Raw genomic sequence first — 144,179 nt, 5'->3', positions numbered from 1 at the left:
CACACACACACACATATATATATATATATATATATTCTCTGTAGGCGGATTTTTCTTTAGGCCACCAGCTCACAAGTAACAATATGGAGACTTCTTATTAATTATGAAAGCTTGGCCTATAGCTTAGGCTGGTTCCTAACTAGCTCTTATAACTTAAATTAATTCATTTATATTAGTCTACATGTGGGGTTCTCTCTCTTCCATCTTGCACCTTCTGTTTCCCCTCCATGTCTCCTGATTTCTCTACCCTTCTTCTTCCCAGAGTCCTCTCTGTCCTCGGAAATCCCACCTATACTTCTTACCTAGCTACTGGCCGTTCAGCTTTTTATTACACCAATCATGACAATGTATCTTCACACAAATACCCCACATGAAGCTGGTTTCTGCATAGAGCTCCTAAATCTCTTGGAATTTTCTGGGTGTCCTAGGTGTCATTTGTCCTACTCAGGAGAGTCTTGGTGGCTCCTGGAGAGCTTCTGTATAGAGCCGGACAACAGAAAGACCAAGCTGTGGTTAAAACCTAGAACTCTCAGTCCTATGCCCTCTCATCCCAGAAGGAGCCAGGAGTAAGAGGGTGAATAAGGCTGAGTTATGTGAGCATTCCTGCAAGGTGTAGGCACAGAAATCTGTAGCAACGTGGTTCAGAGAGGGTTTCCAGACTGACGAACCCCCTCTGCGGGGGGTGGGGTGGGGTGGGGTGGGTAATTAGGACAGAAACTCTAGTACTCCTTCCAGATCCCATCTCATATACCTCTTCCTCCGGTTCTTCATCCTGTAGCTTATCACAGTGGTTTTCAACCTATGGGTTGTGATCCATTGGGGTCCCATATCAGATATGCTGCATATCAGATATCTACATTACAATTCATAACAGTAGCAAAATTGCAGTTATGGAGTGGTAACAAAATAATTTTATAGTTGGGGGTCACCACAGCACGAGGAACCATATTAAAGGGTCACAGCATTAGGAAGGCTGAGAATCACTCGCTTATGATCAAGTAGTATATGTATGCATCACGGCGTTTTATGAGATATTAGAGTTATTGCGTTTGTGTGGTAGGTGGAAGGGCCAGAGGAACCCTTGAGTTATAGTCAAGTCAGATAGAAGTGTGGGCAACCTGGAGCCCTCTTTGTAGTTGATATGGGAAGTAGAGGTAGCCTTGTGAGATTGAATATTTCATCAGAGAGATCTCCCCTCATGACAGGTGACTAATGTCATAGCTGAATTGGAGAACAGCCATTTGATTTCTACGGCCCCAGAGAATTGCTTGGTATAGAAACTCTAGAAATGTAGAGTCGAAAGGGAAGGTGTCCAACCAACCAATCAAACCATGATTTCATTCCCCGAATGGAAAGCTGTGAGTATAGTGAGGATGAGGAGATGAACCTCTTCCCTTTTCACTTACATAAATACAATACTATTATTAAAGCTGATAAAATAATCATTTAAGCCATATAATATTGTTTATAGTCAAATACACTTTTCTATCCTAAGACTATGTTTCATAATTAGTTTTTTAAAACTGTAATTTGATTCAAACAAACATATTGTAGTTGGTGGTTAGGTCTAAAATTTTGAAGATCTAGAATGATCTCTCCACCTTTTCTATCCTGCGGCTTTAACTTTTGGAAGACCACAGGCCAGGTATCTCACAGGATGCCCCACATTCCTGGTTCTTGTCTCCAGACATCACCACAGTGGCTTGTGTGTGATTTGTCTTCTGTATCTTCTCTGTTCTTCTGTCCCCCGCACTTCCTCTAAGCTGTGAGGGAGGTGTTGGAGACTTGCTTTGATGTCCTTGGTGAGCGCATCACCAACGTGGCATGTTGCATCACTGGGCATCCCAGTACCAAGCAGTTGGTGATCGGATCGCTTGGCTGAGATGCTAACAGCAAGATGTCTCTATGCTGAGCTTACTCACCCCCTCGCAGGGAGCCAGACTTGCATGGAGTGGCACATTGGCAGGTGCGAACATTCTGTTTCCCGATAGCTTGTCACCCAGAGATGATGCTGGCCTGACTCAGTCGTTACACTGTGCTTACAAAGTGGAGCTTTTCTCTCCCTTCTACATCCTGCAGCTGGTGACATTCCATAAGAAAGGCTTCTTTCTCTATCCCCCAGTTCCAGCTTCTTGGGAAAATTATCTCGGCTCTCTCAGCTTCTTCTGTGAAGTTCAGTCCCTCCTCTTGGAAACGGGGAGAGTCGGTGAGGCAAAGCACAGTGTGCAGCCTGTATTTGCTTATGCAAATATACATGTGTTTATGCAAATGCATATGCACACGATACCCTGTAGATGCTCGTGGTCAGCTATGTCGAGTGAGAGGCACTGAAACCTGGTGTTTAGTGAGTATTACTCCAATGGATGAACAATGACTAAGTGCCCAAAACCTGTCCAGGAGCTGCAGCAAGTCTGTTCGTCTTTATGATGTCTGTGCACATGCCTGCCACAGCATGCATTTGGAGGTCACAGTATGACTTTCACGAGACAGTTCTCTCCTTCCGGCTTGTTTGTGAGGCGGGCTCTCTCTTGTTTCTGCTTTCCTTTGTTCTCCGAGTGAAGTAGCCCATGAATTTCTCAGCAATTCTCTTGTCTCTGCCTCCAATTTTGCTGTAGGGGTGATGGGATTACAGATGCGTGACACTGCCTCCGGGGATTGAACTTGGGTCATCAGGCTTGTGTGGCTGGTGTTTTCACTTTTTGAGCATCTCCTTGGCCCAGCAGTACATTTTTAACAAGATCAAAGCTACATTATATACAGAATTGATTGATTGATTGATTGATTTGAGTGAGTGATTAAATTTGAGACAGGGTCTCAAATAGCAGGTGAACCTTGTGATGCTGTTGAGGAGAGTACTGAACTCATGATCCACCTGCTTCCTCCCTCTAGGTCCTAGGATTACATAAGGCTACCGCTCAGCCAAATTCTTCTTTTCAGTTCTTAAAAAAAAATTCTGTGTGGGAGCTGGCTTAGTGTAGTGTTTGTCATGTAAGCATGAGGACCTGAGTTCAGATTCCCAGCATCCATGTAGCATGTAGGTATGATCACATATCTCTGTAACCCCAGGTGGCTCCCTGGAGCTTGCTGGCCATCTAGCCTAGATAGTTGGTGAACGTCAAATCCATTGAGAGACCCTGTCTCAAAAGATAAGGCTTGGAAAGTGGTTGAGGGAGTCAGCTAACATGGACTTCTGGTCCCCCCTCCCTCTCTCTCTGTCCTCTCTCTCTCTGTGTGTGTGTATAATCAGAAACTGTTTCAAACAAGAAACCCTGCGGGGCGGTGGTGGCGCATGCCTTTAATCCCAGCACTCGGGAGGCAGAGGTAGGTGGATCGCTGTGAGTTCGAGGCCAGCCTGGTCTACAAGAGCTAGTTCCAGGATAGGCTCCAAAGCTACAGAGAAACCCTGTCTCGAAAAAACTAAAAAAAAAAAGAAACCCTGCATTTTATGGCTCCTAGGTTCTCCTGTGCTTCTTATCTACAGTGAGACAAAGCCACACCCTTCTTCTTCTTCTTCTTCTTCTTCTTCAGGATTTTCTGTCCATGCAATTTCCAAAATGTCCAGTTCTCAGTAGAAGTGACTTTGCTCAGTGCCATTGGGAGGTGTGGGGACATGTCAGGTTTCACAGATGTAAGGCATAGGAGCTTCAGATATCTGGGGTCAGAGGTCAAGAATATCGGTATCCATCCTAAAACATATTGGTCAACATTTATGGATTGACCATACATAAATGCCTACCCTACAGGTCATAAATACTCATTCTAAGAAGCCCTAGAACAGGATAGAGACTCTGACAGAAAGGAGAAAGGCTCAGAGCCGTGCAAGGGAGGATGAGGTGGGTGAAGAAAGCCTAGTAAAGGCCCCGCTTCAGTCTTCACCTCAGCTTGCCTCTCTCTGCTCTCGGAAGGATCTGACCCAGCAGTTCAGCTTCCTGGCTAGTGCTAGAAACTGCCAGCAAACCAAACTGCCACGTCTCCCTGGGGCTCTTTCCACCTTCGGGAAAGTCTGGCTTTCTCGTTTCCACCCAAGCCAACATGCCATGCACGGCTGTCTCCCTCACCAGCCAGCAGGTTCCTTGAATGATTGGGTAACCATGGCGTCTGCAGTTCATCCCTTTGCCACATGTGCAGTGTTCAGCCTGGGCTTGGTCTCTCCTCTAAGTGGTGTCTGTCCACTGTCTCTGGAGATGTGGAGGTTGCTTGCTCTGGCCACCTGTGTGGTGTCCCTTGCGTGTTTAAGTCTGCTTCTGCCATTTAAGGTGAGATGTTTTGAGTTAATGACAGCATCCGTAGCAGAGTGGGCTCCTGGAGGAGTCTCTTCCACAAATACTCTTTTCCTTTAAGCAAAACGAACCGAGGCCTACCAGGCAGGCAAAAAGTGTAATGTTTAACAAGTCTTAAACTTTATGTGGTTTTTTTTTTTTAAAACCCAATTATCTTAGGTAATTAGAGCCTCACAAACATAAGTAAAAGCTGAAATAGATGATACTTTTCTTCATCCGGTGGGCCCTCTCTCCTCCTTCTCTCTAAAAAAGAAATTTTCAATTTGAAGCAGGTTGTTTTTCTTATACCAAGAAATATTTTTTTCTACTCCGTTTCTCAACTAAACAGTGCATTTACAAATAAATTTTAACTGTTATAAGATGGCTTGTTATCTGTTGAAATGTTAGAATTTGTAGAAATTAAAATGAAGAAGATTACTATTGTCTCTGTTACCAAAAGTTAAAAAAAATTCACAAGTAGAGATTTCCTCCCACTTAGCTTCTTTTCTCTGAAGGATATTTTTGGATACAACTCCAATCATGCTGGTTTTCTTTCTAAATTCAAACTCACAAGCTTTTGAAGCATTAGATCATAAAGGATTTTCAAAGTCACCACGAACACTTTATAAAGTAACTTTGTATTGTTTTTATTTATAAAATTGATTTTGAGTTGTGTGTATGGGGGCTGGAGAGATGGGTCAGGATTTAAGAGAGCTTATAGCTTTTGTAGAGAACCTGAGTTCAGTTCCCAGAAACAACCATCTGTAACTCAAGCTCAAGGGGTCTGATGCCCTCTGCTGGACTCACAGGGACCTGCACCCACATGCACATTCTCTCACACATAGACAAAGAGTTCAAAATAAGAACTTTTACAGCTTGCATATGACTGGTCATAAAGGATCTGAGTGTATCCTATTTTCCCCCTCATTCCTGAAGGACATTTTTGTTAGGCATAGCATTCATGTCTTTGAGGACTTCAGAAACAATTTGCGACTGTCTTCTAGATGCTGTGGTTTCTGGTGAGAAATTTACAGTCAAACGACCACTTCTCTGCATGTATCACATCATCTTTCTGCAACAGATTTGAAAGCCCAGCAGAGAAGATGCCTCTCTGGCTCTCTACAGGCAAGAGCAGGCTTCTTTTAGAACTTGCTCAGTCCACACCTGCTGCAAAGTTCTAGGGTTTGTTGCCCAGGTGTCTAGCTGAGTAATACAGAGGCAAGGACCCAGGACACCCACAGCTGTATCTGCATTTCTCCTAGTTTTGATGTTCTTCCTCATGTCAAATGTCATTATTTATTTTTCGTTGTACTCTGATAGGTTCGCTTACATTCTGTCTTGGGCTTTAATTTCCTTCTGCAGAAGGTTTGGTAGGACGTACCTCCCAGACAGAATCAAAGTCTGACAAATTGTTTTTCATGGTCGCTTGTCATTTCAGCAAGCACATGTGTCATGGCCTGTTGGAAGTTTCTCCTGCTGGACTGTAAGCAATTCCATTTGTTTACCCTGTTATAAATAAGCAAGGGATTTCTGCTTTTTTAAAAAACTGTTTTCTTGTAAGAGGTATGTGGGAGTAGAATTATTGCAACAAATAATGTGGACATTTTTGGATCCCCTATGCTTTCTGCTGCCTGGAATATTCAATGATGTAATTTCCCACAAGAGGACCTGCCTGCCATTTAGCTCCTCCAAAAGCATCCAACCCTTCTCCTGTCACCCACTGTACACCCTGTCAGTCTAACATCTTCACAGCTAATTTCCCTCTTTTCCTCTCCTATTTTTTTTTGAAATTTTAAAAATTTATTTATTTAGAGACAGGGTCTCATGTGTACCAGGCTGGCCTCATACTTTCTATGTAGCTGAGGATGGCCTTGTTGAACAGTAACACTGGGGTGTTTAAGAGGATGTCATTTTGGTCTGACTGTCCAGACCTCAAAAGTAAGTGACGGAAGGGCTTAGCACCCATGATGGCCATCAGAGGGACTTAGGGCTCAAGTAGAATCTTTAGCTTGCTCCTTCTATAAATGGGGCTGGGAATCCTTTTCTCTCCTTGATGTAGCAAAGGATCACATTGCCGAGAACACATTAGCTGCTAGCAGCAATGGTGCCATTACAGTGAGAGGCCTTGTCTCGGCTGCTATAACAGGAAAACTTGCACCGTCCAGTGGAGCCCTGGCCAACCTCCTGCACAGTGTGGCAGTGAAATCTAAGGCTTTTTCCAAAACCCTCTCCAACCCCCTGATGGATTTGCAATGCTCCATTTGAAAAGGAAGGCTGGGTGTAAGAAGCGATTCTGTGATTTAATGATTTCTAGTGACATTAAAATGTTAGTCACTGTAACTTTCCTTCCTGTGCCTGAGCCACCAGAGCTGATCCTTAATTAGCAATAGAATAAAAAGACCTTTACCGTGGGCCTCTCTTGAGAGCTGTTCCAGAGATTCTAGAATGTTCTGAGCGGCGGAGCATCTGGTGATTGTGTAGACCTGTCTTCACCTCCTCTTCCTCCCTCTCTGACTTGGGTTCCATCTGAACGACCATGAGGTCCACCCAGCCTCAGCCTCTAGAGCCCCAAATCCAATTCCCATCCCTGCCTTTCTCCTACCCCCATATTTCCATCTGCCAAGCTCCGTCTCTGCCCACTCTACCCAGCAAGCAACTGGAATCAAGAAGGGAATGGAATGGCAGAGCCAGTGCGAGCAAGAACTGGAGACATCCTTGGGCAAACTGAGTCAGGCAGAGGCAGTGAGCTCTCAATTGACGCCTGCTGCGTTCCAGGGCCTGAGCTTGGTGAGAGCGATTCATAGCCACTGGCCTCGAGAAACATCTGTGTTAGAAGTCTCAAAGGCACTCTCGGGAGCCACACTGCTAGGAAGAACCCAGCTTCTTTCAGAAGAGCTTGTGTGTCACCATCTAAGGAAAACGGCCAATGGTAATGGACAGGAATGCCTGGGGACTGTGTTACTTGAGGGTAATGTGTTGGAGAACTTCTTAACATATCTGTGGGAGAGGAATGGGGATGCCAATCGGGTGACTCTATGGCTCTGGATGTCTCAATCATGCAGGGCTGACAGGACACAGTCATATCTGATGCGTAGCTCATCCACAGAGGGACTCCTGTAGTCCAGAACACCTAGATACTCTCGATGGATTCTGACCCTGCTCACACAAGTAATAATATCTCATCCTTAGCTCCCTGGCACACAACTAATCTCAGTATTGGCCAGTATAGAGCAGCTAAGGGTGGAAGGCCAGTCTTGATGCTTCCCTTCTGTAGCAGCTAGGTCTTGCATGGATAATTCTCCTCCCCAAAGCCTAAACATAGCATTGAACTCCATGCCTAAGAGTAGAGCAGGCCACACGCCACAAGTACTGGACTCTACCGGCTTCCAGATATGGTAGCTTAGAGACACCAGGGAAGGTCTGAGGTCAGGATCCTGCTGCCAGGTGCCAGTTTCCAGGGCAGTACACTGATCAAGGCTGGTAGAGATGTAGCTGGAAAATCCCGAGAGGGTTCAGTGAGACCCCAGCAATAGGGGTGCACACTAGTCTCCTAAGCCACCAGACTAGGAACTGGAATATCCATGGAATACTTTCTGTCTCCCGTTGTGTTCTTGTGCTTAGTTCTCAGTGATTAGTAAAATCACTGCCACGGGGGTATTCCAGCGATATACGGAGTGTGGGGGTAGTGGAATTAAGAACTCAGGAAGAGCTGAGTTCGACAGCTGTATGAGCAGACGTCCACATGCATGTCATTTGAAGCCACATGCATGGATGGAGTAAGAACAGGGAACCCCAGAAGAGAGGCTACAAGCCAGGACTAACAGGCACAGATGTGCAGATGTGCAGATCTCCGGGAGGTCCAGGAAGCAGTGACAGAACCCAGGCATATGCAATATAGGATGCGAGGGTGTTCAGAAAGAGGCCAGTGCTAAAGTGTGCCCTTCTGTGAGATTGTCCAAGAAGCAGACAGCCACAGATGACCTTGTCAAGCACTAGTTTGACCTTCAGTTTGTCAACATTCACTCTCTCTCCTCCTCCATCCACAAAGCTGGGGAGAGGGCCTCCTAGCTTGCATGTGCCATGCCACAGGCCAAGTCATCAGATACCAAGTGTCTGCCTTCCAGGATGCACTCCAGATCTCCAGGGAAGGGATGCCCTTGGCCTAATGGACCAGTGCTTACCCTGGTGAATCAGATGTGGCCCAAGGTCAAGGAGTTGTCTGGTGTCTGGACTAGAAGCAGATTCTAGAGCAGGAGCTAGGGTGTCTCCTGAGCTCGACCCATGCCTGGAAGGACGCCCACAGCATTGGGTTAACAGTCCCTCCTCAGCATCTTTCAGGGCTTTGTCTCCATGGACCTGGAGCGGTTGGTCACCATGGCAACAGAAGCTTTTGTTCACCACTTCCTCTCCTCTTTTTCTCGCTCCTCCTCCTCCCCCATCCTTTCTTTCCTGTCTCCCACCTACTTGCTCCCTTCCCTCTGCTTCTTTTCTTCTATTTTTATTTCTCATTTTCCAACTCACTTGCCCTGATTTCTTCATCCAGGAAAAAAAAAATCTAGGAAAATTCTATTATGTAGCTTTGTTAGCCACCTTTAATTCCCTTTGTGGGAATAAGGGATCAGATACACACATATATTCATTTAGCTGCATCCACACCCCCACCTACACACATAAACACATTTAAGAAGCAATGGTCCTGTGCTCTTTTACCGAGTCAGTGCTGTTCAAGCAATTATCAGGAAAAGAAAAAGAAATTGAGGAAACTATGTCTTACCCTGTCATTCACCAAATGCTATTTGGAGTGTGAGGATTTTTTTTTTTTTCGAGTCTGTCCTGAAACTCCACATTTAGACAAAGCATCGCTCCTTTGGCAGATCTGTGTATAACTTAAAATAGCTATGGTGTAATTGCTCCTATCTTAATAAACATAGCTGTCAGTCATGCTCAGTTAAAAATACAATTATTGCCTCTTTCATTTTATGTGTACATGTAACCAATCCCGAATCTTCCAGGAAGCCTCTGGCAAACTCCATAGTCATGAATTAAACCAAGGCAAAAGCCCAATCCCCACCAGGAACCTGACTGCCCTTGGAATACATCAGAGAGGCAAAATGACCCTTGGCCAATTCCCTAGATGGAGACTGTGTTAAAAGAATAAATGGCTAGGCAGACCCTGGGGATCCTTAGGATGAGGGCTGAGGGTGCTTCTAGCTAATCTCTTTCTGGATGCTCACTGCATGGAAGAGATCATTTGGGTATATCTGGCCTCGTGCACTTGAGCCTTCCTCAATTGGTGGCCCTCATGGTGAACATCTGCTAGAATTTCAGGATAAAATGTCCCCTGAGGCTTGTGTGCTGGACACTTACTTAATCCACAGCTGGCAGGAAGTTCTGAAACTTCAGGAGGTGGCCCTAGCTGAAGGAAGTAGGTCACTGGGCTTGGGTCCTTGATAGTGTCTTGTCCCTGATCCCTTCTCTCTCTTTCTCTGCTCCCTGTCTGCTGTGAGGTAAAGCAGTTCTTATACCACGGGCTCCTTCTGCCAGGCTGTGATAGTCTGCCCGTGTGCATGGGGCCATGTGACTGGGAACACAACCCTCTGAAACTGGAAGCCGAAATTAATCTTCCCTCTTTTAAGTTGTTTATGTCAGGTGTTTTAGGTACAGTAATGGAAAACTAGCAATTACAGAACCAAAGAGGGTATTGTGTGTGAAAAACATGCTCTGGCCACCAGGGCAGTGTGACTACCAGCCCAGCCTCTCCTCTACCTCTTGAGCAATGTCTCTGAGGGCCTGTCTGCAGACGGGGGGGGGGGGGGGGGGGGAAGGGGGGCTATGACGTGTGCGCCGAAGCCCAGAGCACGGTCTCTTCTGTGACTCATGGGACCTGGTGAGAGAGTTGTGTGTTCAACAGACCTGAGCATTCCTCCTTTATAGGCTACTGTGGGGTGGGGAATAGTGTTCTGAATGAAACCTGGGATTAGGGTTCAAAGCTACCCTGGGGGTGTCTTGCCTTCCTGGCAACATCTAAGTAAGTGCCTTGTGTGACTGAGGTTTCTCCCCATTGTTTCTTCAGATTCATTTCTTGTTCTTTGTCTGCTAAGGCAAAACATCCGAGGAGCCCTGAAGATGAAAGACTCTCCTCTCTTGATTCTCAGAAAGATCCTTTCGGCCCATGGCCTCTTTGCTTGATACTTTGGATTTGGACTCATTTGTTGTTTCCTGCAGAACGTCATTGATGTCCAAGACCATGACAGGAACCCACATGGTGGGATCAAGGTATTCCCGTGGTACTTTTCATGGAAGTCGCCTGCTCACCTGTCTGCCGTGCCATCTCCTCTGGGGAACTGGGGTGCCTAGCATCTAATATAGTGTGGTGCACAGGACTCAGTTGCTGCCCCATGTGTGCTTACTAAATACAGTTCTTGAGAGAAAGCCACCACACTGGACCCAGCGAAAGAAACCCCTGTCCAAAAAAAAAAAAAAATGCTGAAGGTCTAAGCCCTGGTGAGTGCATGGGTAGTGATCCTCAGAAACAGGGTCTTTGGGGACATCATGAAGTAAGGATGAAGTCATTAGGCTTCATAGGGCTGATGTCTATATTAGGAAAGCTTGCTTCTGCCCAGTCTTGTCTGGGGAGTACCACTCAGAAACATGGAGATAGTACAGAGGAGAAGCTGAGGGGAGACTAAGCAGAGTTTGGAGGCGAGTGGCCGCAGCCAGGAGCACCCGTGACCCTCAGAAACTGGGAGAAACAGGAAGTATCCTTTCTGAGAGCCTGTGGAGGGAGTGACTCTGGGGACCTAGTGGCCCAAAATGTGGAGATTGGAGACTGTACTCTGGGAGGAGACCAGATGAAGCGGCTAAGGACTGGTATATGAAACTGTCCTCAGGGTGGCCCTACCTGGCCTTCACAGGTAATCCTATGGGTGACCACATGGGATACCTCCCGCGGATGCTGGGGAAGATTCAGACTGTGGACTGCACGGCCTCCGCTTTCAAAGAACAGGATGGTGGCGAGGGCATCGTGGTCGCAGCTATTCTCTTGTGTTTAGCCTTTTTCTGACTTAGTGTACGAAACCAGAGCGGCTTGTTGAAAGACGTCCCTGGGGGGAGCTTTTCTTGGCTTTCTGTCTGAGTCATGCCTCAGATGTTGAAGGCTAACTGTCAACCTCTTGTAGTTGGGGAACTGTCCACAAAGACTAAACAACGGGAAGAAATATGACGGAGGTTCTGAAAAGTGCAGCAATTAGGCAAGATCAGATCTGAGTGGCCTGGGGTGAGGGGGCATTCAGAACCATATGAAGGACGGAGAGGAAGTGACACAGGCCCCGTGCATGACCAGACAAGGTGTAACGGACACGCATGCCTGGGCATGCTGCCAACTCCTTGGTCTATTCAACATTAGATTCGGTGCTTTGGCGAAGGCTGCTCATGAAACCTAGGGCAGTCTGCCACCTGAGTGTATGGAAACATAACATCCAGGAGGTGGGGGAACTAAGAGTGAGTCCTGTTGGCAGGAAAATGGTGATGCAGAGGCCTGGGCTGGGCTGGGAAGAGGGGAGAAGGTGGCTCAAGTGAGACCCACACACGCTGCACAAATCCTGTTTGTATGTTGTTTCGTGCGGAGGCCATAGGGCTTGAGGTCAATGCCAGGAAGTGGCCCAAGCTTAAACAAGACAACTTGAATTTAACAGTTTCTAAAAGAAAACAAAAACCAAAACCAAAAACAAAACAACTGCCTCCCTAAGAGATGAAGTCACGGGGGCGAGGACGTAGCTTAGAGGGCTTACTTAGCCCGAACAAAGCCCCGGGGTTGCACCCCAGCGCCATGTACACCAGGTATGGTGGCACACTTGCAATCCCAGCTCCGGGAAGCTGCAGGCAGGGGCATCAGAAATCTCAGGGTACTTTTGACTACATGGTGAGGTAGAACCCAGCCTGGGCTATATAAGCCCTTATTTCAAAAGAAAGAAAAATTTGATAAGAACACGTCTGTAACAAAATGTCCACTTAAATGTAAGCAATAGTTAATTATGGACTTTCTGGCTTTTTTTTTTGTATTTACTACTTTAACTTTTAAAGCTTAAGATCCAATGTACCTATTTTGAATTGTCTCTGGTAAGGTAGACGTTGGGTGTACAGTCTGCTGAGTTTCAGTGTACTATCACATACCCTGAACCACAGTGTGGAGCCTTTCTACATGGTGGTTCCCATGCATCTTTGCAGTTAGTCACCCCAATTCTCAGTCAGTTCAGAGCACATGCACAGATGCTGCCAAAATCTGGCTCTTCAAGACACAGCTTTGTTGTCTGGCCCCGGAGTAGCTGCTCATACGCCAAGAAGGACCAGGTGATTCTTCTCCTTACCCATATCCCTTTGACCTTACATCCCCTTGACTTCCTGGTAAAGGGGCCTCCGTCTGTGAATCTGTTGGTGGAGGTCCTACCGCTAGATTCCCTAGGCCTGCCAGCAGTCAGTCCGTGTTTGTTGAGTGAATAAATGGAGAAACCAGCGGGTGACCTGGCTCCTTTGTCAAGAAGATGGTTTCTGCACTTGATCTAGAACCTTCTGTCAATAACTACTGCTCAGGCTTTGGTCTCACTTCCTTGCTTCCTACTCTTTCTCCGACAGAAATCCACAGTTCCGCATCCTCTTCCCTACTCACTATAGTGATACCAGCAACTCCTCCGGACTCTTCCCACGTCAGTTGACTTAAATCTGCCTCCTCTTTCCTTCTCCATGGTCCCTGCACCCACTCCTACCTACTTGGAAAGCAGATCAGCCATTCCCAATCCCACTCTTCTCCATCTAATGGGCCCTTTCTCTTCCTGCTTCCTTTTTGACATTATCCACTTCTCTCCTTTTTCCTCCCTTCTTCTCTCCTTTCCTTTACTTATTCCTCCCTTCAGCTTCATCCCTCCCTTCCTTTTCTCCTTTAATCATGTGTCATCGATGTCTTAGCTGATTTATTTAGGACCCCTGTTCCTACTAGAATGTAAACTCCATGAGGGCAGATGCCACATTCTGGCACCCACCACCACTGGTCATTTGCAAGGGTCCTGTCCTGTCTTGGCACAACAGGTGCTCCTCGTTCAGTGGTGCAGAAGTGAACCTGTGGGAAGGCGTCTTTGACTCCGTGATTGGAACAATAGAGAATGCTTTATTTGGGCTCAGTTTCTGAGATTGTACTCCATCATCCTGGGGAAGACAGGGAGGCAGGCGTTCGAGGTGGATGGTCACGTTGCTTCCACACTTAGGAAGCAGAGGGAGATGGATGCTGGTTTTCTCTTTTTAAAATGTGGTCCTGGACCACAGCCCATGGAAGTGCCACCCCAATTCAGGTGTCTTCCGTCGTTAATTAACTTAGTTTAGGAAATCCCCCACAGACATGCCCGTATCCTGGTACCCTTCTGTGGTTCTAGATCTTGCCAAATTGACAGTCAACATTTGTCATCCCAGATGGCGACAGTCAGTCAGTTCCCTAGAGAAAGCGCCATTGGAGGGGCCCACCTGCCTAGGTGACCCCCAGCAGGGGCAGGGTGGAACTTGGTGTGGTGGTGACGTCATTCCCCCCTCCTGTGTGGGAAGAGTAAGGGCACTGTGGGACACTGGGCACTAGCCTGTTTCTTCCAGGGTACTGCCTTCTCTGAGTGCTGTCGGGCCCCACGTAAATGTATTTTTGCGATAGCATCAGATTAAAGCATAGAAATTTGAGGGAAAAGCACAGTATGCTTTGAATAATAGTCTCGCTTCCAATTACAGAAAGCCGTGTGGTTGAAAGGCAAAGAGTTCTCCATTAGCGGGCCTTTAAAAATAGTCACTGGGATCTGCATGGGCTTCTCGCCTTTCAGCAGCACATTAATTATGCTAGCAAATCATTTTGGCAGCCAGAGCAGGCTCTCTCCCCTGTCCTATCTGAACACTCCTTCACAAGAGAGCCCTCCAAATTCCCAACCGTCTAGAAAACACACTCACGGGGCCTCATGCTGAGCTTCCTCCAAGTGCCCCTTACGTGGGGTTCATTATGTTGGAGTTGTGGAATAGATCTCTAAGACCAAGAGATGAACACCATATGGGCTGTGGGCATCCAGGGAGCTACTGGGCTATTGGGACTTTCACCTAGAGAAAGACAGGAGCTATCTTGCCTGTGGTTCTTTGTGCACCACTGGGTGAGGTTACCTTCCACCCTCTGCTTCACAGACTGAAAATTCACAGGAATGGCTTCAATCCCCAGGAAAGCTGAGAGGCTTTCTCCATAGATTTCTTATCTTTGGAAGGCTTTCAGATCTTTTGGAAGCAATTTTAGGGGCACTTGGGATACACAGGACAAGATGGAGTAATTATTTATGGATCGTTTGTTGGCTTGGTGTTCCAAAGCAAGGGGTTTGCGGTTTAATCTTTACGAGGTGGTGTGGGTTCTGGATTTAATCTCAGCTTTCTTCTGATTACTCTTGCAGATGTCCATAGGAGCTGGTGAGGCTGGCTGCACTGACACAGGAGCCTTTGGGACAGTGGCTGGATAGACCTGTTAGGATCCTGGAGCTGGAGGAGCTGCTTGCTCCTGTGACGGAAGTGGGAAGGGACAGTGGGCAGGGGAACAAGCAAGCTTGGCGACATCTGCTTGACATCTGTGTCAAGTTTCCAATTTGTGGTTCTGGTTGGCCAGGAAGACCCCGCTTTATAGACCAGGAAACTGGAGCTCTTTGAGGTTAAATAGAGAGGTTAGCACGTGGTCTTCCCATGATGTTCTTCCTGTCCTGGGTCCATGGAATTGCAGATGTGGCAATCCAGAGTAGGAGGAAGAGAAGAAGGCCAACAGGATGGGTTTCCTGGAGTTTAGCAACTCCAGAAAGTGGAATGTGGAAGAGAAAATCTGAGGCGACCACAAGATGCACCCTGGCTTCCACACCAGGTCAAGGTTGGTGGGATGTAGGAGGAGAGGGTATTGTTGAGGAGGGGCCCACCAGATCAACAACAGCCCAGGGTCTGAGTCTGTGGTTTGGACACTGGCTGGCAGGGAGATCCTGATGGTTTGAGCTTTCCCAGAAGTAATACAGGTCTTGTCTCTAGGTAAATATCCTGGGTATCATTTAGCAGATACTTTGAAGAGAAGCTGGAGGTAGGAGAATGAGAGGCAGTGGGACAATGGAAACTATAGACAGGAAGGGTAGGATTAGAGAGTCAGTGCTTATTGGACTGGCTGGGCCCCCAATCCACCGAGAACAGTTTGGACTAGAGCTGGTTAGATGGGAAGAAGAGGTCCTGTGGACGTGCCCACAGGTAGCATGCAGCAGGTTGGGCATGCGCCTGAGAGTCCAGAGAGTGGTATGCTGAGTTGGGCTGTGCCTCAGCCTTTAGTATCCTCTGATCTGGACTGGGAAGGTTTGGGGTGCTGTCAATCGTCACAGAGAGCCAGCAGCTCAGGCAGGGTGAAGAAGGCCGGGAGCATGACCAGTTTTCCTGTTTGTTATGGTGCAAGTGAGTCCCCAAAGACACGGAGAGTGGCCTCTTTGGAACTGTGGTGGCTCCTGGTCTGTGCTCTGTCCCTAGGCTGATCAATGTAGACATAGCTCTTGTAGAACAGAGCCGTCCCAGCACAGAACTCTGAGAATCTGTGACTTGGGAAACACTTGGGTACACATGGCTCATCTTCCAGGTTGTGCAGTTGTTTGGTTTTCTTCCTGTAGTACCTCTGTCTCCTTTTCCAATGACCCACATGAGAAATAGCCTCAGTGAGGGTGTGTTGTCTCTGCTCAGCACACACATGTCTGATCAGGGAGCTGAAAAGCCCCGCTCTGTCTTCCCGTCTCCAGTTTCCTTATATACCTGCCCTTTGCCACCTGCCTGGCCCAGTGTGTGCCTCCAAAGCAGCAAGGGCCTGCAGCTTCACAGTGCACAGGAGGCTTGTGCCTCCCTGCTTGCAGGTGTGACTCAGGGCTCTGGGCCTCCAGATGGGTGGGTGGGGGCATGGAGGTCACAGGGTCTGGGAATACACCTGAGAAAGATTGGAAAGGGGCCCTCTGGGAAGGGACAGCTGTCGAGGGAAGGGAAGAGAACCAAATGCTAGGGAGGGGAATTCTCAGCCTGGCCAGAGGAGGGGCTCTTGAGTTAAAAAATTGTTTGGGTGAGTTCAGAAACAAGCCAAGGCCAGATTTGGGAAAGCCCCGTGCCAGCCTTTAGAGTACCTGCCCTAGGCCAGGAACTACGGTGAATGTATCCCCTTTTAGTTCCTGGGCACATGTGAAGCCAGAGCGGGGAAGACAGTGTTGGGATTCAGCCTTGGTGATGGCAAGGTCCTGTTCTAGGCCCTTGTTCCCGGGTCAGTTCACTTATCTTCACATTTCTGGACAAATGGAGCTACTTTACTTCCCTTTCTCCATATTTTGGGGGCAGTTTTATACTTTTATACAATGAAATATGACCACATGTAGCCCCCACCTCCCCCTCTCAACTTCCCCCCATCCCTTCCAACATACCCTCCTTCCAATCTCATGTCTTTTGTCCCCCGATAACCCACTATGTCCAGTAAGTGTTGCCCATACATGCATGGATGTGGAGCCATTCCCTAGGTCATGAGAAATGTACCAGTGGCCACATCCTCAAAAAAGAATGATTTGTCCTCTCCCGGCTGCTATCAACTGCCAATAGCTCCTCTGTAAGGCATGGGGCCTGCAGATCTTCTGCTCCATCTGTGCCAGGATTTGGCCTGGCTTGGTCCTGTGCAGGTGACCATGGCTGCTCTGAGCCCATGAGTGCAATAGCTGTGTCGGGTCCCAGGTAAGGAGGACCACGTTTCACAGCCCTCCTCCCCATCCTCTGGCTCTTAACGTCTTTCTGTCTCCTCCTCGGTGACCTGACGTAGATGACCTGTTTAGAGCCGAGTGCTCAGTCTCATGGTCTCAGTATTATGACCAATGCATCTCAGCGCTCACTGCTGACAGAAGTGTCTCTGTACAAGGCTGAGAGCGGCCCAAGGGTGTTGGTGCCGGGAGCTGAGTGGACCAAAGGGAACCGATTATTTTCTCTTTCTTAGATGAGGCCACCAAGGCGCAGAGAGGTGTCCTGATCTGTGCCGGAGCATAGCTGGTGAGCCGGGTCTGGTCACAGAAATATCCAGTAAGTGTTGCCCATACATGCATGGATGTGGAGCCATTCCCTAGATCATGAGAAACGTACCAGTGGCCACATCCTCAAAAAAGAATGATTTGTTCTCTCCCGGCAGCTATCAACTGCCAATAGCTCCTCTGTAAGGCATGGGGCCTGCAGATCTTGGTTACTCCCTGCCAGCCTGTCTCTTATTCTAGTCGCAGGAACCAGAGGGAAATGACAGGGCTGGGCCTCCCAAAGGGGGAAAAAAAACAAGATGCAGAGTCAAGAAATGAGGGATGTCTCCAGACAGAATCCTCTGAAAAGGGCTCCCTGAGGAAATGATACTTAAGTTGAGACCTGAAAGATGAAAGGGTTTTTATTTATGTAACTAATAACTGGGAGGCTTCACGGGGAAAGGAACTACTTCATAGTGATTTTAATTGTTGCTGGGCTGTCTTCATCTAACTTCCTCGGAGTATTTCCAAAGAGAGAGAGAGAGAGAGAGAGAGAGAGAGAGAGAGAGAGAGAGAGAGAGAGAGAGAGAGAGAGAGAGAGATAGACATTAAGTTGTTTATCTATTGAGGTAGGACCCATGCACACGGTCCTAGGACCCTGCAAAAACCCATGGGAGACATGCAAATCCTAGTCAGGCAAATGAGAGTCAGAGGCCAGTGGCTTCCCAGGAAGCTTTGCTTTCTGTCCTTTTATATCCAGGCTCAGTAACTAGCTCAGTTCAGCTCTCTTGGATGACCGAGCCATGGGTTGGTCCTAACTGTGGGCTCTATCGTTGTGGGATGAGGAAGGGCTATGTCATAAGAATGGTGGGACTTTCCCTGTTCCTGAGCAGACTGTACCAACGTGGAGAGAGACACCTGGGGTGTATGCAGTGGTAGTCAGCAGTGGTAGTTCCTCCAGATACCCTCCGAGGAGAAGGGGTCTCAGAGATGTGAACTTGCCACTTTCAGTATCTGGTTTACCTATGTCTATTATCTATCTATCTATCTATCTATCTATCTATCTATCTATCTATCTATCTATCATCTATTTACTGAGCACTGAGTTCAACAAACCTAAAGGCTTTTACTTGGGCACCATATGTTAAGAGCTATATACGTATTCTATGCATTTTCCAACTAAATTCTCACCAGGATTCCCTATCCGCTCAGAGAGGTTGTCCCATTTTGCACACATGTAAACTGGGCCTGAAATTGCTGTCCTGCCGCTCCAGGCTGCACTGTGGTGTGGTAGATTCAGGATGAAAAACCCGAGGCTTATGCTGCTGTTGCCTATAAAGCCTGCCTGGGGCTGCAGGTCCTCATCTAGTCCCTTACTCCCCTCCCTGGGCATTGACTGTCTCCCTGTGGAATTTGCTTACTTATTAAGGTAAAAGATTTATGTGCTTCCACATTTAATACCTTCCTGTAAGTAGGAAGGACAAAGGGCCTTCTGTTTAATTTCACTGCAGTTTGGAAGCTTCAGTCTAAAAAGGTGGAGAATTACATCCAGGTGCTGGTAATGGGTGCCAATTTGAGTTGCATATCCAAAGCATTAGGTCCTAGACCTTGCGATGTCTAGTAGCATCAATTTGATGGGATTTCGTGTTACCATGGAAACTTGCCTCTGTCTGTGAGGCACAGCTGTGACAGGTTTCTAGACTGGGTTAGTTGAGGCGGGAAGACCCACTCTAAATGCGGGTGATCTTGGGCTGGAGTCTCAGACATAGAAAGGAGAGGTGGGCTGAGCACCAGCCTTCATCCCTCCTGCTTCTGACCACAACTGCAGTGTGACCAGCTGCCACAAGCTCCATCCTTCATTAGCTTCTCTGCGAGGATGGACTTTACCCCCCCAGCTCGAGAGTCAGAATAAACCCTCTCTCTCTGAAGTTTCTCTAGTCGGGCCAGGGCGTTTTATCACAGCAAAGGGAAAACGGTCTGCATGGATCTTGAGCTTAACTTTCACAGACAGAGAAATGGATTTTCCATGGCCGTTTATCACCTGCTGGCACAGCTTGCCTTCCTTTGCTCATAGAAGGAGAAGGAAATGTGCTGAGGTGGAAGAAACATCAGTGTCAGGCTTCTCCAGGGAGCTCCCGCCTCAGAATCATCTGGGGCTCAGCACACGAGTCACAATCTGAGGACGACTTGTGGGTGGAGGAACGATGCCAAACACAGTGTTTCCTGAAGGGTCAGGGCCTTCACTTCTCTTCCTGCTCCCATGTTACACCATGCCAGCAAAAGCAGTTCAAAGGAGAAACCACACAGTTTCAGGGTGCAATCAGTCATGATGGTGAGGTCAAGGTGGCAGAAGCATGGAGCGGCGGGTCACATGACATCTGCAATCAAGAAGCAGAGGGAGGCCGGGCGGTGGTGGCGCACGCCTTTAATCCCAGCACTCGGGAGGCAGAGTCAGGCGGATCTCTGTGAGTTCGAGACCAGCCTGGTCTACAAGAGCTAGTTCCAGGACAGGACAGGCTCCAAAGCTACAGAGAAACCCTGTCTCGAAAAACCAAAAAAAAAAAAAAAAAAAAAAAAAAAAAAAAAAAAAAAAAAAAAAGAAGCAGAGGGAGAAGAACGCTGCAGCTGTCCAGCACCCCTCCCACATTTCTACAGACTTGGACCGGGCCGGGGACTGGAACCTTCTACCCTGTTGGGGAGGGTATTATTTCAATTTCAGTTAAGAAGATCAAGATCCACTCCTCCCTGTACACGCCCATAGGTTTGTCTCCTGGGTGATTCTCGATTATGTCAAATTGGCAATGAACACTGACTACCACAGTAGGGAAATCAATTGGGTGTAGTAAACTGAGGTATATTTCCTTTCCGAGTCATGATCTCAGGTACATGTGTATTGAGTATTAATCCGCCTGCCTGTCTGTTTGTCTATCAATATATCACAGACATCAGTAAAGGACATTTGATCAATGTTTTATGATTTTGCATTTACTTGATTATCTATGTTGTACCCTATGGCCTAGAAGTAATCATAAGGTTATAGAATAAGAAAAAATTAATTTTCTTTATATAGTAATTAGTTTGGGCTAATTATGTTTGAATGTAAAGTATCTCCCATAGGACCATGTGTTTAACTAGTTTGGTTTCCAGCTGCTTGTGGTGTTTGAGGGGTTGGTGGAACCTCACTGGAGGAAGTGGTCACTTAAACTTAAAAGTTTCATAACCTTACCCGCTTCTTATCTGATTTCTACTTCTGTTTCTTCTGAAATTTGAACAAGCAGCTGCTACATGTTCCAGCCAGCACAGATAGCACCACCTTCTGTCACACGTTCCCTGCCATAATGAACCGCATCCCCTCACACTATGAGTCAAACAAATCCTTTTTCTTATAAGTTGCTCTACCAGGTCATTGGCCCCATTGATGAGAAAAGTAACTCATATGACAGATCAAAAGTGCTGGATATCAGAGGGTGCCAAGGAGGCTCTGGCTTTCCTGAGTCCAGCATCTTCCCAGGTGTCTGCTGGGGTGCTTTTAGCTGGGGTGCTGTTAGTGTCTTGTTATTTACAAAAGATATAGCTCATGCCCACGCATGCTTCCTCAAAGGTCGAATTGAAAATGAAATCACAGAGAGGGGAGAAAGCTGAGTTCCAAGGGGGACCCATAAACTAAGAATAAGACAGCAAAAGATGCCAAATCTACAGGGTACATGGATAAGAACAAACATGTTGAAGATTAAATACAAAATGGATAATTATGTAGTAATGAGATTGAGACAGTACAAAGGACAATGCCATTTAAATCACCACATCTCAACATAGTAATGAAGAGGAAAAGCCCTCCAGCTTCGTAATTATAATCATAGTTGCCATAACAACTCAGTATCTTTCTCCCTCAGCATCCATCTCCAGACTGTATTTTTAGAAATGGGCTGTGCCCAAGTATGTATTTTTCTTTATATAGAAACTAATTTTTCAAATTACTGATCCTTCAAAAAAAATCCAAAAGAGTAACAGTCGCAGGGATAATTAGGGAAATGAGCAGGTGTGAAAGTCCATTGTGAAAAAAATGCTATAAATGTATTGATGTCTTGACAATATTTGTTTCAACAGAATGTTCCGTGGAACTGCGCAGTCTCTTTTTCCTTGTCAAGCAGCTTAACATAAATCTCCTCCGTGGGGCTCATAAATATTTGAACAATTGTTAGCTGTGTAAGGTGTCTGCGGATTATTTGACAAGTACAGATTTATGTTGTATAACAGAAATTGGCTTAACGGCATTCTGAGTCTCAGGGATGGATGAACAGACAAACACTGGCTTACCTTACTTAACAGCAATACAGTAGCAGATTCTTGAGCAAAGCAAACAATGAGCCTGTGGCAGACTCAGGAAGCAGGAGGGATTCCAACTGCCATTTTGCTCCCCCATCTGTAGTTGTTCCCCATACTGGAAAGCCTGGCTTTATTGCATGGCTATCATCCAAGAGGAGCCCACATTTTATCAAGCTCCACTGATTCCCCTGGAGAGATGTTCCAAGTCCCTTGTTGGGGTCTCAGACTAAAGTTAATCAGAGATGTTATTAGGTTAAGAACAAAAACAGTTTCATAGAAAAACACCCTCTGGCTGGTGCTATGAAAGACCTTCGCCAAGTTTAGTCACGTGACAAGGATTTTCTGTCTCTCTTTGTTTCTGCAAAGAATGTAAAATCAGCAGATTATCATAATCATCGATTTCTAAAGAGCCTACAAAAACTGTGCCAAAGGCTACAGAGAATACACCCTTCCGTGGTCACCTGTTGGGGAGTGGAGAGGACTGACTTTAAGCATGACGATCTTGAGATCTCATTTAGGTGGTTTGGACTTGTGTGGGGTCTTCACTAGGGGAGTGACATTGGACCTGGAGAGTAGTGGGAGCCTTAAGTACACAATGTCCCACAGGTCAGTGAGTTGGAAAGCAGTGTGACCAAGTACACAAGTGTTGTAGGGCTCTGGCATGGGTCTCTGAAGGAGACACAAAGGGATGAAGTAGGAGCAGAGGAAGTCAGCTGATAAATAATGTCAGGGCTGACATAGAACTCACTTAGTAGAGAGCTTGCCTGCACCCATGAAGCCTTGGGTTCAGTCTCCAACACTGCAATATATGGGGCTTAATGGTGCATGTGTGTCATCCCTGCATCTCAACACTTGGAAGGTAGAGGCAAGAGGATTAGCAGTTCAAGGTCATCCTTGGAAATACAGTGAGTTGAAGACTAGCCTGGGATGCACCAGACCCTGCTGATAGCTATCACAGGGATGAAAGGAGATGGGACAGATGATAGTTGGAGAGAGTCCATCAGCGCAGTCAAGAAGGCAGAGACCTTCCCTGCAGACAGGCAGGCACTGGGAGGCGGGAAGAGGCTTGGGGACTGAACATAGAATACTAGGTTCAGCTTTGCTATCCTTTCTATATTCTGTGACCTTTGAATGCCACAGATTTCCCAGTGAGTATCCCTAGAGAGAAAGAGAGACAAGGACTACTGCTGCTGGCTGTCACTCTGGAGAGCTGGCTCTGAGCGATCAGTCTCTGTTCTGTTTGTCCTGCTTGCTCTAATTATGCATCTCTCCAGGGAAAACAAACAAGCAAGCATTAGCAGCGAGAGCAGGGATGAGCGGGACTCATTTCCTGGTTTTAGGCCTAGGCAGAGACGCACATTCAGATGGGGACATTCTCTGGAAGCTTCCTAGACTTGGCAGTGCAGGTGCATGCTCCACTGTTGACCTTGGAGCTGCCAGAGGGAGCTATCAAATGGTCTCAGAACTGAGGGGTTCGAGGCTACTAAGATTTGCTATGCTCTAACTACTGGCTCAAGCAGGTTGCACTTGGACCATTACCAGTTGCCGTATGTCTGAGGGTGACACTGTTCCCATCCGTTCTGTAGGATTCAAGGGGAGGTAGTGTTAAATTTCAGCTGTCGGAGTCATGTGAGAAGCACGTAGTGTTTAGGAGCCTTTGTAGGTCTGCATGGGCCTGATGTCTGTGCTAGAACGCCTTCCCTGGGTAATATGTAAAACCCTAAATGGCTCTCTTGCTGGTCTTCATCTAGCCTGCTAGGACTTCAGGAGTGTGGCTTGCTGATGGAGCCCCTTTCTTCTGCTACACACAAATCCCTGGGACTTATTTTCTTGTCAGGGGTGGCTGGCTTTAGATAAAACAACCCCTGTGATTGATCTCAGAGGACATATACAGAGAAGAGTGAATAGGGTCCAACTGAACCCCATGCCTGCCCAGAATGCCTGTGGAGAAGAGGCTGTCTCTTCTCTTCTGGAGAATTTTTCGGGATCTTGCATCCTGAGTATCCTGGAGGCTTGACCACTAGATCCAAAGCCCTCTGGTTCTCCCCCCATGGGCCCTGTGTCAGCTGCAATTTCCTCTTGCAAGATCCTTTCTTCTGAGAGTTCCTAAAACTGCAGTCCAAAGGCCAGCTGGGTGGCCTGGGTAGGGGCATTGAGGCAAAGAACGAGGACAAAAGAGTGAGACAAAGAATGACAGCTGACCTGGCTAACACCCTGACGTCGGGGGCCTCAAGCTTGTGATTCCTTCTCCTAGGCAAATAGGGAGGCCATATCCCAGTGCCCAGGTTCACTCAGAGGCATCCTAGAGCCATATTCCAGGCCCTCAGGACCAAACTGACAGACTAAGGGCTAGCTGTCACTGTGACTGGCAGGCACCGTGCTCCCACCCCTGCCCCTGCAGGCATCTCTCTGAGTTTTTAGAACCTGTGAGTTAAGTGTACAGAGTAAACTGGTGACAGCTGGGGCAAGTCTTGGTTTATCTCAGCGCCTCCTCTAATCCCATGAGCTCTAAAAAGTGGAGACTATTTGTGTGAACTGTCTCATGCCGACTCGACACGCGCTAGAGTTATCTGAAAAGAGGGAGATTCAATCGAGAAAAAGCCTCCATAAGCCTTTGCTGTAAGGTGTTTTCTTAATTAGTGATTGATGAGGGAGGGGCTGGCCCATTGTGGGTGGTGCTGGTCCTGGGTTGGTGGTCCTGGGTCCTGCAGGAAGGCAGACTGAGCAAGCCATGGGAGGCAAGTCAGTAAGCACCGTTCTATGACCTCTGCATCAACGCCTGCCATCAGGATCCTTCTGCTTGAGTTCCTGTCCTCACTTCCATCAATGATGAACAGTGCCATGGAAGCGTAGGCTTAGCAAACCCTTTCCTCCCCTACCTGCTTTTTGGTTATGACATTTCATGGCAGCAAGGGAAACTTGAACTAAGACACTATTCCCTAGCTGGAGGTAGAAAAGATATGAAGGTGTGGCTTAGGTTTGACCTGTGAGGACTGACTCTGAGATGCTAGGTAGCCTGCGAAGACCCGAGGCAGGCCCTGGAAGGCACACAAACCAGGAGACAGGCAGCCTGCAAAACGGTTTGAGCTGAAAGTCAGGGAATATATGGAACCCCATCTGTACCGCTGCTAGAACCTGATTTAGTGATACCCCAAGTGGTTAGAAAGCCATTTCTGCCACCCCCCTCCACCCCAGAACTCTCTGCTGAGTCCCTCAGCTACCACCACCTCATATGATGACTTCAGCCTGGTGCTGTTGTCTCAGACATTTAACCTGTGAGTCAGTAAGTCTCTTGGGTTAACCCTGTCTCAAACAGAGGAGCCATAGAAAATTGCGGCAGACCCGGGGTCTCCAGCGTTCCAGCCTGGAGAGAATTTGGGGCCACTAGCTTCCACTATATTAGAGAAGACTAAGAAGACCTAAGGCATGCTGTTTAAAGGTGAGGACCACTTTATCAAAGGGACTCAACACCAGGTTCCTCAGACAGGCCTGATCCTTGGAAGAGACCAATACCCTCTTGTAACTTACGAAATGGTGGTCTTTGATTGGTCCCATTCTCTCCAACAGAAATACTCTGGAGGGTTGACAGCAGGGGTCCCCAGGCCCTTAGGCCCTGCTCTCAAGGAACTTCATCCAGGTACTTGGGGTTTCTGCCTGGGCTGAGAGCAGCAAGACAGGTAGGCAGCCTGCTGGTTCTATCTAGCCTCAAGATTTCAGGCTAGTTTTAACTCAGGTTTGTCCTTCTGCAAAAAGGAATGGAAGACACAGCTCCCTCCGAAGATCAGCATGACGGAAGTCTGAGAAGGGGTGCCCAGCAGGACAGAATGGGAAAGACAAGGAAGGCTGGTTACAGTCTTAGAATGAATGGGCCTCTAACACCTGCTGGCCAGGCCCTGGCAGGAAGGAGGGCGGGTCTGCCGGCGCCTCGCCTCTCCTGGGCGCGCCCCTGCCCGCCCAGCTCCGGCCCAGCCCCGCCCGTCTGGCCTGTCCCACCAGCCAGGGCCCGCCGCTTCTGCACCCGCTTCAGAGCCCGCGCTCCTGTCCCGAGCCACAGCAGTCATCTGTAGCCTGCCTGTCGCTCCCGGGAACCCGGACCCTGCCCAGGGCGCAGAACGGGGCGGGCATGGCCCATCCAGGAGCCGCCTCCCCGGCGCTAGCCTTGGCACTTGTGGCTGTGGCCTTGGCTGGGGTCAGAGCACAGGGCGCAGCCTTCGAGGAGCCAGACTACTATGGCCAGGAACTCTGGAGACGCGGGCGCTACTATGATCATCCGGAGCGGGAGCCCGAGCTCTTCTCGCCTCCACTGCATGAGGGTCTCGGGGTGGAGAAACAAGAGCAGCAGGAGCAGCTCCAGCAGGAGCCCAGGCCGCCCAAGAAGGCCGCCAAGCCTAAGAAGGCTCCCAAGAGGGAAAAGGTAGTCGCAGAGACGCCTCCACCAGGTAACTTTTTGCATCGGGCGACCCGAGGGGGCGCCAGCGATCGCTGCATTCCAGGGGACACCTGGCTTCCCAGTATGTCTCCCTCAGTGATGCCAGCCAAAATCCTGTGGTGCTGGCTACTCACTAGCGATTGCATCCAAATTAAGCCCATTTTACTCTCCCTGCCCCCTCAGGCAGAAATGTGCACTTTGAGAAGCTGCCTGGGGAGCTGGCCCCGGTGTCCCAAGAGGTGTCTATTGCTTCTTCCTGCTCTGTTTAGGTCTTCAGTCTTCAGAGGCTTTTTCTTCAGAATGACTTTAAACCATGGGCATGTGACTGGCTGGTGTAATTTGGCAGATAGCCTTGGGCAAGGAAGGCTTGGTCAGTGGTCTTTATTCAGGCTGTGCACTTTCTCTGTTCCCTCCATCCTCCTGCCAGTGGGCCCCTTGAATCCACTATGCACAGGATGGCACAGTCGCAGCTGGAGACTTTGGACCACTTCTGGTCCCTGTAGCAGCCAAGATTTTACCAAGAAAGGGCAGACTACAGAAGCCCTGGAAAGTTCCGAGTGGCGGGCAGGTTGGGGTGAGCTATGCATCCTTTGTGCCCATCTCATTTTCCTTATTAAAAGAGTAAATTAAAATCCATTCTCACTTTCTTCCGGTCCAGTTCGTTATACACAACCTGTGAAGAGGACTTTCTCTAAATTGCTCAGTGTCAGAACTGTGTCCCTCCTATTTCAGCCTTGGGAAGCCAGCAGGACAGTGACCAAATTCTATGATGTTGCAGTGTCTTGGCCTGAAAAGAGAGTCATGTACTAGGTCCCAGAGCTCTGAGCTCAGAAGTGGCTTTCATTTGGTGAACAGATAACAAAGTCATCAGCTAGGGTGGCAAGGGTCTGCATCTGCAGACACTCTTGAGGGGCTGGCCCCATTTGAGTACCACCTTTGTATATGGCTGAATCCCTGCCATATGCCGTTGACAGTTCTGTGGGTTGTGTGACCCCAGACAGATCCATAGGAACTCCCCAATGTCTTCTGTCTGTGTGTGGGAGGTTTAACATGAATTAAAATGTAGAAAACTGCAGCGGCTTGAATTAAAGGGTGGGGTGAGACACTCACTTTAGTAATGTCCGCTGGTCTCACTAAGTTCTCTTCCTGGCTCAGGAAAATGGCTATCCTTGTTGTGTTACAGATGAGGAGCCTTAAGCTCAAACACTGCCTTACTTGGGAGAATTGAAAGCCTGCCATATCCCGAGTCTGGGCGACAGCATGAGCCAGGTCTTGTGTGAGGATTAAGAAATGGCAGGTAGAAAAAAAAACGGAGATTAAAAAAAGGAAAAGACAGAGATGCAGGATAGAGTCAAGAGGGCATCCAGTAAATTCTAAAGTTCGCCCTGCATTTATTTCTCAAAAGCTTTAAATACCCCAATCCAAAGAGGAGAGGAAAGACAAAAGACTCCTTTACCACTATACTAGGAACAAACAAAGTAATCACCTCCTTAATACCCAAAGCATCAAGTAACCACATCCTCAGTCAAAACATCCTGTTAGCCACGCCCTGAGTCAAACCTCTTGTCATAACCTTGAAGGAGCAAGAATAGACCTGAACTCTCTGACCTTTGGTCAAGGTGGCATGGATCCACATCAGAGAGTTCCCACAAAAGCCCACCTAATCAGCCAGGCCTTGGGATTGCCATTTAGGAATCTGGAACTTAGGGTCCACTTTTTGAGCCCCAACCGCTTCACCTGCAGATAGAAAGCACAGTGTCTGCCACTGCATTTTACTGTGTCTGATGATGTCACAGCCTCTCATAACATCCTTTACTGTGTGCTGGGGACAGAGAACATAAGACAACCTAGTCTCTTCTCCAAGGGCCTCACAGAAGTTGTGTGACTTTGGGGAAATATTCACAGGTGTTTTGAGAGTTGTCTAGAACATGGGAAGTCAAGACAATAAATAGAAGGATGAGGCCAATGCTTTCCAGGGGGATAAGGCTGACTAGGCCTGATTAGTGAGCTGAATTTATTTGGGTACTCTTACTAGTGACCAGTTATAATCTTTTCTGACAGCCCAGAAAGTCACAGCCCAGCCTCAGCAGTGTCCCCATCTTATGTGGTGGGGGCTCAGCTATTACAGCCCAGAAGTGGCTCTCCTTCCTTCTCGGAGCATTGGCGGTTATCAGCCTTGGAGTGGGGGTCTCTGAAGGCGAAGTCAGGTAGAATCTGGTTTGCAAGCAAAGGATCATTTGCCTTTGGAGAACCACCTTGCAGATAGAAGTTGGCCTGGGACGGGACATTAACTGTTCATGGTGAATAGTTAGTCAACCAGATTCTATCTCCAAATGGAAGACACATCCTGAAGCACCAGAATCAGCCTGAGAGGCCTTTGGGGAGCTGCTTCCTGGCTCATTGCCATTTCAGCCATTTTCCTAACGAATCAGGTGGGATGTTTTAGGGTTTCCCCAGCTATGATAAGAAGAGTGTGACATCCATCAAATATTTATTTATTTATCAAAAATTTCCACCTCCTTCCCTCCTCCCATTTCTCTCTCATTCCCCCTACTCCCCTTCCCCCTCCCTCTCCAGTCCTAAGAAAAGTCAGGGTGCCCTGCCCTGTGAGAATTTTTTTTTTTTTTTTTTTTTTTTTTTTTTAGCTTTTCAAGACAAGGTTTCTCTGTAGCTTTGGTGTCTTTGTTGCTTGTCCTGGAACTAGGTTTACAGGAGCTAGTACTCCTAGTTTGAGCTGGCCTTGAACTCACAGAGATCTGCCTGTCTTTGCCTCCTGAGTGTTAGGATTAAATGAGTGCACCACACACCGAAGGGCTCCATCAAACAATTTAAACTAGTACCTCTCTTTCTCCCTCTCCGAATGTGTAGACAGATGCGTGTGTGTGTGTGTGTGTGTGTGTGTGTGTGTGCATGGATGCATGAGTGTGTGTAGGTGTGTGTATGTGTGTGCATGGATGCATGACTGTGTGTGCACAGATTCATGAGTGTGTGTGGATTCATATGTGTTTGTGTGTGTTCAATAAAACTTTCAACTGTGGACTCCATGTAGGAGAGGAGAGATTAAAACAGTCTTGGTTAGGGGACTCAGAAGAATTTGTGCACTTCACTTGCACAGAGAGAAGATGATTCTCTCCCACTTTAAGTGGTGGCATGGTATATACAACACTCACCAAGAGGCACTCTTGGTGTGGCGGGCTGTTTATGGACAGGTTGCCAATCTTAAGAATGTGCTTCAGGAAAGGGAATCTGGGGCTATAATCTGGGGTGTTAGAGGCAAGTTTCTGGAATTTGCTTCATGACTGTTAGGAAGTGCTGGGTTCCAGGACAAGCTAGGCAGTGGGGTGAGAGCAGAGGGTAAGATTGAGAGATGGGCGAGAACTCAGAACAGAGAGCTGACTTGGCTATCACGTTTGGAGACAGTGAAATGTGTTCCACTTTGATCTTGGGAGCATGGAAGTTGGAGTTGATAAAGGAGAAACTGGAAAAGTGTGTGTGGTGGGCACTAATAGGGCATATGTCAGGATCCCTGAGGAGGCTGGTGGCACGGATATTTGGTCTGGCTTTGAGTTTTGGCTTTGATCTTTGTCAACCAGAGAAATGCCCTGTGAATGTCACATGTTGATAGTGACAGAAGTGGCTTGGAAAATGGAATCCTTTGGTCAATTGGGAATACTAGTAAGCATCCTCCTGTGATGGTTGGTTGTCTACTTGACACCCCTGAGAAGAAGGAACCTCAGTTGAAGAATCACTACCCTCAGATTGGTCTGTAGGTGTGCCTGTGGGGGACTTAAACTTGATTGCTCACTGGTGTAGGAGGTGCTTTCCTTAGGCAGGTAGTCCTAGGCTATGTAAGAATGGTAGCTAAGAAAGCCTTCCCCTGTGGTCTCTGCTTCAAAGCTCCTACCTTGAACTCTTTCCCTGGCTTCCCTTGATGCACTGTGACCTGTAAGTTAAAATCAACCCTTTCTTTCCCCCAAGTTGTTTTTGCTCATGTATTTATCACAGCAACCGAAGGCAAACTAGAACACATTCTCTGAAAAACTAAAACTTGAAATGCTCAGATAGCTGAGTGCTACTCATGGTGATTGTGCAGCACAAAGCTTTGCTTTAACTCAGAGCTACCTCCAGGCTATGTGTGTGGCGTATATGACACATAGATTAATTCCATGGCTGGGAAAAACCGTGAAATCTGGAGTGCTTTTGTTCCCAAGAACTTGAATCAGGGATGCTTAGCCAGTACTTCATTTTCAACGGCGAAGGACCCAGCTGTACTGAATGGAAGAGGAAACTGGAAGACATTTACTTCGAGTTTGGTTTAGAATAATTATAGGCTCACAGGAACTTACAGAAGTATTATGGTGAGGTCCTATGACCTTAGTGGGAAATCTTAGGTATCTCTAGTGTAGGTTTCCCAACCCCGACAGTCTCAGCAGTTTGGATTATGCATACTAGGGGTTGGAGTGAAGGCCTGTGTGTTGTAGGATATGCAGCTTTGACCCAGGAGATACCAGTGGGACCTTCCCTCTCAGCCCTCACAAACAAAAATGTCTAGACATTGCCAGTCATCTACAGGGGGTTGAGAATTGCCACTGGGTTTCGAAAGCATGACATAGAGTGTGATAAATACTATTAGTTAGATTGTAATGTTACATTTTAGAAGTTTCTCCATGGATTTGTGTAGGAGTGTATGCATGTTTGTGTGTATATGCATTTCAGTAGTTTCTCCATGCATATATATATATATATATATATATATGCACATGTGTGCTTGTGTGTGTGTGTGTATGTGTGTGTTTGTGCCCACCAGGATATAGTACCATGGAATCCTTTATGGGGTTAGGGGACTCTCATGTCATAGACTGTCTGAGGCCTTTCTTGTACGCATCAGTTTATCCCAGCATCCTAGAACTTTTAGGGAAGCGAGTGGTCAGAGTGCAAATTCCTCTCCACTACAAGGTTCCGACAGTGGCTGCCCAGCCTCTGCTCCACCCCTCCCCAGATGGGCTCTTCCCACTTCAAGGCCATCCACTCATTGGCTGGGCAGTGATGGTTGCTAGAATATTCTTCCTCGTTGACAACCTCCTTCTAACTCTATTTATTCAGCTGTTTCTGGTTGAATGCCACAGCTTCTGCAGTTGGAATGCTTTGTGGTCCCAGAAGCGAACCTCGGGTCCAGAGTTTTCATTATCCAGCTCGAAGAAAGGATAAAAGAGCAGCTCCATAGAGGCCATGCCAGTGGACTTAGGGTATGTTTATATCTTGGAGTGACTTTGAATGGTGGCCATGCTCCTTTTAGAAGATGAAATGCAGCCAACTAATACATCACGGTTGCATAATTCACCTGCCTTTTTCCACCCACATGGCAGAAAGAAACAAACAAGACCGAGAATAAGTGACGTGAATATTGTGTTTTCTTCTTTCGCTGCTCCCTGGCTTAGGAGCTGGCTTGGATATGGAGGCTTTAAATCTGGTTTCCCACTGACTCCTTTGTTTGTAGTGTTTCCAGGCACAGGCTAGACTGCGCCACTGTTTGGATCTGAACAAACCCACACGGAGATAGATCCCCTGGTCCTGAGCTAGTCCCTCTGGAACGTGCGGAGTGTGCAGAGAGCCATTTTTTTTTTGTTTGTGGGTCTACGCCCAGAATCATCCAGTTTGCTTTTAGTATGTGTTGTGTCCCAGCCGTCAAAGGGAAGAAGAAGGGTGGCCCTTTGAGCATATTTGCTTGTCAACAAAGTTCTTTGTGTGTGAGCTGTTGCTGGTTGGTGGAAAACGTTTTTCCTGCAGAACTTTGCCTGGTCTCTTAATGGGCCAGGGCAGCCTGGCCTTTGATGGACATACCCTATCTTAGGCAAAACTAGAGTGTGAGGATTAGGAAGAGGTGTTTGTCAATATTTCAGTCGTATTTTTAATAAACCCAGGGGCTGTTATTGGCATACTTAAAGAACGAGAAAGCCTCGAAGACTGCCTACATACATGCTTTAGTATTCAACCTGAGTGTTTCATCCAAGTAAACGCTCGGCAAATTTCCCAGCGAAAGGATGGATTAGGAGAAAAGCTCTACTTCGGAGGCACTGCCGCCCTTTCCAGAACTCTTTCCAAAGCTAACTCACGGCCGACCTGCTCCTCCTGCCTGTGCCCACGGCTCCTGAAATCATGGCTGTGCCTGGAAGATAGAGGGCGGAGACCCGACAGGGGTCGAGTACACCGGATTGCATGCTGTGGTTCTAAAACAGTCCTGGCATTTCGCCCCATCTACCTCTTGTGCCTGTGACTGCCATATCTCAAGGTGACCGTGCTTTCTATCTGAGACAAAACCAGTTTTAGCTCCAAAGACTGGATTTTTTGTGGTGAGGGGCTCCTTTGCATATCCCAAGGGGCTAGGAAGTCGAGTGCTTAGGCTTAGTGTCACCCAGCGGCCACAAGCTCTGCCCTCTGAGACCCTCTAAGGTCCCTGTCCATGCAGCTGCCCCTTGGGTTGTGGAAGCTTCGAGATGGGTCAGTATCCTAAGTGTCTGGCCTCCACCTAGCTGCTCACTGGCTGTCCTGGATGGCTAATATGGCAAAAAATACCTTCCTTCCCATGCCACAGATTTGGATACACAATCTACTCCACACAAGACATGTGCAATGCTCCCCGGTAAGGCTGTTGAGGTTCAGAGACAGCTAGGGGCAGAACTCTGCTATTTATGGGGCACGTGTGACTTTCCAAGCCTTTGGATCCCCCTGGAGGATTGTATCAATAATGCTCATACTGCCTGCTGAGGTGTGATGGGTGTGGTCTCCCTGGTTATGACAGAGGTGGGGTGGCACAGTTTTGTGTCCCGCTTTCCCTGCTCCTGGAGTACCTGCCAGGTTGTGTCCTGTAGACCCTGACAGACAGTGCCCGCAGGTTGTCGGCATCTCTTTCCTCCTCTTACTTAGCCCCTTTCCCTCAAGCTGCATGAAATCATCTCCCAGATACAATCGTGCTGTACATGCCTGCTTATCTCAGCCTGTTCTCGGCAGAGCCCAAACCCAGGCAGATATGTGCCCAGGGTCCCTGTACAGCCGACAGAGAATCCACACTTACCTGCGTGCACCTGCCTGCCTGCTGTTGTTCCTGCGGTGTTTCCTTAGAGACAATGAACTTCATAGAACTGTGGCCGAGAATCAGGAGGGTACAGTCCTGTGATACAGTTCCTCATGTTGTGCTGACCCCCCCAAACATAAAATTATTTGCGTTGCTACTTCATAACTGTAATTCTGCTACTGTTACCAATCATGATGTAAATAACTTTGTTTTCTAATATCCTTAAGTGGCCTCTGTAGAAAGATCATTTGGCCACCGGAGGGTCGTGACCCACAGGTGGAGAACCCTGGCACAGAGAGTGGGCATGCTGGTTTCAGAGGCACTCAGTGCCAGCTGAGCCTACTGCCCCTGTGCCCTGATCCCCTGTGGAGAGAGGCTCATCAGGTTATTTTCCCAGGAAGGATTCAGCACCCGAGAAGCATAGATGTAGACAGGCGGGGGGTGCTCGAGGTGGACTGATCTGGGCTTCTAGTGTAGTGGCATTTGCTGTCTACCTGGTGACCCTTCAGTGTTCCTTCCTTGCCTGACCACTGAGGTTGTCCTCTCAGACACCAACTGTTCTCAGAACCGGAAAGGGTCTGTCTGTCCCTGCCTTGCCCCTTGTCCCTTTCCTGTTCTTACCTGTATGGAGATATAATATCTTTTGAAATTATGGTATAATTACATAATTTTCTCTCTCTTTCTTCCCTTCGACCCCTCCCTGCTCTCTCTCAAATTCATGACTTTTTTCTTTAATTGTATATTACATACACACACACACACACACACACACACACACATATATATATATATATTCCTAAATATATGACTGCACCCTGCCCATTTCCTATAATGTTACCTGTATGTACATGATCTCGGGGCTCACCACGTGGTATTGCCTAACCAGTTGGGATGCTCTTCACTGGGAAACCATTTCTCCTGCCCTCAGCTTTCCCTAGTTGCCCATAGTTGTGTGTTTAGGACAGAGACCCCTTTATCCTTCCCCTTTTTATATTAGAATGTCCTCTGGTATCATTACTGTTTGGGAATTGCTTAGGCCGCTAAGCTGATAGGACGTCATGGATATGACCTCTCTGACATTTCTAGGAAACACGATCCTGGAAAACGCCCTGTTCCTCTGGCTCATACAGTCTCTCTCCCTCCTTTTTATTTATTGATTTGCAATGATCCGTGAACCTTAGGTGCAGGAATTACGTCATAGATATATCAGTGGGGTCAGGGCACCGCATGTCCTCTGCATTTTGATGGGGTGTGGTTGTCTGTAATAGTCTTTATCTGTTGCAAAGAGAGGCTTCCTTGGTGAGGGTTGAGAACGACACTTATCTATGGATATAAGGGTAAATATCTAGAACGTAGCTAGGGATTATGCTGGTTTAATAATGTGTTGGATGTAGCTCTCCTCCAAGATCAATGCCTTCCCAGCCCTGAGTAGCCGGCTAGTTTTCCAGTACCAGCAGGAATGAATTTAGGGAGCTGCGAGTTACTTCCAAAGTACATTGCTACTACTTAGGGTTATCATGTGTGCGGGACTTTGCTGTGGATGCTAGGCATCACCGTTGGGTAGGGCTCTTGTTTGCTTCCATCCCCTGGAAGCTTCTCGATGCCTTCTGATAGCATGAAAACCAGTCCTAAGGGAGGGGGCTTTCAGGTCAGATCCAGCTCAGGTCTCCAGTTAAAATCACAGTGCAAACAATCCCAGCACTGGGGAAAAGAAACAGGAGGATCCCTGGGGCTGTTGGCCAGCCAGCCTAGCCTGCTTGGCAAGTTCCAGGGGAGTGAGAGACAGCGCTGAACATTGAAAAAGGAAAGAAGAAAAGGCAGACAGCGCTGAGGTTGAGGTTGTCCTCTGTTGTCCACATGCATGTGTACACACTTGCTCATGTACCGCCACACATGCACACTCAAGTGTCCACATGTGTGCATGCACACACACACATACACACACTCTACTCATTTCTAACACTTGCAGGAGGAGAGAGAGAGAGACCTTTCTGGGGAGCTACTGTGAGATCTTCAAGTGATGTTTTTCCCCCTCCTGCCATGGGTTCCTTACCAAGAAACAGGCAAGAACTGCCAGAGCCCTGGGCCAGGTCCCTCCTGCAGGGGGAGTGCAGAGCTCTGGGGTCTGGAATTTCCTGGGGAAGCAGAGACTGCAGGGAAGCAAAGGCTTTTCGGTTTGGGGTGTGTGTATGTGTGTGTGTGGGGGGGGGGGGAGCGGGTTGCTACTGTAAGCTCCTTGTGTAGCAAAGGGAAAAATAGGGTTTTTTTTATTAAGCCAGAGGAATTATATTTACCACGGTGCACCAGAATAGAACATGTGGCCAGCATTAGCGGGTGCAGTGTGCTACTTTTAAGGAATTTTGCATTGTCACGCGGCCCAGATGGAGATGCTGATTGGATTCTGGCTCTTTCTCCAAACTCTATTTCCTCTTCTCTTTCTTCTTTCATCTGTACAGACAATATGGTTGCCTTTCTTGTTCTGGGGGAGGAAGGGTCTATGGAAGAGGCCTTTGTGCTGGCAGGGAAGGCCCTTTGGAGCTGGCCACTAGCACAGTTACCTCCTGGCTGTCAGTGACCGTGGGAAGCCCTCTTCCTCACTCTAGGCCAGGGGTTCTTAACCTGTGGGTCGAGACCCCTTTTTTGGGGGGGTCACATATAAGGTATTTGCATTATGATTCATAACGGTAGCAGAATTACAGTTATCAAGTAGCAATGAACTAATTTTATGGTTGGGGTCAGCACCACATGAGCAACTGTGTAAAAGGTCATGGCATTAAGAAGGTGGAGAACTATTGCTCATGGTCTTTATGTCCTTGACTGTAAAATGCCCTTCCTGGCCTCAGAGGGTTGAATCTTGCAGTGAACATACCTTATAAATTTTGGAGCCTGCCACCCTTGCCAACTGTTAGCAAATGGGATAGTGTTAGTAACATGTGGACCTCAGGATAGTGATGGCCAGGTAGAGACAACAGCATCCTGGGAATTTCACAGGTATCATTTTGGGTTCTTGCTCTAACTTCCTGTGTGGCAGGCTCTGATACTTTTTTTTTTTTTTTTTTTTTGGTCAAGGAGCGGAAGTAGTCAAGAGGTTAGGCTGGTGACCTTGGGGGTACCTTGGATGTACCTGTCTCCCAGGTAGCACCCTGGAGTGTGGGTGAATCGTACCTTTTCTCTTCTCTGGAAGGCTGTACCCCAACCCTGAGCTGGCTAGTTTTTATGCAGAGGCTTTCTTTCTCAAGTGGGAAACATTCTGTAAGCCAGTCCCATTCTCAAAGCCCCAGGTGATGAGTTCAGCTAGGCAGGCTTGCTTAGCTTCTTCCCTGACTGCATTCTGTTTCCCCCTCCTTTCCCTCAGCACTTCCCAGGCAATGGACCCCCTGCATTAAGCTTAGCTTAGAGGCAACCTGACTCTAGACAGATGCTATCAGTGCCGCTCCAGGGAGGATTAGATTGAAGCAAGGAATCAAAAGGCAGTTTAAGATGATGCCAAAGCTGAGATTTGCAAGATGGGAAGGAGCCAATTAGCTTGAGAGTAGAGGGACGGGTGTGCCCACGATGGGGACAATTTATGCCAAGTGTTCTTAGAATAGAGGTAGGGGGGCAAAGTAAGGAGAAAATGGAAGGTTAACAGGGTCACATCAGGCTCCCAGGTCACTCCCCTGTTAGTGAGCAACCGACTCACAGGTCCACAAGTCATGATGTAAGAGAGAGTTTGGTGTATGAGCTAGCTTTGGAAACATGCTAACTTTGATGTCCAAGTCTGGCTTTGACCTCCAGTTCCAGCTATTTCTCCTAGTGCCTCAGGGAGCTTCAGCAGCATTTTGTAGGCTTACAATACTTGCATACAGTTGCACATGGGTTTTGGGAGGGGTGATTATCTCCATATGTACTGAGCATCCTCCCCTTTAACCACAGACCCCTTGGAGTCCAAGGCTCTGGGACTGGGGAGCAGAGCTGGGGGCAGCTTTCTGCAGGAGAGGACTGTGAGCTCTCACATTCAGAGGCTTCTGTGATATGCAGAATAATAATATCTTTTTCTCCTTTTATTTCTAGGTAAAAATAGCAACAGAAAAGGCAGAAGAAGCAAGAGTCTTGAAAAAGCTGCCCGAGATGATCATGGTGTCTCTGTGGCCCATGAGGATGTCAGAGAGAGTAAGTGAAGCAAGCTCTTGGAGGATCCCTGCCCCATTTCTGTCACCTGCCCGTGGGGAAGTGCAGGCAGCTGGCATGGCTGTATTGTCATATATACCCTGTAGAAGTATTGTCGGGACCTGTGTCTATTCTTAGCCATTGTGCAGGAGTACAGGCTTCTCAGCAGCTTAAACCTCTCTGGGGGCATTACTGCCCCACCCAGATTTTCCCGAATGAATTGCTCAAGTCACTTCCAAATTTTCTGTCCCCTCCCTTAGACTGTCTCACCTGGAAGTGATCTCTTAGCATTGTGATCTCTTAGCTGCCTATAGCCTTGGTTGTGTGTTTCTTGTCTCTCAACAGAGGGTCTCTGGGGACAAAGATAAAGTCTTTTGTTTCCAAAATCTACAATTGCAATACTAGACCTGACATCTTGCAGTCATGTGAAACGTTCGGTTGTATAATTACTTACCCTAGTATGTGCAGTGCTAGGCGGTGGCAGGGGGTGCGTATAGCTTGATTGACAGAGTGCTTACCTCACATGCATGAAGCCTTGGGCTTCATCCCAGCACTGCACACGCCGGATGTGATGATGTACACCTCTAAGACCAGCACTAGGGAAATAGAGGTAGGAAGATTGGGAATTCAAGGTCATCCTCAGCAACATAGAAAGTTGTAGGACAGCCTGAGATAGATGAGATACTGTCTCAAAAAGAACAAAAATCAAACCCAAAAAATATAGAAAAAGAATATTCAATGTTATTATTTCAAGACTCATGGAGGAGTGCTGGCCCACTAGCTGTAGCTATGAATATTCTTTTTTGTGATTGACATACACCTTTAATCTTACCAGTTAGAGAGACCTAAATTCAAACTTAGCAAGTCATCTGACCATGTCCCCCCAAAAGCCAAAGGGAAAACAATGAAAACCACACATAGCCTGTAGGGCTGGAAAAGTCAGTGAGTGCCCTACACTAGAAAACCAAATTAAAAGAAAGCAAAACCGGTTTCCAAGAATATGAAAATCTTGGTTGACCCAATTTATCTCCAGAACTCACATAAAAAAGTCGAGCCTGGTTCAAGCACTTTGAATCCCAAGGCTGGGGAAGCATAAACAGGATCTCTGGAGTTCACATGTTGACCAGCCTCCAAAAAATAAGGTGTACAGAGTACAGAGCCCAAACAACACCAAGTTTGTTCTGCCTTACGGTCTCCAGAAGCACACACAGAAAATGAAATAACACACAGTTCACACCTGGCAAAAACACACTCAAATACTACATAAAGTATAAGTCCCATTTTATTTTTCCAAGGTGTTTCTTCACATAGGCCTTGGTGGAAGTTGTGGTGCAGCCCCAGCAGGTCTAAATCATGGTGGGGGTGTTCGGTCCTTCCGAGCTGCCCGAGTTCGATTCCTGACTATCTTGCTATGAATAGCACAGCTCACACAGTAATGCAGCTTGACCTAGAGTTTGGGGAGTACATAAGCGTTGAAGACACTTGCTCTAGATATGTCCCTGACGGCAGCCACCTCTACGATGTTCCAAATGATGAACTTCTTAATGGCCTTGTCCTTGGGCACACAGTGGGTGCAGTTAGTGCAGTGAATCGGCTGCTCATGGCCACGGCCCTTTTTGGTTGTGAGCCTCCATGTGGTTGCTGGGAATTGAACTCAGGACCTCTGGAAGAGCAGTCAGTGCTCTTAACCTCCGAGCTATCTCTCCAGCACCCCATGGCTCTTTTTGGTAAAGACCATTGTTTCTCCTTTTTTTGGTCATCTTGGAGCCAAGTCCCAAAAGAGGTGCTATGAATATTCTTAACTATTTTATCACTATTGATGTCCTAAACTGCAATATTCAGGATATTATTACTGCTAGTAATAATGACAATTTATTAAATGCATGTGTAGTTGTTAGATGCTTTGCTCAGCATTTGACCTTTTTAGGCACCCTGCTAATCCCTGTGGGTGTCATCACCATCACCATCATCATTATCCTCCTCCTCCTCCCCACTCCTTCATATTTTGTAGCTTAAGGTAGGATACTTTGGCCAGGGTTGTATAGCAAAACAGAGCTTAGAATGAGATATTCCAGGGTTGTTGTCTTTTTGCTTGGTAGTGACAGAAGACAAGAAAAGAAATTCAGCAAAACATTTTACAGATTTGATTAGGACTCACTTTCAGCGGCCACATCTGCTCAAGAACTGTGTCACAGAGGTGAAGGTCACCAGGGGAGTGTCATATTCCCTTAGGTACAGTGTCAGGGTTTGAGGCTGTGTTTCTACCTAACAACCTGCCATCAAAGATATCACTGCTCTGACTACAGTGTGTTCCAAGATTCAGAGAAATCAATTATGAGCTTCTGCAGTCATGTATGGACCTAAATATGTATTTCATCTGAAGGTGGACACTGAGTTGGCCACTGTAAGTACTTATCCCTTGGGAGGATACGTTGAGAGTACAGTATAGAGCTAGGGCTGTGTTTCTCAGGCTCATCTGGGGTCTGGTCCTTTAGCATCTGTGATGGTTGTTTGGCTTTAGCCATCAGCTTGACCTAACATTACCTGAGATGAGAGTCCAGATGAGGGACTGTCTGCTTTGCGTTGGCCCGTGGGTCTGTCTGTGGGGAATTGTTTTAGCTAAGTAATTGATTTGACTAGACACTGCCCACTGTGAGGGGCACTATTCCCTAGGCAGAGGGTCCTTGAACTGTGTAAGAATGGAGAAGTTGAAGTAAGTATGAATAAGCGTGAATGTGTTCCTTTCCCTCTGCTCTTGACTGTGGATGTGATGTGACCCATTGTTTTAAGTGACTTCCCCAGTGATGGACTGGAACTTAAAATAGCAGGCTGAGATGGACCCCTGTCTCCTTTAAGTTGTCTTCTACAGGGTTTTTTTTTTGTCACAAGTGTCCAAAATGAAGCTAGGACAGAGTCTTAACTCCTTTCTGGTGACAGGTCTCTTCTCCTGTTGGAAGGGCAGCAACTGTTGCTTTTTACTGGCATATGTCACTAGGCTGAGGTCGCTTTGAGGTGCTAGCCTCAGGAGCACTTTGGAGTTTTGCTGCCAACCAATCTGGACTTGAGGGTTCTTCAGTATCTGGTGAATTCCTGAGTGCTTTTAAACACATTTTAAAACATAGTTAGTCCAGATTTTCTCTTAGCTTCAGCAGAAGGCTTGGGGTAGGTGATCTTCTTTCTTCTTTCTCAGAATTGGAAGTTATTAAAATTGAGGGAGGCATTTCAGTAAGATTTTGGAAGTTCATTTACACACACACACACACACACACACACACACACACAATGTACACATGCCATTTCCTCTTTTCTGTCACAGATGCCCCCAACTAACTAGATTGTTTTTTGAGCTGGCCTCATGGGTAAGGTCACTCAGCTCAAAGGCAGGCGTCACACTGTCAGTTCAACTGAATATCTTAGCTATGACATCAGCCTGCAGAACTATTCTATTTTTAAAGGAAGACTTGATGAGACTAGGAGAGGGAGGTAATAATGGCTGAGGAATGGACAGAGACTATGGGTGGTAGCTATGTGGTTCACACTGAAGGCCAGTGGCAGAGCCTTTGAAAGAGTCTCAAGTCCGTGGGGGCATATGCAAGGAAGTCACTCCTGAAGAACTTTTCCAAGAGCAAATGCGTGCTTACCTGTTATGTGGCTATAGTGCTATACCAGTCGGGTCAGATGTCAGCTACTAGGTTGGTCGGATTTTCGTCTACTTCTCCATCTCTTTTTGTGCCCCTACCATTCACTATGCGACTTTCCAGTCCTTTCCCCCCAAACTGAAAGCTACTTGACTTTGGGTTTATCTTCATGTCATGTCGGGCTGACATAATGAAGAGACGTATCTCTGTGCTGGTTTTGAGTAGAGGGAGTCAAAGCCTTTGTCTATTACCAAATGTCTGTACCTAGGACACGGGACCAAGTTCCTGAGTGCTCACCAGCGTTCTTATTTGCTGCTGGGGTAATTTACCTCCCCATTTCTGTCCCCGTATTTTCTGAGAATTTATGAAGTGAATCCGTGTGGAAAGTTGACTGGAAGGAGATGTAGGTGCCTGCCTATTCTAGACAGCCACACGAGAAGGTATCAGAAAGTGTCTAATTTTCCAACTGCCGTAGATCCTGGACCTAAAGCTGGGGCACACAGTAAGGGTGGGATGAATGCCACCCTCCCCCCATTTGGCAGCTGTTTTCTCCTGCTGCGTTCATCTGATTCACACATGGTGATGTTCTTCCCCAGCTGTGTTAGGCTCAAGTATGCTTTCCCTCTTTGAGTTTTGGGCTTCTAGGGAAAACTTGGGAGTGGCTACACATTTTTTTAAACCAAAATTCCCTTAAGTTTAAGATGCTTCTGAGCAATTGAGAGTTTTATGGGTTGCATCAAGTCATCCTGAGTTCAGGGTGAGGAAGTTTTATCTTTTAAAGTATCCTTGAAGAAAAAGTTTTTTGTCTTATGAACTTGAAATAACTGTAGATTCACAAGTTGTAAAACAAAACAAAAAAACCAAACCAAACCAAAATGTACCACCACCACCACCACCACCACCACCACCACCACCATCACCACCATCACCACCACCACCTCCATCACCACCACCACCACCACCTCCATCACCACCAGCAACAACAAAAAACCAGGAGAAGAGTCTGGATCACCTTTCACTCTGCCTCTACCAATGCTGACTTTTTGTTGTTGTTTTGTTTTGTTTTTGTTTCTTTGTTTTTGTTTTTGAGACAAGGTTTCTCTGCGTTACAGTCCTAGCTGCCCTGGAACTAGTTTTTGTAGACCAGGTTGGCCTAGAACTTATAGAGATCCTCCTTTCTCCCTGAGTGCTGGAATTAAAGAAATGTGCTACCACCGCTTTTACGCAACTGTAGTAAAGTAATAGAGTCAAGAAACTGATGTGGAATCACTTTAGATTCTGCCAGCTGTGTGTGTGTGTGTGTGTGTGTGTGTGTGTGCAGCACTGTGCAGCTGTATCATGTGTGGTTTCTGGAAACACTCCTGTCCCATCATAGGTCCTTTGTGCTGTTCTTTATAGACACTCCTCTCCCCGTGTTCAAGCCCTGGTTCCTGGCAATGCAGCTCTGTTCCCCATAATACTGCAGTTGTAAGACAACAAGGTACATGAAATCCTATGATATGTAACCTTGGAGACTGACTTTTTTACATTCAGCATAGATCTCTTTTATTCCTGCTGAATTGGATAAATCGATCTGGTTTGGTGTTTCTATGATGTAGTAGTTAGGCAAAGCTAAGCCCACTGAAATATTATTGAGGGCTAATGTGTATAGAGAAAACTATGGGACGATGGGACCATAAGGATATAACTCACTGGAGTGTGTAATGTTCACACGTTGACTTGGGTTGTCATGGACACCACACAGTGTGAAAATGCATCATTGCAACTGTTCTTTGTAAGAAGAGGATTGTGCTGGAACCTCTGAAGTCTGCTCTGAGCACCAGTCAGCCAACCTCCCTGCTTTTCCTTAAGCACAGCTGTGATTAGAGGTGACAGGTGTGGTTTTGAACTTGGTAATCTTTGTGGACTCGTGCCGGACACTCTCGTGTCTGATTTCTTTTGCTGGTTGTCGTGTTTGTGAGGCTCATCCATGTTGCTACATACGCTATGGGCTCTGACTTGTTTATCTTCACAGGGCTGTAGTACTCCACAGCAGGACTGTATACCACTGTCTGTGGACTCACTCTCTTGTTGATAGGTATGGGTGTGGATTTGAACTTTTGGCTATTACAGGATGCACTTGGGATCATTTCTGTGTGAGTCTTTTGGTGTGTACCTCCAGCAGAGTTGCTCTATCCTAGGGAATGAGTATCTTCAATAAGAGCTGCTAGAGAGGGCCTGAGGCCATGTCTCAGTTGGTCAAGTGCTTGTTTTGTGCAAACACGAGGACCTGAGTTTGGATCTCCGTGTTGAAAAGAAAGATGCTGGGCAAAGAGACACACAATTATTATCCTGGAACAGGGGAGGGAGGAGGTGACAGGAGGACCCCTGGCTCACTGGCCAGTCAGTCTAGTCAAACTGATCCAGGTTAAATGAGAGACTTTCTAAAAACAAAATAAGACAGAGAACAACCGGGAAAGTTGGTCCATCCCTATCTTGACTTCTGGTCTTCAAACGTATGTGTACATAAGCTTACATGCATATACATGTACACATGGATATGCGTACATGTAACACTGAACGCACAGAGAACTGGCAGAGAATTTTCCAGGTTGATTATGACGATCAGCGTTCCCACCAGCAGTTGCCTTTCTTCCTTAAAAGCCCACATTTGGTCCTGTCAGTCTTCTCTGTTTTATTCATGTTGGTGACATATGCTGCTCTTTGTTTTGGTCTAACTGTGCTTTCCTGGTGACTGATGGTTAATGCTTCTTTGCCAATAGAGAGACTTATTTTGCTCAACCCCACTTAGGCCACGTTTTCCCTCCCCTTTCTTTTTATTTGTGGGAGGGATTTGTTTGTCCTCTTTTTGTCAGGTATTCAGAGCAAGGCTTGTCTCCACCCACTGGTTTATCTTTTCACGCCACCAAGGGTGTCTTTTGAATAACAGATGTTCTTAAACCTAAAGCAAACCAGTCACTAATCGTTTCTTTAATGGTTGGTGCTTTTCCATCATGCTTAATTTTATTTTTGCCTTCCCCAAGGCCTTGAAGACGTCCATCTCTATCTTCTACTGATAGAGTGTCCTCTTGTATTCCTGTATTGCTGCTGAGATATTTGCTATAATAGAAACGTGAAGTAAATAGTCATGTAGGTGGACCGTGGCTGTGGTGATGAGCAGTCTGTTTTGAACCAGCAATTACCTTCTGGGGTCTTTATTAGCAATGCATGAGGAAAAATAGGAATTTCCCCTGATGATGCAGAGGCAGTGAGGATCAGCCACAGCAGCTACTGAGACTCATCACTCATGTGTTTGGGAAGTATCGGGTAGATGTCAAGGATTCTATGATGGAGATTCATTTTGGCTTGTGACCGACGTGTCCAGCCTCTTCAGGAAGGTAGACTTATCTCTCTGAGATGGTCAAGCTTTCATAAGGTGTTTGCCCCCAAAGCAGGATGAGTAGGGTGAGTGGCGTGGTTGGGAATGGAGTGTGGGAGCCTTTCCAGGTGAAGCAGCCACTGAGCTGGACATCCAAGGTGAGTGTCAGCGGCCGGATTGGATCCCGTGAGGCTGAAGTCTCCTGGGGCAGACTCTTTGGGCTGCAGGCTGGGGCTGGCCTCTCAGTTCTCTGAGAGTTTCCTTTGTTGGACTCTGAGAGCCAGGGAAAGACACTCTCCAGACTTCTTTTACTGTGTAAGGGAGAAATGCCAGCCAGATTCCGGGGACCCCTCGAGGTTCTTGGGACCTCAGAAGACTTTCCTGACAGCTGCTGTCATCGATCCAAGTCTCTGTGTGGAATGCAGGCATCCATTTTTCTAGGTTCTTCCAAAAATTTCTGTTCTTGGGATGGATCATTTAGTTTTCTGTTCCAGCAGGGCAGTGGGGCACATCTTTAGGGTTCTCTTTGAAGTGTCGGGTATTAAAGAGCTTTCCAAGGGTGATTAGATAAGACCAAGATTAGTCCAGAGCCTTCCCAAGACCCTTAGAGACTCCCACGCCCTTCAGAGCAGCTCTTGGTGTCTGAGGCAGGAAGTGAGCCACTGCAAACACAACCTCATCACACAGGAAGCAGCTCTGCACTCTTCATTGGTTTGGGGGAATGTCAAGTTCAGAAAGGCAAAGTAAAGAATCCCATAACTGAATACTACTGGATTATAGGCTGTAATGAAAACGAAAACCCAAGAGAGCCAGAAACTTATTACTGCGAGCCTCTTCCTTCTATATCTTCCAAGCCCTCTGCTTTGGTAGTAGCAGGCAGCCCCAGCAGGCCTCCACAGCTCCTCTGTCAGGAGTGATGACTTCCCCAGTTCTGGCACCTTTCCTGGTATGAATCCCAATGCCACCAAAGCATTGGTATTTTATTTTGGAACTCTCTGTTCAAATGGGGGAACTTAGAGTGTACTTGGGATCTCCTGCCGCAGCTGATTTTCAAATTAACTTGGATACTTCGTAATTATGGAAGTTAGTCTGGCCTCTGAGTCTCAGTTTGTTTATGGGAAAGACGGTTTGTGGATATCGTGAAGGTTAAGTGGCAAGATGTCCAGAGGGGATGACTCATGGGGAGTTGCTTGGACATTAGTTTAATTGCTCACAGACTAACAAGCTTTTAAAAATTTGACCTTGACAGCAGTTGTGGCACACGCCTTTAATCCCAGCACTCGGGAGGCAGAGGCAGGCGGATCTCGAGGCCAGCCTGGACTACAAGAGCTAGTTCTGGGACAGGCACCAAAGTTATACAAAGAAACCCTGTCTCGACTTTGACCACAAGATTCATGTGCTGTGCATTCTGTTGCCTATTATCTCTGGACCACAAAGTTGTAGTCTTGGAATTTGTTCAAGAACTGATACACAGAGTGTCCTAGCTGTGATAAAACACCCTGCCGAAAACCACTTAGGGGAGAAAAGTTTTTTATTTAAGCTGTGTTATATTATTTAAGTGTCCGTCACTGTAAGGCTATCATGACAGTAGAAGCTTTAGGTAGCTGGTCACATCACATCCCCGGTCAAGAGCAGAGAGGATGCACGCCTGCTTGCTCAGCTTGCTTTTTTGTCATGCTGATACAGTTCAGGGCCCAGTCAATGAAATGGTTTTGCACACATTCAGGGGGATCTTCCTATGTCAATTAATCCAATTAAGAAAATCCTTTATGGTCATGTTCATCAGCCAATCTGATTTAGACAATCCTTCATTGAGATTCTTTTCTCAGGTAATTCTGGAGCAATGGTTCTCATCCTTCCTAAAGCTGTGACCCTTTAATACAGTGCATCATGTTGTGGTGACCCCAACCATACAATTATTTTCATTGCTCCTTCGTAACTATAATTTTGCTACTGTTATGAATCTTAAAGTAAATGTTTGATATGCAGGATATCTGATACGTGACCCCTAATGATTGCAACCCACAGGCTGAGAGCCACTGTTCTAGACTGTGTTAAGTTGATAATTAAAATGTACTGTCACACATAGCTTGGTGGTGGTAGTGGCAAGGACCTTGGGGATTGATGAAGATGTGACAGGGTAGTGTCCTTCGTTGTGTACACTGGCCACTGTGCAAAGAATGTCAGCAAGGGGCAGAGTTAATGAAGTGTGTCCTGAGTGGAGATAAGACCAGGGGTCCCATCTCCACTCCCCACAGACGGAGCGGACCTGAGAGACGGAGCTTCATTTGGCACGGGGTGTGCCAAGAGCTGCATGACTGAAGACAACGTGGCTTCGTCTCTGGTGACTGTCTGTCTTCTCCAGATTGTACCACATCACGGATCCCTAATTAATATTTTCCTGGAGACTTTTTTTCACACTTTTTTTTGCCATGTTCTCTCACCCACATGCTTCTCAGGATAAGAGCCTGTTTTAAAACTGGGAGAAACTCAGTTTGATGGTCCAAGCATGCTTGTGTTTGTGACAGGAGAGTGTTTATCCTCAGGTGGGTGGGGTTGCTGGCCCAGCACATGGATTAGTTGGGGACCAGGTCCTTGCTATAGTGTGTATAGTGTGGCCATGGAGCAGGGTTTACCAGAACACTGAGATGCTAAGGAGGCACAAAGGGCTGTGGATGACTTTCCTGTTTATTTTAAGATTTTTTTTTTAAAGCCAAATCTCATGTAGCTCTGGTTGGCCTTAAACTCATTGGGATTATAGGTGTTAGCCGTAATTCCAGGTTTTTTTTTTTTTTTTTTTTTTAAATATGGTTTTATGCAGTGCTGGGGATTAAACTCAGGGCTTCATGCCTGATAGGCAAGCACTCAATTGTTATACATGTGAAGCCCCAATTTGTAGTAATTACCTCATGATTTGGCGATATAATAAATATATGGCCAACACAGAGGGGTTTTTTTTGTTGTTGTTGTTTTGTTTTTAAACTGCTGGCTACAAATACTCCTAATCTTGATTGCTTAGAAACACTGTTTCTCCCTGTTACCCATCATCTGTGCACCCGCATTCCTGTCTTTCTCTACAGTGTTCTTTGAAGGATGTAGGAAAGCCCTCCTTGTTAGAAGGTGACTGGCAGGGCCAGTATTTCCTTGACGATGTTAACCAAAGGCATTGTTAACACCTGCTTTGCCTCCCATTCGGAACCTTTTGGTTAGCCGGGTCCTCAGTCTCACCGGCTCCAGGGTTTTACACACCATTGTGCCTATTTAACTCTAGGATTTATCCTGCAGTGCCCAGCCAGTCGAAACAGGTACGTTTCCCAAGGATTCATATGTCTGAAAGTGCCCCTGATTCACTTGGCTGTTGATGGGTAGTTTAGCTGGTAACAAGCTTGTGAGTTCTTTTCAGTCAGCCCCCTGTCTGCGTGAGCCACCACTGGGTCATCTCACACAGCTGCAGACAGGCTAAGGACGGTAGCTGAAACTGCAACCCTGTCTCTTCTCCGCTTCTTTACATTTCTGATCTTACGGAGGTGGAGGTGTCTGTTTGTGCTAAGGGTTTCCCCAGGGTTCTATTGTCCTGAGGTTTACTGTTACTGGCTCTCCTCACTGTGGCTGGAATCCAAAACCCAGAGCACGGTCTGAGGCCCTGAAAATGTCACTCAGGGACCAGTAGAGGCCTTGGGTGTTGGCTCCAAGGAAGCTATCAGTTCCTTTTCTGTATAGTCCTCTCTAGCCTTTCCTTGTCCCTCTGGCCACAGGACAGAGGAACTGCCTGTCTCCCCGTGCAGCACTGAGGATCTCAGATCCCGTGATGTGTTGCCATGACACGGGCTCCTCTCTGACTCTCCTGGCTGTTCAGCATCCGTACTGTTCTATTCATTTACCTGGCGCCTCTCCCCATTCTCCTGGGTGGGAACAAATTTAGGGCGATCCTGTAATTACCTTCCTCATCTTTTTCTTCAGCGTAGAGGGCCCTGCACGTGCACTGGTAGGAGGATCTCTCTGCGGATTCTGAACACCCACCAGCTCTTCTGAAAACCTTTAGGATGTTCTCAGGGAATCAAGAGGAGGGAAATGAAGCAGTCAGAAAAAATACTGAAGTTCACCAGGGTTAAGCATGCAGTGTAATGTGAACCACAAAGATTTCATATATATATATGTGTGTGTGTGTGTGTGTGTGTGTGTGTGTGTGTGTGTGTATGTATATATATATATATATATATATATTAGAGTTAATAAAATAAAAATATAAAATATACACACACACATCAATTTTATTAAGGAGTGCAATGGGGAGACAGAACAAGGTATAACCAGTTGTATAAAACAGTCCTTCTGTTTTTTCCAAGGAAGCTGGGAACCAACTGCCTTCATGTTGCCTCACCCTGCCTTCACCACTCAAAAGAGCAACCTCTCTCTCTCTCTCTCTCTCTCTCTCTCTCCCCCCCTCCCCCCTCCTCTTAAGTGGTCACATCAGCAGTCAAGAAGCCATGCCCTAAAGCTGGTGCCCCAGGGCTATTGGTGGAATGAGTTCCCACAACAATACAGTGTGGAAGATATTTTAGTATCCTATACTTTTAATTAATTTGAAGTCTAAAATCAAAAGATAATTTTCCTACCTCTTACCTTTTCATCTTTATGTATAAGCATCTTCCTTTTTTTTTTAATAGGGCATTCCCATGTAAACCAGTATTCATATTAAGACGAACATAGGAACTTTCACCAGGAAATGCGTGACCGTGTAACTCTAATCCGAAGTTGTTGCCTTTTTCATCTTTGTATAAAGGAATGCAGGAGAGCAGTTTCTCCTTAAACTACTAGATTTAAGCTTTTATTAATTCTAACATGTTTAAAAATTTAGTGTGTGTGTGTGTGTGTGTGTGTGTGTGTGTGTGTGTCTGTCTGTCTGTCTGTCTGTGTGTTGGGGGGACATTGCATGCCACAGCACACAGGAAGGGTCCAGAGAACAACGTTGTGGCAATTGGTCCTCTTCTCCTTCCAGCGTCCCTGGGATGGAACTCAGGTTGTCAGGCATGGTGGCAAGTACCTTTACCTGGTGAGCCATCTCACTGGCTCTAAAATATATCTTAAAATCTTGTTTGGAGAAGTGGGGCCGTTTTAGCAGGTGCTGTTTTTCCTGAGCCCCTCCCATAGCATCACACATTAAAGAACACATTGTTCTGTGTCAATCAGGTAGCCAGTCGTCACTAGACCGTCTCCCCCTCCCCCCACCTGGAAGCCTCGGGAAGGGAGTTACAGTAATCGTTGATGGTAGGCAAAGAGTGAGGTAGTCAGACGAAAAGATAAGAGGGGATAACTGTTGAAATAGAAACTTCCTGAATGAGGTTGTCTGCCTTGCTCCATCTCTGCGACCCTTGCCCTACACTCACCCAGCTTCACCCTCAGCACCGGACAGGGGACTCCACGCGCTTGTCCCAGGCACTGTGGTGGCTGTGAACTGTGGCTAGCTTCTGTTACTCTTTCTTTGCTGATACCACTCAAGTCCTGGTGCCAGACAGGTGGTGGGGTGGAGACTCTGGAGACACCCTTAGAGTCAGTTCCTCTGGCAGCACCGAGCTTGTGCTACCTGGCTGATGGGAGCTCTGACCCTGTCCTATCCCATCCCTCCTGTCCCTACAGTGATCCTTCCTTGTTTAAATGAGGTGCCGTCGGTTTCCTTCACTCAAATAACACTTACTAATCCATGTGGTCAATATCTTCATCTTTACCTTTCAAGGACATTGTGCTCTCCTGGGGTGGATCCACCATTAGCTACTCCTACATGGAGGATGGGGAGAGCTGCCAAACAAAACAAGATCAGCTAAAGATAGCACCCTACAATATTGAAGTGGCCGAGCCCATACATTTATCTGGGTTCCCACCAAAGTCACTGGCCGGCAATTCTATAGATGAAGAGAGCAGAACATTTCGTTTCTTCTGTGATGTCCTTGTAGGTCTGGGCAAGAGTAGATGTCACCTGTGTGAAACTCCACTGTTTCCCTGGGCACACGATGGCCTAGGCCCTTCCAGAGGGCAGGCATTGAACGTTAGAGTCAGTGTGAGATGTGTATCCATGAAATACCCCACTTATGGGCACCTTCTTTCCATATCTTATATACCTTAATGGGATTTTTTTTTAAAACCAGGGAAGCAATTTTAATAGATATTTAGCTTTATTCAAGTAATTCCTTTTGGAACTAAAATATTTATATGTGCATGAGATGTTTTCTTTCCCTAGAAGAAAGGCTTTGAATAGCAGTTATTGTTGTCATGAGCTATCTGTCCATCTGGCTGTCTACCTGTGCATCTGCCTGTCTGACTATAAATGACAGAAATGGAGGTTGCAGGGCCAGATGAGGCAATGGAATTCTTCTCTATGTTCTGTTGAGTGGAGGCTGGAATGGTGTCTGCGTGGCCCTGAAACAGTATCACAAATGGCGGTGGATACTGTTTGCTTTTCCGACTTGATTATATGGAGATATTGCAGATCTTAGCACTCACATGTGGAGGGACTGAACTAGGGTTGCCCCACCCCCCATGTCTGGTCTTTAATGCCCTGGTCCTTTGGGGTCAGAAACTAAATGAGGAGTTCAGCTTAGCAGAGGTCATACCCAGAACACAAAGATTATCCACAGAGCCCAATTGCCAGTGACCAGCTCTGTGCCAGGACCAGGAGGTATGGGGCCTCTCAGCACAGGCTGAGGATGCTGCCAGTGTCTGAAGCATGACAAGTTAAGACTAGATGACCAATGAAAGTGCAAATAGCAGGTAGGAGCAGAGGGGAAAAAATCAGAACCGGGAGGCAGGCACATCAGTTTAGGCACCCTTGGACTCAAATCCCAGTCACGCTTTAAGCTCTCAGATAACCCGATTCCAGTGGCCCTTGTAAGCCAGTGAGTGCTATCCCCAAACCTTGCCTGAATTCTGAACACAGCCTGTGATGGCTATAAGAGAATACTGGGTCTGTGAGCCCAGGGCAGCAGCTGAAAGAGGGTGTTTCTTGTCCTGAAGTTACAGCAGGGAGGGTACAGGCCCACGTTACCAGCCCTTGTAACAGGAGAGGTAATGGGTTTATATTCTGAGCTTCATGGCTGCTGGACCTGAGAGGCAGGGCAGACTACTGCTTTGGTGGCCTAAGAAGGTCCACAGTGATACCCATCATAGGAGGCAAGCATTATGGATTTCAGAAGAGGCTGTGGGACAACCTGGCTCAGTTATAAGACGGGAGCATCATCAATTCCTGGTAGGCAAGATGGAGAATTACTCAACGCTTGGTATCAAAACCCTGCCACCCATGTGAGTCAGACTCCTGTGCCCTCCAGACCTGGAAGGTGGAGGGACAGGCCCTTGTGAAACAAGGGGTTCATGGTAACTGTTGACCTTGGGTGGCCTTGGGAAGTGAACCTCTTCCTCACTCACTGAAAGGGTCGCCAATGTCCCTGGCCTTCTTACATGCCATTTAATTGCACACCCCCAGTCACTGTGCGGCCTCTGCTCACATCTCTCTCTTCTGAATGCTGTTCTCCCTCACTTCACACCCCTTCACTAATGCTCTGTCCGTACGTGACTTCCCAGCCCCCAGCTACAAGATTCTTTCTCGGAATCTATGGAACACTAACACTGGAAGTTGACCTGTCTTCCTGCAGTGTGTCGGGGGCGGGCAGCAGTATTCATCTGGGGCCGGGTAGATGGCTAATGCCAGTTACCAACCCAGGAAGCTTCCCAGAGGGTGACAGCAGGCCCTAGGATGCACAGTGTCGTGTACCAGCCTGGAGATGAGGCTCTGAAGCCAACTCCATTGGGCAATTCTCCTGGCAGCTGGCACCTCTCCGTGACTTGTCTCAGGCTCTCAATGCACTGGTTTCCATTCTTGAGAGGTTAAGGGAGGGCTCTGTGGTATCTTGGTTCCTGGCAGATCTGACCTTGCCTGCCTGCAGTGCTTGAGTGGATCTTCCCATCTGGGTACCGGCAGAGCCGCTGTCATCTCCTTAGATGAAGTCTGAGGTGAGCAGGGCCTAGTGGGCAGACATGCTGGCAGCAAGCCCTCAATTTCTGCACACTTCCAGTCCCTCCAACGACTGTGTCCTCTGATGTTTGAAGTTCAAAGTTGTCATCTGATGTTTCCAGTTCCAAGTCTGGAAACAGACTTGATTCACACCTACTGGAGAGCTGTTTTTCTTCTCCAAGTCAGATGGTAAAGAGGAGAATCCCTTGTGATGTTTGATCACTACAAGCCCCTAATGGGACACGATGGCAGGTTAGTGGGTGAGAGAGAGGTGGGGGGGCCCAGCCTAGGAGACCTGAGGTCCAGCCCTGGCTGCCATCAATATTGTTATGTATAGGGATGGTGGTCTATAGACTTGCAGTCATTGGCTGGCATTTATTCCAGGGTCAAGCTGCGCTCAGGAACTGTTCTCACGGCTCCCTATTATCTCCAAGAAGAAAGGAGATAGAAGGTTTCTATTTATGCCACACAGCTCATTACCATGCACAACAGAGGCCAGAGGTGCTGAAGCAGAACTGGCAAGTCCTGATTAATTTGCAGAGCTCGAGCATGGGATTGTTAGATTCCTACCCAGTGTCATTGTCTTGGCTGAGTCTCCTGGAAGCGGCCTTAATTGCAAATGGCATCAAGTGGCAGCACGGCCAGCAGAAGAGAAGGAATCTTGGAACCCAAATATTCAGAAAGCAAATGCTGGTGACAGAACTGGGGAGCCACTGACAGCGGCGTTGACCTAATCTGTCTGAAATCCGGGATGTGCCAGGGCAAGGGGGCCATGCCAGTGGTTTAAGGTCTCATTGGGGGGAAGAAAGCACATGGCTGTCTCTGAAAAGCAAACACTCATTTCTTCTGATATCCGTCTTTGTTTCTAACGAGCCCTGTCCTTCCCAGGTTGCCCGCCTCTGGGTCTGGAAACATTAAAAATCACGGACTTCCAGCTGCATGCCTCCACAGCGAAGCGCTATGGCCTGGGAGCACATCGTGGGAGACTCAACATCCAGGTACTAGCCTCTCCATTCATTCCGGTCACACTGCTGAGTGCTTGGGTCACGGACACAGGGAGGAGGGAGGGCTCCCCCCTTGAGCTTGGGTTGGTGATACGTGGCATTTGAAGAGTGTTAGCTGGTTCTCAAGGTGAGGGGGCACTGTAGAGTGGGCCTATGTGCAGAGGATGGGGCGTCTCCAGAGACAGATGGCAGGATACATGAGGTAAGGACTTCCCTTTGGGTGTCCTCTATCTAGAAATGGCAAAAGCAGAATAAAGAATGCCCACAGGTGTGGACATGGCAAGGATGTTCACCACACAGCAGGGAGGTAGCCTCATCTTTCTCCTCCTTGGTAACCATGGTAACCACCAGGCCCACCCACATCATCCAGGCTCTTCTGTGGAACCCCACTGGCTCACAGGGCACATCACACGTGGCCGCTTCTCTGAGGTTCTACTGTGATCTTGGCCCATGGTACTTTCTAGTCTCCCTCTCTGCTGAGCTTCCCCTGCTTACTTCACAAACCACATTTTTTGTAACCACAGGCTGGTTACCTTGTCTGCAGGGAAGGCCCTGTGGCTCCCAAAGCAATAACAATCCTGCCAAGCCACAGGAAGGGCCCCCCTCATTGCTGTAGGACTCAGCTTCTGTGCATGGCTGTTCTCCTACACTCAGGTAGGGCACTTGGCTCAGTCAAGCTGTAGGTAGGACTGTCTTTTTGCAGGTTTGAGGGAAAGCCAGGCCTGTGGCAGCTGCCATCTGCATCTTGGCTTTTCCTTCTATGAAGCTTGGCTTGGTGGGCTGGGCCTTTCTTATGTGTAACCCTGGGCACCCCTCTTCTGATTCTATCCTTTTCTTTTAGAGCACCTCTAATGATCAGGTTTTCTAAAGCTTCTTTAAAAACTGTCAGCCGTTAAGAAGCACTGGGATGTAGAGACAAGAGAGGGGCTGAAGACACACTATACCAAGACAAAGCCCTCCTGTGTGTTATAAAAGGGTAAAGGTGGACTCTCAATGATTGACGAGGGGAGATCACTGTGAATCTCCGAGGGCCCCAGGCCCCCTACGACAGACTCTAGAATCTAAGGGAGCAGTTGCAACTTTTTCTTGGTGCAGAAGTTACTTTTCTTTTTGCTGTGACCAAATGCCTAGCAATGGCAGCTTCAGGGAGGTTTTCTGCTCCTGGTTCAAGGGTAGAGCCATGGGAAGGGTGTGGAGATAGGTGTTTAAGGTAACCAGCAGTCCACACTCAGGGACAGAGAGATGGATGTTGGTGCTCCGTATCTTTCTCGTTTTTATTCAGCCCAGAACCTCAGTCCACAGCACAGTGCTGTCTATATTTAGGGTGACTCTTCCCACCACACTTCATCCAGTCCTTCACAGGCTTGCCCAGAGCTCGGTTTCTAGGTGATTCTAGATCCCCTCACAGTATCAATCAAATGAGCCATCGCGGTTTTGTTTATGAGCCCACTCCTTGAGCATGAGCCCCACATGAAGGGGACCTTGTCTTCTACTTGTGAGCCCCCCAGAGTTCAGAACTGCACCCATAATACTAGGCGGGTGTCAGAGAGGATGTCACTAAGGAGTTGGTGAGGTGTGGCTAGAATATGACCTTGTCTTGCCATCTCTGGGCTATGCTTCCAGTCCCTTGCGGGGGCAGTCTTTACCTGTCTACTTTGTCTTTCATACATGGGAGGTGTAGTCCAGGGCACAGAAAGCTCCCCTCTGTAAACACCTGGGCAGAGGCTCACTCTGCTGCCTGTCATGAGGAAGGAGAAAGGAGGTGGCTGGACATCATGTCAGTGTTGTTTGTCTGCGTGGGGATTTGTCTCTGCAGTGGTAACTTGTTTACCCTGGAGCCTGCTAATGGGGGAGCCTCTAGAAGCGACGCTACAGAGCAGAGTTGCTGCTCGAACCCTTAAAGGAGAAGACATGTTTTGATTCACTATTTAGAGCATAGGGTTCGTCATGGTGGGGAAGGCATGCACCTGGCAGGATTCAGTCCGTGGCAGTGGGTACTTGCTCATGCCCGTTCACATCCTGGTGGATGCAGCAGTAGAGAGCAGGACGGGAAACTGGGTTGGCCTATAACTTCCAAAGGCTTCTCTAATCCCTTCTCCAGCAGCACCAGCTGGAGATCAAATATTCAAATACATGAACCTACAGGGGACAATTCACAATCAGGCCATGAGGCAACCTCTTTCTGGGGTTGACCAGGGAGGGTAGAACATGGCCCACAGCACACAAGCATGCTTTGTATATGTGTTTATGTGCATGCATATATATATATATATATATGTACCTATGCATATGTGTGTGAGGGTCAGAGGTTAATATTGAGTGTCTTCTTCAATTACCCTCTTCCATACCTATATATTTTTTGAGACAGGGTATTTCTTTGAATTTAGAGCATATTAATTGGCTAAGCTTGCTGGCTGGCAAGCCCCCCAAATTCCCCCTTGTTCTTATCTTCCCAGCACTTAAAAACGATGTGGTAGTAGGGATCACTCGGGTCCTCATTCTTATGTGGTAAGAGCTTTAGAGACAGAACCCTCTCCCTACCCTCATGGGTGGGCTTGCATAAGATCTGCAGAGGCAAACGCTGACTAGGTCAGGGCCCTCCTTTCAGTTCCTGCTTTCCGGAGCCAGCACCGCAGGCATCACGATTTGACAGATCCAGGTGCACAATTAAACCCGCGCTCCAAGAATACATCACCCCCACACAACAATTAGAACTATGATTTAAAAATAGCCATCTCTTGTCTCACATGTGAGTATTTTGTAGGCGTGTCGAGCTAATGGGATTTTAAGCGTGAGAACCACCAAGGTGTCAGAATTAGAAGAGTTGCTTTTCAGTCTGTCTTCTTGTGCGTCAGGATTTGAACAAGTTTCATCTAGCCCTTTCCTGGCCCAGGTCTCTGCAGGTACCTATCCAGGCCATGGTATGCAGGGCTTATAGATGGGAATTTTCAAACTGGCTGGGGCTCTGTAGGGGGAATAAAGGTGAGATTGTCTCTGGTAAGTCTCAGAAGTCTTATTCATCAGAATCCATGCGCTCCTTGGTGGAGGACCGTCTGCTCTGACCTGGCACAGAAATCACAGGAGGAAAGGCCCCCGTTTACTCACTGCATTCATGATGCACTTGGCCCTTGACAGAGGGAGAGCGGCTTTGCCTCAAAGAGCTGTTAGCACCTTGCTGGATGATTTTCATGCATTATTTAATTCAACACTAACGGCGCAGACAAGTACCATTATTGGCTCCCCTGACTTACACAAAGCAAACACAGAGCTTGGAGGGACACAGCTAAGATTTCCCAGGAGAGGCAGCTCACGAATCCAAGCTGCTTGCAATCTCAGAGGGCTGCTCCTCACGATGTCATAAAATTGCCTCAGCAGCTAGGGGGGGTCTAGGTGTGACGTGCAGGCATGAGTCAGCCAGTACCTCTCTGCTGTCCCTGCCTTGTGCTGACACTCTCGCAGCCTAATGTGTCCTGATTTCCAGGGTGTTCCTGGACACACTTGCCGGCAGGTACAGGAGTGAGGTCACTATGGAGTGACATCACTTGGTACTGACATTTGCTTCATATTTCATTTTTGTTTTCCTTCTTTGACATCCATGAAGGATTGCTTCAAGGAAAAGGTCACCGGGAACCCAAGTTCATGTATTTTTACATAACCTTCCACATCCTCTCAAATATGTCCAGCCACCTCTGGGTTGCTCTTTGTACTGAATTCAATGTAAGGGAGTATGGCATTGCATCCAGGGAGCAATGACAAGACAGCTACACCCACTCAGCACAGCCATAGAGTCTATGTTTGAATGTCTCAGCTCCACGGCTCTTGGAGTGCACAGATGGGAGCAATGATCTGCAGGCTGACTAGGTACTGATGGTGTGCTGCCCCGCGTAACGGCACCTGGTGGGAGTATACTCTGCAGAGGGATGCCGAGGCTGCTGTGTAGCACAGTCCCTTGTTCCCTATTCCTTTGGCTTAGGTGGTCCAGTCTTTAGTTTTGCTCACTTCCTTGGTGAGTTTTCTTTTGGCCTCCAGAAATCAGCTGCACCCCACCTTCTGTTACATGATTCTTTTAAAAGATCAAACCTACAGTTGTGTTGTGCATGTGTGTGTGCATTCATGCGTGTGTCTCTGTGTATGCCTTCTTGCATGTGTGTGCATGCGAGCACGTATGTGTGTGTGTATGTGGTGTTTGTGTGTGTGTGTGTGTTTGTGTGTGTGTGTGTTTGTGTGTGTGTGTGTGTAGTGTCTAAGTCAGAGGTCAACCTTGAGTGTTGTTCCTCAGGAACTGTCCATCTTTTTTGAGACAGAGTCTTGCACTGACCTGGAGCTCAGTGATGTGACCAGGTTGGTCAGCCAGCTAGCCCCGGAGATCCCGCCAATCTCCTTCCCAGTGCTGGGGTTACAAGCATGTACCCAGCTTCTTGATGAGTCTGGAAGATCAGACTTAGATCCTTATGTGTGCAATAAGTGTTTTACCAACTGAGCTAGCGCCCTAGCCTGATATCAAGTGTCTAAAGCCATTGCCTTGTCTGTGCTCAGATTTAACTGCTCATATTTTCTTTTTTATTGAGTCTTGTGGTTGCAGGCATCAGTGCCAATAAATAGTTTTCACTTCAAAGCATAGAGATAGTTTGTTCTGGAGCCAAATGTGAGTGACAATGGCTATAAACAGGGATTCAAGTTCTCTGCCATGTTGTGTTCAACATGCTAATAGTTTTATGAAGATTTTTTTCTATGTAGTAACAGGACAAAAAAAAAAGGGAATGAATGAAGACACCTTTTTAATGCATCATTAGGAACTTCAGATAACTAGGTTACAGCCAGTCTGGGACATCTCTGCTATTGGCCTCAGATGTAGGATGGCATCCTCAGACTTTGGGTTGGTGGTCTATCGGTACATCCTAAGGGGTTTACACTCTAGTCACAGGATGTTAGGTCAAACACAGAGGTGGGCACTGAATGGCTGTTAAGGGGGATGAAGGTAGCCCAAGGGTAGTTTGACCTGCAATATCCCAACTCCTCACTATCACTGGAAGTGTGACTCAGTTAATTAGCCTTGCAGACTGTTTAACCTAGGTATGGCTTTTATTCTGGAAGCTTCAGTTCACAGAGAGTTACACAGACTTCTGGAATGACTTGGCTGGAATGGGATTTCCCCCAGGAACTTGGCTTTTACAGGACAGGAGTTTGCAAACAGCGAGCCTTCGCGGGGATGCACCTGCTGCAGTGTGGCAGAAATAACAACCATCTCTTTTTAAGCAGAGGACTTTGAAAGCATCCCTGTGGCCCAACTTATGACTCTTGCTTTTTGCCAGCTTTTCCTGTGAACTTCATAATATATGTTTAATAATGAAACAGGGCTTCCACTGTTTCATTCCACTGTACGTAGGGACCAGATTTTCCAAAGGTTTGAAAAAGAGAAGCAGTTGACAGGATGGGGAAGGTTTGGCCACTCACAGTGTCTCAGTGACTGTTCCTCCAGGGCTCATCGGACCTTTTCCACTGACTTCCCCGCTGTGATCTCACTGACACAGTTCCTGGTCTCCTTTGCCCCAGAGGAACCACAGATTGCCTGGAAAGGAACACTGTAAGCCTCAAAGAGTTTGCAGATGAGCCTCTAAAATATGTTCCGATCCTTTGCCTGTGGTTAGTCTTTGGAGTAAACTCATGTTGCAAGCAGTCTTTCCCCGAGGAGATGTAAACACTGTCTATCCCCGCTTCTTAAGTTCCCGGTGACAAACCAAAATATGATTCCATTGACATTTGCCCTGGGGAACTAATGAGTTTATTGGGCTTTACTTACATAATGTGAGCGTCAGAATTTGTTTTGGTCAACTTGCATAAACCTAGACATACCTGAGAATCGAGGACCTGCTTTCATTATATTTGTCTGGGGGTCATTTTTTTGATTACTGATTGATGTGAGAGGGTCCAGTCCACTGTGGGCAGTGCCACCCCTCGGAAGTGGGCCTGGGTGGCTGAGAGAGCCTGGGCAAGCAAGCTAGTAAGTAGCATTCCTCTGCTGGTTTCTGCTTCAAGCTCCTGCCAGGAGTACCTACGTCAGCTTCCCTCCATGACGCACGATGACCTGTAAGGTAGGATGTATCCCTCAAGTGACTTTGGGGTGTAGTGTTTTATCACAGCAACAGAAAGCAAAGTGGGACAGTGGGAGGGGGGATACTTGCAGGAATTTGGGGGATCCCAAAGAAGCTGCACTAGAGAGCCTTTACCCCAGCAGAGACTATGGCTTCTTCACAGCCACAGAGACAGATCGCCCTCCACCCCACTAACCTTCCACAGCCTTTATAACTGTAGCACCACTGAGGTCACATGCAATTGGGGAAGAGATACATATCAGTGACTGGAGGAGCACTGGCATCTCAGGGGAGGGTCCAGTGATCCTCTGAGGGAACGCTAACAGTCAGCAGACCGGATTGAGCTAGTCTCTTGCAAGCACGCACAGCTGCTAGGCTAAAGATGTAGGCTGTTTTGCTTAGAGACCCATACCTGTACAACACCTGGTACTCAGGTGGCACATCTAACAGCAGCTCACTACCTGCCCCATCTCCGAAGCATCCTTTGAAGTCCTGGGGCTGGTAAATGGTGGTACCCATGACTAAGTGACTTGTTCCACTGTTGACAAGTCAGGTGGCTGGAGAGGCCTGAGCAGGTTAATAGCAATTGCCATTTCCAAGTGATGCATTTCTGTCCTGCTCTTTAGACATTAGGAGGGGCTGTCTAATCCATGGCCCACAGCCCACAGGCAGTCCAGCAGAGTTCTGAATGTGCTCCAACACAAACTCGTCAACATACTTAAAACACAAGACTTTCTTTCTTTCATGGATCTTGGGTGTGACCTCTGTAGATGACACTGTCACGTCACAGTGCCTTGCATGTGGGCCTCAGGTCAGACACCCAATGGATTCAGCGTGTGGGCCAAGACAATTTTCTTTGTCCATTGTGTCCCAGAGAAGCTGAAAGGTTGGAAGCACCCACTTTAAAGTGTAGTTAGGAAGTGCTGCTGTCTCACTGCTCACACCTGTGGCTTTGCAGAGACATATGATTTGGTGCCCGTGTACCTGGGGTCGCACCTCTCCCAGCTAAGAGACATTTTTCCTGGAAAGAAGATCCTGGAGCTCTGGATCTCTGCAGTTTGCCACTGTGTGTCCCATGCCTGTCCATGCCTGCCCATGCCTGAACCTTTGGTCCTGAAGCCTGCCTGATCGTCCAGCCCTGACTCAGTCTCACGGGGCTTAGCCTCTATTGGTTTCTGGATATGGGCTGGCTGCAAGAGATTTAACTGTGATCCCACAAGCCCTTCCTGGAGGCTGTTGTGTGCTGGGGGCTGCTGTGCATTTGTGGCTTCATAGGCAAAAATAATCCCAGTGAGGATAATTCCGAGTCAAAGCTTGCCATCCTGTCTCTTCTCATAAAGGGACTTTATTGTGCATCTGGCTTCAAGTAGCAGTCTGGGACACAGTGCTTGGTGCCAAAACACTGGAATTTGGGGTATTTTCATGTTTATGGTAATAATGGAAGTGGATATTTTAAACGATGACTCCCTTGGAAAATTCATAATGAGTACTTACCTTAGCAATGGGTATACACTCTTATTTTCTTCTGAAGAAGTGTCTTGTGGTTGGACACTGTAGCACACACATGGATTCCAGATCTGGGAGGTGGAGGAAGGAGGATTAGGGTTTCAAGGTCATTTTTGGCTGCACAGTGAGCTAGTCTGAGGCCATCCTTCACTCTATGAGAAGGGAGGAGAATAAATTGGAGGGGGAAGAATAAGAGGCTGCAGAGGTGCTCAGGGATAAAAAGTGCTTGCTGGTCTTGCAGAGCTCCAGAGTTTGGCTCCCAGCACTCATGTTGGGCAGCTCACAACCAGCTGTTGCAACTCCAGTTCCCGGGGAGCTGATGCCCTCTCTGGCCTCTGAGGACATCTGCATGTACATGGTACACACGTATGCACTCGAGCACACACAGTGACATAAAGTAAATCTTAAAAAATAATCAATAGCAGAAGCAGCTTCCATTGTGAATACAGGAGCTGCTAGAGGCCATTCGGGTCCAAATGATACCCTGTTGTAAGAAAAGGAGGAGAGTGGAGGAGGGAAAAGAGGAGGGGGAAGAGAAGGAGGAAGGAGCTAGCTTCCACTGTGAACATATTCTTCAGCACAGTAGGGTGATCAAGGGCTGCAGCAATTAATTGAATATTTTAAAATAGCATATAGAAAGATTTTTTGAAGTGTTTCTGATGAAAACAAATAACTTGTGTGGTTTTAGACGTGCCATTGTCCAGAACCCATCTTTACACATGTATTTGTATTCAATTGTCGTACTCTACCCCATAGTGACACACTGTTTGTTCTGTCAGTTAAAAATGAAAGCCAATACAAAAGCAGATGCTAAGAAAAATGTAATGGATGAAATTAGACCTTGACAGAACAAGAGAAGAAGTAGAGAGGAACAGAAATAATGATTTCATCACTGCTCAGAATATGGAGTTCAACTTTCTAAACAATCTAGAGAATTAAGTAAGTTCCATCAGTTTAACTGAAAAAGATGTGGATCTTTGGAAAGTATAGGAAAGATGAACTTCAAGCAAAGAAATGGGTCGGTAGCTAAAGGAAAAGCAAAATCCAAAAATAGAAGGTCTAAGCCATGTTGATGACTCACTGAAAGAGCACTTGTCAACAGGCTAAATGGACCAAGCTCTCCTCTTGACAGGATAGTTGGGGGTGTATCATGAAGTAAATTTAGTCACAAGTTGCAGCTGGTTCAGCCAGAAAACGGAGTGAATTTTGTTCCCTTCCCTTTCTGTGATGGACGGTCTGTAGATGATTTAGCCCAAGGAATGTGTGGCCACCCAGCAGTCTTCTCCTGGGGATTCTATTTCAATCCCATTTTACAGATGGACTGAAAATCTGCCAGAAGAAATGACGATAACCCTAAAGAGAACTTTGTGCCCCTCTCTTTGGATGTCAAGACCATTGAGACAACGAACCCAAAGAAACTGGACATTTTACAGGAAAATCATGCTGGGAGAAGTAAAAGGTTGAAGCCTAATGCCAGCCAGAGGGGGAATTTGTCCCCCAGGAAGAGATTTCACCAAGTTAAGACAACTTGTCAGAACATCTTAAGGGAAAGGCTGGATCCCAGACAACCATGGGTCAGTGATGGTTGAACCCACAACTTAACCAAGACGGCTCTTGCCCTCTGTTTAAACTTTAAACATCATGTCAGCACCCCAAAGACAGACTTGGGGTGGTCACTGGATGTTAGGGTCAGCTTTATTTGTCAACTTCTTAATGGGTGGCACCATTTCCTAGGCAGGGGTCCTGAACCTTCTAAGAGTGGAGACATTGAGTTAAGCACCAGCAATCAAGCCAGCAAGCATGAATATGTTTGTTTCTCTCTGCTCTTGACTCTGGAAGTTCCTGCCTTGACTCCTCCACAACAATGGACTATGACCTGCAATTGTAAGCTGAAATAAATCCCTTCCTTTTGTAAGTTTCTTTTCTTCATGATATTTTATGACAGCATCAGAAAGGAAACTAGGATGGTGGATCTCCTTATCTGTCCCATTCCCAACGTGGCTACGGTGAATGACTCTCTTTTCTCTGCTTCTCTATGTGGTTTGTCTCTTTAGCCTGGTTTTGGGGGATGGTTGGCTGAGTATTTGTCTGTAGGGCTTCCAGGACCCAGGTCTGATGTTGATAATTCCAGTGTTAAGGCCACTCTGCAGCCGGGTGGTGACAGCACATATCTTTAACCCTAGCACTCAGGGTAGAGGGCAGAGGCAGGCAGATCTCTGTGAGCTCAAGGCCAGCCTGATCTACAGAGTTCCAGGACACCCAGGACTGTTACAAAGAGAAATCCTGTCTTGATAAAACAAAAAAGAAAAAGAAAGTAAGTAAATAAGTTAGAAAGAAAGGAAGGGAGGAAGGGAGGAAAGAAGAAAGAAAAGAAGGAAGAAAGGAAGGAAGGAAGGGAGGAAAGAAGGAAGAAAAGAAGGGAGGAAGAAAGAAAGGAAGGAAGGAAGGAAGGAAGGAAGGAAGGAAGGAAGGAAGGAAGGAAGAAAAGACTACTCTCCTTGGAGATGGAGCTGATGATGAAGCAGGGCAAAGACTTGCGTTTGTGTGAAACTTGGAGTCTGTTCGCACTATGCTGCATTGATAGGGCAAGGGGATTCCATGCAGTCTTAATGACTGCTCTTTTTGAAAATTAAACTTGTTTCATGCACATCCAACTATCATGATCAATGCAGTTCTGCGGCTTTAGTTGAACATTCTTTCATTTTATTTCAATGAGCATCTTCCCTACCTTTCCTCATTTTTAAAAACAATACATGCTTCTAGTGTATTTAATAAGTTTTCTTTGGCTATGTTTTCCGTTTAGTCCCTGACTGTTCACGGACTTCCCTGGCTACTGCAGGGGAATAATTTAGACGTTAGTTTTGAGTTTTAAAAGTGGCTTCACAATCAGTGAGCACAGTTTTCCCAGCTGACTTCAGAGCCCAAGGTTTGGCCTGTGCAGAATGCTTTGTTTATAGACACCTGAAAAGATTTCGGTTTATTTTTAGAGATTTATTTTTACATCCATGTTTCTGTGTATGCCCCATGTGTGAAGGTGACCTCAGAGGAGGCATTGGGTCCCCTGGAGCTGGAGTTGCAGGCAGTCGCAAGTCTTTAAGAAGAAGGGTGCTGGGAACCAGGTCTTAAGAGCAGCAAGTGCTCTTAACCCCTGAGCCATCTCTCTGCCCCAGGCACCTGAGCAGTTTCATGGGTTTATCGAGCTTGTATTGGGCTCATTGCAGAGTTTCATGGAAGGGCGGACAGTCATACCACATGATGGCTTCACATGAACTTATTATCTCTGATAATCGAAGCGCCTGCAAACACGTTCGGGCTCTCCCTTACCTACCACTAAAGGTGGGAACTTGTCGGGAACCTGACAAGTCACCGTTTCTTTTCATTTTTTTCCTTCCCTCAAAACTACTTTAAAATGTAACTCTCTCCGGGTGGTGGTGGCGCACGCCTTTAATCCCAGCACTCGGGAGGCAGAGGCAGGCGGATCTCTGTGAGTTCGAGACCAGCCTGGTCTACAAGAGCTAGCTCCAGGACAGGCTCTAAAGCTGCAGAGAAACCCTGTCTCGAAAAAAAAAAACAAATAAAATGTAACTCTCATTTTACTGTGTTGTGTATTAATAGCCCTGGGCTGTGCCCGCTGGATAGCAGCTTTAAGCCTATTATCTTAGACTTGCTAAATGGTTACAGTTGTTTGGCTATGACTTTTTGATTTGCTTCCAGATGTTTCCTCACAGAGCTGGCTGAGGGTAGAGGGAGATGCAGCTCAGTGATGTCGTCTGAAGAGTGAGTCGCTTTCCATAAAAGCCACCAAGCAAAGCCCTTCACACGATGCCTGGCCTGTAGGAAGTATTCTGTAGACCTGACTGCCACCAGCCCTGGGATGGGGAACAACTGTCAGATGCTTTTAGTTGTTTCTCGGGGAATTTAAGTGCTAGTAAGCCATATGGACATATTGCTAAGTATTAATTTATAGCCTTTGGCTGTGCCTTTGGAATGCTGGCTATGGAAAATGAGACTATCAACTCAATTTTATCCCTCAGATGCTGCCTGACTTCCTGTACACTCCTATTTATTGCTGAAGTGGTTGCTTCCTTAGTATTTGTGAATATGATCAACACATACTCACCCCCTTCTTCATGCCTTCAATGAATATAGTGTCTCAATTTTACTTAAATATTATTACTGTGTGTGTGTGTTTGTGTGTGTGTGTGTGTGTGTGTCTGTGTGTGTCTGTGTGTGTATGTGTGCAGGCACTGGTTCACATGTGGAGGTCAGAGGACAACTTTTGGGAGTTGGTTCTCTCCTTCTACTATGAGTTACTGGCATGAAATTCAGGCTTGCTATGCAAGTACTCTTGCCTGCTGAGCCATCTTTGCTGGCCCTGTATCTTAATTTTTTTAAAAAAGTAGATCTATCTTAAGCTTTTTCCTTTTTATGGATACCAAAATATTACTTTCTATTGAGCCAATAAATATGATAATTCTGGAGCATGGAAGTTCATTTTATTTATTTCTTGACCTTTTGTTTTCCTAGAATTGCTTATATTATTAAAAAGATTCCTCCTCCACGTCACACCAAGGCTGAGTCTATGAAATGGCTTCAGTATACTTTTCTGCACAGCTGAGGTTATGATTGATTTTTCACTAGCTTTTGCTTTCTGTGTTTCTGTGGCTATCTTTTCAGGAGCCCTGGCTTGTTCACTTATTCATCTGCACAGCTACTATCATGAGACTTCATCATTCTGAGAATTCCATGCTGAAAACCTGTCATAGCTTGGAATTCCCTCTGTGCTCTGAACTGAAGGACCCCATTTCACTGCCTCTAGCAAGGGGCTAGGGCTGGTAACCCTCCTAAAACAGCTCTCTGAGGGGCAATTGGTTTCAGCTCCTTTCTCACAGACCTGCGATGGCATTCTAGATTGTATCTAACTTTCTGGTAATTTCATGGAAATGCTGCTTGAGCAATAAAATCTGGGGGAGAGGATTGTGAGAATCAAATAACCCAGCCCCAAACTCTCTCTCTCTCTCTCTCTCTCTCTCTCTCTCTCTCTCTCTCTCTCTCTCTCTCTCTCTCTCTCTGTCCTGTCTCTCTCTGTGTGTGTGTCTGTCTGTCTCTGTCTGTCTCTGTCTGTCTCTCTCTGTCTCTGTCTCTCTGTGTCTCTCTCTCTCTCTCTCTCTCTCTCTCTCTCTCTCTCTCTCTCTCTCTCTCTCTCTCTCCAACCAGCACTGGAGATCCAGGGTAGCAAATATGAGGAAGTTTATTTTACCTGGTTGAGCAACAACACAGATAGAGTGGGAGGGGCCCTGAGTTCAGAGAATACTTTTTTCTTATAATCCGAATGCAGGTCTTGCCCTCCTTTCCCTCACTGGCTGTCATGGGTTGGGGTACAGTCTTAACATCACTTGTCACTTACGTTTGTCTATTTCTCAGCAAAGATCACACCTGGGTTTATTTATTCCATCCTGTTCATCTTTAAAGCTTTTAAGTTAGAAGTCCTTTGTCACATTTGTAGACTGTTAGGTGTGTGGTGAGACCCAACATTAGGGAAGCTTGACTATATTGATAATGTTTTATGCTAAATCCTTAGTTTGGATGGGGGCAGCAAAACTAGCAGGCATTAACAGGGTCCAGAGTTTTTGTTCATCTGCCATTGAATTTAAGCTTCAAACAATTTTGTTGTGAAGAAGGGTAGTAATATTTCTATTTTTTACACTGATGAATCTAAATGTGTGCTTATTATCCCATCACAATGGGTTGATTGTTAAGCATAAAATTCTAGGATAAGAGATCTTTAGAGAATCTGAATTTATATTCTCTCCATTTTTGTAAGTATTGCTGTTGAGAATTCTGTCAGCATTTTTGTTCTGTGTTCTTTGTTTTTGTTCATGGGTGTGCATGCATGTGTGTGTGTGTGTGCATGTATGTGGAGGCCAGAAGTTGATATCAGATGTTTTCTTCTCTGCTCTCTACCTTATATTTTTAGACACTGTCTCTCAGTGAACCTGGAACTTGCTGATTCAGCCAGACTGGCTGGCCCAAGAGCTCTGAGCTCCACCTGTCCCCACCTCCCCAGTGCTGGGGTTAAAAGCTCAGCTTTTTATATGGGGTTCTGTGGCTCGAACTCAGGTCATACTGTTTGCCTGACAAGTGCTTTTATTGACTGACCCATCTTTTCTCTGCTTTTGTTTCCTCTTTGGTGATCTCTGCACCTTCTGTTTCTGATATTATGAAGTGTGATGGTAATATGTCTTAGATTATTCATTGTGTTCTTAGGGTTTTGGACACTGAAGTCTTTCAGATCGGGAAAATTATCTTACAATTTTTATTCAGTAGGATTTCCTTCCCCCAAAAAATATTTTAGATTTCTTTCTCTGTTTTAATTCCCCGCAACTCTCTATTTTTGTGTGCTGTTTACTTTCTACGAGATTTCCTCAGCTTATTCTTTATAAATTTTTGTTTCTAAAATTCAGTCACATTCCTCATTTTCAAGAGTGCCTTCTTGCCCTTTGCTTCTTCCAGAAAGTATCCTGTTCTTGCTTTATGCAAGCGAGGTCCCCTTCCAGAGAGACCAGCTACAGTTTCCTAAAGCGCCTCTCTGTTTCCTAGCACATTTGTGTTGCTTTTGTTAGCTCCTAAGTCCCACTGTGTGGTGCTCTTTAGCCTGGCCAAGGGTGAGAAGAATGGAGATGCCTGTCTTACTCCTCTGTGGGCCGACATTCCCCCAAATCTGTCACACTTTTCCTCCTGGCCCTGGATCTGCAAACCTGGGTTTTATGACATTTTTTTATGGAAACAATTTTCCAGTTATCCATGGAGTTGAGAAAAGATCAGTTGATCCCTAATGCCCCTCGGGAAGCCAGCCTACTTCAGTCCTGCCCACCCCTCCTTCATGACCCCTGCGCTCCTCTGAGCTTGTCTGGTCTGGGTTCTCAGAGCTCTATCAGGGAGTTGTACTTCTGTCTCCTGTCACTAAAGACTCCTGGCCCTGGCTCTATCTGCATGTGCTGTGATTTAGGGAAGACACATGTCTTTGAATTTTACAAGAGACTAAAGCTATATTTTGTATGTTGTTTCATTCGGAGGATTTTTTTTGAAGGATGGACAAAGGAAACCCAGCATGTTTTTTTCCCCAGAATCCTGAGGTGAATGCATTATCTGGCCTCTCAAGTGGGTCATGTTAGGTAGACTCTTTGTTACGGACCTCCAGCCACATTTAACCTTCACAAAAATGAGACTTTTATGTGCTCTGCAAATGTCTTGTGTAACTTGATTGCCTTGAGAAAATTGCATTAGTTCTCAACTTATTTGCTGTCATAGTAGAAAAAATAAATTACACCATGCTAATGGTGTTTCTCAGATGCGCTTATCCTTGAAGGAATCACATCTTTTATTTTCAACATTTAACGGGAGGCTTTCCAAAATGTAGCAAGTGTTTCCCTAACTTCTTTATTTTTAGTTTTTTTTCTAAAATTATGTTTATCATTAATGCACAGGGAGGTAAGCGCAAGTCAGAGGACAACTTGAAGGAGTCAGTGCTCTCTCTCCATCATGTGCGTCCTGGGATTTGAACTTGGGTCTTTGGATTTTGTGGCAGGTGCCTTTACCCCCTCAGCCCTCCTGCCAGCTCTCCTTAGCATCTTAAACACAGGGATGAATGTTCTCATTTTCTGGTTTCTCTGAGGCATTTTACTAATACCGTTTATTACCCTGTGGAATAATTTGGTGACCTCTCTGGATGCTTGCTTTTTAAGTTCCTAATTGATTTTGCAGAGATGGCTATAATTTCCCAGTGAGTCATCTCCACCAGCCGGAAACATCCCCGTCCCTCCCTCCCCCACAAAAAACCCAACACTGTGCTCTATTTAATTGACTGGCTGCTGTGCCTAGAACGAACTGAGACTGGAAACAGAAACAACATTTCTAGGCTGGTAAAGCCAGGAACCTTAAATGCAATTCCATGCCCTGGTCAGCTGATGAGGAGGAAGCACGCAGACACCCCCCGGCTTCTAGGATTCCACAGTGTAGGCATCCAAGCCAGCACACTGCTCAGTGCTCACGGGTCTTACCTTGGAGCAGAGTCTACGGCTTCATTTTACTCAGGCAGCTCTGTATGCAGCAGTTGCTCTGTGCATTGCAGATGTCAGGTGACACCCTTTCCCCTAGATGCGATAGTCCCCGGCGATACCAGACATCGCCACATTATGCTCAGAAGGGCAGGGTGAATGCCTGTTGAGAACCTTCGATCACCGATCTCCTTTCTTCTGAGTTCATAGCCATTTCCTGGATGTTTTTAAGTCGGATGAAAATGTGACGGCAGTGAACTGGAAGAGTGGCCTAATTTCCTGGATCCTGTGAGATGTGAAATAACTCATAACGCACTCATGTTTCTACCTGTTGTCAGTGCTAGCCAGCCAAATTTTCGCTTTAAATATTCTGACAACTAACATTTATGGAGCACTGTTTTGCTTTGGTGTGTGTGTGTGTGTGTGTGTGTGTGTGTGTGTGTGTGTGTGTGGAGGCTGGTGGTTAACTGTTGAAGGAGGCTGCTAGTTGATTCCCAACCATTCAGAACCAAAATAATCACACAGAAACTGTATTCATTAAATCAGTGCTGGCCCATTAGCTCTAGCTTCTTATTGGCTAACTCTTACATATTAATTTAACCATTTCTATTAATCTGTGTATTGCCACGTGGCTGTGGCTTACCAGCATCTGTCTCCAGTGGGGCTACATGGTTTCTGTCTGACTCCGCCTCCTTTCTCCCAGCATTCAGTTTAGTTTTTCCCCACCTGCCTAAGTTCTGCTCTATTATAGGTCCAAAGCAGTCCTTTATTAACCAATGGTATTCACAGCATACAGAGGGGAATCCCACGTCAGTTAACTGTATGGGTGTCTTCCTCTACCACTCTCTACCTTTTGTTTAAGACAGGGTCTCTCACTGAACCCAGGATTTACTAATCCGCTAAATGGGTTGACCACTGTTTTCCAGGGGTCTGCCTCTCTCTACTGCTACCCTAACCACTAGAGTTACAGGCCAGCTACAGACCAGTTACAAACCAGTTACAGACACCATGACCAGCTTTTATGTGGCTTCTGGAGATGGAACTCACATCCTTACACTTTACTGACTGAGCCATTTCCTCATTCTTGGGCGAACATTCAGTATTTGAACTCGCACTTGGCGATGGCTGTTGATGAAGAAAGGATTATGGCCCTGATGTTGACAGATACCTGTAAACAAAGGCCCAGAGCATCTATCCAAATCCAGAATGTCAGCTGGGACTGTGGTGTACATCCTTGGAACACACTGTCTGCCAGCATCTGGGTGGTGGCTATCACTGTGGTGCCATGTGTGGGCTTCAGTCTGCTCTAGTACCTGGGGATGAGGTGCACATACCTTTCCCCTTCTATACTGGCTGCTTAGCAGAGGTTCAGCGAAGGTCTGAGCTACCAGATCAATGGAGCTCTAAAGGGCTGTCTCCAGTGCTTTTTACGAGAAGAGGGGAACCACAACAAAAACATAAGTGCATGTTCTAGTTTCTTGAGAGGGCACAAGTTGTGACATTATAGGTCATTAATGTGCTGCAAATCTCTGTCATTAGGAGGATAATTGCCTTCCACTGTAGGGAGGAAGTGGCTGGATAATTATAGCCCGAGGTCTGGCATCTCGCCTCCCTGCTGTCTGTCAGGGCTAGAAACTGAGATGCTGTGCAGCAGACACCAGGTTTCTTAATGATTAACCTACTTCAGTACCCAGAGCCACTGGAAACACAGTGGAAATGTTTCCTGATGATTTCAGGAGACCGCACCATCACCGTCACCAATGTCTCCAAGGCCACCTGACCATGACGTCTCGGTTAGTTTAAAGCTTACTTTCTGAGGAGTATTGATTAGTTCCTGCAACTCACGGTAGCTTGAGATTGCAGCACTTGTTGAAGACAAAACACCTGACTAACGCAACTTAAAGAAAGAAGTGTTTATTTTGTCCCACAGTTTGAGGGTTCAGTCCATCCAGGTGGGAAGGTATGGCATGGGGAGCGTGCAGCGGTGGGTCGCATTGTGTCCACAGCCAGGAAGAAGAGAATGATAAGGTCTGGCGTTTCGTACTTCCCCCTTTTCATTCAGTCTGGGACCCTAGCCCAGAAATGGCACCGCCCACATTCAGGGTGACTCTTCCAAACCCAGTTAACCCAATCTAGAAACTCCCTCCCAGATCCACCCAGATTTTGTCAAGTAGTTGCTTCTAGATCTTGTCAATCTGACAATCAATGTTGCCCGCCATCATGATGGGTTCGTAGGAATGTTGAATGGATAATTAATAGGACCTCATTAAATTTAGTCTTTCACACTGGCCTAGAAGAAGACATGCTATACTGAGATATTCCCAACTTGTAAATACCCGACAACTCCCTCTCATGGTTTAGAATAAGGAGTTCGTGACGCAGTGGTTTTTCTTCTTTCCCTTCCTCATTTCCTTCTCTTCTCCTCTCTTCCTTCCTCTCAGTCTCAAGACAAGATCTCCCTTAGTCATCCTCACCCCAAGGTCTTTCTGAATGCCCTTCTCTTCTTTCCAGGCAGGCATTAATGAAAACGACTTTCATGATGGGGCTTGGTGTGCTGGCCGGAATGACCTCCATCAGTGGATCGAAGTGGATGCCCGGCGCCTGACCAGGTTCACGGGGGTCATCACCCAAGGAAGGAACTCTCTCTGGCTGTAAGTGGGTCTGGACCTGTGCCTGTCAAGACTCTGCCTTCCACCTATCACTTGAAGGGAAACTGCAGAGCATCAACTAATGAGGGGTGACTGGAAAGTGGCAAGGGCTGAACGCACCCTCCACCCCCATTCAGGGTTCACAGGAAATGGAGGATGGGGTGGACAAAGGTCCAGCCATAGATAAGCCCTCGAGGCAGGTGGCTGCTAGTTTGGATCCCAACAAGAGATTGGTATCTGGACAAGTGTGTTAAACTCAGCCTGAGGTAGGGACTCTTAGCAAACAATGAGTACATGGTCTTGGGAGGCTAGAGGAAGGACCATTCAGACTCCGGAAGAAGGACTAGAAGCCTTGGCATGTTTCCAAACAAATGACTACTTGAGATGTGTTATAAGGATGAACCAGCTGAGACCTGGGGATGAGATTTGATCTTGGGATTAGACCTATAATAGTAACAAGGATGGTCTGATAGCTATCCCACGAGATGGCAATAGCCTCTTAAAACCGTCCATCTTGGATAGGGATGCAGCTCAGTTGGTAGCATGTGTGCTTATTATGCTTGGATCCCTGGGTTCCATCCCCAGCACTGAATAAAACTGGGAGAAGTAATGAACTTCTGTAATCTCAACAGCTGGGAGGTACAGGCAATACAAGGCCAGCTTTTGCTCCCGTGTCAGTTACCTTTCTAAAACCCAGGACCAAGTCAACTTACAGAAGAAAGGGCTTATTTGGGCCCTTATGGTTCCTGAGGGAAAAGGGCCCATCATGGTTGAGAGACAGCAGCCATGGCAACCGGAACATCAAGCAGAGAGCTCATATCTCGAACCATGAGCAGAAAGAGGAGAGAATGAAGTGGGAATGGCGTGAGGCTTTGAAACCTCAAATCCAGTGCCCAGTGTTGCGCTTGCTCCAGCAAGGTCACATCTTCTGGACCTCTACAAGCAGTGCTACCTACTGGGAATCAAGTGTTCAAATGTCAAAGCCTTCCAGGTGTGTGCGTGTGCGTGTGTGTGTGCGTGTGCGTGTGTGTGCGTGTGTGTAGGGGGAGGCATTCTCATTCAAACCACCACAGCTCTATAAAGAGTTCAAGGCCGAGTTGGGCTACATGAGACCTGGTCTCTAAACCAAACAAAACAGCAGAAGAGACCAGAACCTAATAGAAGGGAACATCTGCCTTACGGTGTCTTTCTACTATGGACCACTATTCTGCTTAAAGATGAAGGGAATTCTGGGACATGTTGTAAGTGAATCAACCTTGGGGGACATGATTCTAAATGCTATTAAAAAAAACTTGTGTGGTATCCTGCTCACACAAGGACGGAGAATAATCAGATTCTTAGAGAAGGAAAATAGGATGGTGGTTGTTAGACAACCAACTGGGAGATGGGCGAGGGCGAGTTTATGTTTGTAAGTAATGAGCTAAAATTCAGAACGGTGGTGGTGATGATGGCAAGTCAGGGAAGGTGGACTTAGAGTCACAGGGTGCACACTAATCAAGGCAGTGTGAGGAATCCTGTGGCCTGGAGATTTTGTGAAAATACGTATGTATTTCTTCTTATCATAAATTTAACACTGTAACATCTAGAAGCATCAACACACACACACACATGCACCCACACAGACATGCACATATGAAAACTCCATCCTCCCTACCTCAGGGTTGTTATGGAAATGAATGAATCTTACCATGGGTCCTGGGCATGCAGAAATGGGGCCTTAGCAGGTCTCAGTGTGGTCAACAGGACACCAGTGACTTCTGAACTTAAGTGAGAAGTCTTCAGGTTCCTCTATACTTGCTACACTGAGAAGTCAAGGACATGAAGGTTCTATGTTTCAACATTAGAAGATGGCTTGTGGGATTCCATTGAGATCCCTTCCTCCTGATCGTTCCCATCCCTTCACACTGCTGCAATCCAAAGTCCCATTTCTTGGCATCTTTCAACATTTATCAATCTGTAAAATCAGAGTATGGCTTGCTGATGAGGCTGTCCGTGTCAGTAGGGCAAAGGCCGGAGATACAGCTTCATGCTTCTGCCTGTAGTAGCCTGAGAGGTTCTTTCCAGAGCCTTTTACTCTGGTGAAGACAGAATTCATGACTTTGCTGCATAAAAACATTTCACGAGTCTCTTTGAAGTTTATTAGAAAGAGATGAATACAGGCTTATGGTGCGCACTCAGAGAAAGGATAAGACACACCTAAGCGTTGGCTTTGAGCTTCTCAAGAGAGAGTCACATTTGTGTGTCTTTACAATAGCCATATACATGGTTTTGGTGGTTTCTGAAGTGGTTCAATTTCCAAGGATAGCCAAGGAACTTCCATGATATGCTAAGGTTGTTCCTGGTGTATACTGGATGATTACATTGTATTCCCAGGCAAGAAGCAAAGAGTGAAGAAGGCATGCTGCTACTTGGCTCCCCTCCCCACTTTTACAGTCTAGGATCCCAGCTAGGGAATGGTGCCACCCACAGTAGGCGGGTCTTCACACTTCATCAACATAGCCAAGATGCCCCCCTGAAGCCTGTCCAAAGACCCATCCCCTAGATGTCTCTAGATTGTGTCAAGTTGACAATTGACACTAACCATCCCAGAGATCAATTTTAATTTTGGAAGTGGTCAATGTTAATAACTGAACTGTAACAAGACTTCGCATCTGTGGTCACAGTTAACCACCTGTCCTGATTCCTGGCCGGGTGGTGTTTCTGGTATAGACAGATTTCAGGTTCTCTTTCATGGGTTTCTGTCTTTCTTCTCAGCAGTCATTGAGGGCCTTGCTGACAGAGGCCATGCCCTGACATTGGGGAACCTGTTCAGAACAGGCACCTGTTCAACCCCCAGCAAATGACTCCCTCATAAATGAACACTGTTAAATCAACAATGATCATACTCTTGTATAGCGACAGTTGTCTGGCACTAACTCTTCTCCTGCTTTCCTATTTGTTTCTTTTTGGTATAAAGACAACATTGTAGCCTCTAATAGTGTCTTAAAACATTACCCATTATCCCACCATCTTTAGATCAACAGATTTTTAAAGTATACTGCATATTCAGTTATGTTATTTTTGGCTTAATATATCCATTATATATATATATATATCTGCATTTTATATATATATATATATATATATATATATATATATATATATCTGCTGTGGTTCAGATTTCATAGTGATTTAATGGCCTGTGATTTACTCAGCCATGGCTTGCAACACCGTCCTGATTTCTTGCCACCTTTTTCATATCAACAGAAGACCTTTTGTGCTTTTTCCTTTATTTGAATTTTATTGTTCAATATTTAATATTATAAACTGATATTATTTTCAGAGCTTGGATAACTCTTGCAGTTTGGCAACATCCATTTTTTTTCTATTCTGAGTATTACTCTTTAGTGGCAATTATGCATATATTCATGCATGCCCATGCATGCTCTTTGCTATGCCTTTTGCCCTCCTTAATGGCATAGTATCACATGACAGTGATTTTTACTGCTTAGATTCTGAAAGCCTTTGGGGGAGGAGGGCTTGGAAGCTGGGTTGCTCAAGGGAAAATGGGAAGTGGGGAAGCAAAGGCGGTTGTGAGGTAATCAAGAAGGGATGAGGGCACTGATGGTCATGCTTAGCTATTAACCTGTCTGGGCTCTGTCATCGGAGATGAAGTCGGTGGGTCCTTACAGGGTTAGGAAATGAGAGTGAGGGAAGTACAGGGCTCCCGTTTCATCTGAACTACAAACACGAGGGAGTTGGGGATGAGCAGGAGACCGCAGTGGAACAATATCTCTCTGCAGCTTAGGACAGGGACGTCTGAGTGGGGGAGGTAAGTGGTAGAATTACTTCTAAGAGTCAGATTTTTCTTGGTGTCTAAATTTATTTCAAGTCAAATTATCACTCGGGGATAATGACATGAAGGAATCTGATGAGCTCCAGTGTATCTTACCTTCTGGAATAGTTCTGACTCCACTGAGAGCCAAGCAGGAATTAGAAGGGGTCATGTTCTGGTATCTGAACTTTTCCCTCCCCCAAATGCATGAATAATGCTGAAGGTAATAGGGTCTCTTGCATTGTGGTCATGAGACATCTTAAATACTTGCAGTTGAGGATGACCAATCCCTTTCTGTTACCCTGATTCCTGGTCCATACTGTTTCTGGTACAGATGTATTTTAGGTTTTTGTCTTTCTTTTCAGCAGTTACTGAGAGCCTTGCTAAGAGAGGCCACACTTTGGTATTTGGGGAACCTGTCTAGAACTAGACACCTGATGGATGCCCAACAAATGACTCCCTGTTAAATGAATATCATTAAATCAACAAAGGTTCATTCACTCTGACTGGGAATTAGTTAACTGATCTGTGACTGCAAATGACTGAGAGAAGGCTTAAAACAGAGTGAAGGAAAGGAGAGGAAGTTAGGTTGGAAAATGACAGACTTCTTAGAGATGGAGGGTTCCTGCCCTAAAATCATGGCTCCTGCTGGTTATACAGACTTCTTCTTTGAACCTCAGTTTTCTGTCCTCTAAAAAGGGTTGATTTTCTATCTTATACAGGTGTGTGTGTGTGTGTGTGTGTGTGTGTGTGTGTGTGTGTGTGAGAGAGAGAGAGAGAGAGAGAGAGAGAGAGAGAGATGCGTGCATGCATGCACTTGGGGTTATAAACAATTACATTAGGATACTTAAAACTTAACAGAGCACATAAAAAATTTCCCCCTCCCATTCTTTGGGTTTATCTAGGACAGCCTATTTCTAGTTTTATTTTTTTAGTCATGGGTTCTTCTCCCAAGTGCAACATTTATTGGAAGCATTTGGAAACATGTCACAGAACCTCCCATTGGATAGATTCCTCAAGCGTCTCTGTATGAGACAGCCTGGCTGCTTGACATGTCCTGCGCAGGTGGCAGTCTGCCCACTCCCTCACATGCTAACTGCTATGTGGCATGGCCCAGGCAGACATGGGATTCTGATCAAATCAGCAAAGCTAGAGCCGGGGACAGAGTTTGTCTTTTGCAGTCAAGAGTTAAAGAGTGCCATGCTTGGGTGGGCACGACTTTAGACACAGAGAAGAAATGACTTGGCAGCTCTTTGAGTTTTCCAGGTAGATGTTGCTGCTTAAAAGAGGTTTTTGCACTAGGGGATGTGGCCCACTTGGTAGAGTGCTTACCTAGCATGAAGGAGGCCCTGGGTTGGATCCCCAGCAGTGTGTAGAAGCTGGATGTGGTGGTGCACAGCTGTGATCCCAGCAGTGTGTAGAAGCTGGATGTGGTGCACACCTTTGATCCCCCAGCAGTGTGTAGAAGCTGGATGTGGTGGTGCACACCTGTAATCCCAGCATCAGAAAGTGGAGGCAAGAGAATTTGAAGCCTAAGGTTCTTTTGAGCTCATAGTAAGTTGAGCCAACCTGGGCTACATGATATCTGTCTCAGGAAACAAGAAAAAACCAAGCAAACAAACAGAAAACTAGCTTCTTGCTATGTGTTAAAAGGAGGAAGCACTTTACAAATGTATATTTCAGAATATTATGGTGGAAGTGAGAAGAGAATCAACAAAAAATTGTTTGAAAAGTGCTATGATGAAACCCAATTCTTTGTATGCTAACAAAAATAAAATAAAAATTATTTCTACAGTAGGAAAAGACTTTTAAAAATGCTTTTCCCTTATAGGACTGCCATAGTTGATAGTTTAAAATGAACATCTGTATTATCATTTGTTTCTGGCATTCTCTGTGTATTTATTAATTAATTCATATGCCATTTCTTGAGTGCTCTGTACTAAGCATAAAGTTGTAAATGTAAGCGAGACTTGTTTCTGCCTCCAGGGAATGGTCTAGTAGGAGACTCAGTATGCTGTGGGGGCTTCAAGAGTGGGCAGCAATCATACCGACTTGAGGTGGGTGGAGCTCCCTTTGGACTTGTGGCAGGAATGAGGATGATACCCTGAGGTCCTGAGGCATGGCTGCCACATTCCCCTCTACCAGTTCACATTCAAGCTGATGACAAAGTCTGCAATTTCAGCCGTAATAATTCTTTCAACTAATTTGAGCTCTCTGGAAGTTATAAAATATAATTGTAATGATTTTCAGTAATTTATATTCTTCAGCAATATAAGCTATCATTCCTCACTGCATAGCCATTCGGTGGAATGTTAGTGCCCCAATAAAAACCAATCTTTCATTTCCCTAATGACAGAAAGTATATTAGACATCTGAGTGTTGCAATTATAACCAGCCTGATGATTGAAAAGTTAATTACTCTGCTCGAGGTGAGTCAGTGCTTCTAAAGACTTGGAAGAAATGTAGACAATTTTTTAAAATCAAATTCTTTGCACTTCAATTGTTTAATGGAGAAAACCATCTGTTTTTTAAGTAAGGCAATAATTTGAGCGCTGGGTTTGTGTTTGTAAGGTGTTGTGGGGAGCAGGTGAAGGAACCTATGGAAGGTTGACCAGTTGGCTGAATTTGGAGCAAGTAGGCAGAATGATTAGTATGATAAGTGGACCTCTAGTCATAAGTCAGGGTTTGTGCACAAGAATACAAAGAATTGACAGGGTCGTGCACAGCTCCAGGAAGTTAGTAAGGCATTTGGAGTGGGATGTCTTAGCAGAAATTTAGGGAACTAGTTTTTTTTTTTTTTCTTTTTGAGAAGGGTGAGGTACCCAAGCCTCAAAGAAGATAGGATTGAAAAGACAAGTTATTATTTCCTTCCTGGTCACACATTGACCTTGAAGTGAGTGGAATTTGCGACAGACAACTACACAGGCTCCCAAGGTGCTCTGAGATGCTCTGAGACTGACAAGAGGTGGTAGGAGCACCCTGGAAAGAAGGACGTTTTCCTATTCCTCTGCGGCAATCCAGGTGAGGGACAACTGGCTTTACAGTTTGTGGGAAGGGTTCTCAACAGAGATTGAGTGTGATAGGCTTATTGACAGAAACTAAGAAAATGAAAGATCCATGTTGGGCAACAGCCTAGGGAGTTTCTCCATCCAGTCTCAGCGAGGGCTCAGTGGATGTGGGAACACACAGACTTCTCGTTATTCCTTGGACTATCTCGGTGGTTTGTCTGCAGGGAATGGTGGCATCCATGGCAGCGACGCCGCAGGAGTCCAAGGGCACTGGAGCGCGGCTAGCACACACCCTGTGCTAGGAGGAATGAGGCAGGAATTGCAGCCCAGTGCTAGTGGTACATGGGTTAAAGTCAGAGGCCAGGTTGAAGGGGTTCCTGGGGGATGTCAGGCTTAAGAAGTGATGGAGGCTTGTCTGGGGACAACAGCGCAAAGGACGGGTGGATTAGGGAATGAGCATAAGGACAGAGTGTGGAATAATTCTGGGGATCTTGAGGCTGCAAAGGTGGTGACTTCCGTGTTTCCTGCTGGCAAAGGGTGCTCAGTGTGAGACGGTCAAGGAGAGCTGAGGGTACCACGAAAGGACAGCATGGTCACAGCAGAAGGAAGAGCGAAGGTGGGAGGAATAGAGCAGTTGAATAATGACTGCATAAGGCTGGTTCAGTGAGGGCAGCCCCCCCCGCCCCCCCTGGAAAGCTCAACACCTACTCAGGGTTTCATTTCCAAAGCAGTGTGCTCAGCGAGTGCCTCCCTCTCCCTCCAGGAGTACCTGGCTCTCTGCATTTCCGGGGACCCATCCTTCATTACTGTCACCTTACCCCAACTCAGGGGGTCTGGGGACCACAGAACAGTTTGCCAGGGCTCAGAGGAAGGAGACACTAGAGCCCTGCAACTCCAGAAGAGGGAAGGGAGCCTGGAGACCCCAGAAGGGGAGAACTGTGGGAGGCTCCATCAATGATCATCTGTCTCTTCTGCAGGGAGGGAGAGCAGTGTGTTTTCAGAACACACCATGCTGGCTCTTGCCCTTGCTTAATGAGGAAATGAGATGTCAGGCACCTGTGCCGTGCCAGGGAGAGAATTTCCACACTCCCTTCTAACTCCTGGGAGAACTGTCAGCTTCTGAGCAGGAGAGTTTGGCATGATCTCAAAGGGTTTTGATGAAAACACTGTCAAGTTCAAGTTCAAGTTCAAGGCGAGGCGCAGTCTTTTCTTCATCCTGTGCTCTATTTTGCCTACGCAAAGGCAGTTGTTTAAAACCAAACAGAGATTTCACAAATGCCTCCCACGCCGCCTACTTGGGTTTCTGGGTGTCAGTGACTGAGGAATGAGCTCTCGGATGGTGACATGTCTGAAGTAGAACAACTGTAGAGCTGGCTTCTGGGATGGAAGCTTCACCCTGCTTTTTTCTCAAGAGCCCTTGTGCCTGGGTGGAAAACCCTGTGGGTGATTGCTGGCACCTGGCTGTCTCTCACTGTTGTTTTTTGGTGGGAAAGACCTCTTTGCAGCAGGCCCCCTTCCTTGTTGCATTAGACACTTGTGTTATTAGCCTGGCAAAATCCCCAACAAGAGCAGCTTCAGAAAGGGAGGGTCTCTTTTGGCTCAAGGATATAGTCTACCCTGGTGGCAAGAGACAGCGGTGGGAACTTGTGCACGGTCCTGCTTATGCAGTCTCAGATCCCAGCCCATGGAAGGTGCCACCCACGTGTAGAATGGCTCTTCTAACCTCAGTTTACCTGAGCCAGATAATCCCTCAGAGGGATCACAGAGGCTCGTCTTGTAGGTGACTTGATTCTGTCGAGTTGATGATCAATAATAATAGTCACATGCAGTGAGCTAATGCTCTGCCCCACAAGGCCCTGTTGGACTGGCTCCCACTGCACACCTGTTCTTACCTTACTTCCCTCCTAGACCGGAAGTCCCCCCTTTGCTCCACAGATCCATCATGGATGCCGCTGCCTCTGGGCCTCTGGGCCTGTGCACCCAATGTTCTCTCTGCCGGAAGAGTGAGAGCACTTTGCCTTCTTCTGCCACCGTTTGAAACCAACAGCAACAGCAGCATCTACTTGGCAAACTCTAAGAGCTGGCAACTCCTTTCTTCTCTGCACCCTTACTTGACTTTCTTTGCCCCCCCACTCATGTGTTTTGTGCTGCACTGATGTTGCTTCTGGGGTGCAGCAGGTTTGTTTGCCCTGAAAACTCCAGTGTTGGGTCCAGAGTGGGGATCTCTGTGACTGGTCTTTCTTATTCCCCTCATCTCCAGAGGTTAGACAGGGTCAGCGTATGTCTAACCTAAAGGGTTAAGCCTCAGAGTACAGACAGGTTTCATCCACTTGGAAAGAAACTCAGGTCTTTTGCTGACTTGGATTAGAAATGACCACAAAAGGCTCAGGCCTTTTAGGTTTGTTTTCTAATACAACAGTAGTGTTCAGAGGTGGGGCCTTTGGGAAGTGATTGGCTCATGAGGGCTTTGAATTCATCGTTGGATTAATTCATTGTTAGGCTAATAATTTGGGAGAAGATAGGGAGCTATAAGGGGGTCCTTGGATATGTGCTCCTATGTCCCTGCCCCCAACCCTGCTTTGTATATCCCAGGACATGACTAGTTCTGCCCCACCACACCCTTTCAGCCGGGATGCTCTGTATTGTCACAGGCCTGGACACAAAAGAACCACACAAGCATAGACTGAACCCTCTGGAACTATGAACTAAACTAAGTCTGTTCCTTACACACATTTCTCTTGTCATAGCCATGGAAACCTCGTGGGCACAGATCTATGCCAGATTTCAGAGTGAGATGCCACTCCTGACTGGCATGCCCTTGGACACATTTCTGAGCTTTTCGGAGCCTCCATTTCTCTATTGGTAAAGTGTGTTAATAATGCCTACCACTTAGGCTGGTGTGAGAATTGAAGAAGCCAGCATGCAAGGCCACCCTGGGCACACAGTGAGCAGCCCGCTGTTGCTGTTGCTTTCTTTGGATTCTGTGACCTCCGTAGAGGGTTCTCCTCACACCCCAGCAGCTCCACCCATCTCTCTCTCGGGCTATGCACTTTGCTCAGCTGCCAGTGTGTTTCATATAATGCGATAGGCAACAAAACCACGCCCCCAACATGTAGCAGAGCCCTCACAAGCTGGTGCTGCTCTTGATACAGTGCTCTTCTTACCTGCTGTCCCTCTGAGTCCCTTCCCTATTTACCCAGAGCCAGACCCTCCAGGATGCCAGTACCTAGGAAAGATGCACTAGGTAGCAAAGAAGTCAAGTCTGACATAGGAAAGATGCGATAGGTAACTACTGCATATTCTAAAGTCAAATCTGACATTTTGTTATATGGCTGCCTTTGGCTGGGGTTACATTTGACAGTTTCAGAATCTCTTTAAATAAAGGCATGTGGCTACTGAAACGGGGACGGGTAAGCACTTTGCCTGTGGCCCCTCATGTGTTGCCCAGTGGATCATTGCATGGACGAGAAGGCTGGGGTGTAGAGGCCTATCCTGCCTCTCTCTTCAGGGACTACTGACCCTCTTTTTTGTACTTCCCCTGCCTCTCATCTTACCACTGATGCCCCCTCCCTTTGCTCTTTTGTCATGAGGCTTGTTGTAGTGTAGACAGAGAAACTGAGTCATATACTTCACTGGGGGATTATTTTCTGAGGCAGGGCCAGCGATCTTGCCCAAAAGGGGCCATTATTAACCTATTTGAAAATCAGAAGGAAGAGATAATAGGGTGAAGGAAACACTTTGGCGTGCCATGTGAATATAGTTGGCTTTATATTAACGAGGTTGTAAGATGCAAGTTTTACAAAGGAAGGGAAATTGGTCCATAGGTAATACCCCTCCTCCAATCCGTCCATCTCCTGAACTATGGAACCTGTGACTAAGCAAGTTTCCAGGACAAAGAGGAAAGACCATGCCAGGTGGGAATGAGGTTGCCAGTCAGCTCTACTTAACACAGGGTTAAGTACTTAGCCCTGGGTTGTGTGAGTGGGCCCAGCATAATTGCTGGGGCCTGTGTCTGCCCAGAGACATAGCAGCCTGACAAAGACAGCCCTGCTGCCATCTAAGATACGGAGGATGGGGCTATGAGCAAGCCTGGAGGTGGGTTCTCAAGGACACAGATCTTCCTCTGAACCTACAAGAGGAACTCAGCCCCGCTGACACTTGACTTCAAGACTCCTGGCTTCCGGAGCTGTGAGCAGACACGCCTCTCTTATTTAAAACCATTAGCTTTACAGTGCCCGAAGAAATCCAACAGTGCTACAGTCCAGAGGACTGGGGCCAGCAGAGGTCCTTCAGTGACCCTCCCAGCTCCAGCGGTTTGCTGTCTGCTGCCAGCTGGGCCATGAAGAACCTTCAGCTGTGGGTGGGGCTCCCCAGGCATCCAGCAGGGGCAGCACCAGCCTGCATCTCTGTTCTCTGGCATCCACAAAGACCTTTCTTTGGTTTCTTTTCCAATAATTGCCAATGTGGGACTCCAGACTTGGGGGTCCTTACCTACTTTCTTTTTCTGCTTTTAGCTCTCTACTGTGGGTCTTGCTGCTTCACCCTCTGCCCAGATGTATTGCCTCCTGGCCCCAAAGTGCTGTTTCTTTATTTTCTCCCAGTGGACAAGTTAACTGGAGGTAATGGAAAACAGACAATATTTGGGAGTTCACAGAACTCTTCCTGCATCCTCTAAAAGCCATGGTAACCAGTCTGAAGTGAAAACTACAATACATAAATGGATTGATATTTCTCACAGGCTCCAACACTTGGTCGCACTGAGAATGTGGAGGAACCATTTGGCCAGGTGATTACAGTTCTAGCAGAGAGGGAGGGAGGAGGCGGGGTTGGGGAGAATAAGTGTGGGCTCTTTTTCGAACTTCTGAGCATGCCTACTACAAGCAAGATAAAACCTTCTCTTTTATTTGCAGCAGTGGGGAAGGCTCTTGGGATCATCAGTTCTGCCCAAAGTCCAGGATTGGGCCATTGACTACTGGAATGTGGCTTAGCTGGGAGGGAATGGGCAAGCCGAGAAGCAGCCAACTTCCTCGTGATTCCAACAAAGAACTGGCTCCAAATGCGTCTCTTTTTCCACCTGAAGAGGAATTAGCTATGCTTTCCTTACTTGTATATGGAAGTGGGAGATGCCAACCCCCGTCACTTCTGAGGGTTGGGGGCTTCTCATATGTCTATGGCAGATTCAGTATTACCCCAAAATGCTTGGCACCAGAATTACTTTAGATTTTGCTTTTAAAGTGTTCACACAAGACATCCTGGATCTAGAAGCCAAGGATAAACATGAAATATGTTCATTTCTTATGCATTTTATACATGTAGCCTGAAGGTGATTTTGTTTAATATTTCTAGTGTGTCTGTATGCCAACCATAACCTACAACATGAGCCCGGGGGGAAGAAATTTCTATTTATGGTATCCTACAAGTGCTCAGAAAGTTTCAGAGTCTAGGTTCCAGATTGGGGATGATTGACTTGAACTTGACTGTCTTGACATTTGGGATAGGATTTGGGGAGGTTCTATCTTGGGAGAGATGGGCAAAAAGAGAATGAAGCTGTGAAGTTCCAAGTGGGGCCTCCAGTGTGGTGGACCTCCAGTGTGGTAGACCTCCAGTGTGGTGGATCTCTAGTGTGGTAGATCTCCAGTGTGGTGGACCTCCAGTGTGGTGGACTTTCAGTGTGGCATACCTCCAATGTGGTGAACCTTCAGTGTGGTGGACCTCCAGTGTGGAGACCATCTGTGTGGTGACCTTCAGTGTTGTGGACCTCCAGTGTGGTGGACCTTCAGTGCTGTATATATTCAGTGTGATAGACTGCCAATGTGTGCCTGAGGCCTTTCCTAAGTATCTTTTGGGCCTAGAAGACGCCATACTTTAAAACACCAGGTGATATATGTGTGTGTGTGTGTGTGTGTGTGTCTGTGTGTCTGTGTGTGTGTGTGTGTCTGTGGATAGTTTATGTGCATCATAACTATCCAGTAGTTTTGCACACAGGAGCCTGTAGGCCAGAAGAGGGTGTCAGATACCTGTAAGAGTTACAGGCAGTTGTGAGCTACGCCATGTGTACTGGGAACAGAACCTAGGCCCTCTGTCCCAGTGGCGTGTTTTATTACAGAACAGTTCTGCTAGAGGTCGTGTGCACAACCCCACTTTGACTGGGATTTAAGATATGTATGTCTTCTCCAAATTGCTCCTTTTCCTAACACTTTGCTTAGGTTATCTTTGACTGCACAGAACTTTTGAATGTTTCATAGTTAATATACCCTGTCTTTTAAGGTGTATGTTACTCTTAGAGAAGATCAAACTGAGAACACTGTCTTCTCATGGCTGAATGTCCTGAACCTTTGTTAAATATCAGTTCACCATAGCAGGGTGGATCCACGCCTGGGTCTCTATTCTCCATCCAGACCACACGGTCCCTGTTCGCCTCCACCTTTCCTTTCTATTTCCTGCCTACTTTCTAATCCTAGGGGTTAAACCCAAGGACCGTAAGAGCAATAATGATTTCCACAGTTATGTAATGTTTGTAGTTGAGTAGACTGATTTGTCATACTTCTTTCTATTTCAAAATTGCTTAGTTTGCTTAGATCCTTTGCTTTTGTACATCGAGTTTACACTAATCATGTTTATAGCTACAAAATATCTAACTGATTTTGAAAGGCATTGTGTTAAACCTGCGTATTAATTTGCTGAGAATTGACATCTTTCTGTTGAATCTTTTGATACAGGACCACACACGGTCTTTCCATGAAAAAAATATTTAGTTTCCTTCACCAAAGTTTTGTCATACTCAGCACATGAATCCTATGTGTGTCTTGTTAGAGTCACACGTAAGTAGTTAAATTTGTGTGCCCTGTATTCCACTCAGCTAGCATGGCTCCCATTTGGCTGCGAAATCAATGGAACTGACATTAACATGCCCATAAGCTGCCCTCCGTGTGTGAATCAAGATGACATTGACCTGATTGGGGAATTTTTCTGTCTGCTTCCCTCTTTCCACTGTTTTACATACACACAGTATGTCTGCCCCTTCCTCTGATGAGCACACACACATACATAGTATGTCCATTCCTTCCTCTGATGCACGCACACACACACAGTATGTCCATTCCTTCCTCTGATGAGCACACACACAGTATGTCCACTCCTTCCTCTGATGAGCACACACACACACATACACACACACACACACACACACACACACACACACAGTATGCCCAACTTTTTTCTCTGATAAATATACATAGTATGTCTTGAACCTGTAGTGAGAGGCTTATACAAATCTAACCAGTGGATTCTGCATATTATGAAGTCTATCCTGAACTGCCAAGGTATGACTTTGGTCTAAAAGATGATAGTTTCTGTGTGTGTGTGTGTGTGCGCGCGCGCGCGCGCACACACATGTGTAATGGTCTGAGAATTGAATTTAGATCCTTGTCAATGATAAACAAATGTTCTACTGCTGAATTCTACCCACAGTCCAGTTTTATGTCCTATAAATCTCCAGCCATCTCTGAAAATTTTCAAATATTTGTGGTCATTTTCATTTGTGAGCAAAGGAGACATTAGAACAGGAAATAGCAAGGCTCCCTTGGCCTAGGTCTCTGCTGAGGCTGTAAAAAAGCAGCCAGTTGAATGCCTAAGTGTCCTTTGGGCCTAGAAGATGCCATACTTTAAAACACTAGGTGATTATTTTTATGGTGTATATATGTGTGTCTCTGTGGATAGTTTATGCGCACCATAACTAACCAGCAGTTATGCATACAAGAGCCTGTAGGCCAGAAGAGGGTGTCAGATACCTGTAAGAGTTACAGGCAGTTGTGAGCTATGCCATGTGTACTGGAAACAGAACCCAGGCCCTCTGTCCCAGTGGCGTGTTTTATTACAGAACAGTTCTGCTAGAGGTCGTGATTAGCATGTGTAGAACTCCACTTTGAGCCCCATTCTTCCAGTCTTGGGGACCTCTGATCTTTTCAGGAGCCCACTCAGGTCTACAAATCCCCAGATTTGGATCTGCTCTCCCTCAGCTCTGCAGCCAGGCTCAAGGACAGACAGCTGTCAGCGTGTGGAGTTTACTCCCTGGAAGCCAACTTGCAGGCCCAGCAGGATGCTTCCAATTTTGACCAAGTGGTTGTTTTATGGGGGGGGGGCGGGCTTTTCATTGTATGCCAGCTTCACATGAGGCTGAGAAATGGGTGATCCCGTGGTTCCCCTAAGCATTTTAAAAGTTAAAATCTTTGTCAAGTTATACTGAAGGTTATTTCTTTTTCCTTTTCAAATAGCTTTCTCACCCCCCAGTCAGAAAGTCACACACACACACACACACACACACACACACACACACACATTTCAATATAAATATGAAATAATATACGTAGACTAACATGAGAACATTCAACAGAGTCCTCAGTTGACAGGGCCTTCAGAGCTCAGGCTGGCAATGGGAGGGGAAAGCCACGTGCTTTCCAGTACTAAGAAAATCCCATTGGCCTTCTCTCCTTAGCATTACAGCAAAATATGGGCTCTTAACGGAGGAGGGAAAAAGAAATTCTGCTCTTCAGTCCTGTGCTGGATTTATAACCATGACACAAACTGGCCTTGGTTCTTCTTGCCTGTGCAGGGAGAATCTGGCCTTGGAATGAGTTGAAAAGTCACCTGCTTCTCCCCTTCCTTTGTTCCTTTCTTGGTTCCTTTCTTCCTTCCTTTTCATTTCTTTTAAAAGTTTTGCTTTTTGCTTAGTTTATTGTTTCTACACGTGTGTGGAGACCGAAGGATGACTTTGGGTGTCTTCATCTATTGCCTTCCACTTTATTTTATTTATTTACTTATTTTTGAGGCAAGCTCTCTCAGTGAACCCAGAGCTTGCAATTTCAGCTGGACTGACTGTCCAGCAAGCCCTGGATCTACTTGTATTCCAGCGCCCTGCCCAGTGCGCAGGTTCCAAGAACAGGCTGTCTTGGCTGACTTGCCTGTGGATGCTGGGGATCTGAGTTCCCCATGCTTACATAGCAAGTGCTTAGCTCATGGAACCATTCATTGCCCCAGCACATTCTGCTGGTATTTTTAATGCCTTGTATTCTGGTTTAAATGGTCTCGGTACTCATTCTAATCATTTAATTACTACTTACTGACTTTCTGTTGCACAAGGGGAGGATTTAGGTTATTTACCTACCTCCTCAGATGGGCCAGTCTTGTCAGTCTCTTCCTCTCCTCCCCATTCCCTCTGTCTCTCCCTTTTTGTCCCTCCTCTTCTTTTACCTTTTTTTCCTTCTCCCTTTCTCCCCCTCTCTTCCCCTGCTCACCAAAAGTTACAGCACGAATCTTTGTAAACTTAGTTCCCAGCTTTTATAAAAAGTTAACGCTAAGCTCTGATTTATGGACACCTGGTGGCCAGAGCACCACAAGCTCATTTTCCTTCATGGTGACGCTTTTGCTCTCATCAGAAGTTAATAGTCATTTCCCTTTTCAGCTTTCTTGGTTTTCTTCTCTCCTTCATCCCAAAGCTTCACAGTAGACCTGCAGTTCTCCTCTGGTATAAATATGTGTGTATACGCGTCAGAGTTGTGTGTGTGCGTGCATGTGTGCGACAGACACAAAATCGACACCAACAATTCATTGTTTCATTTTCCTCCTGGGGTCATGTGGCCCTGCTGGCCTTCCAGCTGCTTTAGTCTTTAGAACTCTTTTGTCAGGCCCGGCTCTTGACCTTCCTTTTTCTTCTTAGAACTCCTCTCTCCATGAGTCTCTGTTTTCTCCTTTGTTTTGCTGTGGCATGCCTTCTAGAAATGGAGCATTCTGGGTCCTTGAATGAAATGTGTTTTGTTGATGTCACCCTGGATGGGCACTGGGAAGGAATTCTCTCTAAGAACTGCTAGCATCCTTACTGAGGTGTAATACCCCCACCACACACCTCCCTCATTCAAAATGTGCAGTTCTGTGGGTTTTTATACATTTGTGAGATGGTAAGTCATCACTACAATAAATTTTATAACATGTTTGTTTTCCCAGAAGGAAATCCCACCCCATTATCTCTTGGAACTCCCACTGTCTCCATGTCCCCTTTCCTGCAGCAGTGACTGACCCAAGACATCTGTTCTTGCAAGCCTTTGGCTTTTACTTCCTTAGTACAGTTTTCTGGATCATGTTGATGTCCCTTGTCCTAAATACTGTACAATGTTGTACCTTATTGGCACTTGATGTGACCCCAAATTATAGGAATTTGTGTTTTTTCAGTTCTTGGAAATTTGAATATATTATTATTATCATTAATGTCAAATCTAATTTGTCCTCCCCTCTTTCTCTCCATTCTGTATTCTCCATTCTCTTCTCCCTCTCTACTCTTACCTTCTCTTTCCTCTCCTTCCTTTCATCTATTCAACCATTTATCCATCCATCCATCCATCCATCCATCCATCCATCCATCCATCTATCCATCCATCCACCCATCCATTCATCTATCCATTTATCCATCCACCTACCCATTTATCCATCCACCCATCCATCCACCCATCCATCTATCCATCCATCCATCCACCTACCCATTTATCCATCCATCCATCCATCTATCCATCCATCCACCTACCCATTTATCCATCCATCCATCCACCTACCCATTTATCCATCCATCCATCCATCTACCCACCCACCCATCCATCCATCCATCCATCCATCCATCCATCCATCCACCTACCCATCTATTTCCTCCTTCCTTCCTCCTTTCCCACAGACTCTCCATGTAGCTAAGGCTGGCTTGAACTCACTACAGAACCCAAGCTGGCTTCACACTTGCAATCTTCTTACCTTTCAAGTGTATGTATCACAAGCTTTATCAGCACATATTTTTTTTTTTTGGTTTTTCGAGACAGGGTTTCCTTGTAGTTTCTAGAGCCTGTCCTGGAACTAGCTCTTGTAGACCAGGCTGGCCTCGAACTCAGAGATCCGCCTGCCTCTGCCTCCCGAGTGCTGGGATTAAAGGCGTGCGCCACCACCGCCCGGCTCAGCACATATTTTTGAATTATTATTGCTTGCTTATTTATTACTTTAGCTTTCACTTCTTTTGCTATGATAAAATACACCAATGAAAGCAATTTAGTGGGGGAAGGGTTTATTTGGTTCATAATTCCAGGTTCGAGTCCACCATTGTGGGATGTCAAGGTGGCAGGAACATCACATCTATAGCCAAGAGCAATAATTTGACTCATGCATGCTGTGATCAGTTCTGTCTCTTTGCTCTTAGACAGGTCAGGATCACCTGCCTAAGGAATTGTGCTACCCACAAGTGGGCAGGATTTTCCACCTCAATTAGCATAATCAAATTAACTCCCCATAGTTATGACAGGTCAACCTCATCATTGATACTTTTCCAGGCAATTCTATACTGTGTCAGCCTGACAATTATAGCTAACTATCATATGCATCAAACTTCCTGCATTAATGTTTTTCTTCCTGACTTAAAAATGAAATTGCTAACAATTTCCCCCTAGTTACTTCTTGTCTGTTCATCATATCCCAGCTCAACCACAGCCCTTCCAGAAGGCATCCTTTCTGGCATTTCCCATTTTCAAATTCTCTTTTTTTAAAAATTAATTTTTTTAAAAAAACCCTATCTTTTCTCATTTTACATGCCAATCCCAGTTCCCACTCCCTCCCCTCCTCCTGCTCTGTCCACTGTCTCCCCCCTCACCCCCCCATCTACTTCTCAGAGAGGGTAATGCTTCCCATGGGAAGTCAACAAAGTCTAGCACATTGCCTTGCCCTTCCCACTTTAGCTATATCTAGACTGAGACAAGTACTCCTTCAAAGAGAATGGGTTCCAAAAAGCCAGTACAAGTAGTAGGAATAAATCCTGGTCTTGCTGCCAGTGGCTTCACAGTCTACCCCAGCCATGCAACGGTCACCCACAACACCACATCAGCATTTCAGTAACTAATTGAACAGTTAGTGATGTGGTCCTTGCCCTCTACAAGACTATGGTCTCATAGATAAATTAGGCAAAGGTACAGGTACATCCCGATGAAGCATGTATTATAGAATATCAATTCTGATATTCAGAATACCATGGCCCCTGTGGTCTCAAGTGGGCTTGATTTAAGGGCAACTGCTCTGAGGCTTGGTTCCCCCCTCCCAATATGAACAAGTATTTGATTCTGTATCCACAAATGTGGCTTCTATCATAGCATTGTCAGGGTCTGAGCTTCAGTCCATACTTTGTGAAAGACAGCTTTGGAGTTAGTCATGGTGATGCATGCTTCTAATCCCAGCACTCAGAAACTAGAGGCAGGAGGGATTCAAAGTTCTGTGTCCTCCACCTAGTGATTTTTAGGCCAGTCTGGCTACATGAAACCCTCATACAAAGGGAAAAAGAAAAGAAAACAATGTAACAATTTCTGGTAAGCATACAAAACAGGTTAATGTTCATGGATGTTTAAAACATTTAAAAATACATTGTCTTCAAATATTATGAAAAAAACACATTATGTTGCAGCAACCATAGATTGTGTGTGTCTTTAGTAACCGAGCCACATTCTGTAGACAGCCTTGGCCCTCACCTTTCTCTCCAGTACCATACCTACTTCCAATTCCTGCCTGGACTGTTAGGTAAATATATGAGAACATCTCGACAAAGCCTGTATTATCCAATATCCATTTTGGTGTTCAGAATGTCATGGCCTCTGACAATTTAGTTCCTTTACTGATAAATCATCACTGACATTTTCCCTGGCCTTAAAATAGTTTGGAGCAGATCCAGTAGAGAATTCCACTTCATTATCTAAATCGCTCAGAGTGGGGACAGGGCATTGTGGGCTATATAGAAAGCTTTCCTATGCATTTAGCAGCTTTAGTGGCATCCTTGTCACCTATTCCCCGGGTGCCCCACCCCTCAAGTGTCTTCCCAGGGATGTTTCTAAGCATTGTCATTTGTCCCCTGAGGGACAGAGCCACCGCCAGCAGAGCATCATTGCTGTGCACACAGGTAGGGTCGTTTCTCAGTTGAAATCGGTTAGCAGTACCTGCCCACACTCCCGCTGACACAGAGGAGAGCTTGCCATTCCTCATAGTATGGGGACACACTCTCATGGTTAGCAGAAGAGCATACTGAACCTTGGGCTTGAGCTTGGAAGAGTTTTTTAAAAGTCCCCAGTGTCTGACCTTATGACCTGTTGGTTCTTGCCAGTTGGGCTGACTCTGGGTCAAAAATAGCTCATTCCTCTTCCAGGAACCCAGCGTCTGCCTGTAGGAAGGAGCCAACTGCTTTGAGAAGTACCAGGAAATTTTAATCACAGTAAGTGGATCCTGAAGGCAGGCGCAGAGATGTCAGGTGGAGCTGAATTTTCTCAGTGTTTATTTGAACTCTAATATTCTCTTTAAGAGGGAGGCTGGGGGATGGGATGGGGTGGGGAGGGTGGAGCGACCTAGTTTTCCCTGGCTGTGGTTTCTTAGCTGAGGCTTAAGCTTCCTATTTATTAACTGGATTTAGGAAACTATTGTTTTATCCTATTGTGGCCAGGCTGGCAAGATGTGTCTAGACCTCAGGCCTGTGCCGGGAGAGAAGGGATGGAAAATGAAGCCAGAGTTGGAGTGACGTTCCTATGGCAGCAGGCGCCCTCCTATAGGACACCACATGCTAGTCCCCAGAATCTGGATATGCTGCTGCTGTGTCATGGCTGTGATATGTCTGACCCCTTAAGGACCTGAGGGTTCCTTATGGTTCACAGTGCCGGACTGTGTGCTCCTTACTGGGGAAGGTAAGGATGCAGGAGCATGAAGCAGCATCCAGGGAGGAAACAGAAATGAATGCTATTTGCTTTTTCTCTTTCCTCGGTCCAGGAGCACAGCTAATGAATTGATCTCTGAGTCAGTGTGGGCTTTCCTACCTCTATTAACTCAGTCTAGAAGCTTCTCTACAGACATGCCTAGAGGTTTGTTTTCTAGGTGATTCTAGAGACTATTGAGTTTACAAGCAATGTAAATCATCCGACAAAAGTGATTTTGATGAGGAAATTAAGTTAAGGATCATAGGTGGAGAGGGCACCCCAAGTTATCCAAGCGGAACCCCACCTTATCATAGAGGTTTGGTGGAAGAATCTTCTTCAGCTGTGGACAGAGGACCAGTGCCTGCTGAGTGAGCATGGTCAGAGAGATACTATGTTGCTGGTTGGTCAGAGAGATACTATGTTGCTGGTTGGTCAGAGAGATACTATGTTGCTGGTTTTAATGATAAGAAAGGGGGCCACGGCCAAGGGATTCAGAAAGCTGGTGGGACCTAGGAAACAATGGATTGTAGCTCCTCTGGAGTACTCAAGGAGAAAACCCTTCAGACACATGGACTCTAGCCCAGGGGTAGCAGGAGTCTAATCTACTTGTCGGAACTCTGAGGTGATGTCTGTGTTGCTTAAGCTTCTTTGACTGAGGTAATTCGTTGCAGGAGCTGTAGGGAATACAGCTCTCAGAGGTCTGCATAGGTCATCACAAGCAAGCAGAAATCCTAAAGCTGGGTATTCATAAGCAAACATGGCGGAAAAGGTACTGACTGCATCCCTGTTTTTCAGGGAAGCCAAAACTATGCCAATAAGATGTGAGCATGTGCAAAGCCATGTTTGTATGAGCCATACTACAGGCTTGCCCTCTGAGGCTTATAAGCCTGAACAGAGAGTTACATCTGGGGTCATTCGGAAGGACTAATATTCTGCTTCTTATAACACCATGTATATATTCCAGTTTGTTCTTTCATGGAAAAAACTGAATGGAAGAAATTATAAGAGCGATTTCATCTCCCGGGCCCTTGAGCCCCAGAGTTGAGGCAGGTGTGTGTATTTCCTCCTCTGATCTTTGCAGCCAGCACGGCTGGGCTAGAGACTGTGGCTGCTCTTCTCTCGGACAACACTCAGGTCTGCAGGAAAGCAGAGTGGAAAATGTAGAAGGGACTGGGGAACCAGACTTCCCCGAGTCTCTTGATTCATCTCAGGCATTGCTATTATAGTGGGGGTTATCTTCACTTCCTAGTCCGCACCATTACCTCAGGCTGCACTGGGAATTGCTACTTGTTGGCGTTTCTCAGTATGTTCTGATTCCTTGGCCAGCACTCATTGAGAAGCCTAAGGACACCACCCTTAACCCTTGTTCCCCACTAGTTTTCAAGTTCATCAGCCTAGACTGGATATGTCACCCTTATAATAAGTACTGTATTGAAGCTGCCAGGTGTAGCTAGCCTGTTCCTATCTTGGCCTTTGCTGTGTTTTCCACCTCTTTGGACCTCTGATAAGACCCACACGTGATAACGGCTTGACTGCATTGCTCCTGTGGGATCACAGCCTCCAGCCTCGCTCAGGCTTAGGCAATGCCACACCTGAGGATCGCTGGATCTCAGGCTAAATTATGAGCAGGATTTCCTTAGCTGGATATTAGAAGTCCTTCCTTGAAGTCTCTATGTGTGCAGAGGGCCCAAGGGCAGGGAGAGAGGTGGGAGTCTGGCTTTTTCTGCTGGATCGTCAGAGTGTCTGTCCTGTGAGCTTCTCTTTCACTCCTTTTTCCCTAGAAGGCCTCTGCCTCTTCAGCCACATGAGGGCAAGTGGAACTTTCCTGAATACCCAAGGATTCTGACTCATGATGGCAGCTGCCTTGTTCTCAGATCCAGATTCTCAGGGAAGAATGCTTTGTTCCAGTTTGGGACAAATGTTTAGTGTAGGCCTGTCAACTATGATTAGCCTGCTTTCTGTTAAGGGCCCAATCTTTAGGATGTTTGTCCTTGGCCAAAATGCATGGTCACCCTGCCTTAAATACCTGTGACGAAGGTGATCATGTGGAAAGGCAATTCTCAGAAAGGGTAAGGCTGACTATGCAGTGTTTCCATTAAAGAGCACACGCCTCCAATTAAAGAGTATTTTATTTAGGGCCGCTCTTATTCTTTGCACATCTTTGGATATTTGAAGTTCTCACCTGTAGTACTGAACATAATTGATGCTATGTGAGAATCTGAGGAAATTTCATGAAGATCTAAGTCTCATGCTGTTTTATGTGTTTCTGTAAGTGCTGGTAACTATGTTGTGACAATGTATCAGCCTCTGCTGGTGTTTGGAGAAAGGGGCATGGCTGTCAGGTGATTGAGGGATGCTGACTGTGGGTTTAAGAGGGCACCGTTTTTTGACTGAGAACTGCTTATTCTGTAGGAATAATTAGATTGATCTCTATGTATGAATTTCTTATATCTATATGTGTATGTATGAGTCCCATCTTTTATCTGTTTTAGACAGGTTCTATCCAGTTTTCTCCCATTACTGTCTTTCTTTACCTCTGTCTGGCCTCTGTGTGGGACACTGATGAGGAATACATCAGGCTTCTTCACAGTTTTCTTTTCTTTTGGTTTTCTACCTCATGGTCATTTAGTGCTGTATTCTTGGTAACTTCTTTAACTGTATTCCTGTTTGCTAATTCTCTCTTTAGCAGTTCCTATTCAGTACTTTCAATTTATCTGCATATTTTATTTCCATGGGATTTTCATTTTTCCAAAGCTGCTTTGTTCTTCACATCTAGCTATTTATTTCATACTAACCTATTTCCTTTTGCTGTTTACTTCATAATTTATTTCTCTAAATATGTCATGTGTAGAAGTGGCTAAAACCAGGAATTAGATAACCAGAGTGTTGAATTTTGAGTCTCATGTTCTACACCCTTGACCCCCTTTTGTGTCTGTAGTTCAGAATAATAATACCAATGCCATTTGGTTGTTGTGAAGAAAGATGAGTTAATATTTACAAAGTGCTTAGGAAGGTATCTGTCATGTGCTAGACACGGATAAACAACTTTAGAATTGTCTCACACACTAGAAATTCATACTTTGGGTTTTGACTCTTTTATGGGCTGGTGACAGTGTGTGGTGTGACCCTCTCTCATCATTCTGGCCAGAGCAGTGAGCCACAGGCATCAGTCACACATGCTCGTGCAGCTACAAGACTCTACAGTGTGCTGTGTTGCTAAGGTCTGATGTTCAGGAGGTTAGGGATATCCACTTTCAGCCTATGGTAAGAATCAGCCCGTGATGGATTTTCCTAGGACCTAACCCCACTGGAAGTAGATGAGGATTTGTCCTTAGCAAACCTTGATTTAGAAAACTTAAATGTATCATGTGGCAGTTCCAAAATCTCCAATTCTTTTGGGTCTGAATTTATTGCCCTTTATTTCTGCTACCTCTTTCTCATGGGGAGTATTTTGTAGCTGACTAATGAGGCTTTAGAACCTTCTTTGTCTGCTCCCTCTCACCTAGGGAAACCTCTAAGGGTCTAAGAGAAAGACTCCTCTGCAGAGAGTTTCTGTGGACCTTGCTGGGAGCTGACTAGACAGTGATGCGCTCAGACTCTCTAATGTATTTTCACTCCCTTGGAGAGTCTTGGGGGAAGGTTTCAGGTTCAGCATCCCTAGTTTTTCATGGTTGGCAGACTTCAAGTTTTGATCCTGTCCATATGCACATTTCCCTAAAACAATGTTGGCTTGTTAGCTTATACAATGCATAATCTATTTTCTTTTCCTTTCAGCTCATATTCCCCAGATCCCTGGAGATTTCTCGTATTTACTCACTTGCAAACTCACTGGTAACTTAAACCCTTTGTTTATCTTACAGAGACCAGAATCCAGCTAACCTGTAGGGAAGACCCTGCAGTAGAATGTCATAGTGTCCTAACTCCTTCCTCTGTGGTATACCTTCCTATTTTAAACCTGATCTGATAGAAGGTTATTTGGAGGAAAGTGGACTAGTGCCATTCAGGGAATCTCGTGTGTTTTATATTCTCGAGTGAGTGAGCTGCCAGAGCCCAGGAAAGCCAGCAGCACAGCCTCTGTCTTCTCCTGGAGTCTGGAGGCCTCTGACCCCAGTGCTTCTTTGCTTGGACTAAATAGCTCTGAGTCAAGCCTGAACATCAAGACGGTTTGTGATATGGAATAATCCCTCTGAGGGAAGTGAAAAAAAGCCACAGAAGGGTTGTTGTTGTCAAGGCTTCCCTGAAGGTTAGGACACCAGGAAATAGGGATATTATGGCTCCAGTCTCCCACAAGGCTGGCTTATGACAGCAGATGTGCCTAACATAAAGGAAAATTATGCCGCTTTTTGTATTAGATGAGGGCTGTTTTCCCTCTTTCACCTGCTGTGCATCCTTCATTGGACTGATCCAGTGGCTTCTTCTTTCTTCCCACCACTCTTGAACATTCCATTCACCTCCTATCTTCCTTGTTAACCTTCAACAGCCTTGGATGAAAGGATCCTGTATAATTTAGCTATGCACCCTCTAAGGTCGGAATGCTTCTATATAGTTGCTGAAAGGTCCGGGACATATGTACCATATTCCACATGACTTTAGCCTGTAGTGATATTTTTTGTTTGTTTGTTTGTGCTTTAAACAAAATAAAACTTGCCTGAAGATCAGAGTGGGAGTTAGTCCCTAGTTAGCCATAGGGGCTGGGCAGTGGTGGTGCACACCTTTAATCCCAGCACTTGGAAGGCGGAGGCAGGTGGATCTTTGTGAGTTCAAGGCCACCCTGGGCTACAGGAGATTGATCTAGTCTAAAAGAAAAAAGAGGTAGGCAGTAATGGCTCACACCTTTGATCCCAGTACTTGGGAGTCACATGTCTTTAATTCCAGCACTATGGAGGTGGAGACAGGAAGGGATGTAGCTGTGCTGTGTGGAGAGGGAGAGGGGGATATAAAGCAGGAGGCAATGGGAGCTAAGGCGTTCAGTCTGAGTGTTCAGTCTGAGGATTCAGTCTGAGGATTCACGGAGGCAGGCTCTTGCCCACTTTGCTCTGAGACTTTCATAGAGGTAAGAGCTCTAGTGGCTGCTGCTCTGCTTCTCTGATCCTTCAGCTTTCACCACCTAGCATCTGACTTTGGGTTTTTATTATTAAGATCAATTAGAATTCGTGCTACATTAGCCTTTGAAATCCTCAGTACGCAAACCCGATTAGTCAACAAGTAAGTTGAAATAAAGGGTGCTATATATAATGAAATAAGGATTCCCGGTGTTTAAAGCAGCAACTAGGCAGGAGGGAACCCAGTCATGTTTCTCTAGCAAAGTAAGCTCCTCTTCACAGCACACACTGGGAGAGGGGAGGGTAGATCCCCTCTGGGATCTGGCTGGAGAAAATGGGCTGGCCTGCCGCTGGTGGAGCTACAGAGATCGGATACATTTTTAGAAAGAAATAGGCAGTAAATTGGCAAGGCTTTGTGAGAGGCTGAATACAGGGGGGAGGAAAGGGGGGGGGGTCAGGAGTGAGTGCTGGTGTGGGCTCCTGGTGCATGACAGGGATCCTGCTAAGCCACCCTGCTGTGGTGTCTCCTGGCAGATGAGAATGGACATGCTGGGTAAGTTCTCTACTACCAAGTCACAACTCCAGTGCTTTTAATATATATATATATATATATATATATATGTATGTATATATATGTATATATGTATGTATGTATATGTATATGTATGTATATACACACATGTATGTATATATGTGTATACACACACACACACACAACACACAACACAATTTTAGGGAAGGTTCTCACTAAATTGCCCCAGACTGGTCTGGAACTTTTGATTCTTCTCCTTCCAGCCTCTGGAGTAGCTGGGGTTACAGGACCAGACCCCAGGCCCAGCCTCTCTTCCTTGGAAAACTTACTAAGTGTTGTTTCTATCTCCCTCCAGGCTGTGGACTTCATTTGACTGAGTTTCCTAGCTTCTTCCTTTGTGTCTCACTAGGGCAGAGCCCTGCTCCTGCCGTCCTCCTTTCTACTACGGGGTGGGCACTATCAGCTGAGAAACAGTTGGCAGGCAAAGCAGGCTTATTGTTGGAAATTATCGAAATACAGAGCAGACTGCTGTTTGGGGTGAGGGTAATTTTGCCAGCAGGCGTTACCGAGGGGCTTCCCAACAGACCTTGCTCATGGCCTCTTATTCTGTATTCTTGGCCCCAGCCTGGAATGCTTGGTGGTGTGCTTACTGGAGTGTTAGGGGTGGGGACTACTGTTTGATTCTGGATAGAAGTGGTGGTGGGATGGGCACAGCAGGAGAAGGTGTAAGAGGAGACTTTTTGAGCGTGGATAGAGACACCTCAAAACAGGCTGCTACTGAATAAATTCTCTAAGCAATTTGACTCAGACTGAAAGCTTTAACCAGTGGCTCTCAACCTTCCTAATGCTGTGACCCTTTAATGGGGTTCCTGTTCCTTCTGTTGTGAGGAACAGTTTTTCTACTGTTATGAATCATAATGTAAATATCTGATATGTGACCTCCCCAAAGGGGTCACAGCCCACAGGTTGAGAAACACTGGTTTAAACCCTTCTGGCAGCAGGATCTGAGAGCAAGCTGACCTACAGAAGGAAAGGATGGAAGAGCAGGAGGGGCTGGTGCTGCTGCCAAGGTTCAAGACTTTGGGAAGGGGCACACACAGAATGGCCTTTCCATTTACCTGGCAATTAACAACAGAAAAAACCTGTTTGGGTTTCACTTTGATTTTGCCCTGCCTGTCAGATTGACCTCCATTCCAGCAAGTCAAATTATGGCTGCTATGTCCCCAGTAATTTCTGGACAGTGGGAGATGGTGACAGGGTTCTGGCTTGGGGCCCAACCTGCTGGATTCTCTTTGTCATCTCTTGTATAGTACCTCCAGTGCTGCCCACATGTGCATGGGTGTGGGCTCTTTACTGAGAAACCCATCAGTAGCCACAGTGGGAAAATGGCTTCTCCTCCCACAGCAGCCATCAGCTGCCAGTTGGTCTCAGCTAGATGCAGGGCACATGAGTCCTTCCCCTATCTGTACCAGAATTTTGAGTGGCTTCATCTTGTGCTGGGAACACGTGAGTTCGCGAGTACAGCAGCTACAGCCAGTGCAACAGACACTTCACAGTGCTTGTCCCCCTTCTCTGGCTCTTGCACCCCACTTGGCTTGTTCTTGGTTGATACAGATGTCCCATTTAGGTCTGAGCATGCAGAGTGATCCATTCTCGTGCTCTGACTAGAGAGGAGTCTGTATTCACCTTTGCCTATTGCAAAAGGGAGCTTTTCTGAGCAAGATTGAGAACAGCACAGACTAATGAGCCGTCTGACAACATGGCTGCTTGGCAGAGTAACAAGCGTAGGTTCTTCCCCAGCCATGAACTTTGACCTGCTTTATAGTTCCAGGCATGGGTGCCCTCCTATAGTGGAGGTCTCAAATGCAACCATAAAGCAGCTGGTGACACCCATAAACAGTCTTGCCACTACTACACTAGAGGGCCTATCTTGCCTGGAAAATTGATATTTTAGCATGTGTGGTCCAGTGCTTGGGGAGACCACTGATGTCTTTTCTCCCTTGGTGGTAAGCCTGAAAACTTCTCAACAGGGAGATATTTTCTAGCAGGTTCAAGACCAGTCTCTCTGTGTTCTGCAATCAAAGGTGTGGTGTCTTCAGCACGTGGTTCTTATTATCTAGTTGGAACGGGCAATCAAGAGCAATGACAAGAATCTGTGTTATCCTCCAGGACTCTCTGAGAATCAGGGTTTGGCCCAATCCTGAAGAAAGCTTCCCTGTTCTTACTTCCACATTTCTGGATGGGGTGGATAAGCGTTTTAAAGGATGAGGCCCCAGTGATGCTTTGTTTTCTCACAGGAGCGACTGGGTGACGTCCTACAAAGTCATGGTGAGCAATGACAGTCACACATGGGTTACTGTGAAGAATGGATCTGGGGACATGGTGAGTGCCCTCTCTGCTCTACCCATTCCATTGGTGCCTGGCTATGGGGCTTTGTCCTGTCCCTGGGGAGGTTCACCAATTCCGTGTAAACTCCAACCAACCAAGAGAGTCTGATGGATAGTGACCTCCTTTTCATGGTCCACAGCTGGGGTTGATGCTTCCAAGAGCCCTAACTTTTGCTAGCCACCTTGCATGATTACTATCAGTATGGGACTTTTGTTACTCTCAAATTCAGCATCTCAAGTGCCACTCCTAACGTGGCATCCAGCATCTTACACACCACCTGCAGCCCCACTTCTACATTCTGTCTCATTTCTACTTACATCAGCAGTCCTGTGTGCAAACGCAGAATGGAGCCATCTGGTCTACCCATGAAACCCGCTGCTGGCTTTCTCCATGAATGTTTCCCTGCCTCTGGAATGCCTCCCATTCCTACCAGTCTAAGTAGCTTTCTATGATTGTTGGACCAAACAGAACCTCTCCCTGCCCCAAAGCTTGACCTGGTCTGCCTCCCAAAAGCCTGAGCTCTAGAACATCCTTTTGCCCTCAGCTAGACCGAGAGATAGGGGTTTCCTGGGGCAGAGTGCAGGGGTGATTTGTTTATGTACTCCCTGATAGGATTCTAAAGAATGAGTGAATTTCACGATGAAGATCTTAAACTCCTTCCTCTTTCCCCTTGAGCATCAATAGATATTTGAAGGAAATAGTGAGAAGGAGATTCCCGTACTAAATGAGTTGCCAGTCCCCATGGTGGCCCGCTACATTCGTGTAAATCCACAGTCCTGGTTCGATAATGGGAGCATCTGCATGAGGATGGAGATCTTGGGCTGCCCATTGCCAGGTGAGTTTGCCTCCTGGAGTTCCGGCAAGGCTGTTTCCTAACAGGAGGCAGGTGCCTCTCTAAGATGAGTCTAAACAAGTCGATCCATCCTTTTCCTGTCTTCGTTGTTAAATCTCTTAAACACACAGGTTATTCAAAAAGAAAAGGATAGGGACTTTTCATAATCTACAACTCAGAAACACGAATGTTGGTGACACTGAGCCCTCTTGCCAAGGGTGGTTTTGCCTGTTGTAATTCTAATATGTTTGTGTATGGCAGGGTTGACAGATCACTCAGTGCTGTCTCTTGGAAGCAAGACAAAAGCATCTAGCAGTCAGCTAGGGGTGTAACTCGATGGTAAAGCATCTAGCAGTCAGCTTGGGATGTAACTTGATGGTAAAGCACATGCAAATGTGCACGGCTCTGATTTTTGCTCTCAGCGCTACACAATATGTTTGACCTCGAGACATGTATCTGTCCTTAGCACACTTACTATATTGGGTGCAGAGGCAGAGCAGGAGGTGGAAGAAACCTAACTGTGAGCATTTGCAGAGTCTCTGTCTAAAGAGCTGACCCCGGATGCCTGTCTCTTCCCTGAATGCACGCTCCTTCTAGTCTAATGGCTTGATTTTTCACATGTTGGTCTTTGGGTCTAACATCAGGATATAGGCAGGAATTCCCGTGTACCTTCTGGATCCTATTAGTGTCTGCTGCTTAGGTTGGCCTAAGCTGGCATTTCAGAAAGTATCAGCTGCATCACTGGGAACCCAGGGAATGAGCATCCTTCTCCTGACCAAACATCTCCAGGAAGGCAGCTGGCCTAAAACTCTCCCGGTAGCACCTAGGAATGTTGCATTCCTGTCCTCCCCGAGACAGGTCACAAGGGACAGGAGCAGATGCATTGTTCATCTCACCCAGCTTTCTCCCCCGCGTCTGCTCACTCTCAGGCTCATAGCGTAAGCTGGAGCATCACCGCCTGTGGGTGCCCAGTCCCGTTCAGCACAGCCAGAGGCAGTCCACCAGCAGCTCTGATGCTATCTCAGCAGTCACCCCGGCTCCACCACGAGCTTGCACTTGCTGTGTTTGCAAAGCATGTTTAATGCCACATTACTATTTTTCTCTCAGTCCCGTAATATGCGTGAGCTGGCTTTGCCAGCTGTAGGTTTTCAGAACATGAACCCTCCATGGGTGAGAAAGTCGGCTCTGTCTGCCTACGTAGCAATCCTCAGAGCAGACACATGTTTTGCTTTGCATTTTATGTTTGTTTGCCCTTACACGTTTTCTTTTCACGTCACAAAAGTGATTGCTGCCTGTCCTGGCTCGCTTTGACTGTCAACTCGACACAGCATAGAGCTACCTGAGAAGAAAGTCTCCATTGAGGGGTCACCAAGATGAAGTGGGCCTGTGGGCAGCTCTATGTGGGGGATGGTTTCTTGATTGTTAACTGATGTAGGAGGGCCCGGCCCTCTGTGGGCAATGCTAATCCCTGGGCTGTATAAGAAAACTAGCTAAGCACAATCCAGAGAGTGAGGACACAGGCAGCACCCACCATAGTTCCCACTGCCCATCTATGGCTGTAAGTGGGTTCCCTGGTTGGAGATAATATTGCATAAGTAGGTCTCCCTTCAAGTCTCTGTCCTGAATTTCCTCAACAATGGACTGTGACCTGTAAGTGAAAAATAAGCCCTTTGTGCCCCTAAATTGCTTTTGGTCACATCGATAGAATGAAACCCCGAAAGAGGGCATCTGTGGGTGCTTCCTCCCTGGGCAACACCTCACGTCATTAATCAGCTTTGGTAACTGGAAATTCAATAGTTTAGAATGTTTTTGGTTCCTGCAGTGAAGTTCTGTAGGTAGCTGCCTTTGTGGTCTCTGGGGTCTGCATCTCATTAAGGGGGTGATTCTTCTCATTTTCTCTTCTTATTCCCTGATGAGTTCTTTTTTTCTTTTTGGCTTCCATTTATCACTTTCTTAGGATACAAAAAAACCCAAAACAAAACAAAAAAAGCATTGTTTAAAGAAGGAAGGGTCTTGCTTTAATGGAGTCCAGTGTAGTGACATTTCAATTGTATTTTAATAAATAAAGCTTACCTGAAGATCTAAGAGAAAAACAGTCCCACTGGTCAGTCTTACAGATCAGGTAATGGTAGCACACACCTTTAATCCCAGTAGCCATATTAGTTTGCCATAGAAACCGGATAGTGCATGCCTTTAATCCCAGACCTAGAGAGGATTATAAAACGGGAGGAGACGGCGCTCAGACACAGTCTCATTCTGAGATTTCTGGAAGCAGGATCGCCATTTCGGACTGAGGTTGAAGTAAGAGCCAGTGGGCTGGCTGCTTTGCTTTTCAGATCTTCAAGTTGAACCCCAATTTTTCTCTCTCTGCATTTTTATTAATCATGCTTCAGTCCAAACTTGGAAGGCAGGCAGTCACTACTTTTATAAAGAGGTCACTGACCTCTGACCATGCCATGAGAAGAGGACATTGTCTACCAGGGAGCGAATGACCACCGATACACACATTGTCCAAGAGGAATGTGAACGTTGGCCTTAACATGTCCCGAACGGTGCTGGGTGGCAGATGGCTACGGAGTTCTCTTCCGCCTTCTCTTTCTTTCCTTCTCTTCTCTTTCTTGTTGCCTAGTGTCCCTGTGAGGCCTCATAACAGACAGTGACTCCGGCAGAAGAATTAGTAGGCCAGTGTGTCAAGAACAGAAGGTTGGAGGGGGTTAATGAGGTGAGTAGGCTGGCTGAAGAGTTTTAGGTGCCATGCCTGGAGTCCTCTTTCCCTGTCGGTAAGGAGTCCCCCAAGGAATTGCTGGGGTTTAGTACAAAGGATCCTGAAAACTAACCACGTGGAAAGGGGCAGGAAGCTGGCTTGCCAGAGCTCCATCTGTGTTAATACAGGCACAGAGATGGAATCAGTCAGTCAGGACTTCTGCTTCAAATGCCAGAAGTCCTACTCAGACTCACTTAAGGAGAAATATTTGGTCGGCAAATGAAAATTGCTGGGGTGGGTGTGACGGACATTAGGCAGGGGTGGGGCTGATATCTCAGGGCCTTCTTGCTGGGGTCATGACTGTCTCAGAGCCTCTTCACCATCACTCCAGTTCCTGCCATCTGAGTGACCCCAGGAGGAAGAGGCTCTCCTCCAATCTGCTGCCACTGGAGCCGTCGGGGTCAGAACCTGGGCCCTGGCCGCCCTGATGAGCGAGGTCACTACCCCTGTTAAAGAGGTGGGAATAGAGGCCATAGTGGAATGTAGAGAAAGGAGTTAGTGTGGCCGCACTAGGAAAAACAGACGACGAGCTGCAGAGACCCCCCAAGTCCATCTTATGGGTCCTGACTTGAGGGCGGGAGTTGCACACAACTATGAACGTTCCTGGTCTAGGTACAACTTCGCCTATCACCAGCCCATCATTGTCTAGGCTCCAGTCTCCGCTGCTCTGAACTAGGTGAAATCTCTTCTAGGGGAGACAAGTGCCGCCTCTGGCAGGCACAGGGCTTCATTCAGCCTTGTTCCTTTCCTAGCGTGAGATTCCTGGGGAGAGTTCAGTTCCTTGAGGCCCATTGGTGCAATGTTCTGACAGCCAGGGAGAGGAGGCACAAGTTATTTCCTCTTGAAGACCAGTGGGGATAGCTGTACTCAGAGCATGGGTTGTCCCAGGATCATCTCTGAGCTAGTGACCGGCTGGGGCAAGTGGGTTCACAGCCTGGACTAGGGTCACAGGCTTGTATCTGGTCTTATGGGACAAGACAGCTCCTCTGAACCACATGAAATAGGTGCCGATGGAAGAAAGGAACTTCAGGGAATAGCTGTAGATAGTTGATAGACTGATCGTGGGCTCTGAGTTCAATTCTTACTTTTAAAACTGAAAGATGGACTCTTAAGAAATTTTCAATAAGATTTTGTTCAGTCAAAGAAAAGACAAGCGAAGAAGTTTTTTTTTTTTTTTTTTTTTTTTTTTTTTATTAAATATAGACTTGGCATCGGGGCCTTGTCCTGGATCCTTCAACACGCTGATTAGTCTCCCGGAAGGCTATTGTCTGATCAACCATTCTTTTGTACATAGGAGCTCTGAGCTTTTTCTTCAACCCTTTTCCACAACCTTGAAAGCCTAACTGGTGTTTGAAAATGAAAGGGGTTTTCAGATTGGCAAGATGCCCCTGAAGCTGGGGGTGGGTGCTGAATTGCTTTTAGAAAACAGCAAATTGAAGTCAGTGTCAATAAATACAAAATTAAAACCCAAACCAAAAACTGTCGCTCTTTACCTTTGCTTTGGAACCCATGGACCTGGAAAGCTCTCTCCAAAGGCAGGGACATCCTGTGCCCCAAGAAATAACCGGGACCTTGGCTGAGCCTAGATGGCCTTGACTTTCTTCCTGGAAAAAATGCCTGTCTCCCGCCTGCAGGTTACTGCCTTTCATGACAGCTATTGTTTCTTATAGTATTGCTAGATTGTTCATGAAGATTTAACACTCTATTTGGTGTTTGAGTCCCCATTGACTCTTAATTTGTTGTGTGTGGCCTCAGACTCCAAGGCTAAAGCCATTTGTTAGGGATTCCAGCAGGGCCAGCTGATGTGGCTATGTAAAGTGGGTACTGACACTGCCTTCCTGCCTGTGATGGAGTCACGGCTTGGCGCTCCTTACATAGAGCCTGCAGAGTCACCTAGGATTTTGTGGACTCGATTTTGCAGGGCTGAGGTAGGTCTATTAAGCAGCCAGTACTCCTACTCTGGGGACTTGGGTGGCAGAGATGGCTCCCTACTGATCCTGACACCTCAGGGGTCCCTCTGCAACCCACTATTACCCCTGCTTCTAGAATGAGCCCCTGAGTGCTTGGGTAGAGCCCAAGCTATTGTCGGCTTCCGAAGTTCTGATGCTCTTGGCATGTGGTGGGGGTCTGTGCTAACTGAGGTTTTCTGACTGAATCCCCTAGTGGGGAAGTGTCATCATGAAGACCAGGGACTGGGAGCCTCTGCCATTCTTCCTCAGATGAGGACAAATTCATCAGGGCGATCCAGGGTCCTTTCATGTTCTTCCTCCTCCCTGCCCCACTCTTCTACGTCATCTTTGTTTTAGAATAATAACCACAACACAATAGAAATTAAAAGAAAATTCAAGTTCAGTGAAAAGGGAGCCAGGGCGAGCAGGCTGTGCTCCCTGAACCAGAGCCGTAGTCCTCAGGGTTGCCTCTACTACACTCTGGTCACACCTGCGAGGCTGCCGTGTCAATAAGAGTTTCATATCTGTGACAAAATACGTGTCATAAACAACTTTCAAGGAGGAAAGATTGATTTCGAACCTTGGCTCCAGAGGTTTCTGGAGCATAGTCCTCAGCTCTGTTGACTTGTGTCAAGACCAGGCTTGTGGCAAGATGGGATGCCACGGTTACGGGAGCATGTGGTGGAGGAAGCTCTTACAGTAGACAGGAAGTAGAGAGAGGAGGGTTCTGAGACCTGAGCCTGTGAGAACATTTCATATGCAAACTACAGCAGGTGCTTCTGGTTCTAAATGTCATAGACGGAGGGCTTCAGGGTTGGCTGACCAGGAGCTCTTGATGTCATTGGGCTTCTGGGTCCTGCTGGTCACTGAGGTCGTGCTGGCAGTCCCTTCATGGTCAAGTGGCCACCACAGCCAGCTGGCAGTGTTTCTGCATCCTCTGCCTGGAGAGAGATTTATCACTGTCTCCTTGGCCTCCACTGGAGCGGTCAGAGCAGCTGGGTGCTGTGATAGGTTGGCCTGGCCCTGTGGCTGGGGCCTGAGAGTTCTGAGATGTCAGAAGAGGGGATTCTCACATGCCGGGCTTCTGTTAGGAAGAAGGAAAGGGAACAGGTCCCAGCTAAGAGACTAACAGTGGGTAAGTGCTCCCTAACGTCTCCGAGGATGCGCATGTGGTTTTGAACTTTGTAACTACTTGTTTCGTACTGACAGAGGCCCAGGCGCATGTGTATCTCTTCCTCTGCTCTCCGGAAGCCGGCAGAGGCGATGCCGTTCTTTTCCCACTTACAGATGAAAAGTAAGGCACAGGCTTCTCGAGTGCTTTGTCCAAGGCCACACCACATCAAGTAGAGATTTAAGCCCAGGCCTTGTGACCGTACATTCTTAACCTCGAAACAGTTCCAACTCCCACGTGCCTCCTGGTGGCTTGGCGCGCTTGCCTCTGAACCCGCGTTAGAAGTTCAGCTTTCCGCCTCTGCTGTCATCCTGTAAACCAGGCCCCTAGAAGGGGCGCCATAATCGACTGTGAAGGAATTCAAAACCATCTCTCTGTCCCTAGATCCTAATAACTATTATCATCGACGCAATGAGATGACCACCACCGATGACCTGGATTTTAAACACCACAACTATAAGGAAATGCGCCAGGTAAGACCGGAGTATGGGCTTTCCATCCCGGCTTTGTCGCAGAGCAGCAAGGCATGAGCCGGTAAGCAACCAGATGGGGCCTCCTTAGTTACAAAATGGCTGAGACGGGGCTCAAAGCTAAACTTTCCTCACTGGAGCCTTTAGTTCCTAAAGGCTCTGTGTGTTTGAGTTGGGTCACCAGTTGAAGGATTCATTCATTAATATTAATGAACGTGGATTTGAAGGTGAGAGGGCGCTCCTGGTAGAACAGAAAGTCTTCCCACGGGTCTGCATGCTGTGTTCCACAACTGACCTCTATTAACATGTTCAGTCTTTCTAAGAGCCTGGAAAGGTAGGGAATGTGATTACCTTCTCTTATCGATGGGAAACTGAGTCACCGTGACACTGTATAGTGCTATTACTCCTTACTACAGTATTCAGATTCTTTTTAAAAAATTGTTAATTGAATGCATTCATTTATTTTACATCCCAACCACAGTTTCCCCTCCCTCCTCTCCTCCCATTCTCTCTCCCAACCTCTCTTCTGCGCTCCCCACCCTGAATCCATTCCTCTTCTGTTTCTGTTAAGAGAGGGGCAGGCCTCCCATGGGTGTCAACAAAACATGGCATATCAAGTTGAAGAAGGACTAAGCTCCTCCCTTCATATTAAGGCTTGGTAAGGCAACCCAGTATGAGGAATAGGCTCCCAAAAGCCTGCCAAAGCATCAGGAACAGGCCCAGCTCCCACTGCTAAGAGTCCCACAGGTAGATCAAGCTACACGATTGTCTCACACATATAGAGGGCCTAAGTCAGTTAATAATTAGACTCTTAGCTCAGTCTTGGTTGTCTGCTAGAGTGACGTGGGGAATCTATAAAGCATCTACACATGAGCCACCTCAGACCCGGTGAAGTCGGAGCCTTAGTAGACATGTCCTAGAAGTTGTCTTGTGCTTCCGTGTTATGTGTTCCAGGCCTCAGAACATATAGAGTTGGCACTTTTAGGAATTCGAGCTCCAGTAGCAGGGAATGATGATCAAGTGTGAGTCTCCTCAGACTGACTCAGAGTCTCTGTAACTCTGAGCTGGGTCAGCCTGTGCATGCTGCCTGCAACATACCGGTGAGAACCACAAAAGGGCAGCACCTGAGTGAGTTCACTGTCTCTGGTTCCCTGTTCCTTGTTCACACCCAGCATGGGCATTCCGTGGTTCCCAGGGAGATGTAAGCAAATGCCTGCTCACCTTGGATAGGACACCGATGACAAAATCTGATTTCACTGAAGTCCATCTTCATGAACCAATGAGTTTATTGAACTTCCATACAGAACATGGGTTAGGGGTACTTACAGGAATGCAGGTGATGCCCAAGCAGTTGCACCAACAGAAAGTTTCAGCCCAGAATGAATACCAACTTCCCCATAGCTGCGCATAGAGTCCTTCCCCGACTTCACTTACCCTCCTACTTTCTATACACCCTAGCACCTTCGAGATCACAAGGCTGCTTGCAGCTAGAACAGAATTATGTTCAGCTGACGAGCAGGTACAGGAGGGAATGGCTGGGCTCTCAGGTGACAATCCAATGACCCTGATCATTCCTTCAGTGAGGGGAGGACAACAGTCATTGGGCTGGTTCTTGAGGGTCTCTTGCAAGTGTACTGTCAAGCCGCTCTGTTGAGGACGATCGTGACAGGTATGTCCAGAGGACAGCGCTCTACTGCAATGCACTAGAAAGTTCGAGAAGGCATGGGCAAACCAAAGAGTCTTAGCTATTCCAGAATCTGTTTGAAGACATAACGGGCAGAAATAACCTCGTGATTACATGGGCACGTAAGGACTCGCCAAAGGCTAGTTAATGTAGCTCAGAGGGAGGGCTTGTGGGCTGAAGGAAGGAGCCAGCCGCTCAGGACGAAGGCGAGAGATGTTTCTGAGATTGGAGTCATTAGGCTGAGCTTCAATTCCATGGAATGAACATGCCTGGCTTGTCTCACTGTCGTTTTATTTGAGCTACGCGCGGCTTCCAGACACCTGTCAGCACAGACGTAGAGGTGGGATGTGCTAAAGAACTCCTCTTACTGTCTTGCTCTTCAGAAACAGAGATAATGTGCTTGGACGTGAGGTTTGTGACTCATGCCTGCTGCTCCACTTTCTCGGGGTATTTTTATGAGTCTTCCCACCGTTCTGTCTTCGGGAGCACTGGCAGGTTAACCCAGCCTTGCTTGATGGGTGTTTTAAGGCATCTCATCAAGTCCAGAAGGGAGACTGCTAGCATTTCAGTTGGTGCAATGAACTTCAAGTATACATAAAGTGAGCTGAAGGCTTAGAGTCCCTGGGTGCTGAGACCTTGAAATAGTTGTCCCGGGGGCATCACTGGGGTCCTCTTGGGAGAGTTGGTCGTATGTGCTTTATGCGTGAGGTGATCATGATGACTACCACTCAGGAGAGGCTAGAGCCAAGAGGACTCAGGGTCACCAGCGCAGCCACCTTGGGCCCCATCTGAAGTCCCACTGTCCCAAATCTCTGAGTTGGAAACTGTCCAGGGAGTGTTTCTCAGCCCCAGTGAGTCGGGCCAGAAGCCATTGCCATGTAGATTGTTGGTTCTTGGGGTTGGAGTAGAAGACAGAATTGTTATCCCTTTCCCCAGATGGAGCCTTCTAGGTGGCTATAGAAATATTTCTAGCTCAGGAAAAAGAGTTGGCTTCGCCTGCTACTGAGAGAGACTTTTCTAGCCAACGATAAAATGAGAAGGCAGCAAGACACGTGGAGATGCTCATCCCACTGTAAGAAGATAGCAGTGAGAACGTGTGTGGCTCTGTGCAGCATACGCCTGTAGAGCACCGAGTTACATGGCTCCTATTCCAGACAGAGGGAGGGGGCAAGAGATGGCGAAGGCGGAGAGGAAGATGAAGATGATCCAAACATTCCTATTTAAGGCAAAGAGGATGATGACAAGAGAACATTGGAGGTCTTCTTAGTGTATGTATTTATAACTTTCTGGTTACTTGTTTAAATGTGCATTTTCATCTCCTTCCCTTGCCATGATGGGGGCAATAACCCTGCCACTTATCGTCAGTCTGTAATATGAAAATTATTCTACATGTGCTTAATTGTCGCCATGACAGATGGGATGGGACAGATGGATTTGTTTGCCTGTGGCTGGAGGAAGCTTTGGTTATAGCTGGACCGGGTGATATCTGGATTTCTGGCAGATGCCAGTAGACAGAGAGGGAAGAAGCTTGATCTTCTTATTCAGACAAAGAGGCCAGCAATAACAAAGGGGTGGAGTAGGTGTATCGGGTGGGTACTAGGAAAGAACCCAGGTCCTGAGTGAGCTGCATTCCTTCCTATGTAGAGGGAAGGTTGGTGAGCCCCACTACAGGCCCTAGGAAAGGAACTTTTGGGGTGGGGTGTGAGGGGAGAGGTATTTCTGAGGTGGGTAGTTGACCTGAGCCATCTGTTAAGGTATATTTGAAGTAAGGTGTGACATGTTCTCATTGGGAACATTTTCTCAGTTAGAAAAGACATTGGTTTCCTGGGAAAGTGTAACTTTGGTTTGAGTCATGATATGCCTAGGTCCCAGATGTTCAGGGGATACAGATTGTGTTGTTATTTAATATGATGCAGGTAGGTAGCAGTTAAGGGGTGAGATAGGAGTTGCAGGGCAGCTAGCTGGCAGTACTGATGTACAGGATGGCCAGGGAGTTAGCTGAGCCTGCCAGTCAGGGTGTATGGTCACCCTGAGTGTGAGGACAGGTGATGGCGGCGGAAGCCAGAACAAGAGAGTAGGTGTGAAAGTCCAGGCAACCAAAGTTTTGACCTGTCTTAGTTACGGTTTCTATTGCTGTGAAGAGACGCCTTGACCACAGCAACTCTTAGAAAATAAAAAAAAAAAATGTTTGTGGTGGTTTATATTTTCAGAGGTTTCGTCCATTTCCATCATGGTGTGACATGGTGGTGTGCTGGCAGACAGTGCTGGGGAGGTAGCAGAGTGTCCTACATCTTGACTTGCAGGCAGCAGGAATGTGGTCTGTCTCACTGGGTGTAGCTTGTGCATAGGGAGACCTCAAAGCCCACCTCCGCAGTGACACACTTCCTCCAGCAAGGCCACACCTCCTAAAAGTGCCACTCCTTTTGGGAACCATTTTCTTTCAAACCAATACATTCTAGTCCCTGGCCCCCAAAGACTTGTAGCCATATCATAGTGCAAAAATGCATTCGGTGCAACTTCAAAAGACCTCATAGTCTCTAACAATCTCAAACTTATTTAAATTTAAAGTTCAAAGTCTCTTCTGAGATTCATGCAATTTTATAACTATAACCCCTTATAAAACTAAAATATAAAAGCAGATCACATACTTTCTCAACAAATAATGGCACAGGATATACATTATCATTCCAAAACATAGGGAAGGGAGCAGAGTTAGGCTGTACTGGACCAAAGCAAGAGCAAAAACCAGCTGGGCAAACTCCAAACTCTACATCTCTGTCTGATGTCAAAGCACTCTTCAGATCTCCAACTCCTTTCAGCTTTTTTGACTGCAACACACTTCTTTCTCTTGGACTGGTTCCACTCCCAGTTAGCAACTCTCTGCAGCAGGTAGCCCATGACTCTGGCATCTCTAACATATTGGGGTCTCCATGGCAATCCAAGCCCCAACTTCACAGCTTCACACAATGGCCGCTCTACTAGGCCTGCATACAAAGGACACCCCTGACATACGGTGCCTTGTTTCTGGGCCATCATGTGAAAGATGGAAGGGCAAAGCCCTACCTAGTTTTCTCCTGTCCCTTTATAAGGATACTCATTCCACTGACAAGGGCAGAGCCTCTGTGACTTACTCACCTCCTAGAAAAGCCCTTACCCCTACACATTATGGAACTGAGCCTTGGATTCCACCTTGTGAATTCAGGGAACACATACACTGAAGCTACAGCAACATGCTTCTCTCTCTCCAGTGCTTGGACTTGTCTCCATAGGTTCTACACGACTGTGATTAGAACATAGCTCTGTCTTTGTCCCACATCTCTCAGTTAGTGTTGGTTCCTAGCATCTCTCCACCCCTCACCCCTACTGTCTCCAGTGCTGCCACATGGGCTGGTGAGGGGCTGCATTGTGGTTTAGCAGCTTTCCCCCTGCTCTGAAGCGTCTGAAAATCTCCCAGATTTTAATGACTTTGCTGAAGTAGGAAGCACGCCACAACCAGTGTCATCATGATACTTTTAGCTTTATGAACAGTTTCCTTCAGATATATTACCGAAAATTGGATTACTAGAAGATCACCTCATTATTCTATCTTCTTCAGCAAAGGAGGGAAAGAGAGGAGCCCAAACTTCGATGGGTACTAGGAAGGTGATATGCGTTCCCATTTCAGGGGTGAATGAGCCCAGCTGCCCTGCGGTCCTCTACTGTCACTTCCCCTCCCACTTCAAGGAGCCGTCCTGACATCCTTTCCTTATTCACTTTCCCCTTATTATATCAGATTTTAACAGATACTATTTTTCCAGGGGGAGGGGGTTACGCTGTGAGGACCCACATGCACCACAATATATATTATAATTTTACACTATAATATATATTATAATGTAAATGTTTCAGACCTACAGAACCCATTTCTTCAGCCTTTTTAGGATGTGTGCTCTGATTCCTGAGGAAATCCTACTCCTTACTCTGTTTGTCATCAGGACCAATGCGGTTACCACAAAGGCCTTATTCTAGCTTGGTTTCCATTGCTGTGCTAAATGCTATGACCAAAAGCAACCTGAAGAGGCAAGAGTTTGTTTGACTAAAGTTCATCATTCAGAGAAGTCAGGGCAAAAACCCGGAGGCAGGAACTGCAGCAGAAACTGAAGAGGAACGTTGCTTACTGGCTTGCTTCTCCTGGCTTCTCAGCTGTCTTATACAGCTCAGGATCATCTGCCCAGGAATAGCTGGGTTCTCATGCATAAAATAGCAATAAAGAAAGTATCCCATAGATATGCCCGCAGGCCAAGCTTATGAAGTCAGTTCTGCAGTTGAAGACCGTTTCCCAGGTATGCTGAGCTGACCATCAAGATTAGCCATCACTGATCTGGGTAACATAAAAAGAATCTCTAATTATTTTCAGGACCAATTAGTTACAGTCTCTCACAAGAAGGAGTTATACTTAAGTAGAGGAGTTCATCCCTGATGATGCTCATGATAGCCTTGTTGGGAAGAGCAGGTGGATCAACTCCCATGTCCTCCTTCGTGGGGATGGTGGCGACCCAAGATATTCTTCAGGGTATTCCAGAGTGCTACTCTGGAGGGAAAATTATAAATGGCCTTCCTAAAGGTTAGTATTCTTCAAATTTTCATGTTCTTATGAGGGAATGTTTATTTTAGTACAATGACCAAGCAACACACTTCATTTAACACCAACCACTGCAGAGAAAACAGGGTCGGGAAAAAATGCTCTAGTGGAGGACAGAATACAAAGAAGAAGGTGGCTCCTGAGGTTTTGTAGCCCAAGAGGCTTGTCTCCATTGCTAAGTGTGCATCCAGGGGAAGACATTTGTCTACCTCCAGTGTGGAGGCTGTGACCTCTGGTGCTGGTTGCTCTAAAGGTCGAGGGTAACAGAGAAGGAAGCCAGTCTGTGCTTGAAGCTTAAATTTGTTGCCACTTGGTAATGGACTACCTAGGTCTTATTCCTGAAGAAATAATCTTTGGCCTGAACCTGAGACAGTGGCTTCCTTGCCAACCAGGCCCTGCTAAGATCCTTGTCAGTATGACCGCACCAGGAGGGACGAGCATACAGGGCCTCGAGGCCAGTGGACTATGGCCATCGTTTACACTGCAGCAGGAGAAAGGGACACTTGCAGTTCTAGCTTGTATTTCAGAGTAGCAGAGCCCTTCCAATGGATGCTGCCTGCCCACCACCATTGCCAGGGTGTTCTTCCTCTGTTCTGCCAGAGTGTCCCTTCTGTCCTTAACACATGGCCCTGAAATGATCCTCTAGACCTTCCAGTCTTCACTGTATGGTGCCTGGTGGAGAGCGGGGTCCTCAGTGAACACAGGGGAGAGTGGGGTCCTCAGTAAACAAAGAGGAGACCGGGGTCCTCAGCAAACATAGAGGGAATACAGTGTTCTTTACACCAGGTTCTGGTGCCCTGGGGATTGCAAGAACACCTTTCACCCAGCCAATCAGTGCTCACAGCACTGGTCAGGGATGCGAGGCAGGCAACTTCTGAGGGGAGGATGCCACTGGTCCTCCATCCCCCAGCTGTTCTCCTACTAAAGACCCTTTACTACATCCCCTGATAGCTCACACCATTCTCATAGACCAAGGCTGTTCATTAACGAGCTGATCTTAAACTCTAGACCATGGTATGTGGGTTCCTTCCTCAGTCTAGCCCACCTCCTGGCCCATGAGGTTTGTGTCTGTGGCCACCACATGAAGTCTTTCCTTAGCATTCATGAACTGCATCATCTAGTGCCTCCTTCCTGTTGTACCTCTAGCTCCAGAAGGGCAGGGACACCTTCTTCAGGTGTGCAGTGATTATGAAAACTTAATATCAAATACTCCATATTTGCACAATTTGATCTCCAAGGAGACTGGTTCAGAAAGACAGAAATCACAGGGAGAATGTCATGACCACAACCAGGAAGAGGCTGACTGCAGCCAAGGAGGTGGTGACAACAACCAGGGGGTGACAAACACATATCACATCTGAGCGAGTGAAAATCCCAACCCAGGAAGATGCCTTACTCTGCTGGAGCTGTCTGTGGACTAGCAGACCACAGAAATGCCTTGTTTGTAGTTCTATAGGCCACTACAAAAGCAAGCTCAAGGTGCTGGCAGATGTGGTATCACCCACTAGTTCATACATGTGTGTGGCCTTTGTGCTGCTCCATACACAAGTCCGTTGTTTCTTTTAAAGGCTTCTAGTCGTGTTTACAAAGTCCCCACCCACATGACATAATTACCACCTAATTTTTCACTTCTTTTTATAAAAAAAATACTATTTGTTACATTTATTTATTAGGTGTGTTAGGATATGGGCACTTGCAGGCATCCCTGCACTTGCTGAGATCAAGACACCTTGTGGGAGTTGGTTTTCTCCTTCCTGTATGTGGGTTCCAGAGATGGAACTCAGGTTGGCAGCAAGGGCTTGCTGGACTCAATGCTTTGCCTTTTAATGCTATTGCATTGATTAGATTCCAGCTGAGGGACACAGACATGTATGTAGCAAGTATGTAGCAAGACGCTATCACTATAATATAATCAAGTGTCCTAAGAGTACCAGGCCAGGGCAGACAATGGCCAGGAGCTTCTCCTTAGAGGAGATGGTCAAAGGATAGGTTCTGGGAAATAGGAGGCCAGAGAGGGTGTTCTAGACAGAGGTATAGCAACAGCTGTGGGATGGTGGGGGTGCTGAGGTGAGAGGCTGTGGAAATAGCTGTCTTTTGGGGAGCACTGCTTTTTGTCCTTTTTTTTTAAGCCTGCAGTTATCAGCATTCAAAACCTTTCATTTATCTTGTCTTTCAGTTGATGAAGGTTGTGAATGAGATGTGCCCCAACATCACCAGAATTTACAACATTGGTAAAAGCCACCAGGGCCTGAAGCTGTATGCTGTAGAGATCTCTGACCACCCTGGGGAGCATGAAGTTGGTGAGACAGATTTCTGTCTTTGTTTCTGTTGCTGTAAGAAGTGCCATAACCAAAAGCAGCTTGGGAGGAAAGGATCTGTCTGGACTTACAGGTATTAGCTCACCGGCAAGGGAAACTAGGAAAGGAGTTCAAGCAGGAATTGGGGGCAGGAACTAATGCAAAGGCCAAGGAAGAATTTTTGCTTAAGGCCTTTCTCAACTACCTTTTAAATATAGTCCAGCAGCGCCTGTCTAGGGGTGGTACACCTACAACGGGCTGGGCCCTCCTATATCAATTAGTGGTTAAGAAATAACCTCATTTATGAATGAGTACACGTGATAATTGTCATAAGTGGCTTTTTAAACACAAAGCAAAGAGAACCAGCCCACAAATCACAACCCCAGAAAACCTAAACAACAATGAGGACCCTAGGAGAGACATATATGGATCTAATCTACATGGTAAGTAGAAAAAGACAAGATCTCCTGAGTAAACTGGGAGCATGGGGACCTTGGGAGAGGGCTAAAGGGGAGGGGAGAGGCAGGGAGGAGAACAGAGGAAAATGTAGAGCTCAATAAAAATCAATTAAAAAAGAAATAATCTCAAGACCAGTTTGATGTGGGTATCTTTTCAGCCAAGGTTCTCTCTTCCTAGGTGACTCTAGGTTTGAGTCAGATTGGAAGCTGGTGCTAACTATGCCAGCTTCCCAACCAAGATGATGGCGCCCTATCTTCAGTAGCTTCTAATTTGAAGGCATCTCCCCACATTCTACATGAGAGCATTTGTGATTCAGGGCATGAATCACCTATCCCACCACGAAGCAGATTTTGGTTCTGTTTTCCTCATATCTTAGAAAAGCTGCACAGCTCCCTGAGCTAGAAGCAGCCACCTGTGCTGCACAGGGACCACATGCAATTGTGCTCTCTGCTTCTGAGGCCAATCACAAGACAAAGGAGAAAATGGCTGGATAGAAGACAGATTCCTCAGCCGGGCAATGGTGGCACAGGCCTTTAATACCCAGCACTTGGGAGGCAGAGGCAGGTGGATCTCTGTGAGTTCGGGGCCAGCCTGGTCTACAAGAGCTAGTTCCAGGACAGGCTCCAAAGCTACAGAGAAACCCGGTCTCAAAAAAGAAAAAAAGAAAGGAGAACATTCTGGGCTCTCTGATTCATGAATGACTGAAATTACAGGGCTCCCTTTCCTACTTTTTTTCCTTCCTTCCTTCCTTCCTTCCTTCCTTCCTTCCTTCCTTCCTTCCTTGGTTTTTTATTATATAACACACCAATTTTATTGAGAAATTAATATTAGTATAGAGACAGAATCTGGCAGTTGAAATTTTGGAGACATGGAGATCAATTCCTGATATTGCCGCATTCCTATAGAGAAACATACAGATGAAAGGGAGACCTATACACCACAGCATGGGACATAGAATTGCCTACCTTAATATTGCACTTAGCTTCTCATTATCTTGGGTAAAGAGACAGTTTCATAAATGTTTTGACTACAAATATGCCTTCTACATGCTCTACTGCAGGCTCCCTTCTTTTTGAAGAATGTCTATGTTGTCTTTAAATGTAGCCTGCCTTCAGCTGTTTCCTATTCAGCCATCACTACTCCAAGTCCCTGCATGCTGGGTGGACCTTCAGTTTTCTTGTTGGTAAAACTGGAGAGGCTCTCAAAATCCTCTGAAATTTAGGTGCACAAGATATGGTGCAAAAGGTATATTTATCATTCCTCCATGTTTCCTGTCTCGGGAGTTTACCTCAGGAGTTTCTTTCAGGGGGCAAAGGCCTTACTTGTAGATAAAATCATGTTTCCCCACATAGAACCTCTTGACGAGGAAGAAAAAGAAGTGTGACCAGCCATTCCCAGCATGGATATTCTAATCTGTTTAGCTGCTATAACAAAATAGACAAGACTGCATCTTATAAACAGCAGGAATTTATTTCTCACAATTGTGGAACCTGGGAGGTTCATGATAGACGCTAGCACATCTGCAGCCTGGCTGGTGATGGCCTGCTTTCTGCTGACCCTTGCACGATACAGGGCTGTGGAAGGCTACATTCTCTGAGGATGATAACCCCTCATCCCCTTCTAAAGGCCACACCTCTTCATGCTATCACAGATTCTTGACTTGAACTTGAATTCCTCTCATTAACAAGCTGAGTTTTGGAGGAGAGAATATCCAGACCACTCACCAACATGTGTCCTAGCTGACTCCTTTAAGACCATTTTCTTCGTGTATCCGTTCATCTTTGGCTCCTTGTAAAACATAGCAAGAAAATCCCCAAGAGAAACTACACAATCAAAGAGAAGAGCAATGACTGTGCTTTGTGTTTAGTTCGTAATCACCAGTACCGAGGCATTTGGTAGTCCTTGCTAAGTGAGAACACACACCCCATGGCTCTAGTTGTTCAGGCTTGTTGTCTGTGCTCTTCTTACATGCTTGAGCACTTGAGTTTAAAATAATTATCCCAATACAATTTGGGGGGTTTATTTGAAAGAAAAAAAAAACCCATGGCTGCAAGGTGTTTGTGCCATTCGAAACCTTGCCAGGGTCTGTGTAGACGCCTGCAGGAGCCTGTGCCTCTCTTTCTTTGTCAAGGTGAGCCCGAGTTCCACTACATCGCAGGGGCCCATGGCAATGAGGTCCTCGGCCGTGAGCTGCTGCTGCTGCTGCTTCAGTTCCTCTGCCAGGAGTACTTGGCGCAGAACATGCGCATCGTCCGCTTGGTGGAAGAGACACGGATCCACATTCTACCCTCCCTCAATCCTGATGGCTATGAGAAGGCCTGCGAAGGAGTAAGTGTCTTCCAGACTCCAGATGCAAGCAGTATGAGATCCCAGCTCCGGGGTGTGCTTAGCGCAGTTCCCAGGAATCTGATTCTGCCTGCCTCTCTGTCTGTCTGTCGTCTGTCTGTCTGTCTGCCTCTCTTTCTCTCTCTCTCTCTCTCTCTCTCTCTCTCTCTCTCTCTCTCTCTCTCTCTCTCTCTCTCTCTCTGTCTCTTCTGCCCCTCTTGTTTTTGATATGTATGTAAGTGATATATGTTGTAGGTGTGCATGTGCATGTACGTGTGTGTCTATGTGCACAGGGAGGCTCTGAGGTTGGCCTCAATAGCTTCCCCACTTCAGTTCTTGATACAGGTCTATAGCTGAACTTGGACCTTACTGATTCAGCGAGACCATCAGGCCCTCATGCACTAGGGATCTAGCTTTCTCCACTCTCTAGTGCTGGGATTATAGGCGCAGACGTTGCACCTAGTTTTTTTTTTTACTTGGGTGCTGGGGAAATCTAGATTCACGATTGCTCAGCAAGTACTTTCCTGACTGAGCTATCTCCCCAGCCACTGTTGCCTTCTTTGCTGAAGGTGGGAGCCTGTGTCTGCAGCCTTTGCCTACAGGAGCTGTTTTGCCTTCTTTCCGATTGTTTCTTCCAATCTCCAAGGTTTCTAAGGGATGCAAAGCAGGAATTGAGACCAAGAGGTGTATGTCCACAGCTGGAGAGCATCCACACACGTTATGCCATTGTTATACACCCAGTGTGCAGCAGTGCACCTCTTGGCAGTGGCACCTCGGGTTGGCTGAGCACTTCCGAGGCATGTGCTAGCCTTGGTTATTATCTCTAATATTCTCACCTGTCCCCTAATGATAACTGTCTGGATGATTCTGAGATATTCCTTATACTTTGTGTTCTAATTTTCATATGGAATTGGTAATACCACAGATGTTTATAATATATGTATATAATTGCATTAAATCATGTCATGAATCAATAATGATATTTCACAGTATTTGGGATAAAATAGAGCACTAAGTAGAGGTGCCTTTCAAATGTGAGTTTTAAAGTGTAGCATTTAGTTGTGTTTGTCGGTTCTGGCACAAATACTTGATTAGTCATAACGATAACTCCCATCTGACTACTAACCAGGCCCAACCAATGCTTAGCCTCTAAGATCAGACAAGATTGAGCACAATCAGGATGATATGGCCATAGATACTACACTAACTCCAAAGTCAGGTGTTGTAGAATATTATTTTATTTTAAGATGTGTTACATTCATTTATGCTGTGGAATATTTGTTTAGTAATGCAAGAATATGCCGTATTCTTTTATGCTGCATTTATTTAACTGTGAAGTTGTGTTACTTTGCCTATCTAAAACACCTAATTGGTCTAATAAAGAGCTGAACGGCCAATAGTGAGGCAGGAGAAAGAAATAGGTGGGGCTGCCAGACAGAATAAATAGGAGAAGAATGTGAGAGAAGAGAGAGAAACAAGGAAAAGGAGAAGGAGAGGAGGACAACAGGGGCCAGCCACCCAGCTACACAAACAGCAGCGGAGTAATAAAGAAAGAAAGATACACAGAAATACAGAAAGATAAAAGCCGGAAGGCAAAAGGTAGTCTGGATAATTTAAGAAAAGCTGGCTAGAAATAAGCTAAGCTAAAGCTGGGCATTGGTAAGAAAGAATAAGACTCTGTGTATTTATTTGGGAGCTGGGTTGCAGGCCCCCAAAGAGCCAAAGAGCAATGAGTAAAAAAAACAAAACACAAACAAACAACAACAAAACCCAGCCAGGATTCCGGGCAGGGCACACATTGGTACTGCATGGATAGTAAGTGATATTGCAATGTTGCAGTTCCAGGCTCTTCCTTTTCAGAGGCTCAGCCAAGCAGTGGTAGAAGGGGCAAGGGAGAGGTACAAGAAGAGGACTAAGGCTTTTGAGCTTGGGCATATGGCATGAGTGGTCCCCTGGGTGTCCATCTTTGGAGTGAGGTAGCTATGTTGTCTGTGGCTTATCAGACGTTAGTAGCAGGTTTTTCTATAATCTCCTGTGATTTCTTTTCTGGAGCCAAGAGCATTCAAAGATTTGGAGATGCACACAGGAGACCCAGACACATTGCACATCCCCGATTCTCCACTGCATCTGAGAACTCTTTACCTTCTGGATCTTTTCTAGGGCTCCGAGTTGGGAGGCTGGTCCCTGGGACGCTGGACCCATGATGGGATTGATATCAACAACAACTTTCCAGATTTAAACTCATTGCTCTGGGAAGCCGAGGACCGGCAGAACGCCCCAAGGAAAGTGCCCAACCACTACATTGCCATCCCTGACTGGTATCTGTCTGAAAATGCCACAGTGAGTGAAAAAAAAAAAACCCTCTCATTTGTAGGGCAGAGGAGGGCCAAAGACTGTCTGCTGGTATCTGCAGAGGGTGTGGCGTGGAGGATTGAGACAAGGCTATCTCTCCTGTCTCACCTTCTCCAGCAGAAGCAATAGCCCTAGGTCGTAACTGCCTTTCAAGCTGTATTGTGGAAATTCTTTGTGGAGTCATTTGATTGAATTTCTTTATAACTACAGAGTTGTAAAGAATCAAAATAGCCACCCCCAAAATGCATGGATTTGTTACTATCATTACCCGCATCCATGTCAATTGTCCTCCCATGAAATGATCTTCGGCTTTCACTAACTGCTAGGTGTATAAACACCGTCACTTCTGATGATATATACAAGATGGAGTCCTGGTGACATGTGGCCATTTGCCTTTTGGTGATGTGTGTACCAGAACATAGCCCCAGAGAGTTCAAAGCACACGCCTCCTTACAGCAAAAGACTGACTACTTAATGTCCATTTTCGCCTATGTAGATAAACAGTCTCTTCATTGTAAAGTGGAAAAGACGGAGAAATAGCGTTCATCAAAATCGAGAATGAATCATAGGAGCAGAAACTGGGTTAAAAAAAAAAACAAACAAACTGAGAAAGACAAGTAAAACTAAACAGGAAATTTGATATCTTCACATGTGCAGTTTAAACAAGACTGAGGGAGGATAAGAGCCAGCTCATTTAAGATGGGAAGCAATGGGGTGTGTGCGGGGCTGAAATCACCCCGGTCACAGCACCTGCACCTGAGACTTGGGTCTTGGGTTGTTGGACTGTGCGTTCCCAGCATGGAACAGGTATTGATTCTGTGCAATGAGATGTGTTCCGTAATTAACCTGACTCAGGGCCTCTGGTGTGCTTAAACGCCAGAATCAAGGTTAATGAAGCCTGGCAAGCACATTGTACCCCCGAGTCGGCATTTCTGTCTGCACAATAAGTGACTTCCTGTGTCCCTCTGTTGTCATCCAACTTTATCTTACCGAAATTATCTTTGCGTGACAATCGTAATTTATTACAATCCGACTTGATTTACATGCCTATATTAAACCACGTCAACCTTTCAATTTGATCTTCTAGCGCTGTCATTTCCTTCTTCTATAACTTTTCCCCATAAAAAGTCAAAGTACGAAAGTAAAGGGGGAAACAGAGGGCTCGCGAGTACTCGTGTCAGCGTTGACGTGTGCCGACGCATGCTTCCTCCACCCGGGCATCTCTCCCCACTCTAACAAAAGCTGACACCGTGTCATCATCGTGTCGTCTCATTTGTAAACATTTCAACAGGCGTCTCTAAACTCCAGGGGGCTCCTTTACCACATCTGGATTTTAAGTGAGTTCTGAGGCCTGAACTCCAGTCCTTAGGCTTGCCAGGCAAGCAGTTTTACCCACGCAGTCCTCCTTCGCCCCAAATAAGTTTTTTTTTTCTTGATATTGCAAGGTATATATCAGAGTTCCCGTTTTTTGTTTGTTTGTTTGTTTGTTTTGTTTTGCTTTGCTTTTTTTGAGACAGGGTTTCTCTGTGTAATGGGCTGTCCTGGAACTTGACAGGCTGTCCTCGTTTTTAGAGACTAGGTTGGCCTTGAATTCACAGAGGTCCATTTGCTTCTGCCTCCTGAGTGCTGGGATTAAAGGGGAGCACCACTACTGTCCCCCACTTCATTCCTTCCACCAATCAGTGAACTCCCCTCTCCCCATTCATTGCTCTCACCTCACTTTACCCCTCTCCCATTTGATCAGATCTTGATTCAAAGGAGGCCCATTCCTTTCTATTGTTTTAAAGTCATTTTACATCTTTGAACAAACTGCCCTCTATTATTTCCTCTCCTTCCCTGTCCTGCCTATGTCTTCACATCACCCTTGGTTGTGTATGAGCAGCTGCCCTCCCTGCCTCTGGGAGCCAGGGCTGTGTTCCTCTGATGCGTGTACGTCCTTCTCCATCTTATGGAAACAGAGAGTGACTTTAAGACGGACAGAGACTAGACAGAGCAGACATCCACAAACTACAGCCCACGCGGGCCTGCTTTCCCAAGTGGCCTCAGTTGGCACACATCTGCATTTTGTGCCTGGTGTTTCTTTGCTACAGGAGCATAGTTGAGTAGCTGTGACAGAGCCTGCCTGGTCCACAAAGCCCCAAATATTCACCATCTGGCCCTTTGCAGAAAGAGTCAGCTGATGCCTCAGCTAGAGGCCCGGTGAGATTCAGCTTTGTGGGTTTTGGGGTGCGTGACTTTCATCTGGAGACAACAGCTAACTTGTGTGTCTTTCTCATGCTGTCTGTCGCTGTGGGTGAAGACTCCTAACCCAGGAGTTCACTAGAATCACAAAATGATATCACTTAACCCCTCTTCAGTATTTACTAGAATATCTTGCTGTGGAAACTGGGCATTTCCCTGGCCATCCCTTTTTTATCCATCGCTTCTAAAAAGTCCAGTTTTCCCAGGACACAGCTTGAGATTCTGAATATTGCTAATATTATTCCACAAAATTCCTGATTTAAAAAAAAAAAAACATTTCCTTTTTTTTTTTTTTTTTTTTTGAAAGCTAGGGCAATGAAGCAAATTCCTTCTCTTTGTTAAATTTGTATACTCCCAGGTGGCCATGGAGACCAGAGCTGTCATTGCCTGGATGGAGAAGATCCCCTTTGTGCTGGGAGGCAACCTACAGGGGGGTGAGCTAGTGGTGGCATACCCCTATGACATGGTGCGGTCCCTGTGGAAGATGCAGGAGCACACCCCAACACCTGATGATCACGTGTTCCGCTGGCTGGCATACTCCTATGCCTCCACTCACCGCCTCATGACAGATGCCAGGAGGCGAGTATGCCACACAGAAGACTTTCAGAAGGAGGAGGGCACTGTCAATGGGGCTTCCTGGCACACGGTGGCTGGAAGTAAGTCTAAGATCTGCCAGTCTAGCATCATGTCCCCAATGGCCATGGATGGTGCTTTAGTTACTCTTCCTGTGGCAGTGACAAAATATAAAAAGCAACTGTGTGTGTGTGGGGGTGTGTGTGTAGGGAGGTATGTGTATGATGTGTGTGTGTGTGTGTGTGTGTGTACTGGGGGTAAGTGTGTATGTGGTGTGTGTGTGTATTGGGGTGTGTGTATGTGTGTGTGTGCTGGGAGTATGTGTGTATGTGGTGTGTGTGTGTATTGGGGTGTGTGTATGTGTGTGTGCTGGGAGTATGTGTGTATGTGTGGTGTGTGTGTATGTGGGGGGATATGTGTGTATGTGTGTGTGGTGGTAGCGGTGGTAGTGGTGTGTGTGTGTGTGTGTATTTGTGTGTTAGAGGGTCATTGACTCACAGAAGAGGATGCAGTCCATTATGGCAGGAATGTGAGGCAAGGTTACATTGCACCCATAGTCAGGAAGTAGAGACCAATGGATACAGATATTCAGTTATCTTTTTCCTTCTTGTTCAGCCCAGTAATCCAGTCTATGATGTGGTGATATCCAAGGTCTTCTCACCTTAATTGACCTGGTCTAGAGAATCCCTCAGAGACATGGTCAGGGGTGTTTCTCTTAGTTTGTAGGTCCTGCCAAGTTGGTAATATTAACAATCAAGATTTTAGTCCAGAGTTAACTCTCAGGTCCCTCCTCTATATGCCCTCTACAGATTAGTCAGTGTTCTCTAAGAGAACAGAACTGATAGGATGAAGATATAGATATAGGTATAGATATAGATATAGATATACTAGAGTTGGTTACAGGCTGTAGTCTGAGTAGCTCTTTCTCCTGACATAAAGGTCAAGAATCTAGTAGCTGTTCAGTCCCAATCTGGTACTGCGTTCCCAGGAATTCCCAGAGAGCTCCTGATCTTCAGTCTGTGTTGGAATCCTGAAGTAGGTTCTAGTACCAGTGGAGGGATGCTTCCGCAGTAGGATAGATGCACGTGTCAGTGAGAGTGAGGGCAGGCAGGCAAAAAGCAAAAGCTTCCCTCTTCCGTGTCCTTCTATGTGGCCTCCCATCAGAACGTATGGACCAGATTCATGGTGGGTCTTCCCACCTCAAATGATCCAGTCAAGAAAATCCATCACAGGTGTGCCCAGTTGCTTGGGTTTTAGACGATTCCAGACGTAGTAAAGCTGACAAGCGATGAGCTATCATATACCCTCTCATGGTTATGTTCGGTCTGACTGCCGTCAGTGGCTTCCAAAGCATTGGCACTCAGAACTCCCCAAAGACTAGTCTTTAACCCTTACTGGGTTCTCAGAGGTGGGTGGGGCTTACTCATTTTTAACGAACGAGAATGCCTGGAGATGGCCGGGACTCTGCCCAAGCAAGAGACGGATAGAGGTGGGATGTGTTAGGTCTTGCCATTCGCCACTGAGATACTCAGATTTCACGGGACTGCAGATGCGAGAAAGCGGCAGGGCACAGTGGTGCCAGAGCAAGGGCTTTGTGCTCAGTTACCAGGATCTGGGGGACTGTCCAAGACTGGGAACCTCATCTTGGCTCACGTGACTGAGTTGGGTCCTGAGATCTCCATGTGGTGATAATAGTTATGTAGATCTGCTGTCCACTGGCTAGCCACCCAGTTGTCACCAATGATATATGTCAACGCCCGTTGTGTCCAACCTGCACATGGGCCTGGAGAGGCTTCCCCAAGAGACCCCCAAATCACTTGGCAACAGTCAGAGAGCCCTGTGGTTCCTATGGGAGGAAAGCAATGCCTCAGGTTACTGTGAGGGCTTATCTATATGGGGTCGGCCTGTGGACATGTGTGGGGGATGGATCATTAATGGATGTGGGGAGGCCCAGCCCACTGTGGACAGCACCCTCCCCTAGGTAGATGTCTCTGGAAATTTGAGCTGAGCATAGCCAAGCAAGTCGATATGCATGCTTATGCATTCATTTCTCTCTGCCCTTGACTGTGGCGATGACGAGTCACTCTGCGCTCCTTGCTCTGTTTGGACTGTGGCCTGGAATTGGAAGCCAGACAGTACCCTCCCAGTTGCGCTTTGTCAGAATATTTAACACAGCACCTTCCAAGGGAACTAAAAGACCCCGTGATGTCCTGAGCCTACCCTGTTCTCCATTCCACATACTAAGTTCCATGGTTTTTTACTTTACTATAAATTTAGTCTTCGAATACTTGCCAAGTATACTTTTCTCTTGGAAAAGAAAACAAAAATAGAGATAATTGTTCCCACAGTCACTTCAAAACATATCAAAAAGGATGCCGTTTCTGTCTTGGCAGCAATCCAAGTGGAGATAATTCTTTCTCTGCAACGACTTTGCACTATGCCCATTACAAAAGAAACACTGGTTTCTTGTTTATCGGGGACATTTCCTATTGATTAAGAAAGCATTTAAAAAAAAAAAAAGTTCAGGTTTAGCCCTAAAGACATATCTACAGGAATCTCTGAGTAAAAGCTATTATTTTGTTTTTGTTTTTGTTTTTTTTTTCTGCTGTAAGTTGCGAACCGACACAGTTGAGTGTGACAGTGTCCTGTTAATAGTGACATCATGAAAGCAAGCTAGTGTAGGCAGCACTGGGCGCTTTGCTCGCCCAATTCTGCTTGCCCTTATTTCGGAGACTTTGTAGCAAAGCCACAGGCTCGCTTGATTCTTTTCCATCATTCTTCTGTGACGGACTCTGAAGAGTCCATTCTTTGTAGATTAAAGGAATCTGATCTCTAATTTCGTCCCCTCCCCCCGAGTCTCTCCTTTCTGTTTTTTTTCTCACTCATTACCCTGCACTGCAGGCATCAGTGAGTGTGCAGGGGTGGGGGTGGGGCAGTTACGATGAGGCTTGGTGCGGTTCAAAGTGTCTAGTGTGGGCGGCCCGTGCTTTTGAACTCCAAAGTGACTTGGGGACGCTCTCTTCTTGGCTGCAGTCTTACACTACCAGTCCCTAGAAGAACGGGTGCTGTGGGCAGTAGGAATGACCTCAGTCACAGAGAGGGTTGGAAAGGATGCCTCTTGCCAGGGCTGAAGGTTTGGAAGAACTCTCAGGCAGTGTGGCAGATCCTGCTCCACAGGTGCTCTGGACGGGTGTAAAAGACACATCGTTCACTGTCGAAGCCCTTCTGTGTGGAACACTCTGAGCAAGGCCTCGCTTGAAGAGCAGGATGTCAACGACAGAGATGGATGGGCCCAAGCCGCTCCAGGCTGAAATTTCTTATCAGTTTGCCAGCATGCCTTTGGCTTCCAGCATGTCTTAGGCTTCTTCTAGTACTTCAAAGATTCTTGAACAAAGAAAGAAGAAAGAAAAATCCCACAGTTTTAGTTATCACAACTATTTTAGTACTCGCAGAGCCTAAGAATGTGAGGCTAATGACACCTTTATGTTTAAAGGAAGCCAATCCCTTCTAAGAGTCAAGACCTACACTAGGTGGCTCTGCTCCCAGATGTCCTCAGTAATTCCTCGCTGTAGGTTGATAGATGAGTCGATGTAGAGTTGGCCTGTCCTCGTAAAGGGCTCCCTGCATATAGTCCCACCATGTCCCTGCATACAGTCCCACCATGTCCCTGAATACAGTCCCACCATGTCCCTGCATACCACCATGTCCCTTCATACCACCATGTCCCTGCATGCAGTCCCACCGTGTCCCTGAATACAGCCCCACCGTGTCCCTGAATACAGTCCCATCATGTCCCTGAATACAGCCCCAACATGTCCCTGCATACAGTCCCACCGTGTCTCTGCATACAGCCCCACCATGTCCCTGCATACAGTCCCATCGTGTCCCCGAATACAACCCCATCATGTCCCTGAATACAACCCCATCGTGTCCCTGAATACAGCCCCATCGTGTCCCTTCAGTCCCTGGTTTACTCGTTGCTGAAATTCAAGTGTCTGGAGTCTGGAACCAAGTAGAGAGAGCTCAGCTGCTAAAGGTTAAGTCGTCAGGGTGGCACAGTGGGTTAATACCCCAAAGTCTGACTTTAAAGCGAAAGACCCTTCACAGAGGGCAGGAAGGGAGAAAGACGGTATGAGGGCTGAGCTGGGAAAGCGCATGGAGAACACGTTCCTCGGTCCACACAGAGCCTATTTCCCCAGCTTCCACCTTCTAGAACTGACCCTCAGAGAGCAGGGAGGGCCCCTTAGAGGATCTCCCCGCGCCCGGAAAAGGTGCTTTTCCTACTGAAATCTCCTGTTCAGAGGTGGAGATGTCGAGAAGGGAGAGGGAGGGAGAAGCTCAGTCGTCTCGAGGGCTCAGTGCTGAGCATGGATAATATCTTAGGTCCAATCCGTAGATCCCACCCACCCCAAGAGTTGGGCTACTTTATGCTGTGGGACCCTCATGATAATACTGGATAGTGTAGTGACTTGAGAAAGATCCCCTAAACAGCATGACTCTTTTGTAATTGCTTTGCCCCTGTAACTGTTACTTTACTGGGAAGACAGTCTTAGAAGATGAAGGGCCTGGAGATGTTTCTTCTCTGTCACTGGATGTGCCCTATGTCAGTGAGTAGTGTCCTTAAATGGACCCAAGGAGGAAAAAGCAAATATAGAAGGCTGTAGAATCAAGCTATTGACATAAGAAATGCCTGGACCAGCAAAGTCATACAGACAGGGAGGGGGCTCCAAGAAGGCTCTGCAGGGAGCACACATACCCTGAGGATTCTCAGCCCATGGGAAGGAGTGTCTGATTTAAGTCAGGATGTGGTCATATGTAACAGTGGCCCCAGAAAGCTCATATGGGGACAGTCATACTCCAGAATGGCAGAATGCTGGTCTGCTGCTTTGGGGCTCCCTGTGTAGGCGGGATAGCCAGGCAGCTACCAAACAGCCACAGTGTTGGAGGCAAGAGCAATGGCTCCAACCTAGACCGTGGTCCTTTGTAGACACATGAATCCTGTATCCACATTTTACTGATAGCAGCCTCACTTGTCTTATTTGTGAGACTGAGCTATGGCCGAGCTTGTGGGGAGGAGGCAGTGACCTGTAGGACGCAGCTTATGGAGAGGCACAGGAGAGGTACAGGAAGACAGATACACAGAAAAGACCATGCAGACAGGATAAGTTGTGACTCGAATAGCTGTGTTAATGAACTGAAATAGGGAACTATTCAAGCTCTCGTCTGAGACCCGTATAGCTTCCAAATACAGAGAATTAAATACTTAGTCCATTGTGGTAATTAATGATGGCTTTTCTGGCACATTTGGCTTTCCGTGTTTATCTATAGTAGATTTTTATTGCCTCCCTGTTCAGTTAAAGACCTCTAAATGTTCTTGAACAATCTTGCCACCGCCCCATGCAATTCGAAGCCTAAGTTAGTTCAAATGTCTGGTTGACTTGGCAGGTCTGAATGATTTCAGCTACCTCCACACAAACTGCTTTGAGCTGTCCATCTATGTGGGCTGTGATAAATACCCGCACGAGAGTGAGCTGCCCGAGGAATGGGAGAATAACCGGGAGTCTCTGATTGTGTTCATGGAACAGGTATGCTGGGCACGTGGCTGGGAGGAGAGGAGCTAGCTAGGAAACAGGATGCAGCTGTGAGAATCGTAGTCATGGGAAGGTCGGGTGATGCTTGCTGCCAATGTTTGGGTACCAGCTTCCCGGTACTGCAGCTGCACCCCTGCACAGATGATGGCTGACACTAGATACCAGCTTCCCATTGCTGTGGCTGCACCCCTGCACAGATGACTGTAGCTGACACTAGGCTCCAGCTTCCTGGTGCTGTAGCTGCACCTCTGCACAGATGACTGTAGCTGACACTGGGTACCAGCTTCCTGGTGCTGTGGCTGTACCCCTGCACAAATGACTGTGGTTGGCACAGGCACCAACTTTCTGGTGCTTTGACTGCACCCCTGCACAGATGATTGTAGCTGGCATCTGGATCTTACAGCTGAGTCTGCCCTACAAGGGTCCTAGGAGGATTCCTGGCACAGAGGGTAGAAACCAGTTTCTTCATCTTGAGAAGCTGTGAGTCCACCTTCTGCTTCAGCCCTGGAACCTCATGGGAAAGGCTAGTTTTCCTTTGTAAAAGGAAAGGAGGGAAGGCCTGGATTGTGAAAACACAGTTTTAAAGTTGTGGTCTGAGTTAGTCAAAGTTGCCCTTGTAGATAATATGCCCACACTCTCATTGGAAAGTTGCTTAGCCATCGTGGATTGTTGCATTATCCTACAGACAGATAGACTGAGGCACAGGTTCTGGCTGGTGTGTGACATGGTCAGTAGATGGGCTCTAGACAAAGCAGTCCTTTTCTTTCCTTTTCTTTTTGGGTTGTCAAGACAGGGTTTCTTTGTATAACAGCCTAGAACTCATTCTGCAGACCAGGCTGGTCTTGATTTCACAGAGATCCACCTGCCTCTTGCCTCCTGAGTGCTGGGATTAAAAGCATGTGCCACCCCTTCCCAGCTTCCAAAGCAGTCATTTTCTGATGGCCCCTGGTTCCTTTGTCTCTAACTCCTTTGTTGTTAAATTCATGGAACCTAGGAAAATTCAAAACAAGCTTGCCTGATAAAAATTATGTTTCAAGCTAGTGGTACAAGCCTTTGATCCCAAAACTTGGGAGGCAGAAGTAGGAGGATGTCTTGAGTTCAAGGCCTGTCGATTCTCTATAGAAAATTCCAGGCCAACTGGGGCTGCATGATGAGACTTTGTCTAAAAATAAAATAAATCAATTAAAAGAAAAATCAAATTCTAGTTTCCACGGATTTTTTTGCTTTAATTTTTCAGTGCTTAGGGCTGGAACCCAGCACCTCATGCACGCTGGGCAGGCATTGTACATCTGTAGTATCTGTAGTACTACATCCCTAGCCCTAGTGGGGATATTTTAATAAAACTCTCAGACCTCCATATGTTTTCATCTCGGGAGGATTTTAATTCCAATGGGAAACTTTCTGGCTCATGGGCCACAAGACATTCTACAAAGTCCATGCAGAGCCAGGTGCGTACTAAACTAGATGTGGCACTTGGAATGCTCTAGGTGAGGGCTGGACTGTTGTTACTTGCACTGCCTATTTCCTTGTGCTGTTGCTGCCTAGAGCTGGCTGGTGACACACTGTGTCTCACATTTGCCCTAGGTTCATCGGGGCATCAAAGGCATCGTGAGAGATTTGCATGGAAAAGGGATCCCAAATGCCATCATCTCCGTCGAAGGGGTTAACCATGACATCCGGACAGGTATCTATGAATGTGCATAAATTGCTTCAGTAAGCAATACCTGCTCCTTGCAATGTGTTGCTTGGGCTTCTCTCACGATTGGCATTTCAGAAACTTTTTCACCAGAGCACCAGTGGCACAGTTGGTTAGCATGGGGCACTCATGTAGAAACTTCTTATTTAGGATTGAATCAGCATCTTCTTCCAGCTCCCCAAGAGATCCCTGAAAATGGGGTTTTTCAGCCTGGATTTTTGGCTTTTTGGCTTCTCCTTGCCCCTTTCTCGGGATAGTTTGGAGCAATGATCAAAACTCCAATTGCAATGGAAGCTTCTGAGAAGTTAGGGACTGGTGTGTGATATCATTGTTCTTTCCCCTTAGTCACCAAAATGCTTCTCTCTGTGGGATTTCTGCCACTTGTCCTAGATATTACAGATATTGTCCATAAGGTTTTACTAGTATTATATGGAAATTTGTACCCAATAGCTCCTTATAAACACCCATATATACATTCATTCATCCATCGGTCTGTACATACATACATACATACATACATACATACATACATCTGCAAATCCATCCATCCATTCATCTGCCCATCCATCCATCCATCCATCCATCTGCCCATCCATCCATCCATCCATCCATCCATCCATCCATCCATCCATCCGTTCGTCAATTCAATAGACATGGACCAAGTCCCCATAATTTGCCAGAGATCAAGCAGGATTAGTGATCCTTATGAATGAAAGAGGGGGTCATTTGTTCTGGTTCTATGTGGGATCTGTGTTTTAAATACTGCTTAAACGCTCCTTTCAGAGAGTACTTCTTAAAGGAGCCCTGACCATCCCTTACACTATTTAGTGCCTGTTGGGCAATGTAGGAAAACACAGGGGCTTTACACAGTAGGAGGTAAAAAAGGCCCTGGGGCACTATAAGCCTAGATGAGAATGCTTTGCTTAATGGGCTCTGAATTTCAAGCCCCTGTAATCAGGCAGACAGTTTGGACGAGCTAGTAGGAAATGCATCTCATCCCCTCACTTCCTCCTATAAATAATTTTCCAGTGTTTGCTCTGGGCAGATGCCTTCCATATTCCTCACACGGCTCTTTACGGGCCTCCTTCCTTTCATGCTCCCCAGAAGTGCTGAATCTGCCTTGATTTTTGTCTGAGGCTTATACGATCCGACAAGTTTCATTTCAGGAGAAGTTTGCATAATGTAAACAGAGGCATTAAGCAGAATCCCACAGGCAGGGAGCTAGAAAGAGTTTTTAAAAGCACATTTGGGTTAGACTTGCACATGCTGTCATTACTTGGAAAATATCAATTTGAGTGGCTAATGAATGAACACTTATTAGGCTTGGGGTGCCCCTTTCACCCCATAAGTGACAAGCAGCTTTCACAGTTTTAACCATGCATGGTGGCTACATGAAGTGTTTACTCCAGAACACTAGATCAGTTGTTTGATGGGACAGAACTCAGGACATGGCTCCCTCTCTGTCCTCCAATGCATGGCTGTAGAATAAGTATCATTGGGGAAGAAGTAGAAATAACAAGAGCCTCAGGTATAAAGTGGGAAAACATTGTCCATGAGCTTCTGAGAGATCTGCCAGGCAGAGGGGAAAGCAGGACATCCATGTTTCAGAAGTGGAAATGTCTAGATTACAGACTGAATATTTCCTTTTCTGACTCTGTGATATGAACATGATCACCATCATTTCCTTCTTCCTTTTGGCTTGTCTCATTGGGCACTGAGTGTTTGCCAAGAACTACAGCCACGGTGGCAAAGATGTCCCTGACCACTGAGTATGCTTTCTGGTGCAGGAGACCTGCAATTGATGGTTAGGGAGAAAAAAAAATTACAGATAGTAACCAGTGCCAAGAAAGAAATGGATACAGAGACAGGCAAGAAAGGCAAGGAGAGCCAAAGGAGAGAACAGAATCACAAAGCGTCTGTTCAGAGTCAAGAAAAGGAGCAGAGATGATCCAGTAGATAAAACACTTGCCGCACAAGGATTTGGACCAGAGTTCGCATCCCAACATCCATGTAAATGCTGGAGACTCAGTTTAGCTGAGTCTCCTATAATCCTAATGCTCAGGAATAAGAGATAGGGGATCCCTGGGGTAAGCTGAATAGCTAGAATAGCCAAACTGTTGAGTTCTAGCTGCAGCAAGAGACCCTACAAGCAATCAAGGAAGACACTAGACTCAACCCCTGGCCTCTGCATGTACACACATACATGCATGAGCCCCTTCACATACGCATGCATGTCAACACACACATACAGAGAGAGAGAGAGAGCTCCCCAAAGGTCCTCAGTTATTCCTTTAGTGGGAATGCAGGTTTTCCATCAAATAAGAGACTCTACATAGGGCTGGGGTATAGCGCAATGGTGGAGCTTGTCTGGCATGCAGAGATCTGAGTTCACTACTTACATAGATAGGGAGATATATAGACAGAGCTATTTCAGCTAGCGGTTCCAGGTATCATGTCGGCCAGTCAGCCTGGCATGTAATTCTCCTTTTAAGGATCTCTGCATCCTTGAGTTTCTTGAGCCATGTTGAGCAAACTGTGTCTTCCACATGTCCTCTGCCCTGCCAACTCTCCTTCTAAAATACAGTGTCTTTGAGAGTAGGAGTGGTCCTCTGCTCCTGCCATAGCCTCTATGTGAAGATATAGCATCCATTAGTGCCTATGTCTTGTCATGTAATCCATCTGTAACTGAATCTCAGCATCACTCCTTTGAGTATGGTCGGTGAATAGAGTGGCTGAAAGGAGATGAGTGGATACCAAGCCAGCGCGGCTTTAACCCCAGCACTCAGAAGGCAGAGGCAGGCGGATCTCTGTGAGTTGGAGGCCAGCCTGATCTACAAAGCAAGTGTCAGGACAGGCTCAAAAGCTACACAGAGAAACCTTATCTGGAAAAACGAAAATAAACAAATAATAAATAAATAAATAAATAAATAAATAAATAAATAAATAAAATAGAAAAAAAGAAGCCAGCAGGCATGCCTTCATGAGAAAGTGAGCTTAGTTGGTCTCAATGGAGAATTAGTTAAGCCCAGAGTTCGCCATTGCCTGATGTTGTTCTGACCCATAGGAAGCTCAGGAAGAAACCCACGGGTAAGTGACCAGCGGTAGAACTGGGTATCAGGGCTCCTCCTCAGCCTGCAGCTTGCTAGTGTTCATGGGCCTTTTACTGCATTGCTGCGTCCCTGCCCTGCCTTGAGTCCCTGTGTAACTGTTCCTGTGTAACTGTTCTCTCCATGGCCACAGAATGAGGGCTAGAGCAGTGTGCAGGCACCAGGGCCATTTGCTGGGCAGTCTGTTACTGAACTTTTAAGAATCTCTCCTCTTTTAGAAGTAATTCTTCTGTATTCATGGCTATGCAGAGGGAAGCCAGGAAGCTGTGAGTTGCTGACTTTGCAAAATGCTGTTTTGTGGCAAGGGCATAATGTCTGTGAGTTCACATTTAGAACGAATGCCCTGTACTATCACATAGGAAAAACTACCCGAGGTCTCATCTCCAGCTCTGCTCCTGAGCTGTGGAAGCCCACACCTCCTGCCCTTTCCTGTTGAAACATTAAAGGCAGCTGCCAAGGAGAAAAAAATCTTGGCTTTTGCGTGCTGTAAGCACTTGAGCACGGGAGCTCAGGGCCCTCTCTGCTAGGCTGGTCATGCGCTGAAGCTGGGAATACTTGTGCTACAAAGGATCTTCTCTGAGGTGCCCTGCTTTCTTTTTTCCCAGCCAGCGACGGGGATTACTGGCGCCTACTGAACCCTGGCGAATACGTGGTCACTGCAAAGGCAGAGGGTTTCGTCTCTTCCTCCAAGAACTGCATGGTTGGCTACGACATGGGGGCCACTCGGTGTGACTTCATACTCAGCAAGACGAACCTGGCTAGGATAAGAGAAATCATGGAGACATTTGGGAAGCAGCCTGTCAGCCTACCTGCCAGGCGCCTGAAGCTGCGGGGACGAAAAAGGCGGCAACGTGGGTGACCCTCTGGGATACTTGAGACACACCCCAGACTGTGCAAATGAAATCCACTCCATTAGTAACTATGTAGCAAGCTGTGACTGTTGTTTTGACTGTAATTCAAGAGACACCCCGGAGCATACCGACATGGCTTGGCTGGTTCCAAAGGGGAGGGCCGGCAACTTAGGGTATTTTCTTTCCTTTGTTCTCATTTATCCCAATACCTTGGAGAAAGGCTGGTGGGAGTGAGGAAATTCAGTGAGTCAAGCTGAAAAAGGCACATACCCACTGGCTATACGGGAAGGGGGAAGGGAAACCGGGGCTTCCCCTGTTCGCGTGACATCCGAGTTCACTAGTGCATTTACAAATGGCACAGTTGACACTGCAGCACGCGGGGAAACCTTTGTCCCAGATGTTATCGTTTGAGATGCTCTCAGGCAGCCTAAGAAAATCCATCCTCTCTGGCCCCAGGGGACAATCCAAGCCGCTATAGACACATTCTACTTTCAGTTGACAATAGAGGCATTTATTACCAAGTGAGCATCACCGAGTCCTGAGTCAGCTCTGTTCCCTTTTCCAACAAAGCTTGTCTTCATAAGAGGGAACAGAAGTGGAAAGCAGCCAAGAGTGGTCGTTGGGCTGCAGACCTTGAGGGGCTTGTTGCATACAAGCTGGATTCCCAGAGAGCCCCTAAACACTCTGCTGCTCTATTAGCTCTGGGGTTGGGAGAGCCAGGGGACCAGGCTTGCTAAGGAGGCCAGAGCAGTCAGCCTGGGCATCCTGGGAGAGAGCTTTAGGGAGGCCAACCCAGGGTTTCTCTGTCTCCTGGGTATGAGAACTCTAAGTTGGCCCCCATCAGGAGGAGAGTTATGGTTAGCATATGGAAGGCCACGTCTTTCCAGTCGACTCTGATGAAGAAAAGAAAGCAAGCTTAGGATTATCTGAAACACATCAGTTTGGAAGAGGTTTTTGAAAGATCGTGTGAGGGAACAGTGTGTCTCATCTCTGTTCATCCTGCTGCCTCTTTGACTTGGGGAGAATAAAAAAATTAAAAAAAATGAAGCAAATGGTAAGGGCCTCTTGTGTGGTTTTTCCATGTGGGTATGCAGCACCCAGTGCCTCTGTAACCACAGTTCTCAGGTGAGACTCAGCTGGCTGGGTTCTGCTACTTGTCCTCAATATTCCAGGAAAAAGACAAGAAACAGTGAAAGGCAAAGAGAAGAAGAAATATTTAGTGTGATCCTACCTGGGAAAAAATAAAGAGCCCCAAACCCTCCCACCAGTACCATCATTAAATAGAGAGCAAGAGGCCAGCACAGAGAGTCCCGGGCAAGGTGCAGCCCCGTCCAGCATGGACTTCTCTCTGCTCCAGTTGATACATCCTGTAAGGTAGTCAGAACTGTGTAAAATTTCTTCCTGGGACAAGTTCCTTGTCTGACCAACCCTGGCAAGAGATTCCTAGGGAAATCCCAGTTCCTTGAACACCATTATCTCAATCGTTTGACAGCCAAAGGGAGGGGCACAACCGTCATTAGTTTAGCTTCATTCCCGCCAGCATGGTTACCATGCCACTGTCTCTCTGAGTCCAGTCACCTTCAAAGAGGTGACCATTCAGGATGTGACTATTCTGGATGAGCTTCCTGAACCTCTGTAAATCTGAGCTCCCGCTGCTGACAACTGTCCACTCTCTGCTTCCTCCTGGAAGAGACATATGCTTGGACACGCTGGAGATGCCAGTGGAGGTCTTTACACAAAGAGCCTCACCAGCATACAGCATCAGCATGGGGCTGGGGCAGCTAGCTTTTCTGACAAAGGTCAGACTGTCAATATCCCACGCTTAACAAGCGGTAACCATCCATGTTGAGGTAGCTCAGGTCAAGCAGTGTGGGCACAACTGTGGTTCAGAAAACTACCCAGACAGGCAGGTAGCTGGATATGACCCTCGGGTTGGGACATAATTAACTTCTATTGTAAGCCTGTGTTGTCCAGTAGAACTCTCTGGACTGGTGGGAATAACTTATTCTGTGCCATTGAATGTAGTTCTCACTAACATGTGTGGTTAGGAATGAGCTTTCTAGTATTTTATAGATCCAAATGAACTTAAATTTGACTTCTATCGCTATTGGTGGCTGGAGGCTGTCACAAAGCCCATCACAGGAAGGCTCACAGCCTCAGATATGGCAGGCAGTGCTCAAAAGCATTTGTCTTTGTAGTTCAGAAAGGTGGGGAGTTGCATATCTGCTCGGGAGACTTTAGAGTTGTTGGTGCCTGAGCTGGAAGCCAGATTTTGGCACCCCAGACCACTTCAGTGTTCAGCTCTGAGATCTGCAGGCTGCACGGCCCTCGGTTCATGCATTTCTCAGTCCAGCCCTCACCTCCCAGCAGGGTCTCGCTCTGGCTGAGCCTCTGTCAGGCTCTCAGGCTCTCCCAACTCTTTTTTTTTTTTCAAGACAGGGTTTCTCTGCAGCTTTTTCAGAGCCTGTCCTGGAACTAGCTCTTGTAGACCAGGCTGGCCTCGAACTCACAGAAATCCGCCTGCCTCTGCCTCCCGAGTGCTGGGATTAAAGGCGTGCGCCACCACCGCCCGGCTCTCCCAACTCTTTTCTGTAGGAGGCCAATCTCTTTGGTCTCCTTATATGCAAGTCAGCTGTTGTCAACCCTGAAGCTTAGAACACCACTCCTGTCTCAGGTTCTCATTGCACTCTTCCTTGTTTTGACTTGATTAGTTCCTGGGTCTTGTTTAAGGTCTTAGCATGGACTTCTTTTTTTTTTTTTTTTTGGTTTTTCAAGACAGGGTTTCTCTGCAGCTTTAGAGCCTGTCCTGGAACTAGCTCTTATAGACCAGGCTGGTCTCGAACTCACAGAGATCCGCCTGCCTTTGCCTCCCGAGTGCTGGGATTAAAGGCATGTGCCACCACTGCCCAGCTTATGGACTTCTTCATACACATCTCTTCCCACTGCTGAAAACCTTCCCGATCTCTCTCCAGGCCCGTCTCAAATGCCACCTCCTGGCCTACTCCTCCTCTTTCTTTCTCTCAATCTCTGTGTCCGGGATTCCACAGTCTCTGGGTCTCACTTGTTCTTAGTCTTTCGGAAGAGTATTGACAGCACAGGAGGAATGCTGGCCTCAGAACTAAGAGATCTGGTTGCCCAAGGGGAGGTGCAGTGTCATTGGCCCCACACCTTTCCTGTCGCACATGCTCAGTGGACCTGTGAAATTGGACTAGCCACGGCCACATGGTGTCTTGTTTTTCAGTTAGCAAATTATGAACATGTGACTTCAGAAAATGGAAATCTGTCATTTGGTTTTAGCCACTATCTCTTCAAGAGTCTTTACTCATGGACTGGTGAGATGGCACAGCTGGTATAGGTGCCTGTTGCCCAGGCTGGTGCCATGAGTTTAATCTCAGGGACCACATGGTGGAAGGAAAGGACCGACTCCTGAAGGTTGTCTTCTGACCTCCACATGCATGCCGTGGTACATGTACCCCCTCTCATGTACACACACGCACACGCACGCACACACACACACACACACACACACACACACACACACACAGCAGTTCTTGAGAGTTAGTCATGGAGCTGCTGAGGGATCCAGCGGTTCTGCTCCAACCTAGGAGTACCTGACGGAGCTGAAAGCTTGTTGACACAAAACCTACTCATGAATATTTGCTGTAGTGTGATTCCAAAGGGCAGGGGGAGGAAACAACCAAATGTTCATCATGGTGAGGAGGAAAACAAAAGGTGATCTAACCACAGTGGAATATTATATGCTGATGAAAAATGATGGGCTGACACCTTTATAGTATGGATGAACCTTGAAAACACCACGCTAAGTGAAAGAAACAGGCCGTAAGAAGCCACATGTTGCCTGAGTCTGTTTCTATGAAGTATTTCATGGAAACAAGATAGGTAAGTGGTTGCCTAGGGCTGAGGAACAGGGGAACTGGATTAGACACAAGCTAAGAAAGGCATGGGTTTGAGGGGAGGTATATATTCCAAAAATTATTGCGGTGATTAAAAAAATAAGCTAATGAATTTTTGTACTTTAAATAAGTGATTTATACAGATTATATCTCATAAAGGTTTAAAATGAACGGTTGTGGTGCTGATTAATCTCAGTTATTATCTTGACGGTATTAGGAATCAACTAAGAGATAAGCCGTGACATAGGTGCAGGAGCGTATTTCTAGAAAGGATTAACTGATGAAGAGAGCTCCCTCCAAGCATGGACCACATCTTCTGATCAGGGGTTCAGCCATAAAGAGATTCAAGGAGAAAGCATCTCCACCTCCCTTATTGTCCTTTTTTGCTAGTAGCCTCTAGGGTGGATGCTGTTGTCCCTTGCTGATGTCAGACTCCAGCTTCTTTGGCTTTCCAACATGGACTGAAAATCAACCACTCACTGTGAATCCAACAGGCCCACAAGACCAATCAGAACTGGTGAGGAATCCAGCTCCATGGATTGAGTTGCTACCGGGTTCTAATAGCTCATGGTGACTTCGTGTGACACATCAGCCATTTACCTAAGAATGCCAGCTTTTTACTTGACCACTTGCTAACACCATATTGCCTCCTCCCTTATAGACCATCTCACAGTAGTGAAAACATACATGCTCATTAATAAGATACAAAGCAAATAAAACTGGAATCAAATACCTATGTATTCAAAACCATATGTGATAGTCAACATCTCATTTTGTACTAAGGAGAGCACTGGGCATGCGTGATGATTAGTGTTTCTACTAGAGAAAATCTAGAATGACCTGGAGATGGGCCTCCTGCCATGTCTGTGAGGAATTAGCTTGATTACGTTTATTAACATGGGAAGATGCACATTGGCTGTGGGCGGGACCATTTGTTCCCTGGGAAGGGATCCCTGGACCATATAAGATAAAGAAGGGGAGGCCAGCAGTAGCGCACATTCTTGACTTCCACTTCCTGACTGACTGTGGCCATGATGCCACCAGCTATTTCAAGCACTTGCTTCCCTAACTTGCTGGGCTATCCTCTGAGATCAGCCTGTTCCCTCTTGTGTTTGTTGGAGTAGTTAATCACAAGAACAAGTAACTAAGGAGCAGTCCCAATCATCCATAATGCAATTTATTATCAACCCAAGGGTTTTTAACTCAAAGATCTTGGCAATAATGTTCAACCCAACATACTACAAGTCATACTTGCTGTTGGAATATAGAGTTTCTTGCAATAATGATTCCATTTACTTAAATGCAAAATTTATGTATTTTTTATAACTGTCAACATTCACTATGAGTAACATTGTCTTATATAATGAGTAAGACTGACCAAGTTTAGAGAAAGCATATATAGTAGAATAAAACGTAGTTCATATTATTTATAGCATTAATTAGAGAAAATGTGACTGCTTTCATTAAATCCGAATGATTAAACTGGTCTCATTTGCCGAAGACTTACCTTAATTATAGGCATTCCTAAAACACTTATAAATGAGCTAACGTGCTCAAAAGTTAATGCCCTTTTTCCATGAAAATTTAATCTCTATAAGTGTGTGCCTCTATACCAACCAGAATGTAGCTTCTTAAATTTAAGAGAGTTTTAAAAAGTAATTTCTTAATAACCTCTGACTTTAGGGAAACATTCAGTGAGAATGAGGAGTGTCTGGGGGTGGGGGAGGAGCTCAGCGGGAGAGTGCTTGCCTAGCTTGCCTAGCTGGCATGAGCCAGGCTCCTGTGTTCAATCTCCAGCCACAAAACCAAATAAGCAATAAAAGGCATGGTGCTCCCCGGTTGCAGGCGCCCAGAGATATTGCCATGCTCTCACAGATAATTAATAACTCCGAGTTCTAGATGCCAGTCACAAACTGTCACAGGTCCTTACGGCAGATCGGCTACTCTTCCCAGGAGGCACGGAATTCCTGTGTTTGTTCAGGTGGCAGAGGGACAAACAGAAGAGCATTCAAAGGTGAATTCTCCTTCCCAAGCAAGGCAAGCTGCACCTCTCCAGTTCCAAGGGGGACCCCGCCTTTGGGGCTCATCAACCCATGATCAGAAAGCACTGTTGCCTGGAGCATTAAAATTGAGGAGGGTGACATCAATAGTGACTGTTTTACCTTCATTGCTTCTGGGTCAGGCCTCACCTGGGTACTGTTTCTAGAACTCCAGTGGGGCTGAGTCAATGTCACCTTCAGTAGGACTTGCATGGCGTCAGTGCTTATTGGCGTCTTTCTTCCCTGATCCAAGGTCTCTGGAACTCACTTCCCAGTGAATTCTTTCCATGCCAATCCTTAGCCTGAGACCTGCTTCCAAGGTTCTACTGCACATGCCCCTAATCTGTTAAAAACAGGACTTGGGTGCATTCAAAAAAGTGGTCTCTGTCCTTGCATCCTGGCATGGTGTTCCTAATTCCTTGAAACCTTCCGGACGGTAAGAGCTATTCTAGTCTGATGAGGTAGTTCCTGGATGGTGCTGATCACCACGAGGCAAATTCATTATAATAGCTTAGGACTCTCACCTCCAGACCATCACCAAGGAAGAACAAGGGACTGCAGGTTGAATTAATACACCTTCACACTGCATATTTGTAACCAAAGAGCATGCCATATCCTGCACATTCTATGGGGTTTCTCTAAATACTTACTTATAAGGTAATTCAATTTGAATTAAGCGTGGGAAGATTAATAATAACAGATATGATAATAGAAAAATTGTAACAGGGCAAATATAATAAAAACTTGCTTAAGATGTATGAATTGTTTATGTCTAGAATTTTCCATGTAATATTTATAGATGCTGGTTGACCTCAGTACAGATCATGGAAAGCAAATTGCAGATAAGGAAGACTGTTGTAATCACTCACATCTACATGGTGAAGCCTCCTCCCCAAACCCCCTAATACAGGGCTAGCAAGCTTCTGGGCTGGAGAGCACACCAAGGTGCAAACACTCAGGATCTTTCCCAACCCCATCCTTTCTATGTCTTTATTTGGCTGCTTTCTGGGCCCTTTATGGACATGATATAGCAGGGATTGAAGGCATTCCTGTGGATCTGGTTGTCACTCTGTTCGGCACTTGACTTGTTGCTGAGACTTTAGCAGAAACAATTTAAGGAAAGGAAACCCTTGTTCTGACGCAGTCCATCCTGGCAGCGAGGTTATCGGGGCTGGAGCCTGAGACAGCTGCCACACTACACCCACCAGAGCTGTGCCCAGCAGCTTGCCTCCTAAATATTTACATTTTTAATTTTAAAAATGTGTGTGTGCATGCACGTGTGTGTTGGCATGCCCGACAGCTTGGATTTTAGCTGATTCCAGATGTAGTCAAGTCAACAACTGAGATTAGCCATCACAGATGCACAACTAGTATCATGGAATTAGTTTGTATGGGGCGGGGCAGCTCCCAGACATCCAGGGGCTGGAGAAATGGTTCGGTGATGATTAATTTAGAGGGGAACCAAGCTTGAAGGATGGCAGAGCCTGGAGCCTGGAGACACCAGAAGGCTGTCACATCAGTCCCCAGCTGCCTTCCTCTGGATGCTCCAACCATCCTGGCTTAGGGTTGTGGGGGTTTAATGTTACATGCGGCGCGACATCTAACGTTACATGCTGCAGAATGTCTGTGTCCCAGTGACCATAATGCAAAGGTCAGCATGTCCAACCCTGGAGCACACTAGTCCATTTTCTCATTTTCTCCTCCTCGGGGATTTGAAACCCGAAGCTGCAATGCTGGACTGTGACTGAAACGCCATGCTCACTGAGACATTCGCAACTGGGGTTTCTGTGTTCCGACCTACATGGAGGCCCTTTGCCCAGTCTCGTTCTCTGCTGTTTCTGAGCTGACACAGCCCACAGGGCAGTGGCCTTTGCTAACGCAGTATGGTGGGAGTGTTCCGTGTCCTGGAATGTGGCTGTTGCTGCAGCATTGGATACTACTATCCTCGCACCTTTGCAAGGCAGCCCTCAGCCTACGGAACCACAATTCTGCTTTTATAGGGAATGAAAACTCAGGTTCCAAACGTTGCTTATCCTGTCTAGTTGATTAGCACACAAAGAACTTCACAAAATAGTTTCTGGAATTTAGAACCAATCAGAGACAGTCTAATATTCTCCAAGGAAGCTCTGCTTGGCTCTCTACACCTTGCCATACCTGGGTACCAGCAGCCTACTCTGAGACCAGCTGACCATCCTTTTTTGTCTTTAGGATACTCCAGAACAGAAGTGACGGTGGGTGACCCCCTTGCTCAAACAAGCCCTGGCTGAGTAGCTTGCTCTCTGCCTCTGGCGATAGATTTGAGTCCACCCCATGTCTCTCCCTATCCCTGGCTAACTGTGAACAAGCCTGCAGCCAGGAGGGACCCTCTTGCTTTGGTAACCGCAGCTCCATTTATTTAAGGCCCGCTGGGTAAATGCATTCTTTACATTTACACAGCACTTTGCCCAGCATCATTTTATTTGTCCCTCCCCATGATTCCTCCCTTCCTGCTGTGCAGATGAGGAGGAGGTGGTTGGAGATGGTGGTGGCTAATTCACTGCCCTACCAGGACGGGCTGCACCGGAGGAGCTGTGCTGGCTTTTACCCAACCCCAATCCCTTTTATCGTGGAGCAGGCAAACCGACTGCCTTAGCTCAGCGCTGGCTCCTGACCATGTTTGCTTAGGGTTCACAGCTCCAGATAACGGCACATGGCTTCTTCGATACAGAGCGGCTTCCCTCCAGTGTCCTGGCTCTCCGCCTTCCTTCCCCTGCAGCGCTGGCTTGGATTTCATAGACACTGTCTATCTCAGGCTGTATCTGCTGAGAGCAAACCCTGGGTTGCTGGTGCAATTGGGATCTTGCAGAAGCTAATCAGGATGCTGTTAGTCTTCACGTTTGCAAGGTCTGAGGTGGAAAAATGCCTGAGGCCCATCCTGCTGCTGCCCAGGTCCCTCTGTAGACACTGAAGGAATGAATGACACGGTGTGTGAGTCCTGGCCATTTTAGAATAGTTGAGCCAAGGAGAGTTTTCCTGGTCACAAGCCACCCCTTTCTTCACGTTGATGTCCACAATTTCAGAAGTGTTCAATGAGGGCTCCTAGGGTGTGGGATACACAAGCCCCAACTTAGGTTCCTGATTCATTGCATAAG

The 144,179-nt window shown here is 46.6% G+C and overlaps 1 protein-coding gene and 1 pseudogene across 1 annotated transcript; one reads left to right on the top strand and one right to left on the bottom strand.

Moving 5' to 3' along the window:
* Nucleotides 1–25,751: 25,751 nt before the first annotated feature.
* On the top strand, nucleotides 25,752–135,103 carry Cpxm2 (carboxypeptidase X, M14 family member 2). The gene is made up of 14 exons (XM_038340225.1): nucleotides 25,752–26,067; nucleotides 37,183–37,281; nucleotides 53,165–53,274; nucleotides 71,447–71,586; nucleotides 100,022–100,106; nucleotides 100,797–100,947; nucleotides 107,213–107,301; nucleotides 115,780–115,903; nucleotides 118,491–118,687; nucleotides 120,845–121,024; nucleotides 123,636–123,933; nucleotides 129,296–129,435; nucleotides 131,026–131,125; nucleotides 134,850–135,103. The coding sequence occupies exons 1-14, from the start codon at nucleotides 25,752–25,754 to the stop codon at nucleotides 135,101–135,103; spliced, it is 2,283 nt and encodes a 760-aa protein (XP_038196153.1).
* Nucleotides 38,582–39,038, bottom strand: LOC119821284 (annotated as a pseudogene).
* Nucleotides 135,104–144,179: the final 9,076 nt, after the last annotated feature.

This window comes from Arvicola amphibius, chromosome 1 (genome assembly GCF_903992535.2).
Source record: "Arvicola amphibius chromosome 1, mArvAmp1.2, whole genome shotgun sequence".
Taxonomy (NCBI): Eukaryota; Metazoa; Chordata; class Mammalia; order Rodentia; family Cricetidae; genus Arvicola; species Arvicola amphibius.
Note: the sequence above shows the minus strand (reverse complement) of the source record. Positions and strands in the feature narration are given on the sequence as shown.

Coding starts and splice junctions, on each gene's coding strand:
- Cpxm2 (XM_038340225.1), top strand. CDS start 25,752: ATGGCCCATCCAGGAGCCGCCTCCCCGGCGCTAGCCTTGGCACTTGTG. Junction 100,948..107,212: donor CTTGGGCTGCCCATTGCCAG/GTGAGTTTGCCT, acceptor CTCTGTCCCTAG/ATCCTAATAACTATTATCAT. Junction 118,688..120,844: donor ATGAGAAGGCCTGCGAAGGA/GTAAGTGTCTTC, acceptor GATCTTTTCTAG/GGCTCCGAGTTGGGAGGCTG.